The 134,905-nt window shown below is 46.2% G+C and overlaps 4 protein-coding genes and 2 long non-coding RNA genes across 12 annotated transcripts in view; 5 read left to right on the forward strand and 1 right to left on the reverse strand.

Moving 5' to 3' along the window:
* LOC146763411 (uncharacterized) overlaps nt 1-11,508 on the forward strand; it is a 12,359-nt gene extending 851 nt beyond the window's left edge. Inside the window, exons 1-3 of one of the 4 annotated variants that reach the window (XR_014951905.1) lie at nt 1-1,403; nt 3,757-7,162; nt 7,337-11,508. The exon at nt 1-1,403 is cut by the window's left edge and continues 851 nt beyond it. This is a non-coding gene — a long non-coding RNA (uncharacterized LOC146763411). Of the gene's footprint in view, nt 1,404-3,756 lie in introns of all 4 variants that reach the window. The other 3 variants (XR_014951906.1, XR_014951904.1, XR_014951907.1) reach the window with 3 other exon arrangements.
* A 30,299-nt stretch (nt 11,509-41,807) lies between these two features.
* On the forward strand, nt 41,808-56,307 carry HMGXB4 (HMG-box containing 4). 3 transcript variants are annotated; one of them, XM_085568689.1, is made up of 11 exons: nt 41,808-42,019; nt 43,928-44,033; nt 44,634-44,797; nt 46,072-46,147; nt 47,060-48,207; nt 49,380-49,461; nt 49,950-50,014; nt 50,321-50,426; nt 50,973-51,142; nt 52,308-52,430; nt 54,007-56,307. In XM_085568689.1, the coding sequence occupies exons 2-11, from the start codon at nt 44,003-44,005 to the stop codon at nt 54,049-54,051; spliced, it is 2,010 nt and encodes a 669-aa protein (XP_085424815.1). In that variant the 5' UTR covers nt 41,808-42,019; nt 43,928-44,002; the 3' UTR covers nt 54,052-56,307. The 3 variants fall into 3 exon arrangements, with proteins under 3 accessions (XP_085424815.1, XP_031359502.3, XP_085424816.1); XM_031503642.3 differs by having other exon boundaries at nt 41,811-42,019; nt 44,634-44,749; XM_085568690.1 differs by lacking the exon at nt 41,808-42,019 and adding an exon at nt 42,198-42,406.
* Nucleotides 56,308-57,300: 993 nt separating this feature from the next.
* Nucleotides 57,301-78,316, forward strand: TOM1 (target of myb1 membrane trafficking protein). 2 transcript variants are annotated; one of them, XM_085568691.1, is made up of 16 exons: nt 57,301-57,413; nt 64,839-64,923; nt 66,669-66,747; nt 66,914-67,063; nt 67,176-67,310; nt 67,551-67,697; nt 68,654-68,770; nt 69,247-69,380; nt 70,019-70,052; nt 70,589-70,697; nt 71,696-71,816; nt 74,173-74,248; nt 74,654-74,716; nt 76,393-76,452; nt 76,778-76,814; nt 76,915-78,316. In XM_085568691.1, the coding sequence occupies exons 1-16, from the start codon at nt 57,362-57,364 to the stop codon at nt 77,061-77,063; spliced, it is 1,548 nt and encodes a 515-aa protein (XP_085424817.1). In that variant the 5' UTR covers nt 57,301-57,361; the 3' UTR covers nt 77,064-78,316. The 2 variants fall into 2 exon arrangements, with proteins under 2 accessions (XP_085424817.1, XP_021409675.3); XM_021554000.3 differs by lacking the exon at nt 74,654-74,716.
* LOC146763412 (uncharacterized) lies at nt 78,047-86,895 on the reverse strand. Its single transcript, XR_014951909.1, has 2 exons — nt 81,833-86,895; nt 78,047-81,123 (listed from the first exon to the last, which is right to left on the reverse strand). It is a non-coding gene; the product is annotated as an uncharacterized LOC146763412 (long non-coding RNA).
* A 143-nt stretch (nt 86,896-87,038) lies between these two features.
* Nucleotides 87,039-93,155, forward strand: HMOX1 (heme oxygenase 1). The gene is made up of 5 exons (XM_021554028.4): nt 87,039-87,148; nt 87,463-87,583; nt 89,872-90,363; nt 90,981-91,092; nt 92,417-93,155. Exons 1-5 carry the CDS (start codon nt 87,117-87,119, stop codon nt 92,551-92,553), a joined length of 894 nt encoding a protein of 297 aa, XP_021409703.1. The 5' UTR covers nt 87,039-87,116; the 3' UTR covers nt 92,554-93,155.
* A 2,648-nt stretch (nt 93,156-95,803) lies between these two features.
* MCM5 (minichromosome maintenance complex component 5) lies at nt 95,804-104,950 on the forward strand. Its single transcript, XM_021553986.3, has 17 exons — nt 95,804-95,840; nt 96,037-96,219; nt 97,085-97,211; nt 97,309-97,437; nt 97,711-97,883; nt 99,153-99,308; nt 99,397-99,563; nt 100,142-100,313; nt 100,416-100,527; nt 101,278-101,421; nt 101,713-101,778; nt 102,346-102,522; nt 102,623-102,735; nt 102,959-103,087; nt 103,326-103,468; nt 104,036-104,163; nt 104,592-104,950. Exons 2-17 carry the CDS (start codon nt 96,053-96,055, stop codon nt 104,691-104,693), a joined length of 2,205 nt encoding a protein of 734 aa, XP_021409661.1. The 5' UTR covers nt 95,804-95,840; nt 96,037-96,052; the 3' UTR covers nt 104,694-104,950.
* The last annotated feature ends 29,955 nt before the right edge of the window (nt 104,951-134,905 follow it).

Consider the following 134,905-nt stretch of genomic DNA (forward strand, 5'->3'; position numbering starts at 1 on the left):
TCTGAGATCACAGCTGGGAGACATTGATTTTTTACCTTCAGAGCTTAATTTTATTTTTATGACAGCACTGGAATATTCTATTAAAGAATGATGACAGCCACGATCACCTGAAAAACGTCTAGAAGCACCCACCTTGCAAATGCATGTATTTCCCAGACCCTCTCTTAACCAGCACCAATGTTTCTTCACATTCCTATATGAATTTCAACAGCAGCTGAATTTCCCATGTGACACCAATCCCCTGGACCACTGCCTCCTCTGCAGAGTCAAAAGCAAGAAAATTAAAGCCTCAAAAGAAAGTACACGCCAGACAAATGCATCTTGCTCTGCACCACAGGTATGGAGAGAGGGAGCAGAGGTGACATTGGACACCCACGGCACAGTCAAGGATGGCAGTGAGGCTCCTGAAGTTTCTATCCAATGTCTTATTTGCTAGGTTATTCTTTCTCCTTCAAACATCTCACTGTGGGATAAAATCTTCAGGCATCTTTAAGAAGAAATTTTACTATTATTCTTTCTTTCAGGGCAGAACAGCTCTGCTTAATACATTTTTAAAGACTATATTCATCTAGGAAGACTATTAATAATTAAGAAGAAAACAATATTATTATGGAAATTAAGGCACCTCTGGGTCTATGAGAACATGGTGTTTCCTGATGACTTAGTGGCATCCCTTCTAGCTCCTGCACAAACAGCATGGAGAACAGGAGACATTTGTACCCCAGAGGGACCCCTCTGTTTAGTCCAGGTCAATGCGCAGGGCTAATGCTCTGTAATTAAAGACAAGCTGTCAAATGATTTTTCACAAATTTTCAGCCTTTTGTTTGCATTAAGGCAGTGAGAGAACCTTCCTCCCTCCTTGTCCTGTCATTGCAGGATCACTAAAGAGGTTCTGCTTGTGATGGACCAGCAGGAATCACAGCTGCTTCCCATTGTGGGGCTGAAGGAAATTCCAGGCCTCTGCAGATTTCAACATGCAGGACTACATTGTCAGATGTGGTTATAGAAGTGAATATCTTGCTGGACATCATGTTTTGAACACACTCTGCTGTGGGAGGATGGATTGTTGGAGAATAGAGATCGTGCTGAAGGCAATCTCACCCCTGAGGACTTGCAGCTGGACTAATTACCAAAGAGTAGGAATGGCCCTGCCCTTAATAGGTCACAGCTGTGTCCAATAAGGATGGCCCAATAAAGATGGGTTATAAAAGAGTGGGTCAGCTTGTTGAGAGGAGAGTTGGAGTCATTGGCTCTGCTGCTGTGAGGAGTGAGGGTCAGCTGGTCATGCTACAGGCAGGAAGGGTCAGGTGCTTGTGGTAGGGACAGAGAGAAGTCAGCCAGCTGTGCAGAAGAAAAGGAGTCAGTGCTGCAAGGAGCTGCCTGTGTGAACTCACAGAGAGAAGGTATGAAAGTTTTACACTGGAATGATAGCCTGATGGTCTCTCATTTGGTGCCAAGCAGCAATGCTGACATTCTGCAAGTGCTCAGTGGCCTGTACTGGACCTGAGAAATGGAGGACTGGCCTTTGCCTGTGCATTTTATGAGAGCCACTGGCACAATTAGGGTTGCACACAGTCCTGCAGCCAGATACTGCAGTATATGTGATATGCCTCCAACAGGAGTTCCCTGATGGGCCCTACCCATCTGGAGATGTCTGTGCTGCAGGGATCACTGCTTACCAGACAGAATTTGGCTGGTTTGGACCCTAATAGCTATGTAGCCTTGGCAACATCCAAATTTCTTGGGGCCTTCCTGGAGAGTACTTAGAGCTGGTTTCTCCTTCATTGTGGGCCAAAGTGGTCCCTGGACATGCTGGGAGGTGCTAATGACAGAAGGAGGTCATTGCTGCTTTGGTGCCCATAAGTGGAGGTTAAATACAGGGACTGGAGCAATGTCATAGGAAAAAAATGGCTTACTTCTCTGAAATTCTTAAAATCAGATAATCTTCTTTGGCCTGAGCAGTGTTCATCTAATCTGAGAAGGAATAATCCTGCTCCCTCTCCCAGTGAAGAACCACTGATGAGCCAGTACTCTACTGCCCACAGGGGTTGGGTACCAACAAAAACTTCTTCTTCCCCCCTTACTTTCACATGTACTGATTCCCTCTCCTTTAAAAGAGTGGTGGGATGAGCAGTATATCTGCAATATGTCTGTGGCAGAGTGGCTACCTGAAGTGAAATTACTACTCATCAGCTGAGCTGCCATAGCAGATTGGATTCAGGTATTCATTGCTCAGTCCAGAAAAGAAATAAAATTTCTTGTCCTGGGTGACCTCTGTAAAGTTGCTGAGCTGCAGACTAAGCTGTGACTCACTTGCTGTGCTCCCAGAGTTTGCATGGATAAACTGTTTCAACCTTTTCACCCATCTCTACCTACAGAAACTTTTCCTGGAGTCTGTTCTACATGGAGACCTACAAATAAGTTCAACAAATTTTAGATTAAACTTTACAAGTGGTTCCTTCCTCTCTAAGCAATGCAAATAAGGACAGGTGTGCCAAGTTTTAAGACTTTCCTGCCTTCCAATGTCTTCATGAAATACCAGTGCTCTCAGCTCAGACTGGGAGAAGTTACTCAGTGACCTCAGTTTCAGCTGAGGCTTGTTTTCCTGTGAGCAAGTAAGGGTTAATGCTACAATACCCCCTTCTCTGCAGGGCACTGTGTGGTAGGGGGTGTTTCATGGTCAGTGAGTGGCTTCAGCTCTACTCTCAGTGCTGCTTCATCTATTTGCTATCTGAGAGAAACAAATTGTGTGTCAGTGCCTACCTATTCTTTAGGGTTCATCCTGGAGAGAGAAATCAATGACTCTATCTCTTCTTGAAGCATCTACATTAAAACATTGGGAGTGAAGTCTGAGACTGTGTGTGTGTGTCCACGCATGGTTCAGCATTGCCATTCATCTTCACTCTCCAAATCAACAATTACCTGGAGTCCCCCAGGAGGGAAATGCACTCCTCTCATAAGCTTGGAGTAATGACTAGGAAGCAGTGGTGTGTAACAGGATCCCCAGTGCTAAGCTTTCCCTGATAAGCACATACACTAATAAAATAACCCTAAGTTGGTTCCAGTCCTTAACACTTCCTTATTACTATTCCATTGGGCCTGTGTTGGGAAGAGAAACATCACTTCCCTGCAAACTAATATCCAAATGCAAGTTGTGCTTAGCATCCTACATGAGTTCCCTGTGTTTTCCATCTCTTTGACTTGACAGGATGATCACTCCCTGCTACCTGTGAGAAAATATTCTGCACTTATATATTTCCTTCCTAATTTCTTGGTGTATAACTTTCTTTTACCCTTCCTCCTTGCTTCTGACCACTTTGGAAGCAAAGACCAGTAACCCTTGAGATTCCTGCTATGCATGCCAGATCAATTTTTTTGTCAGAAGACTAGAGAAAAAGTGGAAAGAAGTTTCTTAACATAAGAAACCCATGAGAACTTAGCAATAAAAATTTCTTTACTTTGAGATGAGATGGTACAGTGCTGAAAGCATACATAAAAAAGAATCAGCTACTAAAATATAATTTACATGCAGCCCAGCTTGACATGGCCAGTCCTTTTCCATACCTTCTTGTTCTGCATATGTGCTGACTGATCTTTGAGCTCATATAATTGGAGAGAGCGGGAGCTTGTGTATTTGCTCTATGATATTATTATGAACTCTTCTCTGTACATAAATCTGCTTGACTCCTTAAAGAAGCTATAGCTATTCATGCCAATTTTTAGTTATATATTAAAATGTGTTTGTCTCTCACCCAGGGAACCTTGACATTGGTTAAAATTGCAGCCTACGTACACAAGAACATCTCCAGAGCTTGAAAGACACAGCACTCATCATGTGGTCCAATAGGCTGTGGATTCTTGTGCCTATGTGCATATGCATTTGTTCTAGCCAGACCCTGCCTGGATATAATAACAGGAGCAGAAGCCCAGACAAAGTCGAGGGTTAAGAAGCAGGTAGAAATGGAGAAGAGATTGTGGAGAAGGCAGAGGAAAAGAAGGGACAGCAGAAAGAAAAAAGACAAAGAATATATTCACATGTACCTGCTCTCATGTACACACAACAAAGCTCTGTGCCAAAATTGTCTGCCAGGAAACTCATCATCCAAGGGGGAACCTCTTGTTCAGGGTTGCTCCCCAGGCAGAAAGCAGAGCTGCCAGACACAGTATCACCTCCTGTGTCCCAGCAGCCCAGCTACAGCAATGAGGAAATCCTCAGCTTCGCCGCCCACAGCTGGGATGCAAAGACCAGCAGGAGCATGGCTCTGCTCTGGTCCCAAAAGCCCACGCAGTGAAGAACAGGACCATGGTATGGAGCAGAAGCAAGGCATTGTGTAGTGGTGCTGGGAGGAAAGTGGGTCTTGTGCTCAAGAAATCAGGGCAGCATTCCTGACTGTGTGTCATGACACCAGGGAAGCTGGGGGACACCTCCTGAGTGTGGCAAGGGGCAGGCAGTGAGAGAAGCCAGCCTTGTCCTGCCCTGTGCTGCTTTGTACTATAAAGGTTATTTCCATAACTCCTGTGGCAGCAGGGAATTTCCACAGGACTGACAGAAGTCTTGTGTTGTGCTAATATTTTAAAAGGGTAAAGGAGAGGACCCAGGTAATTATAGACCTGTCAAGCTGACATCGATCCCAGGTAAAATAATGGAGCAGCTAATAGGAGAAATATAATTCATGCCCATCAGCAGGGGTTTATGGAAAACAGACCCTGTCAAAGGAACTTAATATCTTTCTTTGCTGTGATTACAAGTTTACTTGATGAAGTCAGTGTTGTTGATGGCAAAAAAATTTAAGGTTTTTCCAAAGCATTCAACTTGGTGCTACGCACTAACTGGATTTAAATCCTAGGATGATATCAAAGCCAACAGAGCATGTAGTAAATTAATTAAAGTGACTGACACTGAAAATATGACAGAAACCAGAAAGCTGTCATCATGGCAATTGTCTAATGGATTGGGTCCCACAAGGTGAGGTGGGTTGCATGATGGTATTTTACTTTCATATCTGTGGTCTACTGAAATCTGCAACTCAAATTTGTTGTACTGAGATTGGAAGGCTAAAAAATTGTGAGGAGACATCACTGATACAAAAAACTTTGTAATTTCTTGGTGATCTTAGAGGAACATATATGGTAGAACTATATGTGTTTCAGTGGAGTCCAATGTGAAGTAAGCATATCTAAGAACAGAAAATGTCGGTGATTCCTATGGGACAGGGAGCAGACAGGAATGCCTTAAAAAATGAGTTGTGAACCCAAATTAACCATGCATAAATATCCAGTGTAATGCTGTCAACAAAAGGTCTGGTAGAGCACCTGATCAGGGCCACCTCTGTGGCCAGTAAGAAGATAAGTTTCACCTTTTGTTTGAAACTTGCAAACACACCAGGCAGCCAGACTGCTCAGTTCAAGAAACAGTTTGGTGAGGTGGAGATGCTCCAGACCAGATTCAGGACAATATCCCTGGAATTTGCAGACCTGCCTTTCTAGGCGTGACTCAGAGCCAAACTTGCTGAGCGATACCTGCTCTGGAGCTCGTCCTTGATGAATTACTCTACTCCCAGTATTTATTTCCTGTACCTGTAAGTAAGGAACATTACTTGTCTGCTTGTCAGGGCATTGCAACAACAACTGGAGATAACAGCTGAAAAGCACTGCCTCAGTGCCAGCTCACTATATAGCTCCATACATTTTATTATTGAGTCTGCTCAGCACTGAGCAGACTGCAAAGTCTCTCTTTCACCCCAAATGGCTTCCTTTGCCTCAAGAGGCATCAGGAAAGGCTCAAAATAGCCCCAGAGGCTCTCACAAAACCTTCCTGCTGATAATACCAATGTGCACCATGCACAGCCTAAGTGCACATCCTGTACTGTGGTTTAAGCCATGATACCAAGTTGAGCTAGTGCAGATGGCTGTGCACCATTAATTGGTTACTAACAGTAATAAATGGCTCCATTGCGTGGACTTGTAGTCTTATAAATAAGGTCCCTGGCATTTGTATTGACAGTAGGCAGCATGTGGAAATGTTCTGGGGAGAGGTGAGCTCCCAGCCCCTGTGGAATGCAAGCTGCCACTCTGCATCTTGGCCAAGCAACTATTTATTTTGTATTTCAATTAGAAAAAAGCTCATCAGATCATTTGGTAGGGAAAAAAAATGTAAAAATAAGGCTGACCTCTATGCCCACTCTGGGGGCTAAATTTTCTTATTTGATTAACATTTCCCAGGTTCAGAAATAGGGTGGCTGACTAAGAGGCTTAAGATCTCTGAGGTGAAATGATGCTACTGACTGAAAAATATGCATTAGCTGGCATCAGCACAGCCAGAAAAAAAAAGAAATCCACTTAGAGCTGCTTCTCCTGTAAGATAAGCCCCAGGTTCACAGAGTGAGATGCCTCCTCCCTGCTGCAGCAGTGAATTAAGTTTGTCATTTGTTATTGTGTCTTTCCAGCGAGCAGAATAGCAGCCCTGGGCTGTAATCTCCACTCATCTGAGTCTGCACAGTAATTGCTGGCAGCCATGGAAACCAAACTTCCCACAGTCATTTATAAACTTGACCCTCCTTGCTTCCTTATTGCCGTATTCAGCCAAGCCCTTGATGGCGGTAAGCGAAGAGAGAGAAAAGCGTAAACTGCGAGAAAATGCAAACGTTTGGCGGCAGAGCACAGAGAACTGGCCAAGAGCCCACCGTGGAGTGGGAGCCTTTCCAATGTCACCGCTGGCTTTGCAGCAGGCTCCTGGTGAAGGAGGTGGCGCGGAGCCATCTGCTGCGATAAGCTCCAGTTAGTGACTAACGGGCCTCCGTCTGCAGCGCGTGGGATGTGAGGATGTCTCCTCGCTTCCAAATCCCACCGCCGGCTTCCCTGGGAGCCTTGGCCATGCCACAGGACTTGCTTGCTGCCTGAGACATCCCAGCTGTAAACTCTTTCACAGAATCATGGTGAAGGTGAAATTATGAAGGCCACTCAGTAGATCAAAGATTTGGACTATAGAAGGCCAAAGAACTCATTTTCTATTTTCATGCTTCTATTTTCCTAAAGGGTGCAACAAAGATTCTAAGAATGTTTCCAGCCCAGCTGATGATGAAGAACCTTGCCTAGGTGACATCCCACCAGAAAACTCAATCACCAAATACTACGTGCACAGTCTTTGTATGGCTGAAGCCAGGTGAGATCTCTGCATCACTGTTAATTACACAACTTTGTGGCCATCCAGAAATCTGATCATCTTATAATTGCTGTGAAATACCTATAGCAGCAATAAAAAACAAATAAATCATTCAATAATGGCTAGATTTTATCTAGTTTAATTATTCAAGGATCCTCAACTGTCGCACTTCAGGAACAGCAATGACTGAATACTGACAGGAGTTTCAACACTACTGAAAAACAAGTCGTTGACCTTTGGGAGCATCAGATTACACCAGCTGACAAATGGCTACATCTCATTCCTACAATCCTCTTGTAAGGGTTTCTTTTCTTTCCCCAGTACTTTTGCTATGTCAATATTATTTGATCTAAAGCCCAGTTCAAAGGGATGACTTTTTTTCTTCTTAACATGCCACACCAGGTTATGATATCCTGTCAAAATGTGTTAAGCCAGGCTCAGTTATGTTAAAATGTGACACAGCTATAGCAGCTGCAGCATTCAAAGATGGTCTTTTCTGGCATGGTGAATTAAGAAGTATACCACCTCATTTAATTTTTTTCTTTTGGGAAGAGGGAAGAAAATTAAGGTCTGCTTATCTTGATTTTTTGTTGTTTTTTTTTTCTAAAACAGACCTCTGAAACTATTTGGACCTTATTTAAAAGGAAAGTAATATGCTTTGGTGTCATTTACCCAAGAGCTGTGTGCTAGCCATAAAGTTTGGCTCTAAAGGTTAAATTTTCTTGTGTTCAGATTTATTTTGAACCAAGGTTTTCAGATTGAAAGAATGTGACACCTCTTAGAAGGATTTAGGCTCTTCCTTCCTCTTTAAGTACTACCTGATGCAACAGGCTTCTCCTGGTCATAGGAAAGAATAGCAGATGCACAACACTCCCTTTTCTTTTCCTAAATCCTTGTAGCCATTTTGTCTATATCTTCCCACAACATCTGTATTTAAATTTACCATCCCTCTGCATTATTAAAAAGCCTACATGGAGCTTATGGGAGATTTGCACCTCTGTGCTGTACAGCACAGATTGGGAATGTTGCAGAAGGGGAGTTCAAGTAGCAGAAATTGCTGTGCCCAGTTGCATCTGCTCAAATTTGGCCTATTAAAACTACCAGAATATCAACTTTTAACATCTAGGCTTTCCTCTCTAGCTTTCTAGCAGCTGGTTACTAAACTTAGTCATGAGAAATGGTGCACAGAGGCATCTGGAAAAAACAGGTGATCATGATAATAAGTGCAATATAATGAATTGGCATGAAATGTTGGGCTTAAGCATGGAGAGAAATCTATTTCATATTTTCAGCATCCAGGGTATTTGCCTTAAGATGCTGGGTGTATTTTTGACATGATTTGTTTTAAAAAGAGACAAATATCTAATTAGGTAAGCCCACTGCCTCTAAATCTCTGGGTAGTTTAGAGTCTGCACATAGGTTAATCTGCTCTAAAGCTGCACACATGCATGTCAAACATATGCACCAGAAATGCTTTCATAGCTAGAAATCTTTAGGGAGGCTAATGGGACAGCATGTGAACAAGCTCAACAGGTCAAGAAACATCCTAACAGCACCTTTCTCACCCAGACTCTCTCTGCCCAGGGTGAGGTCCTGCCTGCCCCTGGAATCAGCTCCACTTCACGTGGTCACCAACTCCTTATCTGCAGCACTGCCCACAGCCCGGGTAGGGATCACCACCTGGGATTTGCCCTAACAAATTTGCTGAGGCTTCAGGTGCAACATTAAACAGAACAGAGTAAAACTGCAGCTTTCTCAGCACCCACTTAATTCAGCTGCTGTAATTTCTGTGTATTGACTTGACCTAAATTATTTAACAAGTGATGTTTATTAGAACAAGCAGCACATATGCTTGCCCTGTTCTTATTCTTCTCCAGGCATCTGTCCATGGCAGCAGTTTGGGAGGGAAGGGGGAGGAAGGAAAGGAAAGAAAGCTGCTGATTTTTGTTTGGAGTTGGTTTCTTTCAGGCTGATAAATTCCCTGGTGACTACAAAAGATATTTAATGGGTGAGGTGGAATAAGACCCACTGAAGTGTCCCATTTGCTGCAGGGTGTGGGATTTAGCCAGACTGGGTTGGCCCACTCCCCTTCCCAGCCAGGCCCATGAAGGTGTTGTTCTTCAGCTGGCTTTGCCAGTTCAGCCCATTGTGGGGAGTTATGGCTGCACTGGTGCTCTGTGGCACAGAGGCTGGATGCAGTGGGAGGAGGATGCTCAGACAGAAAGGCAGCAATATCCTCTTTGGACAAGAGGGGAGGAGCTGGGGGTCAGCACCAGTGTCATAGGGTCTCAGACCTCTGATGATCTGGAAGAACACTGCCAGCCTCACAGTATTAGGCATAGACCCTCACAACCACAGACAGCAACTAAGCAATATGAAGTCCTGAAATTTTCTCCCAAAACTCTTCTAGTGATACTTCCACATGCCCCAAACCACCAATCCCTTTCCCCAGAATCTAGCTATGGTAGGATCCTTGTACACTGGGCATAGCACAGTGTTTGTAGCTTTACTCTCCTTGGAGGATTAGAGCCTTTCAGTCTTCATGCTGTCAGCTGCTCCACCCAAAAGCAGTGACTGGGATTTGACTTCTAAAAGCTGTTTCTGGGGGCATACAGACTCTGGTGGCAATGCCTCCATGAGGTTTTACACATGTAGTGCTTCTGAAGTCCATCTGTTCTCAGAGAAGCTGGGCTCCACTGCTGTTCACCCCAAAGGATCAAGAGAAATGAAGGAAGATGCAACAACTTGTCCAGACCCATTCTTCAGCAGGAGGTAGGAAAGATGCAAGTGGGAAACTGCTAGTTCTGCTTCTTCCAAAATCTGACTGCACATGGCAAATTGGGAGGCAGAGCATGGATTGTTACATCCTATAGGACAAACAGAATTAACAGCCCTGGTGCTAGCCAAACACAGAATTATAAAAAACAGGGATGGAAGGGCTCAAACAACATCTTGTCCACCCCAATTCCACAAGGCACCATCTGCTGTTTGCCTAGTCAGCTCTTAAAAGCCTCCCACTATGGAGATGTCACTGACTTTCAGGCAACCTTCTCCATGCTTTTTCTGCCATTGCTGTCAGGAAGCTTTGTTCTCATGCCAAATTTAAGTCTCTTTCTACAATGTAAGGCCATTATTCCTTACCCTCACCAAAGCAGTCAGGGAAAAAAAAAAATGTTTCCTTACTGAGGCTTTTTGTGTTTTTAGAAACCAATGTTAACTCTGTCTTCAGTCATCTCTCAGTTAAGCCTCGTTCTTTCACTCTTCCCCCCGTTAACGTTTTCCACCATCTATGCTCTCCAATTGGCTCAGAACTCTTGGAGTGTGGTGATAACATGTCCAAAAAAGGACCCAGCAGTTTTCCAATTGATGATGTTTGTCCTTGAACCATAAACTATTTTTCAGGGTCACTTTTTTCCGTAAGGCATTTCAAATCCTGCCTTCCAAACGTGTGTAGAGCCCTTTCCAGATGTGTGTAGAGCTCACCCTCAGCTGCAGGTTTAATAATCCCCTAGCCCATCCACCAAGCTGTTTTAATGAAAACATGGTATTATAAGGCACCCATGCAATAAATCTTTAGAGTTTGACAGCAAATCATTGAAAACTTATCTCTAGATCTGTTTATCCTTTTTCCATTGGACTATTCTCTAGCTTGTGTAGCTCCATGTCTATAGCAGACTGACATTCTTGTTTTAGTCAGTTTGTACTGGGAAAGCACCAGCATGAGTTTCCAAGGGAGTCATGCTAGGTGCAGCCTCCAAAGAGGTGGATTTTTCCCTTGTAGGAACTCCCAGCACATGTCCCATGACTGTAGACAGTTGAGTTCCACTTCTGGTAGCTGCAGTAAATGAAAGACCAGGCTCCATCTCCACAGTGTGTTTAGGAAGGGAAAGCTTTCTGGAGCCATTAAGTCACTAACGTCCGTGCAGTCAGACCTGAAAGAAAGGTGCTGAATTGATGGATGTACTTGTCATATTTATGGTTTGTAGCAGAGTGATGAATGTGCTTTGTGGTTTATAATGTGATGCTCATTTAACTCTCCATTTTAAGATCGGCCTGATTTATAGAAGCCAGTGTTACTATTGCGTTTCAGTGGAGTGACAGGGATAATATTAGAGCACAGAGGTTTGTCAATTAGTCTTGAATGACAAAGCCAGGCTCCAAATGGCTGCCTCTGATTGGGAAGATTTAACACTGGGGAAAATGGATCCATTTTAAATACATCTCTGGTGCAGGAGTGACCCACTGATTTATGTCCCTACCCAGCATTTTGTGGAAGTCCTATTTTATAGAGATACAGCTGCAGCTGCCTCAGTGAGTCAATTCACAGAGGTGTGTTCCAGCACACAGCACACCTCTGGCTGCAGCAGATGTCAGGTACCACTACCCAGCTGTAACAGAACACCCCAGAGCCATCCCTTCCCTACTTTTCTCATGATGGTTAATGGTTTGGAGTACATTAGTTTTTATTACCCATGGAGAGGTACTTGATTTTTGGGAGTCAGGGGTTCTGTATGTACCAGGAAGGGTGGGTGCAAGGTCTCTAATCGTGTGAGTCAGGGCAGGCACTGCTGAGAGCTTTGACTTATCAGACTTAACACACATCAGTGTCCATGTTTTCAACCTCTGCTCTGCCATGAAGCCTCTGCTGACTTTTTTAAGCAGGTCTCTTCCTCCATCAGCCTCATATTTCCCTCCACTCTAAAGCTAATGGAAGTTCTTAGCTCACACATACAATTAGCACTCAAGCAGCACTCTAAAACCACCAAGCACATGTGTGTTCTAAGCTTTTTTCACCCCAGGAAGGCAAATGCCTATGTGTAACACAAAATCACATCATACTATTTCTGGCAAGATCTTTGATGTTCATTTACCCCAAAATTCTTTGCCAGGCTACTGGAAATGCAATTAGTTATCAAGCTAAAAATAGCAAAACATCTGAGGTGGAGGCAAGAAATTTAGAAAAGTGAAAATGTGTGCAGACAGAGAAGGCAAGATCACCCATTTAAATCAGTCAGCACACCTATTCTTTTTCATTTGCTGTCTTGGACCCTCTGGATTTTGTTTACTCCTGCAGAATTTTATGACAGCTGCCCCTTGGGAGTGCATTGCACATTGAATTTTGTCCCTGGGACAGGGACATTTTAAGCAGCCAGATAGTGTGGGAAACAAAAAGTTGAATGCCCAGGTACCTGGTGCTGCAGAGGTGCTTGGAGGTCATGATGAGAAGTGGTGACAGCTTCATTTTGGGAGGGGAGGAGCAGATCCAGCCAGAGGTGCTGTCAGGGATGGGGTGGAGAGGAGCCTGCCGATGGGTTCCAGGGGCAGAGCTGGTACAGGGCTGGGAATATAAAGATGTGGTTGGGTCTGGGGAGGAACCTCATCTGTTGGCTCAAACAAAACCAAACCCCCATCACCTAGGCTGCTTTTGAAGGGTGCTGAGAGCACCTCAGCACCAGCACTTCCTGAGAGAGCCCTGGAAAAATGCCTCCCTCCCATGGAAAATGGGCATAGTAAACCATATGTTAGCAGTGATGTTGCAGTCAGGCTCTGTCACCAGAAAGGCCACAGACAGCCTATATATTGCTCTGAAGTGGGTCTCCTGCAGGTTAGTTCTTACTGCTATTTTTAGGATGAGGCACTTTATGTCTTCAACTTTCCCCCCTTTTTTTTTTCACCATCAAATGGCTGTGAACTCTCACAGTTGGTGGAAATTTGTATCCATCAGCAGCAATAGATCCATCATGACTAGGCTGAGGTAACTGAATGCAGAAATGCATATTTGAGATGCTGTTCATTTTAATAAACTACACTGTGTGAGTGGAATAGATTTTGAATTTAACATATAGTGGCATGAAATAATTCTTACTAAGTGGTATCTGGAGTCAGTTTTCAATCTAATTTCCCTTTTGTAGTTTGTTTTGGGTTTTTTTGTTTCATTTTTGTTGCATAAATAGATTTTATAAATATCAGCAAATTAAGGTTTGGGCATGTAGCAGGTTTTCCTTATGATGAAGAGGACAAATATGGTTAAGCATCCACCTGTACACTTAAGGGACTGAGATTGTTTGTTGGCCCTCATACACTGTAACTCATCTGAATTTCTCTCATCAGCAAAAAAAATTGATTTTTTCAGAGGTTCAGCAGACTTTTGAAAAGCTAAAGCTTGTGTCAAGGTTAATTAGGACATAACTTTGGAATGGCACCAAGGTAGCTGGCCCAACATGGAAAACAGAGCTATCAAGCTGGCCCTCACCCAACCCTGTGAGGCTCTGGGAGATTGGATGCAACCATGCAGCCAGAGAGGTTCCTGCCCATGGTCTGGGGTGAGCTGGTAGGAGGGATGGCTTTGCTAAGATGAAAGGCAGCTCTCCACAAAGATTCCCTCTCTATACTTCTGCCTTTGTGCCCACTGTGTCCTTCAAAATGGGGCTCAGGCTGGAAGGTAAGAGCTCCATACAGACATGGTTTCTTTCTCCAGATATCATCATCGTTGTTGTTATTATTATTGCCATAAATTGTACAGGTACAAAGCCAAGAGGAGCATCATCACTACCCAGCCTGCCTGAGATGGGCAGTGGGAACAGCGGTGGTGTTCCTCCTCATCACCAGCCTTCAGGGAGGGGGCCTGTGCACAGATGGACAGGTTTGGTGGATGTTTCCTATTAAAACAAACAGGGGGAAGACAATATAATATATCGCAGTCATTAAGAAGAGAAAGAGTTGATTTCCCCAAAGGCTTTACTACAGGACTTCAGCTCAAAGTACCTGGCACCTTGTGCCACATGACCATCATCTGTCATCTGTCATTTCACCCCCTCACTGGAGCCAAGCTGTCTGAGCAAACTCGTCTTTCTGGCTGCTGCTTTCCCAGTGAAGTCTGAGCCAGGCTTTTGCTCCATGACAACACGCTGAATCCAGCCCAGCCTCTCAGCAGCCACAGCTCTCACCATCTGATGGGTGGCTTGTCTCAGCTTGGTTCCATGCTGGGGGAAAACAAGCACATCTCACCACTGGGCTCCCCAGCTTTTGGCAGAACAGCGAAGATGGCACAGCATGTGGAGCACGCCCTCATCCCCTGCAGGTGTACCTCTAGGTCCAGACCACTGCAGGGATGCATTGCCCCACTTGCCTCCGTGCAGGGGGCCAAACACACCAGCAGATACCCCAAACTGACTCTTTCCATTAAGAATATGGACACATTAGGCTTAACCCACTGATCATGGGACTCAAAGCACTCCTAACTTTTCAGTCTGGCCTTGATAGAGCAGGCTCAAGTGAAAAAAAGGCTCTGCAGTGCTCCAGATTCCTGTAGCTCCATGCCAACCACACAGCCGTGGTGAGCAGCAGAGACCAGCCTGCAGGCATGTTAGCAAATAACTGCTGTACAGACTGTTTATTGTCCACTTGATGCCAGTCCTTGTCAGCATCAATATCCCAATTTCTCTTGCTACAAAAAAAGGTTAAGTGAGTCCAATTACTCTAGTGAGGTAATATCAATAATGCTACTAATTACAGCAATCGCCTTATGGATCATTAGTTTGTGATTATGACTTTGTCAAGTGCTTTGGCAATATTATGCAAGAATCACTCACAATGTGTCATGGAAAAGAAATATCTTCTTGGCATTGCTAGGCTGTTCTCTGTATAAATGATCCTAAAAGTTTGTGTGAAGTCTGCCAGAAGCTTCTTAGGAAAATAGATACCTGTCTGTATTTGCATCTCCACACAGTAGGAAGAGGGTAATGGCAAGAGAGGGGTGCAGGGGTCCTACCTTATGCAAATGGAAATTCATTGTTTTGAATCCTGAAGAATTTCAGAAAACAGGGTCGCATGCAAATAAAATGGACTCAGGTTGTGTGAGGTACTGACATGTTTTTCTAATAAGAGGCATTATTGTCCTTACAGGCTCCCTGGAGAGTCTTGGCATGTCTTATTTTATTTGAATAAATAATTAATTTAGTTTAATTAAGATCATCCAACAGTCTGGAGATAGGTTTTACTAATTCAAAATGCATGGGAGGGTCTAAGAATGTAGATGGTATCCACGGAAACTGATTTTTCTCTTTCTGTTGAATTGGAGGTGGCAATTGGAAAGCTCTCTCTGTTCTGTAGATTTTCCTTTGCCTATAGCTCTGCTGTCTGAGCAGTGGTGACCAGATACAGGATATTCCAAAGCCATGCAGTAGGCACCCTTCTATGACCCCTTCTTTGGTTACAAACAAGTGAGTTCTTAGTGCCTGCATCACACCGAGGAATTTTTGCTCATTTGAGAGCTTTTTCAGGGCTTTTCCCAAGACCCTCTCCACATGACCATATTCCACATTTTCAACCCCTTGCTTAAGTGAGTACTAAAATAATTGAAACATAACTTTAATTAAAAATAAAAAGGAAATTTAATTTAAAGTCAGAGAAGAGATCATTATAGTCCACTAATCTCACTCATGCACATGATAGGTCATAAATTTCACCCTCCACTTCTTTCACCAACATGCAGTAGAATTAAAATTCCTGTTCTAGAAAAGGTCTTTGTCTGGAAGATAAGGTTCCTCAACTCATCATCCCATTAACAAATTCAAGGACTCTTTACCACTTTGAAGGATCTTATAAAGGTCTAAAAGCCTTATGATGCTAAAGGAAACAGCTGGAAATGAGATTTATTCACAGACAATCCCAGGGTGCTACAATATCCCTGGAACATGTAGGCATCTTGTCTACACTTGCTTTTCACTGTTGTTCTGGACTTGCTGTAGGAATCAAACTGGCAGAATAACTGTGATGGAAGTCCTGCTACTCACTACATTTTCAGAAATGGAGAAAAGTCTTTCTTTCCAGTTCCAGCTGTAACAGTGAAACCCATTACTAAATGTCTTCCAAGTTGCACAGCTGGACAAATGGTTCAAAAATGCAGAGACCTCAAAGAGCATAAGAAGGTAAATCTCAGGTGAACATGACTGTAGAAAAATGGCATCCAGAAAATTCAGCATTCCAGACCAATTTCTGCCATGTTCTGCCAAAACTAATTTGATAGGCACTGGCACTTCATCAGCCATAAAGATGAAATACAAGCAATCATATATTTGGACAGGTGAGAAGACAAGGACTTGACCTCATTTCTCACTGCATACCTCTCAGACTTAGGAAGATGGCTCAGGCAAAGCTGAAAGCAATATTCAGTCCATAATCATGTGAAATATTTAACAGAGAAAGCAGATGCTTAATAAGATTTCAAATTACTCATTAGAGAAAACCTTAAGCAAGAGACAATATACACAAGCACATTAAACAGGACAGCATCATGGTTTTTTCTATTACCTTTTTAATGTACAAGCAGACAACTGAAGAGAAAAAAAAATCCCTTAAACTATTGCAATAATGCAGCTCCTGTCCACATCTTTGGGATACCAGCTGGAAAAAGATAGATAATTCACCTCCAATTTCATTTGGCAAGATGAGAAAATCAGATTAATTGTGATCATGTGCAGCTTTGGGTCGCAAGAGTAAAATCTGCACTCTTTGTTCTCCATGGTCGGCATTGATTTACCCTCACTTGAACTGAGAGGTTATTTAAGCAGTAATTTCAGCTTCCTGCAGCACAGAAGCAATAAATGGATTCTCTTGTGCATTTGAGACATTTTTATTAAGCACATTCATGGGGAGACAACTGTTGATTGTCCTCCAAAGACAACTGAAATAATAATTATGATAAGAAAATGTCAGAAGAAAAGTATGTCTTCAAGCACACCTGCCATTTGTTTATCCCTGGCATGCTCATAAATATCCACCTTTCTCCTCTTTTTTCTTAGGGCTCCAGGAAGAGAGGTGGCAGGGTGGGGAGAAGGGAGTGAGATGCAAGCAGCAAGGTTGTTTGTGGCATTCCTGGTGACCAAAGTCCTTGTCATTCATTAGTATGTGTTGAGCAGCTTCATGGAAATGGGAAGTGATGTTGTACAAAGGCATTGGGAGTTAATTTCTTTTTCCTCATGGGAACATTTGGCCTGTCCTGAAGGTCCTGCATTGCTTGGTTGTGCTTTAAGCAAACCAAGAAGCCCAGCCCAGACTTGATGTGACTGTTTTCCCCTGCTTACAAGGACACAGAAAGGCCCATAGCCTAGCTGCGTGTGTCAATGTGCCCAGGTGTATGACAGGGGGTTGGACACCACTGTTATCCCACCTTTTGCCCTGTGGTTTGTGCAACCTTATTTTTGCCGGTCCCTTCAGCAGGAGTACAAGAGGGCTCATCCACCTGGTCCATGAGAGTGCACCAAGGAGACACCAACAATTCAGCACCAACAATTCCTATCCAAGCAGTAAGGGCATGTTTTAGTGGCAGGCTTGGTAGTGTTAGGTTAATAGCTGGACTCAATAATCTTAAGGATTTTTTCCAACCTAAATGTGCCCAAGGTACAAGGAGCAACCCTTACGCAGGCAGGCACAGACCCTTGCAAATTGGGCTGCAACACTTCCATGACCTTACCCTCATGGAAATGTGCTGCCAGGATATAGGGAGCTCAACTAAATGCTGCCTCTGAAAGAAGACTGACTCTCTTCACTCTGCTGCTCCCTCTATGCACACCACGTTACCACAGTCAGACACTAAATAAGTGTCTGAGCACTGCACAAGTGTAGGATCCCCTTCCACCTACTCCTTCTAGTCCAAAAATTATGCCTTTTAAAGGGAAGTCAAAATGGGCCTCAGCTGATTTAGGGCTGTGAAAATTCACAAAGCTGCCACTCCATCCCCAGCATTGGGAGCATGCACCACACAGCTAAAAGAGAAGGTGCTGCTGACTGATTCCTGCTTTCTCAGTGCCTTAATTCCTGAGCAAAGCATCTTTTGCTCATACTGTGCTAGAATTAGTTTCCTGGCTGAATAAAACACTACAGCCTGCAGAGCTGTAATTTTGGCACTGCTCACCAGCACTAAAAACAACTTTGAAAAAGAGAAAACAAAAAGGAATGCCATATCTGTCAGTTCTTGGCACTAATCAGTGAAAATAGCATCACTTCAGTGGCACCAAATGAACATAAAGGTAATTGAAATACAACAGCCAGCAGGCTGACCACTTTTAACAGTATAGTCTCTGTGCCAATTTAAGAATTATTTGGATTTTGCTTAGGGAATTTTCATATGTAGAATAACATTAACATATAGGACCCCTGTAATACGCCAAGCCAAAAGCCCTAAAGATCGCCATCCTCTCTTTATAAACAAAATAGATTCAATCCAGGGAACAGCTGCTGCCCTCTCAGGGAGCCTCATCCTGTCCATCAGAGATGCAGCTACTCAAGCATTGCTTCAGGCACTAGAGCAATCCAAACAAAGACCTCTATCCCCATGTCTGTACCTCTGACCTTTGATCAGGAGCCACCAGCCTGTGGTTCTGAGTCAAGACTCAGAAACAGTTCAAGCCCAGCTCAAGTGTAGGATCTGTACCATGACAGAGTCATGGCAGTGCAGGAGCTGCAGGTAATCCAGTTCTCCAGCTGTGATGGGAAATGGATTAAACCTCATAGTCCCATCCTCATGTCTGAGTCAAGCCAGTCCCTATGGCAGAGTAGTGGAGAGAAGGCTCTCAGCTAGGTGTGAGAAGTATGACCCAGTGATTATATGGAAGATTATTATGAAATTTATTACTAATACAATATCTAAATATTGCAAATGTGGTATCTAAACAACAGGTTTATCATCTATTACAATTGATTAATTACAGTATTATCAGCTCATGGTTCATCCTGTTGAGTCATAAGTTTCAGTGAGACCCCTTTGCTGTCTAAACTTCTCAGAGAAGTCTAGGTGCAGCTAGGCCCGCTTCATGTCCAATTTGGTCAACAGTTTAAAGGGTTATAAGGACATTTGGCTAAAAATGTACATGTTTACAGTCTTTGGCCCTACAGAATTCCCAAATATAAAACAACAAAGCACCTATATAGCTATTTTAGGATTTTATCTCTGTATTTGACCAGATACTAGTGCTTTTTAATAATCTGTCCAAAAGTTAGTGTTCCCTGCCTTTAGACCACCAGATGGACCCTGCAGGCTGCAATTTTGGGAGACCAATTTGCCAAGCTGTGCAAGTCTCCAGCAGTATTTTATGCCATTCTGTAAGCCAGTGTTCACCACTCAAGTGAAAACATCTCAACTACCCCACCACTGGAATGCATTAATTATGCAAGCAACCAGAGACTACCTCCTGCAATACTCACCTGGTGCTCTTATCTTAGGACGCATTGCCATCAGAGAAAGGTATGTGTGAGGGGAAGAACACATTCAAATACCCAACTAGGTTTTCATGCAGTCACAGTCCCCTCTCACCATGAAGAAAAAGGATTTCTGGCCAGGCTTTGTCAATTCCTGCCTGTAAATCTCTCCCAAAAATTCTCCCAGCCTTGGCTCCAGGAAGCACATGGTATCTGCTGACCCTTAGCTGTCAAAAGTTGTTGACATGATTTTGTAGGGTCAGGAAAGCTGGACACATCTATACCATAGGTAGTATTAAGTGGTCTGAAGTATTCCTCAAGAATAAAGTCCCTTGGAGGCAAGGGATTGCCCGGGCAGCAGTCCTGCCTAGCTCTTGGCCACGGTGTCCAGTCTGCTCCTACATGAGATGTGTTTCTTGCCATGACTGAAGAGTTAATAAAGCACTGACCCCAAACACAGATGCTTATGGATTGCAGAGATTGGATTAGCCCAACCTGTGATGAGGAGCAGTGCCCACCCCACCCAGGTCACTGGTTCCTCTTCTTCACACACATCTGGATGTGGCCTTCAGGGATATGAACCAGCACAGCACATGGGGCCAAAGCATCTCTCTTCAGAACAGAGCTGGGTGGAGTATGAATGGTGTGTGTCAGATGAGGAAACCAGAACCCAAGGGCTGACAAGATTGACTACCAACAGCAAGGGCCTCATTTCATAAAACCTTGGTCACCTCCAGCCTCCTCTTAAACCAAGTCAGTTTTGGTTTCCATTCTGAATTCCTCAGACCCAACCTACCTTTCAGTGAGTCTGCTTTTGAGGTTTCTTGCTTTGCAGACTGGAAAACTGGCTTGTTAAAACATTTAGATGGGGAGGGCTAAGAGCATCTCCTCTATCTGTAATTCAGGCAGAGAACAGAGGGTGCAACTGCAGGGCACATCAGAGCACACTGATTATTCTGTCAGGAGTGACTTAAGATGGCAAATTTTAAGATCTTATTTCTGATCATAAAATGCCTGCAAACACATCAAGACTTTTGCACCTGCACCTCATTATTCAAAATTATTTGATGAGCAATATGTGCAAACATGTTTAACTGCACATGGATCATCTACAAATCATTTGGTGTGACCTTCACTCAAGAGTTCAACATTCACATACTGCCAAGTGTGTCACTGCATATGACTGTTGTACTGTCAACCACCCCATTCTTTTCAGCCTTGATTTCTTAGGGCTGAAAAAGGGGAAACATTCCTGCAAGAAGGATCAGAGAAGAAAACTAGCAGGACATTTTGCTTTTCTGTGAGATAAAATTCAGACAATGAAGGCAGGGTTCAAATTTAGAAATATTTTCATCCTATCCTGTCTAAAGTATCAAGAAAGGCATAAACCTGGTCAATGGATTGTGTGGAAAACTTCACATTTTCTCTTCATGGTCTCAAAAAGTAACTCCATTTGCATACATGAGGGTGATCTTTACAGTGGAATATCTTTCTCACTGATTTCACATCTGATAATTGCTTTAGCACTGGGAGCCTGGGTAGAGCTATTAAATGGCCTTCAGTGTCATTCAGTCCTCTTTGTAACACAGGTCCCACCAATGCACCAGTTCTCCTCCTTTCTATTTGCTTAATTTTGCTCTCTTTCTCCTGGAGCCAAAAAGGGAGGAAAGAGGAAAGAACTAGTGACAAACACCAATGATATTGCTTGATAAAAGGAACTCCTACACCACAGTGATGGGTGAGAGGAACCTATAAAAAATCAAATTTGACTGACAGCCTCAGTTCTGGATCTCTTGCCTGAGGTATTGGCATGATAGTGCTAAAGGTCTTCTCTCTAACACAGTAATATTTCACATACCTGCCAAGCATGCTGATTTGAATGTATTCATCTCCCAGTTTCTGTCACCACCTATCATGGTTCATCACAATCACTGCTGCATTATTAACAATCCTTCCTCTGTGTATATGTGCATGTTTGTAGCCCAGATGGAAAAGAGCTCCACCTGATCAACAGCAATCTCAGTGGAGGGCACCGTGTGGGGATTTGGAAAAAATTCACAAGAAGTCTGCTCTTCTATGTCAGTTTGAGAAAGAGTCCATCACTAGTTAAAGCATCCTCTCCAGCTGGCCATGCAGGATACCAGTGAAGTGACAGGGAAGGGTTTACTTATTTTAATGGAACTAATCAGGAAGTTATCCTGATAAAATTCAGTGCGAAGAGTGTGCAGGTAAAGGGGGATTTCACCCCAAAACTCTGCAGGAAACCATGAAGATAACAGCTTTGCCTGGCTAAAGTCCTCACTAGGAGGGCATCATGCAACATTTTAGTGAGCTGACAGCATTGTCAATAGGATGACAATATCCTATTTTAACTGGTGAAGTGGGAAACCTGTGTCTGGTGGCACAGCAGAGCAATAAAGAACCTAATCTATTAGTCATGGCTCCTGTTGGGAAAGGAAAAAAAAAAGAAAATCACTAGCATGAAAAGGACCAAGGAGAACTGACATGTAATCCCTACTTCAGGAAATTCTGGGAAAGGGCATTAATAGCCCTGTGTCTCCCTTAACACTAGAAATGTTTGATGGCTCTCCAGGACACAGGAATGTGAGCACTGATATTTCCAGAGAAGGTTCTACTAATAAATGCTATTAAATCCTAATCTGTGTTTTTCCAGAGGGCACCTCTCTTTCAAACAAACATGTATGTTCATCTTCCCTTGCAAACAGAATGGCAATCAAAAGTGTATCCCAGCCCCCAAAAATATCCCCCAGTCCATTATTTCTTCTGTGTGAGCCATCTATGACACTTTAGAAGGCTCTAATTTTACCTGTAGGGCCGAGGTGGTGAAATGGAGAGTCTTTCATCTTTGGCAGAATCACCTTGGGACTCATGTCACAGCAGATTTGCAGCTTTATCTGTCCTTTGTTCCCCAGCACATGGAGTTTCATGGGTGATGAATAATCATCTCTTTGGAAACCATCTCTTTCCAAACTACTAAACATGATGGTTGGTATCTTCCTCAAGAAAAGACAAGGCCAGATGAGCATGACAGTTAAATCTGTCCTTCAGCTCTGAACCCAGTTACTCTGGAGAGTACTCAAAAGCTATGCACTAGGCTTGGCATATATTTATTTCCTTCACAGAAAGCTTATCTTGTCACTCTGGCAATAATGTTTGATTCTCACAAGTGCTTCTCAAAGCAACATGTGCATCATTAACATCCCTCCCATCCGTGCCTTGAGGTACTTCCCATCCTACAGTGATTCTTCCTTGGCTGCAGAATTGCTGTTACCCTGCTTCTGCAGCCTCCTGTGGTGGAGCTGAGGCATGGGGTGCACTAGTTCATGGCTTACAGCAGCTGAGAAGGTGAATCTTTTTTAAGATCCCATCCTGGGAATGAGAGAAGCTGAGTTGAGCCTCATGTTCCCTTCAAGTGCTTCCAGAAGGAGGCAGAAACGCCTCACAAAAGAGTGTGGCACAGGGGTGAGCATGTTTAAGCTCATTTCAACTTTCTGCCATGCTCTGACAAAGAGATGTCTGTCTTGCCTCAGGAGCAGGATTTTTCAGGTTTTACCCCAAAGCATGTGATCTGACACCTGCCCTTTTTGCCTTGCCTCAGGTATGTTGTAAAGGGTTGTGAAATTAGTCCAGCCTCTTTGAAATCCAGCCACAGCCTTTGTATCCATGACCTCAGGGAGTGGGGCAATACAGTCCATGGATAAACTACATGCAGCATTAAAAAAAAAAAAAAAATCAGCTCTAAAGCTGCTGCCCTTTAATTTTAGTGAATGACCCCTTGTTCCTGTGTTGCAGGACAGAGTTTAAAGAAAAAAAATCAGGAGAGAAAGGAAGAAGCAATCAATTTCACTTTCCATCTTTAATCATTCTGAATGTCTCAGACAAGGCTCCCTCCAAGTCATCATTTCTGGCTAAGAGTCCCTGCAATCTCTCATCATCTGTAAATTCAATGACACTTGTATCTTCACTGACCTTCTCTGGACCTTTCAATATCTCCTACATTTTTCTTCACCTGACAAACAAAGATTTCTGACCTCTCATCAGCTTGATCCTTCCTGTTGTCCTCTGAAAAGCAGCCTGTTGCATTATTCAGCCAGTCCCTGACTATTGCTTGCTTTCTGCTGATTTAAAAGTAAGTACTGGAGTCCCTGTTTTCAAAGCCAAGTCCTTCATTTTAGGCAGATTGTCAGTGAAAGACCAAGTTGATAAGATCTTTACACAAACCTCAGAAGAAAGCTTTCAAAGTGAGTTATCCCCTCATTTCCGCTCCTAACGCACACAGAGAGCTGGATATTGCTGTTGACAAGCCTGGAGAGAACAACAGAAGCAGTTTTTATTGCTATGGCATCGACTTGCTTTGGAAGCTGCTCATAGTTTAGCTCTTTGGGGCTTTTTTGCCCTTAAAATAAGCCGTAGTTCTGGAGTAGGGCTCAAGATGGGCCTTGGAAAATGCAGTGTGTGCTGCTAGCAGAAATTGTGAGTGCATTGGTCTGTGTACTCTCATGCCTTTTTGTCCCTCTCTGTACAACGGTCAGTGATGCTGTGGACCTGCTTTGCAAGAACACTGATGGCTGCTAATGAAGAGCTCTGGGAAAGGGCTGGCTGTTATCCTACATCAGTAATTTCCTTTGGACTGGCACGTACAAAGGGCCCCTCCTCCAAAACATTCCATCTCCCCATCCTCACAGGACAAGAAAGCAAGGACATGGTCTCCCCCAGCCCAACCCACTGCTGTCTTACAACCCAAAACATTGCCCAGGCCACTGGCTTGCCTGAGGAGAGCACATGAACCTCTGTGAGCCCAGCCTTCTCCTTCTTCTCCCCAGGCAGAACCAGGCAGCAACAAAACATCGCTGCAGGTGTCAGCGATGGCTGTGAGGAAACAAACCAAAACAAACCAATGCCATTCACACTCCACTGCTGCTCCTGCAGCTCTCTGCAAACTTCTTCAGTGCTGCAACTCTAGGCCAGTTCTCTCTCTCCGGATTTGCTGCAGAGCCCTGGCAGCCGGGCACTTATTTTTTTTCCCAGGAAACCTGAGATGCTGAAAAGCAGCTAGAGGCTTCTGCCAATCCTTCCCTTTCATCTCCTTGCTAAGGCTTCCTGCTGCCCAAAATAGTGTTGCACTCATGCTCAAACTACCCCAGCTTAACTGGTTTCTGCTGCCAGCTCTCCAGAGGACAGGATAATGCAGGGATGGGATAAGAAGAAAAAGTTTATTTTCTATGCTGTGTTTCTTTTCCATGCTTGGTTTCTTTTCCACTTGGAAAAGTGGCAGAAGTGATGATTATCAGGTGTGTGCTAGCAAAGGATAGAAATCCTAGAAATCCTGTGCCTTATCCTTTTCATGCTGTGAATCACTGACCTTGAGTAGAAAATAATCTGTTGCTGAGCCACATTACAATGGAGTACATGCAATGTGGGCAGCTCTGCTGATGTTTGTCTGTCTTTGTTTTACTATTTATATCTTTAATTGCCCTGAAGAGAGAAATTAATTACAGCCTGTCTCCTCATCCAGAGATTTTGTTCATATTACAAACCCCTGAAAGCACAACTCAAGCAGTTTCTGATTACCAGTGAAAGTCTCAAACTGGAATACAAGCTTCTTAATTAATCTCTCCCTCTTTCCCTCTTTTCAAATAATGACTTCATGACATTTATGGTGGGAAAAAAAGGAGAAGAAGAAGAAAGCATGAGTTAAAGACTGGGAGCAGAGAACCCATTTTCTTCCATATAGAAGATAATTGCAAGGGAGAAGCTGGAGGTAGATTCTGGCTGAAGATTTCAGGCCTCATATGTGGCATTTCTCCTGCTCTAGAACAGTGATGGAAGTTGGACAATAAAAACTGAGCATCCCATTTGCACAGTCCTTCACATCACCAAGGTTCTCATGGTCTTCCACCTGCTGAAAAATCAGGTATTTTCTACAGAAATGAGATTCAAACAATTATGCTTTGTGTAGATGAGTTAATGCACATGTGTCTGTCTATTTAGCTGTCTGCCTTTCTTTTCCTCACTCCCCTGAGCTCACTGGGCAATTTTAGCTGATTTTAAATGGAATAATAGGCATAAATTAAAGGTTTCATAGAAAAAAAACAGATGTCCATGTAGAGGACATAGTCTCCATGTCCTAAATTGTGAAAAGTCTGCTGGCTGAACTCACAGCTCATTAGACTCAAGACAGTCCATATAGATAGGAAACCTTTTAAATGCCCCAGCCACAGGTAAAAGTTTCAGTTGGAACGGCTTGACCCAGATCTCATTAGTTCCACACATCATCAACTATTCACTTCTTTCCTCCTGTGCCTCTTACAGGCTCCCAGCAGATCTTCTGTACCTTTTGGGCCACCAGCAACCTCTCCAGGCACTGAATCTACTCCCTCTTTTCCATTCTTAATGGTGAATAAGGATGGGGAAGGACAGGATTTCCACCTCTGCTCCTCCAACATCCATTTGTCCCTCTGGATGCTTAGGCAGAACAGAGGTTCTGTTTTCCCTGTTTCTCTTGCAATGAAATAAAAGGAAGACACTATCTTTTGTTCTCATCTTCCTCTAAAGTGCCCTTGATGAGAGGATAACTATTTTGCTTTATGACTATTACTTCCCAGGTGATTTCCCTCTTCCTATGTTACTACTATTCTGCTAATCTACAGCCACTCATGGGGATGGGCCTTGTCAGGGCCCAAGGACAGTGATGAAGGTCATCAAGGGCCATTTATGGATTGCACAGCCAGCACAGGGGCCAGGGAACACCACTACCAAAACTGAAGCACATGCAGCTGGGGATGCTGGCAAAGGCAGCAGTCCTCCAGCCCCACCTGACCATCAAGCCTGTGGAAGTGAGGCAGCACAGCAAGGTCAGGGACTTCTTGTGTCAGAGCAGTGCCAGCAGCCTGGGGAACCTGCTTAAGGTTGCTGGGGTGGATAAGTAGGGTAGTTTAAGCTGTATCACTGTCTCTTGCTGGGGGCCTCACCATCTGACTGCTTGCTTTGGGAAGGAAGCCTGTGGTGGAGTGCCTCCTAAGGGGTTCTGTACAAAACCCTGCTCAGCTCTCAGATAAGCAGCTTGTATCTGAAGGCAATGTTTATGTCTGAGTTAATTCCTCTCCCTTAGGGGTTATGGAGGGATTTGCGCAGTTTATTCTCAGAAAAAGCAAGGGAGTGTCTCTCCCCATGGTGATACCTGTGGGAACGCTGAAAGAAGCTGAGTGTTCCTGTCATGCACCTCTCTGATCGCCAAGTCAGAGAAAGCTGTACAGCTATAGGTAAGGAAAATTCATCCTCTGATTTTAGAATGGAAAGTCAAGCTCACTGTTAATTAAAGCAGGAAGTGTCGTTGTTTTTGTTAAGATAGTGTAGATAGGACCCCACATGAGAGCTTGTCCTTGCTGTAGAGTGGATTAGGAAGAAAACAAACAAGCATGTTGGGAAAAGCAAAAATTGCTCATTATCAGCATTTCCTAGAAGACTGTCAGAGCAGATCATGAGACCCACAGGCATGTCAGAAGAAACCAGATACATAAGTATTATAGGTAATCTCCTTAGATGGTGGGAAAACTCACTGAATGTGTACTTGTTACCTTTCTTTCCCACAGAAACAAAGTTAATTTTTAAAAATATAATAAAACTATCAGATTCTAGTCCTTCTCCCTTCCTATGAGTGGCTTCTGAAGAGGCTGATTGTGAGTTCAGCCAGGCTGGACAAAGAGAGTCAAAGACTTTAACGTCCCAACAAGTCAATGAACAAAATCTGTCTGAGTGGTGAATACTTGACTAGCACAGCTGAAAAAAAATCATTCACGAGTGACCTCAGCACACACACAGATTAGAGGATCCATAAGGAAGAAACACCCGAGTATATTCCAACCATAAGACCTTGAGGTGGAACTTAGCACCCCAAAAAACACAAAAAGGACACTGATGTATTGGAGCTCACAGATCACAGCACCCCTCCTCCTCCCAGGTGCCTTCTGTCCCCTGCCTCCTGAAAAGACCTCTTTTGACAACAGGGCCCAAGTCCATCTGTGCCTGCCTGCTGAAACAAGAGGAAAACCTCCACAAAAGGAGGGGAAAGAAAGGAGGACAGGTAAGAGTCAGCTAACTAGGAGAGCTAAATAAGACCCAGTCAGTAACTACTGAAACAGAATGAGCATTGCACAGCAGTGAAACTGTGCTCAGCTTTTCTGACAGATGTTTCTGACAGGTGTGTTCAATACCCCACGTCTCACTTCATTTGGCTTCCCTCTCATCTGTTAGCCAGGGATGTTGATTCATGCACACACAAGCAGATGTGCAGCCTTTAGTGTCTGATGGTACTTTTTATCCATCCCCAGGAGTCTAAGGCTGGACAGACCTTTGAGAACAGACACCAAAAGAAGGAGGACACACCACAGCTGGCCCATGAGCTGCCTTACCTTGAAATGTAACTCAGCCTAAATGACACTGGGCAGGGAAGGTAAAGCTGGCTTCTGTAAAAAGCAAATACTGTGGTGAATGCTCCAGCAACAGTACCATCAGGTGAGAAAACAAGGGCTGCCCACACATGGTGGAAAACCTGAGATGAAATCTTTCATGTATCAGTTATCATCTTTGAGTTGATATGGAAGGACAATCTATCTTTCTTCTCTGAACCCATCTTGAGCTGAGAAACAGAAGGAAAAAGACATCTTCCTTGAATAGAAGGAAGCATCCTTCCATTACAATATGCACTTGCAGGCCAAGAAAGCCAACCCTATCCTGGGGCACATCAAGAACAGTGTGGCAGCAGGGCAAGGGAGGGGATTTTGCCCCTCTGTTCTGCTCTGGTGAGATCCCACCTGGCATGCTGCATCCAGCTCTGGGGACACCCAATGTAAGAAGGAACATGCACCTGTTGGAGCAAGTTCAGAGAAGGCCAAAGGTGATCAGAGGGATGGAGCACTGCTCCTATGAAGACAGGCTGAGACAGTTGGGGTTGTTCAGTCTGGAGAAGAAAAGGTTCTGGAGAGACCTTGTCACACTTGTAAGTACTTAGAGGGGGCTACAAGAGTGCTGAAGAGGGACTTCTTACAGGGTCATGTAGTGGTAGGACAAGGGCTAATGTCTTTAAATTGAAAGAGGGTACAAATAGATTAGATTCTAGGAATAAATTACTTTGAGGGTGGTGAGGCAGTGGAACAGGCTGTCCAGAGAAATAGTGGATGCTCCATCCCTGGAGGTGTTCAAGGCCAGGTTGGATGGGGCTCTGGGCAACCTGGTCTAGTGAAGGGTAGATTGCCATGGCGGGAGGTTGGAATGAGATGCTTTAAGGTCCCTTCTAACACAAACCACTATGATTCTATGATCCTATCTATTAAGCATTATGATCTCACAAGGATTAGAACAATTGAATAAACACAGACCACTAAATGAGCTTTTTAGAGCCTGCTTTTCAGAGGAGGATGGCACTTGAAGGCAAACCTCATGGAGTTCTGTAGACCTGACAGTGCAGCTATTCAAATGTCATGTGTGATGTTGTATATAATCTGCAGAGTGGCTGAGTAGTGTGGTATGTATTGCATTTGAATGCATTACATTGCACTGCTCACTGACTCAGCTTCTTTCTGATGAGTGGTCATTTTAACTTCTTTCTGATGAGTGGTCAGAAAATGATTTGTAAATGTTTACTATCAAAAATGCTGTCATGAGCTATTCTATATGTTATGTAAGCTGGGCTGAAGTGAGCACAAATCATCCCTATGATCAAAGCTTTTAAAGTTTTTTAAAGTTCAAATCTTTAACTAGGAAGCTCTTGCTTTCACATTGATAATAAACTGTTATGCTGAGACCCTCCAGGAGCAGCAATCAGGCTTGAAATCATAGGCAATGTTTCTTTTTGTGTTGGTACATCCTGTACAGTGAGAAGATTCCGGCTTGACACATGTGTGGCTTCGCACTTCAATGCTCACTACTTCAGTGTCACTCGTCTCCCTCTGTCTAATTCCCTGTTCCAATAACCAACCTGGTATCCTGCTTCATATGGCACCATGTCTTAGACCTGTCACCTTTTTCTACACATTGCAACATTTTCCTTCCTTCCCACAAGGCTCTTGCACATGCCAGTGTTGTCTGCTTGACTGTATGAATTTGGAGAGACTGTAACAGGTGCTGACGTACACCAAACTTCAGAAAATTTGTCTGTGCTCTTTTAACCCCATTAGGAGGTTTTCAGTGATGTGCAAGATGGCAGATCCTCAAAGTTATTAATCCTCTGACACCTACTGTGGTATTTAAGCAGCTAAAAACCAATAAGGACCAGAAGCATTATCCTTTTGCACTCTTATAAATCTTTTTGTATGCTTACTCATGGTGTGGGTTTCCAGACTGTCCTAGACTCTCACCTTTTATAAATCAATTCCCTGCTGGTTTGCAGGACTAAAGACCTGAGTCAATGAATCAACAGCTTGTTTTTCTTAACTTAAAATTTCAGTAAGAATGAGGAGTCTGCACAGACCCCTGCTTGAGTATTTTGTAAAGCTTTGAAACATTAAATCAAAAGCCATTCTAAATTCAGCACTTCCCTTGGCTACTCTTTTCCCTTTGAGTGGAGCAGGGACATATAATACAGCATAGTCCTGCAGCATGAAGTGTTTGTGGCTAGCAGCTGGATAAGCCTCCACTAGCCACAAATTAAGGGGTCCAGAGCCTGGACCCCTTTTTATTTTGACTTTTGAATGTAGTCCAGCTTTGTTTTATCAACAACTATTTGTACAAAGCTCACAACTGAAGCAGCACAGGGATCAACAAAGTTCGACCACTGGTTTGATCCTGAGGCACTGACAGGCAAAGCAGGAGGTCCAGCCTGAGAACTTGGCCTTTCACATGGGACTCCCCTGGGTGCTCTGTGTATGCCAGAGTTGCCATGCTGGAGGGAGTCCATGCAAAGGCTGTTTGTGAGGGGACTCTGCCAGTCCTCTCCCAGACTGGTCCTGCACAACAGGACAAACCCCAGAAATTTCCACAGCTGTGGGAGGTGAGGATGTGGTGACAACCCGCAGCTGCTCAGGGGAAAGCATATTGGAGGCCTCTAAATTGTGGGATAATGGAAAGAGCTGGGCTGAGAAACACATGCTATCATTTGAGTCCTTGCAGTTCTGAAGTGACATCCACATGAAGCAAACACACCTTTTAATCCTGGAAACGCTGGGGTTGCCACCGGGAATGTCACTGAGACAGCGGGATCAGTGTGGTGCCAAATGTGATAGGGGCTTCTTTCTTGCTCATGACAATGTCCTGAGATGTGAGATTCTTCTGGACCAGCACTCTCTGGAGACAGAAAGCTGACACTGTGCAAACTCCTCATGCCTCTCTCCACCCGAAGTCCTTATCAGATGTGCCAGACCTGCTGTTTCTGTGTTACGCTTCTCCTTTTGTGCCTTGGTCCATGCAACTCAGTTCTCAGCTACCTCATCCCCTGTCTTATTCAAACCTGGTAATATCTGCACAGCAGTGACAGTACTTCTAATTTTCCTCCCATATATTTTAATTTTGAGCACAAATTGCCACAAACTATTGCCAGTCCTATCCTTCTTTTCCTTTTCCCTGCAAAACCAGGTTATGCTGCAACAGAAAAGCATTCTACTGCAATTAGAAGAAGCTGAAGATCAACTTCTTGTCATAAAGGGAGTGACTGTGGTCGCAAGGCAGCTCCCAAGACCCCAGTTCAGTAGTTTGTCTCTGATCAGCAAAACATTTAAGCACATGTTTACCTGCAGGCTGATGATTATATCCCTTAGACTTGCCAGAGCCATGCTTTTCTGTCTCTGGTTTATGCACACCTAGAGACTCATGAACTATTTCTAAGGGGGCCTGAAAGGTACTTAAGAAGAGCAAGCTTCTCACCAAGAGACTTGTTTGCTACAGAGAAGGCCCAGACTCCTGCTCAGGGAATGAAGAGACTAAGGACAACTGCGTGAGAACAGAACAGGTCTGACAGGGTCAGGCCATGAGCTTTAACAAAGGGCTGAGATGCCACCACCTCTAGGCATGTCTCCATGGGATCTTACAAACCAGTGTCAACTTGCTCTGGAGCCAATCTGACAGGATGCCATCAGCTCCAGACTGAACATGGAGCAGTGGTGGTGAGCACAGGGCTGAGTCGGAGCTGAGACACTGAGATGAGGCACAGGCATTAACAAAAGCCTCCAGTTTGGGGCTTGTGTCAGCTGGTTTGGAGCAAAATTAGGGCATACATGTGTCTGCCTGAAAAATACCTTATGGATACTTCCATAGATTGAAAGCTGTGGAAAGCTTGGTGTGTCTTATCCTCTCCACCATCTGGACAGAAATGACATGAACTGCCTGGCTTTTTCTGGGACAAGGCTGTGTCAGATTTATTTCTCACCAAGCTGATCATGAATAGGCACCTGATTTCAGCCCTGGGGGCATTGTGCCCATTTCTGCTCTTGCTTCATCCCCCCATGCAGCCACAGCAAAATAAAGAAGCCTGCAAGTGGTGAATAACCTGGGCCCATCCAATTTTACAAAGTAAATGTCCCGTGTCTGCCCTTTATCGATCCATCTGCAAATGTGCATATGAAAGTAGAGAATTCGTGCTGAGATTTACTAAAAATATATCTAATTCACCTTGTGTTTCAAGCGGCCATTCAAATTAACTTTCAGAAATCTATTATGTGCATTATCATTTTTATTTTCAGCACAAAGGGGATTTTTTTTTTCCCAGCCAGTCAAGTTACTGTCTACTTTTATACAATAAATTGCTATAAATTAAGTTAGCAGCAGTATAAACAGAAGTAATAGATCCCCATCTCTGTAGTGGCAGCTGACAGCATTATGGAAATGTAGAATGTCTATTTCTGAGTTTATTCTAATGCTGATGAGTTTGCACTGATGTTCGTCTCTCTCATTTCTCATTTTATCACCTCTAATACAGTGATTTCCCCCCTGCAAGCTTCTCTTTCCTGAGGCTTGATTTAGTCAAGTAAATCCTAAAGGGTAATTTAAAAATGAGCTGTAGAAAAATGCTTAGAGTTGGCATAGTAGGTACCACTTAGGCTTTTGTTTGAATAAAAAAACTTTCCTTCAAAATAATAAAAGTTGCTGCAATTGAATGCATTCAGTCCAATAAAAACACAATCCATTTTCCCCTTGAAATATGCTCATAATAAAACAGAGCAAGTATTTTTGTTTTAAATCCATTTCAAAATTCCAATCCCTGCTGAAGGACAGCATGGAGCAAGTGAAGTAGGAGAGAGAATGAGAAAGTAAAAATTTGTAGCCCAAAATGTGCATTTGGGTGTGCAAACACATAAAATGGTCTCCTTTTATTTTCTGCTTACCTTTCCACAACTCTGGCTGTGTAAAGAAGGCCTCAAAAATGCATGGATTAGCACCAGTTTGGAAGATTCTTTCCACCACCAAATTGTAATATGAACTTGTGGGAATAAGAATTAAGCTCTTAACCTTGCGAGTTTCCAGATGCACCAGCCCCCAATATAAATTTTAAAAAATAAATCAGTACTTTCGTAAATTACAGAGGAGGTGACCTTGGAAGAATCTCTATCCAGAATTATGTTTGATGACCCTCAGTTTAGAAATACCCATCTGCCTTTTCACAGAGCACAGCAACACATTTTTGATTTTGTGAGAATTTGGTGGTCTTAAAATCTGTGACAATAACTAAGAGCCATGTCCTTCCCAGTACATTTGAACACACTTGCCTTGGTCCATTTCCAGACCTAAAACTCCATTGAAAAGAGCTTTTTTTATGAGGAATAAAATGTGGGTTGGTTTTTGGTTGGGGGAGGGAAGTGGGGGAGGATCTGTTAAAAAAAGCAAGCCAGAAGAATCACAATGACCTTGGCTTCTTACCCCTGCCCTGGAGTTCAGCTTGTCATTGAAGCAGTAGGGAAGGAGCTACTGAACCCACAAAGACTAGATTGTGACCACCAGAGGAAACCATCTCCCAGTTTTGATATCTGAAGGGATCCTGGAGACTGCTTAAGTTTGGTAAGATTTCTTTGGAAAGCAAGCAAAGCAACACTGACACCACCAGTCAAGCTGTGTAGCCATTCCTCACACTGCTATGGAGCCTCAGAGTTTAATGGTTGTAGCTGGGGAACTGACTGGAATTATTAATTTTCCCAGGAAATTCCTGAATTGGGAAACTTGAGGATTGTTTAAGACCAAAATTATTCTGATTTTTAATTCTCCGGTGTATTTCTCTCCTCTTAGCACTTATCTTTTAGCATTTTGTTGAGCAAAGCCAACTGCAGTGGCGCAACAACAACAAAGAGTGCCATTAACAAATTCCTGTCATCCAATTTCATACCTGAGCCATGGAGTGAACCTCTCTTGGTTCCAGGGATATCCTCTGCTCACAGCCAAAGCTAACTGAGTTACTCTGCACTACCTTGGAAGCATATAACATAACAACACAGCCATGAACATGTGTATATACCAGTGTCTGCAAGATACAAACTGGGGCAATTTCAGAGGAAAACAAGGAATCTAAAGTAAAAATAGGGAATCACCCATTAAAACCCAGCCTGTGTGAAGGCACCAAATGGAGAACACAAATTCTTGCTGAGGAAGAGGCAAGTATTTTCTCAGTAGGTATAGCTGCCCTTGCATACCCTGCAAAGCTGGGAGCTGGCTACAAGGAGCACCCCAGAGCACAAGCTGCGACCTGGAGTTCAGGGCAATAGGAGCCCAGAAATGGCACTGCTGCCATCTAGTGATTTTATAACCGATTGAGCTTGAGGGAAGATGCTGTAAATCTTAGCAGGCAGCACTAGCTTAGCAGTGCAGAATAATACAGACATAAACTGTGAACTTACCTGCGGTAAAGAGAGGAACACGGTGAAAAATACAATGCTGGATGTCTTTAGCACATAATGAACATAAGGTTGTGTAGATCCACGCTCAGCCCAAAATATAGTGCTGAGACATGACTGCTAGCAATGACCAGAGCAGGAACTTTTAAGAAATGATGCATTTGACATTTATGTGATCATTTGTCTCCCACAAGCATTTCTTGACAGGTTCTCAGAATTCAAATTCGCCTTCTGTTCTAGAATATGGCAGGGCTCTGCTTTCCAGAATGGAAGAGTTTAAATAAAAAGTGTATTTTCAACTACAGTAATTACACTTGTATTAACACAGAAATTTCCAGCCTTATTTAAAATTGTGCTCCTGTACTCCGAGAAACCTGAAAGCAGGGGTTTCCACTGTCTCCTTTTGTCATACCACAAAGCTTCATTTCACCAGTTGTTTCCCTTCCACTAAGCTCTCCTTTCTCCTCCTTTCACAAAAAACCCTCAGCGATTAGTGGTCACATCTTCTTCTGCACTCTACCTTACATGGCATACATTTTCCATCCCTTCTCCATCTTTTCACTGATGTTTCAATCTCTCTTTATATGGGAGTTTTTCCATGCATAGTCTCATCCCAGTGGTCTGACTAAAACACACTCTTCTCCTTTGGAGTAGATCTAAATTGAACTGAAATCTCCTGCTGCAGACATAGCACCAATTTGCATAATAGCACTGCAATATCCCACACACCATACTTGGTGCATTTTCCTTCTCTTTAGCCACTAATTTTGTCCAAGCACAGAACTATTCATTTGTTGAATGTGCTGAAAATATGCAAACGCACTTAATAGAAATGGAGAATGTTACTTTTCTCCTTCTTAGATCTTAGACACTGTCCTCATCCTCCCACCTATCAGAGCTTGTAATTTACCAGTGCTGTTTCCAGGACAAATGTGTCTAAAGAGTCCTAAATTTTAGCTCAGTAATAGGATTGCTAAATCCAAATATAGAATGATCCAAATAAATATATATAGAGGTTTTGGCCCAGCCTCACTTATTTTACTAGAACACTGCTGTGGGGGTGTTTTGAGCTGTGCTAATTTGCAAATTTCTTGGTAATAATCATCTTTTCTTCAGATTCCTTCAACTGGAAACTAATGCATTTCAAGGAGGAAAATGTAAAGAAAACAGCAACAACTGAAATAGACTCAGTGGGGAAGGTTTTCAGATTTGGTTTTTATTTGGTCATTTATTTCTTTAGAAAAAGCAAGCAGCTCAACTAAATAAAAAAGAAAGCTCCTTGCTTATGAAATCTAGCAGACAATAGAATGCTCTTGAGTGATGTGGTAAATGCTTCAGGTAAATTACCTGAGATATTTAACTGTGAATTGAATCCAGGACTGTAAAACATACCATTCTCTCTGTGCTCCAAGTGCTTCACCAATACTCAATAGCCTTCCCTGGCTGGTACTGTTAAGAAAAGAAATGAGTTATGATTGGGATATACACTGATATAATCTCTCTACTTCTCCCTATGTAAGTACACAGTTACATCCTGCATAGGAACAAACAACAGGTTTTGTGTTGTTTTTTCTTTACATTCCCCCATTCTGAAATCATGACTGAAACCCACCAAACTCTTTCCTAGGTCTCTCCCCAAAATAAATGAGGGGCACACAGGCCCATATGCCTTATTTAGGACCAGCACTTCTTGGGAGAACAATTTATTTCCCTTGTGTACAAGTGATCAGTACACAGCCCAGGCACATGATAAGGATTTGAGAATCCCTGGGAGGCTGGTCAAAACTGCTTCTCAGACTGTCACAGCTTCAGCATCTCCAGACAATATTGAAGATCCTCAGCTTCCATCTGGAGAGCAATTGATGAAAGAAAATAAAAAATTTCAAAATGTTGTTGCACGGTGCAGTGGGCGATGAGCTGAAGGAGCTTCCATGCTGATTCATCTTGAAGTACTTTAACTTCTTCTGAAAGTTTCTGATGTGCATTACAAAGAAATGCTCTCATTTCAAGTTTATCCCATGTTTGTACTTACACTTCAGACCAATACTGTCTTCACACAAAAATTTTAAGCTCAGCTTTATGACTCTTCTGTCTGTTTGGTGCAAAACACAGCTAAAATTCATTTTATAGAGGCCTTTCATTCATCTGTGTTTCCCAGCATGAGCTCAGCCACTGCCTAGACTGCAGAATTGCCCATTAGATAGTTCTCTTGTGCCAGGTTGTGATGCCACAGGTCATTATTTTTAGCTTCTCCTGTAACCCAGAAAGTGAGCTTGATTTAATTTTATTTCAGATTGTGGCATAGTGAGAGGTGAGGCTTCTTTAAGCAAGTTTGCAAACAAACAATAGTGCAATCACAAAAGGCAGTCACTGTATCCCTGAGCAGCTATATTTACCTCCATACCAAGGCTAACTGTTTTTATATATTTGGGGAAAGAGGGGTTGATGTCTCCATGCAGCACAGTTTTTCTTTCCTTTGAGTGACATATTCCATTTGCAAAATGCAAATGAGTGCAGGTACAACAACTCTCTATAAATATTTCTGAGCAAAAACAGCAACAAAAGACAGTAATTATATTAGCTAAAATAAGATGTTGGCACAAGGACAAATGAATGCAAGCTAACCATATATACATTTAACCTGGTAATTAGGAGATGGTTCCCAACCATCAGACAAAAAAGACTCTGTCTCCCAGTGAGCATTGTGGGGGAATGAGACTTGATTACTTTAAAGATAAAGCTTAATCAGTTTACAATAAGGGATTGAATGACAGTGGGCCTCCAATAGCAGGGAGCAGCACTTGATGACCAGATCATGTTGTCTTATCCAGTGACCCTGAAAGCATTGAAAATTACCTGTTATGTAAAACACATAAAATGTCCTGCAACACCCCCAGCTTCTCCTAGCACATACCACTCTGCAATTCATAACTTTTTGTTATTCCTCAGCTCTCATCACATCAGTAGATTTCCTTGCCTTTACTGTGATTCCAGCCTTGGTGAGTCTGGAGCCCTTTCCACATGTTGTCTCTTGCCCCTATTTTTGCAGCAGCTCCATAGACCATGGCACACTACAGTCACAAGCTTGGCATTACCTCAGCTGGCATCTCAAGAATTTTGTAGGCAGCACTGTCCTGTTACCAGCCTCTGCAAAACTCCACTTTTGAGCTGTTCAGGTAACGGTGAAATCTCCTGCTTTTCCCAAAAGTTCTGATCTCCAGCAATGGCATCTGTAGCCAGAAGCAGAGCCAATATGCAGTACTGATCCACAAAAATTGCCATGAGCCATCTACATTATCTGGAGAGAAATATTAGTAATATGGTAATTTCTGCTACCCCATACAGGACAGATGTCAATGCTCTCGATCTGTCAGAAACAGAAAGCTGCAGGAATTAAGAACCCCAGAGTTACAGGCTTGTTTTCCTAAAGATGAAGGATCATGCTACATTGTCTAAAAAGAGAAGAGCAGGTCAGTCTGACCTGTACAGAAGAGGGCTATAATGGAATCAAGGTATGAGAGGAGGAATTTAAATAAATTAACAGATTCAAGGGAAAAAATGAAAATGCAAACCAAGAATACAGATAGAGCTGAATGCCTGCTGTTTTGTGGGACCAGGGCTGTGAGCAGACACCAACAAGGTCCCCAGGGCATGGAGGACAACCTCAGTGCTGAAAGCAATGCAGTAGGCCTTGCATGACTCTGTGAAATTCAGATTAAACCAATTCTGCCTCCCTGGTAGGTGATGAGAAGGGAGACAGCAAAATCAGGCAAAAGAGGCAAATTCAATGCTGACAGATTGCCTACATTTGGCCTTTCCTTTTTGTGTATCAGCCCAGTATAGTCCTTTCCCCCTTGCTTAACCACTTCCAGGAACAGGTTCTTCCTCTCCAGACCCCACAAATCCTACTGCAGTTCACTGTACTTCTTCCCTTCCAGATGGACACTGACCTCCCATCTCAACTTAGCTTTCTCAGCATGAATACAGAGGGTGCAGCACGAGGAGTAGAGGAGAAGGTGTGTCCCCACTGTGACAGATGGTGTGGCTCCAGGGAACATTCAGGCTGCTGTATTGACATTACAAATTAATGCACATACCTTTGTGGTCTCATTAATGACTGTACTGAAAGATGAAGAGGCGTGAAAATGAATGTATCCTGCAAACAAACAAAGACAAATGGGAAGTAATTTAAATAAAGACCCAACACCGAAACAATGCACATAACAATTATTTTGAAGTTTTGATTCTCTAAGGAAGCACGTCCTTGTATCCAAAGAGGAGTCACCAGCATTGCTTATAAATAAGACTAAGGAAATTATGTGGGTGAGTCAATTGGCAAGCAAGCAAACAAGGTTCATTACACCTAAAGTCACTGTAACATGATGGTCACTTCCTCCACTTTCCTATTTAAGGGAACTTGGTAGCTGGTTACAGCTACAACACACAGGTGCTGTAATGTGCACAGAGAAGAGTAACAATCACTGTGCAAAACAAGCAGCAAGACTGACACAGTGCCACAAGAGTAGCACTGCCTGTGTGCTGCCTTTCTTTGATAGGTAGAGAGAAAAGGTTTTAAACCAGGTCCCATTCTAGTTAATGCCAAATCATCTCAGAATCTAGGGAAAAAATATGAGAAACTGAAAGGAGTGAAAAGAGATTTATGAGTTGCAAAACTATGACAGGTAAAATTAATAATTGTTCACACAGCTGAGTGCTGAATTTAATTCAGTACATAACTTGGTTGTAAGCTCATGCTCATGTTATTATTCATTCCTCTTACACTCATTGCACTTGAGACACCACAAAACTAAGTACTAAAACCCAGTGAAACAAAAGAGGGAGAGTAAATCTAGCAGCCTGGACTGTTGTTCAGTCAGGAGAAAACAAGCAGACAAGGATGCATGGTGGAAATAAAGTGGAGAAAGCAAGGCCAGATTGGGTGGCTTCATGGGCAGTAAGTCCTTACTACATAACCGTGCATTAAGCATAGGGAACTATACACACATCCTAAAATGTTCTGCATTGCCAAGAGCATTTTATACAATATGTAACTCTCAAGCAAGAGGACACCTGAGGCAACATACCAAGCACCCTTTTGCCATTTCTTTCCCAGGGATGTAGGCGAAAGAATGCAAGATGCTCTGAGCAAAAAGAACAAGCAATATTCTCTCAACAGTCTGAGACTGACTGAAGTTGCACTTCAGGTCTTAAAAGCTATAGGGACTGTTTGATTTTCTGATTCTCTCACTATGACCTCCTATATTCCAGAGTACAAAGCAACAATTCTGTCAAGTGTTAAGAATTTGAGGGGGTTGTGACTATCTTAAATTTGCTATCAGCAATCTGACATTTTCCCCACCTGACCTGTTTAATCTAGGTGTATACTCTAAAGAGATTCCTGGATTGTCTAAAAAACCAAAAGGCTAAGCTGTCTGAAAGCACCCAATAAATGCCAATGTTTTGTGCTGGCTGGTTCCCTTTATGAGCTCTGAAGAATGGGAATGATTGAAATTAATTTTTCGGAGCATTTCTTCACTGATGAAAAGTGCAGTAGAAGGGACTATATGTTATTGTTGTTATTATTACAATTCCTATTATTATTACTATTATGTTTGTTCTGTGGGAGGAAAGAAACTTGGATGGATCTCAGCAAGAGAAGACTGAACGATTGATACTTCAGTGGCTTTATGTGCAAGTATCCTGCTAGATGTTCATTTTTGCAAATTCACCTGCAAAGTCATTCTCTCTCATACACACACAGTCCCTGACACAATCGAATACCCATGAACCATCCAGCATTTAAAACATTAAACTGCAGGGGAGCTCAAATGCTTTCTCTTTCTAGGGTGCAGAATATTAAACATCCCATTCCCACGCATTTACTAGCTGTCATTACCAAATGCTTTCTATCATCAAATACCAAGATAATTTAAGCTTTTAATTTTCAAAGCAATGTGAATCCCTGTTTCTTTGGGCTGCATGTAACCTCTCCCAAACATGCTCACAGCTTCTTCTGACTTGCTCCCATTCTGCCTCCACCTGACCCATAGGCCAGGAGTTCCCAGGAGTTGACTGATGTTTCTGTTATGTCCACAGATGTTTTTGTAGAGCCTGTAATATGAGCAAGAAAGCAGCAAACTATAAAAACACGGGAACTGTGATTTTGTTTGCTGTGCACTGTCAAATGGGGTATGACAGTGGGACCCCTAGAAACCTCACCAATAAGCAGAAGTAAAGGAGTAGGTCACATCAGGTTCAGCTCTGGCAAGATCCTGGTCATAAATTTGATTCCTCCCTCGGTTACAGTCTGGAGGGCAATGAGTGATTTTGGTTTCCAAGTAGCACGTGTGTACGTGCATGAGAACGTCAGCACAGGCTTTGTGCTCAGCCTGGGGGCTGGTCCTGTTGTGTTACAGCTGCTGCACTTGCAGACACTGATCTGTGTGTACAGGCTGTACCCCTCACTTTGGATCAAAGTACACTTTCACACACCATAACAGGCATAGGGCTCTATTCTCTTCCAATTCCTCTAGGCCCTACTGGGCTGCAAATAATTACCGTCATTATTCTGTACTCGTTAGGACACAAAAGCATCAGCGGGACCAGAAGGCGGATCTGTAGGGGCTGGGAATGGCCTGTCTGCGATGGGTCGGGTCTAACCCCGGGCACGGCTGAGAACGGCAGTCTGCAGACAGCGTATGACTGAGCAGCCTCTGCCAAAGAGTCACGGGGCGATCTGCCGGCACCTAGATAAAACAGCAGCTCTCGCATCAGTGGAGATTATGAGATTTAAGGTGAGGGTGAAATGAGGTTTGTTGAACTTCTCAACAGGTCAGAGTGAAGAAGGGCTAACCTAGTGGGAAAAGAGGCTCTTTTCTGACCTGGCTGCTTCCTGGGCTTTTTTTAAATCTGTCTTGAAGCCTTTGCAATACTGAATGAGCCTTTTAGAAGATGCTGGGGGCAATTTGCCTTTCTCTTGGCTGCCACCTTTGGACAATCGATAAGAATGGGTGCGAGGTTGCGTGATGCCTTCCCGGGCAGTAGTCCCGAGCGGGCTGTTCAGTCGTGCTCATCGCTGCCCCAGCTGGCACCGAATCCACCTGTGCAGTGCATCCGCGCAGTTCCTCGGGGAATCAGACAGTCTTGAGGGAGATGTGCCCATTCATGTGCGTGTGTGACTAATCTCACGGAAGTACTGGCTTTTTAACTGTCTAACAACAGGATTTCACCCTTTCCCACTGACCCACCGCGGCAGCAACAAGCGGCCGACAACCAGCCCGAGCTGCGAGCCCAGCCGGCCCGGTCTCCTGCGGACACGGGCAGGACAGGCGAAGTGCGCCGGGGCCGCGCAGCACCCGCACACACCAGGAGGAGGCTGTGCCAAGCTAGGGCGAACGTGGGCACGCCTGCAGTGGCGGAGGTAGGGCCGGAGCCGGGCCGGGCACAGACACCCGGTGTGTGTCCCGTGTATGTCCCCGAGTGTCGCACGGCCCCGCGGGGACGCGCCGCTCCCGGGGCGCCGCGCCGGACATCGATGCGCTCGGCAAGCCGACGCCCCGCCCCGCGGGCGCCGCGTTGGAGGCGCTCGGCGCTCGGCTGGTCGGCGCTGGCGCGGTCCCTTGTCTGCCTGCCCAAGATGGCGGCCGCGGGCGGCGGCGCGGCGGGAAGCGGCGGGGCTGAGTGAGGCGGCCGCGGCCCGTCCCCACCCTGCGGCCGCGGCTCGGCGCCGGCGGGCCTTGTCGCCTCTGGGCGGCCCCGCAGTCGGGGCACGCTCGGGCCTGCTGCAGGGGCGGAGCCGAGGGCTGGCGTGAGGCTGGAGCCCGCTCGGGTGAGGGGACGCGCGGGCGGGCGGGAGCGGAGCGAACGAGCCCGCTTTGAACGGAGGCGGCGGCGGGCCCTGGGCTCCGGGGGGTGTCGGGGCGCATGCGCGGTCCGGGCCCGCGGAGGGGCCGGTGCCGGGTCGGCGCCCCGGGCCGCTCCCGGCGCTGCCGCTGCCCGCACGGCCCGGCCGGGAGCGGAGTCGGGAGCGGGGTCCGTGCGGAGCCCCGGGGCTGCAGGAGAGCCCGGCTGGGCCTTGAACCCGCTGGCATGTGCGCTGAGCAACGGGAGACGTGCAGGGAGAGCTTCCCCGCTGAGCCTGTGCCAGCGCTGCCGAAACCCGGGAATTTGAAATAGGGGAGCCTAACTGAGGTTTACGAGATGAGAGTAGTTAAGGGTATGTTTTGTATTTGCCGAATTGGAGGTCTGGGCTGTGAGCACCTTTGGGCAGGATCTACCAGCCTTTGTCCTTGCCAGGCAGATAAAATTTTAAAAGAGACTAAAAGGCATGTAGGTACAAAAAAATCCTAGGCTCTTCAGGTCATCCATTAATGAATTACTGTCTTCAGCTTTGTTTTGCTGATCAGTATCTGTATTAGTCCCTTTCTGTCTTGAGCAAGGTGTTGTGTGTCCTTTCACTGAAGTCTGTATGACAAACAGCACAAAATATTGACAACGCCTGGTTTAAGACCACTAGCCCACAAGTGGCAACATGCTCTTTTTTTATTGCTGACTGCAGTGCTCTTGTGTATAGATGGAATCCTTGTATTTGTTATAATAGTCAGAACACTGTCTCGACATTGTGCAGTGGGTGTTTTTCCAAAACCTGAAGAAATAGCATGTATCCCTATGAGTTCAAACAGAAACATCTCCTGTGTGCCCACAAGCCTGATTAGTTGTGACTTTGTTGTATCAGTTAAGTAACCACTGTAGGATGAATGAGTTGAACATTGTCAGTCTCAGCCAGTTTATAAAATTGATTACATGGGGGATGTACAAGTTCAGGTTCCCTGCTCCCAGAGTAGTCTCATGTGGCTTCAGTGTGGAGGGATTACCATGACAGCTGGGACGAGCAGGCTGCATGGTGTTTGTGGCTGGGTATTTACACATGTGCACGTACACACAAACACACAAAGGCAGCTGGCAGCGATTGGATTGATCCCGTAGGAGCAGAACGTCGATCTTACTGAGCTGGACACTGTCTGAGGAACAAAAGCTGTTTGCTCTGAGAGAACCAGAGTGTGGCTATTCCACAGCAGCACTGTCCTGCTGTGTGCCCCTAGCTGGCACAGTGGCTCACTTGGAGGAAGCTTGAAACCTGGGGAGCAGAGGTTGGGTTGCTCTCTTCCATCCCCTCTCCCAGGCTGGCATTCAGAATGGCTGCAGTGGTAGCATTGGGAAACACATCAGAAGGATACACATCTCTAATACAAAATGTGTGATCCTCTAGTTAAAAAAAAAAAATAATAATTCTTTTGTAATTTAATTCCTTCTACCTGGTCCCTTCTTTTTCCTTCACTTCATCTGAGACTCAAGGGTTTGAAATCTCTTTAAACATCCCACTCTTTGCTACAGTGGCTAATGACAAAAAATGGCTTTGACACAGTTAGGGTGCAGTTTTGTGTGTCATGAAGATCAAACTCAGTTGTCTTCTCACCCTCTTTCTATTTCTGTAAATAAATTAGTTCAGAGATTCAGGTATTTTACAAGAAAATATAAAGATGGTATTTTCTATATTTAAAATAATACAATATCCATTTTGATTAAAAAACCCAAATCTATCAAGCCTGAAGACTGACCACTCATTTCCTTTTGCACTGTCTTCCAAAGAGTCCTTATTTGGTTCAGAGAAAGCTTCCCCATTTACATATCATCATTCTTCTTTCTGGGAGGGTTATTTTCATTCTCTGTTTCTCAGACCTTTTCCTATAGATGGGAACGGGGGAAGGAGCCCAGACGTGGCAGCTCATTCACAGGCTCCTGCAGGACCACCATGGCTTATGATGGCGCCAAGAAGAAAGAAGGTATGACTGCTTTATAATCTCAGAGGGATTTGCAAAAAGAATAAACAAATAATTTTTTTAAAAGGATGTCCTTTGCAGCCTTTGCCAGGCCATGCAGAGTGGGAAAGAAGTTAGGGTGCTGTGGAGCCCTTAAATTTAACCTGGCCAAGTTACTGGAGGACCCCAAGCCCTTGATTTCCAAGTGTAAAGTTCTGGGATTAGAATTTGAGAGAAATGGGTGGTGTTTCCTACTGCAGACACCCTGATTGGGAACTCTGCCACTGCAGCCTTTCTTCTCCCTACCAAGTCAGTGGGACAGGGGATGAAGGATAAGATACATTTAGTCATGGTAACATTTCTAGGTCCATTTTTCTTTAGGAAGGAACATACAGGCATTAGAGATTAAATCTAGAATGATTTTGTTACAGCACTGAGCCGCATCCCTCTGGTCAGACAGTACAGACTGTTTGTTACCTTTCAGGCCTCTGTGCTTGTTGGGTTTTGTGCATCACTCTATGCCAATATCCTCTGTTAGTTTATTTTATGAGTGGTCCACTTGTCTGTCATTCCTTAATGTGGTATTTCATTTCTTCCTTTTTTCCCATTTCACATAAATCACAGAGTCCCTAGAGAGTCACCGGAGTGTTGATGACGGGCTGGCACCTGCCAGGATACAGCGAGAGAAAAAGCGCACGTACAAGGATCTTCTGCAAGAGGAAGACGAGATAGTGACTCAGGTAGAAACCCTCAGAGGAAAGGTTCAAGGTGTAAGGATATGCATAAAGGTAGTGATGGGATGGAATGGGTTTCTTCTCCTTTTTATGAATTTTTATTTAGAAATGCATGTAAAAGGCAGCAAGATCAGCTAATCATGTCCTGTATTGTTCAGTAACTCTCCTGGGGAAAAGGAGGGGATCAAGACCCGATTCTGATTTTTCTGGCCTCAGAAAATGAGGTAGTAGGAGTGATGTCCTGGTGTTGATGTAGAGCCTGGCAAGTAAGAAAATGCTATTAATAAGTTCTTACAAAATTTTAAAATATAGCATTTACAGTTGTATAAATAGCCAGCAAAGGATGGATAGAATATTAACTGATGCACTGTTGTCTTCCTGATTCTACAGACAGTCTGAAACTATAGTTCTTGAGGAGAATGAACTTGCCCTTTTTATCTCTTAGGGGCCTTAATTCTTGAAATCACATAGTGGCAACTTTAGTTTCTTCAAAGTTTTCGTCTTTGAGCTACATTTTCTGCTGTTAGCTCACAGGGGGCTATCTAGTGATTTGGGGTTTTTTGTCATCTCAAAAGCAAGTTCTTGTTTAAAATCATCTACCATGTGGTTGGAATTCTTTAGAGGAGCTTCAGTTTCAGATTCATAAATTGATCAAGACACAGATAATAATTAGGTGATAGATTATTAAGGACATTTTTTTGTTCTATCATTCTAGTTTTCACCTCTTTGTACCTCCTGTTACTTCTTTTTCAGCATAGCAAGCATGAACTGCTCCCCTTTGTTTTCAGGGCTTGACAGTTTATGCATCTGAAGTTATTTCTTATCTTTATTTAAAGGGTAGATGTCTGTCTTTTTATCAACTTATCAGCTGATCTCCAAGTCATAGTTTGCATTGCCCTTATCTCAACACTTTGCAAATGTACTTTTTCTTTTCTGTTGCTCCTCTCACTTGGGGGTCTCCCTGCAGAGATCTGTCTTTCAGTTTCCTTGGAGCTCTGTTGTGCTGATGTGCCTACAGAAAGCTCATGTCAGTTAGGTGACCATTGTGCTGAAACCAATTCAGACTAATTATATGTTTTGTACTCTCCCACTTATCTGTAACATGTGTTTCATCTTACTTTATACCTACACTGTGTGCTCTGGGGACAGAGTAAGTTCTCTTTTAGCACCTAGAAAGATGAACCTGTTTCATATCTATGGATCCTTGGTGTTAGAGTAGTACAAGTAACCCTTGATACCTCCTATAATTTTTTATCTGTTATTAGTCTATGTGACTCTCATATTATTTCCCTCCTTTTTGAAAGCAACTTTTTTTCTTCTTATTCCAGGACAGTGAGTTTTTTCCGGGGACAGAAGCTCACAAAAAGAAGAGAAAGCATTCCTCTGATGAGTTCTGCTACCGAGGTAAGGTAGTAATCAAGAAGGAGAAGGGGCTAACAGATCATGACTTTAATGAAAGCATGCTCTTAAACCAGTGTCATCAAGCTTTGTGGTTAGCATTTTATAGGAGGAGAGTACATCAACCTGCCTTAGAACAGCTAATCAGAAACCTGATACTGATCAGCACCAGACAGCAGAAGGTTAGGGAATTATATTTTCAGTCTATCTTAACAAATTGTCATTGTAGGGGTTAGAGATCTTCCGTCCCCTTTTCATTGACAAGTTGTAGTTTTCGAACTCATGCCTTCACATTTGACATTTGCTTTTCCTGCTTACCAATTGCATTAAAAACTAATTATACGTACAGGTAAAGAACTTGCTCTGAATTTTTAAAAACAGAATATCCAAGATTGAAAAATAACTGCTTTCTGTTCATCTATTCTCACAATTAATGAGTTGGTCAGAAAATGACAATTTGGATCATAGATGCTTAGCACATTTAGGATTTATTATTGATCCAATAGAAGGAGAAAGCCAAGCTGAAGTTTCATCTTTCATCACCATCTGTCTACAGAATGAAAAAGCTCATATTTTCAACTCATTCATTTCACCTTGGCTAATAATGTCATAAAAGCCCTGCTTGAGGTGTAATTTCAGTTAGATGTATTTTCATCAAAACATTTCATTTCACGAATGGAGTTTCACAAAATTTCAAGAACTTTTCTACTGTCTCTCCCTTCCTTAAATTATTTGATCAGCTCAGGTGTCACAGCCTCTGAATTATTTCAGTAAAGCTGTGCTGAGGTGCATGTGTTTCTTTTTAAGCCAGGATGGAAATCTGTCACCTGTAATTGGAAGGCTCACAGGATTCTCACTTCCCTTCTTCAATGTCTTTAATGAATCATCTCAATGTACGTTTCTTTTGATCTTTTTCAGGTGTCTCGCCTTTGGATCTACCATCAAAGAAAAAGAAAAAAGCAGCTTCTAGCCCATCCTCAGCTGATACAACCATGGATTTACTTAAGGCTATCAACTCACCTTTGGCCACAAGCTCAAAGTCTTCAAAGAAGACCTCTGAAAAATCATCTCATTCTTCCTCTGGCCATTCTGAAAGCAGAAAGGAGCATCCCAAGAAGAAGCTGAGTGGGAGCAGTGGGGAGCACTCAGTGGATGACAGCAGCTCCCACAAATCTAAAAAAATGAAACCTCTTTATGTGAACACAGAGACACTTACTCTTCGTGAACCTGACGGCTTGAAGATGAAGCTCATCCTTTCACCAAAAGAGAAAAGTAGTGCAGCAGATGATGATTCTTTATCCTACTCTTCAGCATCAGCAGCTGTAAAGAAATCTTCAAAGAAATCAGCTCGAGATGAGCAAGGCTCATTCCTGCTGGGGCACGATCTGCAGAGCTTCCTGAAGTCATCCCGGAAAAAGCACAAACCACCTCTAGACTCACATCCACCTTCTGAGAGTTTTGGTGCTGACACCTCCCTTCATTCAGAGGGCCATGGGAGCGAGTACGAGGTTTCAGGTATGGAGGCACCACCAGAATCTGGTTCTTCTTCTGGTGGAGAGTTGGAGGCTGGAGAGCTGGTGATAGATGACTCCTACCGGGAAATTAAGAAGAAGAAGAAATCCAAAAAAAGTAAGAAAAAAAAGGACAAGGAGAAACACAGAGAGAAGAAGCATTCCAAGTCTAAAAAGAGTTCTGGGCACTCGCCTGTGGCGGTAGCAGAAGTAAGAGTGTCACCACCACCTGCCAGTACCCCCTACGTTGTCCCTCCACCTCCTCCTGCTGTTTTTCACTCAGATGGTCAAGGTGAGAAGAGGAGGAAAAAGGAAGACAAGGAGAAGGACAAGGCTGAGAAATGGGAAAAGGAAAAGGAAAGAGAGAAGGAGAAGGAAAGAGAAAAAGAAAAGGAAAGAGAGAAGGAAAAGGAAAGAGAAAAAGAAAAGGAAAGAGAGAAGGAGAGGGAAAGAGAAAGAGAAAAGGAAAAGGAAAGAGAAAAAGAAAAGGAAAGAGAAAGAGAAAAGGAAAAGGAAAGAGAAAGAGAAAAAGAAAAGGAAAGAGAACGAGACAAAGTAAGGAAAATTTGAAGGAAAAGTAGAAATTGGGTGGAGGGTAATGGTGAATTAGGTACTCCATTACAAAGGCATGTTAAATTGAAACAAAGAATAACTGATACCAATTATCAGTGGTTTAACTGAAGCATGTTTGGAAAATATGTCAGTCGCTGTGATTTCTGTTTGTAGCAGAAGGAATATATATGTTCTTCTGGCTTTGTGGCACAGATGGTTTTTAGCCATTAAAGGTTCTCTGGGAAAGTTATACTTAATTTTGCTTGATGTGGGTCATGTACCAAGCACATCTGCATCTTTTTCTAATGTGACTGGTGCTAGCTATTCCTAGTCAGACTTTTGGACTAGTGATCAAAATTCCTGTAAAAAGGAATCAAGCTGTTAACCTGAAAATTGAAGCTATTTACCCATTTGCTCCTGTATTCAAATGAAATTCTAATTGTAATAGACTACCTTGTTCCCAGTTTTGGCCTGTACTTATACATTCAGTTTTCCATGGTTACTGCATAAATATATGAGTAGCAGAAGTGGTAGCTAGCATATGAACAAGTTTACAAATGAGATAACTGTAGCTGTCTTAAGTAATTGGGGGAAAGCAGCTTGTGCATGTTCAGATAGAGAAATAATGCTTTGTATGAGGAATTGGACAGACAGAGCCCAAACCTCTTCAGCCATTATCCTAATCTGTTTGGGAATTTTTCCCTCATCATAGCTCAGCAGTTGCAATATCTTGCTGTCAATGTACAGCACAGTCTCTTTTCCTGCCAAATGGAAATGCTTTGTAAGGATGCAAGGAATGGAACAAAACATTATGATGAGGACTTAATTGTTTTGACAGATCTGTAATAGGTACTGTGAATAGTATAAGATATTGGATTTTATTATAGGTTTTAAAACTGAAATACATTAACAAAGTTGTATGTTGATCCTGAATTTAGAATAGCTTGTTGAATTTTGCATGATAAGCCTTGTACTAAGACTGTTTCTGGCTGATTCCTGTGCTTTCATAAAGACTAAATTCAGTCAGAATATGTAAAGAATTGCTTTTTTAAGGTTCCTGATCTAAGTACCATGTCTTTCTTTTAAGTCTTTAATAAATGCCAAATTCTTATTAAATTGGAGGAGAAGATCTCATCATAATTAAAAATCTTCGTTTCCTTTCTTCTTCTGACTAGCCAAAGAAGAAAAACATGTCTGCTTATCAAGTGTTCTGTAAGGAATATCGCACAACTATTGTGTCTGAGCATCCTGGAATAGGTAAAGGAATAAACCAGCCTTCTCTTCTCATGATTTTACACCAGTCAGATTAATTAGCAGAACATATTGTCTCTCTTTCAGGCCAACTTCTTAATTTTGACATAATGCAAAGAATCTGCCAATGTTATTTAGAATAAAAGATGGCAAAGGGGGACGGGAGTGGATTTCATGGTCATATTATAATTTTATTTTAACCAAGTTGTGAATGTGGGTAAAGAACTTGCTAGCTTTCTCTTTAGTTAAAGAGTTACCTCAATTGTCACTTTCCTGTAAATACACTGTGATTTCATCTTCCTGCTATAAGCTTTTATCTTAATTTTAAAGAGTAACAGGAATGCACATTTTCAGAACAGTGTGGAGAGTTCCAGTTGTAGAATGACTTGCTTCCTAAATGTGTATGGATGGGCCGGTAAATTTCCTATGTTCTCTCCAGGATCTTATGGTCAAATTTGTTTTAAGCATTTTTCTTCTTTCTTTCTTTCTGCCAGATTTTGGAGAGCTAAGTAAAAAACTGGCAGAAGTGTGGAAGCAACTACCTGAGAAGGATAAACTGGTGAGTGTTTGTGTGAGATGTTTTTGTAAAATGATTTCTGTGAACTAGGTGTTTAGATCAGAATCTGGTGGCAGCATTGCCACAATGCCTTGAAATATGTTACCTATATCCTTAAAGCATGTAAAGGTGGAAAGTATGGAAATCTTGCCCTTGCAAACATAAAACCATTCACTTTTTTTCTCAGGGGATTTCTTCCTCCTAGCTACCTCCTACCTATGTAACATCATTCTGCCTCCAGGTGCTGGCATCAGGTAACAGAATTACCTAATGTTATGAATCTTTATTTTCTTACCATGGTAACTGCAGATCTGGAAACAGAAAGCTCAGTATCTCCAACACAAGCAGAATAAAGCAGAGGCCACCACTGTGAAGAGAAAGGCATCATCTTCAGATGGTGCACCAAAAATGAAAGGTAATTGTTGCACTTTATTTGTCTCATCTCTTTTCTTGGACGGGGAAGGTAGTGTTGCCTGTGGAATAAAAAGCAAAGGTCCTTACCTGGTTCACTTCCCTACCTGCTTTCTCACAAAGCATGACATTTAAATCAGTCAAATCAACTAGTCAAATCAACTTTTCTGTGAGAGTGAGAATGATGTCAGTATTTTTCATAAAGATTTCCTTATCTGATTCATAGAATGGTTTTGGTTTTGGCAGTTTAGGGATTGAAATGTAAAAGAAGAGACAGAAAGGAGCTTCTATTTGGATTAGCTTGCTGCTAGAGGGAAGATGGGTTGTGCTTGGTTTAGCATCTCTGATACCAAATCTCCCCAACTGCATTCAGCTGAGATAGACGTTCTGTACATGTAAAAAAAAGTTTCAACTCGAAAGACTGTGAGACTGAGGCAGCAGAACTATTTAAGCATCATGCCTATGAGATTTGAACTTTAGTAACTAAATGGGCTTGTGAGTAAAAGAGTGAAAGCAAGGAATATGGAGTTTTAATTTGTGTGTTTTTCAGCTTCTCCAACAGGAGTGGTTTCTCCTCACAAAAAATCCCCCACCAGCACCGTGGTGGTGCCTTCCTCACCAGCCAAAGCCCCTGAGACAGATCCCATTGATGTAGCTGCGCATTTACAGTTACTGGGTGAATCTCTGAGCCTCATTGGACACAGACTGCAGGAAACAGAGGTGAGCTTGTAACCAGCAATGTCACAGTGATGTCCTGTCATCTACACAAGGCATTCAAGGGGGTGATTATTTTACTTCCTTAAAAGTTTAACCAGTGGTTTTCTGTTAGGGAGAGAAACTAGAGGTCGCATGCCCTGTTTCTTTGCATCTGTTTATTTTCAGTGAAATAAAAGTCCTCAGTAAACAGTAGGCACCAAAGAAAGGTGCTTTGCAGTTCTAGGTCCTTGAAACCAATTTGTAGTTCAGCAAACTTCAGTCTTTTCTTGATGTATGTTCACCTTGGTTTTGGTGAACCTTCCTTGCTATTTTGTCAGTCTCTGGTCTGTTTCTGTTACTGTTCTACTTTTTAGAAAACTATCAGCCTTTCCCACGACATTTTTTGCATGTCCTCTACTTTTCTGGCAGTATCATATTGCCAGTGCTTTGGATAAAGGCTACAATTGTTTCAACCTGCCTGGTAACATAATGTCACATTTTAATGGTTTCCTACTGTTAAATGACAATGACTCTGTGAATGCACATTCATACCTGTACGCTCTGAGAACTCAGCCCAGCCTCTTAGGAGAAAACATATTTGTCTCAAATAATATCACTGAGTTTTATGAGTAGCATGACAATCTCACCCCACTATGCTTGCTTATTTTATCAACAGTGAAATAAATGTTCTTGCATTTTGGTTTTGGTATGACTGATTTGACATCCTAAGAGGAATAACCAAGGCCCAGAAAAACACACAGAAAAACTCGCTTTACAGAAAGTATATAAATGACTAAAACATCTGTTAGAGGCTTAGCATTTCTTTAACTTCAAAAATAAAAGTTATTGTCATTAGGACTCACATAGTTAACAAAATAGATGGTACAAAATGGCACAGAAAATATATTACAAAAATTTGTAGAATCGGTGTTTTATGCAACTGACAACTTCCTGGTGTTTTCTATTGATTCCTGCTTTTATCTTGCACCAGTTCATTGCCTCTTGAACTCTAAATTTTTTGAGCCAGCAGTCTTTTGAAGCACAAGGCACAGTTCTGTTACTGTGTAAATAGTGGAAGTGGACTGGAGGGCTGAAGATACAGTATCTGCTTGAGAGTGGATACAGTTGAGAAAGAAGCTCAATTTCCACTACTCATCCCTTTCCAATTTTTTTCCTCCGTCACTGCCAGGGAATGGTGGCTGTTTCTGGAAGTTTGTCAGTACTCCTAGATTCAATCATCTGTGCTTTGGGCCCGTTGGCATGTCTGACCACACAACTGCCTGAGTTGAATGGCTGCCCAAAGCATGTTTTGGTGAGTTCTTTGTGGTTACTTTCTTTCTAGCACTGTGAATTTCAGTAAAGTCCAAATAGAGCTTTTTTTGATTAATCAGTGTAATATAATTATAATTCCAATGCAATAAGAGAATTTGTCTTGGTCATGGGCTTTTACGGAGGAATGTTTATTGAAATTCTTACAGATATTACCGTTGTACAATATTGTGCAACCTTTCTTTCTCCCACTGGCAACTGACCTAATATTTGTAGCATTCATTGCAGTGCGGGTAGGTCCTGTTTTAGTCATGATGGAGTCAATCAATGTGACTCAAATAAAAGTAAACCAGTATTTTCAAAAGTTCTAATTTTCCATAAAATAAAGCCCACCTTCTAGCTGCTCTTTATCACACAAGCTGTTTTTCCTTCATTAGCTTAAAAAACAGCTTGTGATCTCAGGATTCCTAATGTGATGGTGTAGGACCTTTTACAAGTGGCTGAAACCTTCTCTGAGCAAAGAAAAATAATCTCTGTCTTAAGGAGCTGCATAACTACAGTTTCTTTTCTTCTTTAAGCTACTCTTCATATTGAGCCCTGATTTAGCAACAGCTCATGACATCTGTGTAGCCTGATGTGAACATAGATTAAGATGGCAGCAGCCATCATGAGTCACACTTCCTACAGGAGACGCGAATAAAGCAGCAAAGGAGAGGAGCAAAAATTAAAAAATACAGTCTGCAAAAGTTAAGAGACTAAAAACATATCCAGCAGAGGGGGCAACAAAAATGAGATATGAATTGACATATCATAATAGGGCAGCCCAAACGTTTATTCATTACAAGAATGGACTATCAACAACAGGAACAAAGTTGACAGTTTAGTCTGTGAACACCCACAAACTGGCTCTGTGCACAAAAGCTGAGTCAGTGGGGTGTTCCGATCTTAAGCCATGGAAAAACTAATGCTTTTTTTCCTTCCTGCTTGCCAAGTTTATTCAGAGCAGTTACCACATGACCAGTGGTGTGTTTATTAGAAACTCGATCAAGTTATTGTTATAAGGAGAAACAGAGCTTTAGGTGAATTATGGCAGTTACGCTTCACTTCTGGAAACCCTGTTCAAGAGCTGATAATCTGATTTTCACAGTCAGATACATAATGACAGTGGTGTTCTGAGACACGATAAACCCCAGCAGTTGTGCTGCAATTTATATTTGAGACAGTAGGTGGCATTGTAAATTCTAAAATCACAACTGGTGCAGCTCCACCTCCTCCATCTCTCAGTTAAAGGTGCTCCTCCTAAGGCCTCCTCAGCTATCTAGGCACGGGCTTGATCTTACTGAAACACTGCATCTGAAAAACATACAGCTGGGTCTTTTTTTCTGATGGGCATGAGAAGGATTCTCAGAATTCTGTTACATTTTCCAAGAAAAACTGAAGGGCACTTCTTTTTGCCATCTGACACCCTATTAAAGGTGATCAGTAGGCAGCTTTGTTTATCTCATCCTATGATAACTTGTAACTCAACTTGTAACTGCTTAGTACCCTCACCTATGCCATTTTTTAAGGATTTCGAGTTATTACCTGATGCTAAAAAAACACCAAATTTCTTTTCCTAGTCAAATACACTAGACAACATTGCCTACATCATGCCTGGACTTTGATGGGAAAGGATCCTGGGATGTACTCAACCTCTGCGTAACTGACTTGTGTATGTGCACTATGCCAGCGCTCCCGAAGGGCTCCATGTGGAGGCTTTTAAAGTTTATATATGTACAGTATATACATAGGATTGTAACTATTTGACTTCTGTTTTATAAAAAGTTGTGAAGTTAAGCTGAAAAAACCCTTTTGTGTTGGTGGGTGAAATGTCCTCCAATCTGAAAGTATTTTGTATGAAGAATTCAGCAAGCTTTTGAGATATTTGCCTTAAATTCAGATTTAGTGGGGGAAACAATCAGAGAATGGACTTCCCGATATAAACAAGAAGGAAAGTCACCATGAGAGGGGTCACTGAAACAGGTGGCCCAGAGAGGTTCTTGACTCGGCTTCCTTGATAATATTCAAAAACTGAACGAGCAGCCTGCTCTTGTTGGACTTGCTTTAAGAAGGGAGATGGACCAGATGATCTCCTGATATCCCTGCTAAAACAAAAGTATTCTGATACTCTGTGGGCAGGGAGAGATGATACATTTTGGACCAGGGAATAGAACTGAATTCTTCACCAGCCCTATTTGTAACTCTTTCTGTTTAAAACACACTTATTGAGGGGAAAGCTGGATAGCTTTTTGCCTCTTGGTCGCTTTCTCCAACCCCTACTCCTCAGACAGTAATAACTGAAAGTTGACATTATCGGCTGGCTGGTCTGGTATCTGGTATTTGAAGTGAAGTAGATGACAAGAAGTTTATTTTTTCCTTATGGACTCATACTCAAATCATCATTAGCACAATGTATCAACCCATTGCATTGGCTTGAGAAAATGAACCTCCTGCTGATTTTTCCATGGCGTGATTAGCGTACTTTGATGGAAAGGAGTAGAGAAGCAGATGGGAAAAACTTGGATTGCTTCTGTTTTGTGAAATGGCTCATCCCCCATCTCTCTCACCAGCACTATTGCAGGAACTGTGGTGCTGCTTCAAGGCAGTGACCAGTGGCCAGTTTGAAGCAGTAACGGCCAAGTAAGGCACATGTGGGTTGATTGGACTGGTTTCTCTTCTTTCCAGCCACATACCTGGAGTTTGGTTTTCTGCTCCTCTGGAAGAGGAGCAGCAGGAGAACACTTGATTCCTGTTTAGGCTTTTGTCTGTGTGTATGTATGTGTATGTGGTGTTCATATCACATGTATTTAACTTTTACCAATATCTGTAACAGATTTTAATTTATCCTGTATATTTCTCTCTGTGTGTGTATATATTTATATATATATACATAATTTAAAAGCAAAAATTCCTCCCTCAGCCAACAGTGCGTGAAAAATGTGAATCAAGTTTTTTCTCAGCACACTTCCTGCAGGAATCAACTCTATGTATAGTAGTAAGCATGGGCATTGTGTAAAGAAGCACCAGGAAGATTCTAAGAGTTTGTAGAAACATGCTATCTTGTGAAGGTGGGCAGAACAACTGAAATATTATTTGACTCAGGCCTTATCACCTCTGTAACAGGAAAGTTTTGAAATAAAAGAAGAGGCATTTTTTACTTCCAAGTAAATCTAGCTTCTGTTTCTTAGGACAGTTGAAAGTGAGCTGTCCCTCACTGTGGCTGAGCCCCAAATCAGAAGTAAATTAAATCCTGGGGTGTGGAGGGTTCTTCTCTCCATGCCTCTTTGCCACGTATTGCCCAGATGTGCCTGTATAAGGTAGTCTGTCTCTTACAGATCTTTTCTCAGTGCAGTGAGGGGTTTTCTCAGCAGAGGAGGCACGGAAGGTTCTCAGACCACCAGGCCAGAACCCATTTTAACAGCTTAGGACAAATCCCAATGGGCCTGGAAGCAGGAAGGGCCCAGGAGGGAGGCAGTCCAATCCTGCTTCAGATCCTGGCCTAAACTAAAGCATCTGCTGTTGTGAGCAGCACAAAATAACCAGCTCTTTCCAGCCCTTCAGAGTTGAGAGCATTTTGGTGAAGAGGTAGATCTGCTTTTGAAGAAACAGAAGGGGATCAACTTCAGCTTTGTCCTCTGTACAACTGAAAACTCTTGAAGAGTGAAAAACACACAGGACCTGGTGAATTGTATTTTTATTAAAATTTGTACACTTTGTATAATCTGTATCTTGTGGTATTTGGTACTGTAGGGAAACTTTGTCAAGACTTAGCAGTTTTTATATTTTTGTTATTTCTTTGCTGTTTGGTCCAGATTACATTACAATTATACACAGACTTTTTTGTACTGTACTTACAATATAATTTTTTTTAAACTTCTGGAGTACTGTTGTTTATTTCTGGCATGTGCTGTTTTCTGCAACTGTTGTTACTACTTGGTGTTTCTCAGCAAAACACATCCAATCCTAACCCTCCTAAACTCATTCACTTGGCAGGCAAGCTGTTTCCAGCAGCACCAGTCACCCAAATTATCGCTCGGGTTCCTGACTGCTTGGGACCCCCCAGAAGGGAGATGTAGCATGGAGCACTGCAGGTAACACCAGGGCATTTGTCTTCCCTGCTGCCTCACCTCAGTTCAGCCTCATGGCATTCAGGTGACACCAGTACACGGGACTCGAGTGTGTGATGCAGGAAGTCAGGCGTGGCAGCGTTAGAGCGAGATTTGTGCTGGTTATTAACACGTCCCCATTTTCCAGGTATGGGTGTTGGCTGATTGCAGCCTCAGCTTGGGCAGGGCAATTGCTTAGGCCAGGAGCACATCCCAGAACGTGCCAACCACCCTGTGTAGAGTCACGGGATAGTTTGGGTTGGAAGGGACCTTTCATTTCCAACACCCCTGCCATAGAGACACCTTCCACAAAAAATTTGCGCAAAGCCCCATCCAACCTGGCCTGGAAGACTTCTAAGGATGGTACATCCACAACTCGGCAATCTGTCCCAGTGCCTCACCACCCTCACAGTAAAGAATTTTTTCCTAAGTCGTACCGGGAGTGTCGGGAGTCCTTCCTACTCCCACTGGGCTATGGAAAACGAAAAACTCATCCCCACGGGCTTTCCAGGGCTTGGGCATCGCTCAGGCTCGCGGGTGCTGTGGACGAGCTCGGCGTGGCTGCAGAAAGCGGCGGAGGCTCTCGGCGGCGGGAGCCCCTCGGTTCCTGCGGCCGGGGCTGCGGGCCAGCAGGACCGGGGACCCGTCGGCCTGCACACACCGCCCTGCCCGGCAGCCGCGGCACGCCTCTCCGCCCGCGGCACGGCGGGGCCGGTCCGGGCGGCGGCCGCTGGCGTCACGGCGGGGCCCGGCGGGCCCGCCCCGGCCGGCGCGGGTCACGTGAGCGGCGGCGGCGGCAGCGTCAGCTGATCGCGGCGCGGCGGCGGCGATGGACTTTCTGCTGGGGAACCCCTTCAGCTCCCCCGTGGGGCAGCGCATCGGTGAGAGCCGCACCCGCGCCCCCCGACCCTCCCCGCGCCCCCGCTCGCCCGTCCGGGCCCGCGCTCCCGGGGGCGTCCGCCGGACCCTTCCTCGGGGAAACGCCGGCCCCCGCCTCCGCGGCGGGACCAGCGGCGCGCTGGCCAATCAGAGGAGAGCTCTGCTCTGACTGACGGGTGCTGCCGACCAATAGCGGGCGCGCAGCCCGAGGCGGCTCCGGCGGGGGCCCCGCCAGCCAATCCGGGCGCGAGGGGGTCTCGGGGGTGGCGGGGTGAAGTTTGCGCGCTTAAAGGGGCCGCGGGCCGGTGGTCCGCGCCACGCCCCCCCGGCACCGCCGAGCCCCGCGATTGGCTTGGAGCCATTCCCGCACGCGCCTCTCCGGGGGCTTCGGGGTGCTGCTGATTGGCTGGGCTCCAGCCAGGGCAGCCTATCGCGTCCGGGCGGGAACGGGGCGCGTGACCCGCGGCGGCGCGAGGGGCGCCGCGAGACCCCGGGGCTGAGGGGCGGGGTCAGTGAGGGCTGCGGGGACAGCGGGGCTGAGGGAACAGCGGGGCTGAGGGGACAGCGGGGCTGAGGGACGGAGTCAGTGAGGGCTGCGGGGACAGCGGGGCTGCGGGGACAGCGGGGCTGAGGGACGGGGTCAGTGAGGGCTGCGGGGACAGCGGGGCTGCGGGGACAGCGGGGCTGAGGGGACAGCGGGGCTGAGGGACGGGGTCAGTGAGGGCTGCGGGGACAGCGGGGCTGAGGGACGGGGTCAGTGAGGGCTGCGGGGACAGCGGGGCTGCGGGGACAGCGGGGCTGCGGGGACAGCGGGGCTGAGGGACGGGGTCAGTGAGGGCTGCGGGGACAGCGGGGCTGCGGGACAGCAGCCTCAGGCTGGGCTGCCCTGGGGTATGCAGCTTGCCCAGTCAGAGCAGTGTCCCCTGCCCGAAGGACTCAAGTGCTGGGCAGCTGGGAGTGTTTGCCCGCCCCGAGCTGTGGGACGAGCGGAGCCTGGCAGGGCCATGCCGTGGCTCCTGCAGCACGAGCTGGCTCACAGCATGGAGCACCAGCTCGGGCAATGAACAGCGCCCGCCCTGTGTCCTGGCAGGCCCACGGGCACTTGGTGTCCTGCAGTCCCTGTGCTCAGGGCAGTTTGGGGAACGTGGGAGAAGGAGGTGGCCTGAGAAAGGAGAGCAAAGATGCCGCACTTAGAGAGAAGAAGACCGTCAACAGCTGCACTAGTGTCAGAACAGGGCTGCAGTTCATAAAATGCTTAGAATGAAGACTCTCTGTTCTCATGTTGTGTTGCCTGGGGGCCTTGAAGTTATGCTTGAAGGCTGATGCCCATTTAAACTCTCCACTTGTACGTTTATGCAGTTGCTCATTCTTGCTGATCATTGCTTGTCAGACCTTTGCTATTTGCTGTGAACATCTGGTCCCACATTCAGTCTTTTTGGTGTCCTTGCATAGGTGAAGAGGAGGCTGTGCCAGGGATGGAAAGAGTGTAAGCAGCTGCTTTAAGTCATGCTTTTATTATAATGATTTTAGAACCTACCCTAACACTGTCCCAAAGTGTGTCAGGGGCATTGTGATGTGCCACTCTGCTGTTGGGACTGATAGGTGAGATGCATTACAGCCAGGCAGTGGAAGGATCATCAGGGAAAACTGTTATCAAAATCCTCCAGATAATCTTCAACATACCCTCAGAAGAACATCACGTGTTTCATCAGACATTCCAGGAGAAACCATCTCCTGCCCTTTCCTGAATGAATGCTTTTTGTTCCCTCAGTGAGTGTATCAGATATGTCCTTGTGTTTGGGTAGAGGCAATCTGAATGTTGCCTCACAGATCTTTTGGTCAGTTTAGCAACCAGATTGTAAGTGGGTTATACCTTTAGGCTTTGTTTCAATTAAATAAGGAATTCCCAAGCAACAAACCAAGCAGCAAAGAAGAGGAAAAAAGAAAAGATATTTCAAAAGTGTTGTCTGAGAGGAGCTGAGAAGCAGAAGTGTGATACTAGGGAGATCTTACTGACTGGGGGTTGATTTGGGTTATGGGAGTTCAAAGAGGTGGAGGAATTACAGTGTATGAGAAAGGAAGCCTGTGGAGGACTTGAAAGGGGTGTTGATTGAAAATATTACTATTTTCTCCTTTTGAACATTGCCTATCAACATCCTGGGGATGTGGATAAATGCTATCTTCCCTGCTTAATTTGGGATGCAAACATGGCTCCCCCAAACTCGTTTGGTAGGTCTGTGGCAGCTGCGTGTCCAACCCATGAGCCTGATCACAAAACCTGCACAGTGCTATTGCCCTGGGCTGTCTGCAGAAAGATAATGCTGTGCCCTTGTAAATTATTTGGGCAAAGTCATGTATGCTTGATACAGCTTATGAAGTCTAAAATAGCTTTAGATGAAGGCTAAGGGAAAAAAAAGTCCTCTGTGGCCACTGCAGTAACGTTCTCAAATTCCTTCATTAATGTTAATCTAGTAAGACCCATTTATTTTGCTGACTAGGAAAGCAATGCTCAGATAATCTCAGTGATCTGTCACAGAGTGAGTCAGTTGCAGAGGAGTAGGTTTTCTAGTTTCTTACTCACAGTTCTGAGATTTAGTCACAAAAGTTGCCTCTCCTGTTTTTGCACCATGATGTCTCTTCCCAAGTAAGAAGAATACAGACTTGCTTGTTTGGGGGTTTTTGTATTTGTTTCTGTTGTGTGGTGGGTTTTTTTAAACACCAGTGGGAAAATTTTCAAAGAGTGATAAAGCATCATAGTTCAGATTCCCCTCTGAAAAGGGAAATCCACTATGCCTCCATCTAGGATCTAAGAGAAGCTTTTTTCCATTTTCAAAATGGAAAATCTAATTCCAAGGAGGTGAATTGTCTCTGAGGGAGAGAATGGAGAAGAAACCATGAATGCTTTCTCCTCACCCTGGAAGTCTAAAATAACTAGTAATTATAGCAATACCAAAAGGGACAGAGGCAGGTTATTTCAGTGAGTGAGAGCAGTCAAGGGATAGAAGTAACAGTGTAGCATGGAGATGACACAGATGTTTTTTATGGATTGGGGTTATTTTAAGCATGAGGACCAGGAAAAGTTGAGACTGTAAAGAGAAAGCAAGTAAGAAAGGCTCCTGGGTGAGGAAGAGAGGCAGATGCAAAACAATATACCAGAAAAATCCCTACAACCTTTTGGATCCCACTTTGCAGGTGTTCCTGCACCCCTCTGTAGGTCCCTGCAAGGTTGTGCTTCTCAAAAAGGCATTGCCTTGTCTTCTGTGCCTCCTCTGTCTGGAGGAAAAGGGGCAAAGGCAGCAGTTGAAGAGTCACTTGATCCCTGAGAATTTGAGCTGATTCACAGGAAAGGAGCAGGAGTTCAGAGACACACATACCCACACCACTATGTCAGCACAGTCTGTGTCCAAAGCTGTATCTCTGGTCTCTCTAGAATGCACTCTGTCCTCTCAGGCTTTGAGGGAAAGATACAGCTAAATGGTGAAGTCCTGACAGACCTGGTGCTGAAGTTCCCTCAAGAGAAGTAAAAGCATGAAGCTTGTACAGGATGCTGATTTGGGCCTGTGAGTTTGTGAACTGAAGGGAAGTTGGGAGAAGAGACATCTTGCATTGCATTGACCTGAACTGTCTCATGCAATGAACTGCTGATATCTTCAGACGCCTGTTGAAATGGGTGAGAAGGTGCTTGATGGTTTGCTGAGGAACTTAGAGCCAGCAAAAAGCACTGCAGGGAGCACTGTTTGAAGGCTTCACTTGGAGGAGGGGCAGAGCATATCACAGACAAAGGATTTCTGAGCAGCATCCGGCTGGTTGTGGGTGCTTCAAGTCTGGGGTGGGGAGCAAAGGGGACACAGTACCTTCAGTCCCTGGCTTCTGTACTTCCCCACACTTCTGACTGCAGTAGTGGTGTGCTGGTGCAGGGACAGCTGAGTGGGATCCCCAGCTGCACAGTGTGCTCTCCCCTGACACCAGGGCAGAGACAATAATCTTGAAAAGAAGCAAACTTGTCAAATGTACTCATAGCACAAAGCAGTATACAGCTCCTTTGCGCCAGTTATGCCAAGTGTTCGAAGTTCTTTGTTATCTGCTGGTTCCAAATAACTCATCACCTAGCTGCAGTCAGGAGGAGCACATCCAGTGCCATGCAGGAAAAGAGCCGATGCTCTGGTGCAACCCATAGTACAGTCCTATGCAGTTCTGGGTCGATCTGAGCAATTTGTGAGGCAGCAGACTGGAACCCGACAAACCGTAATGCTGTCACACCCGGGGAGCCGGACTGGCTGCCAAAACAATGTGGCTTTGGAGCAGCCCCATGAAGGGCCTCCTGTACATTCAGCAGCCACTTGGTTTGGGCCTTGGAGGGGGATGGCATTCGCAGGCTTGTGATAACCTCTGCCAGTGGAATTCTCTGCTGCAGGTCAGCCTCAGCTGGTAACACACACAAGTAGATGCTGCCTGATGAGCCTCACCAGGCAGCGTGTTGGGCGTGTGGCAGTGCCCTGCCTCCTGTGCTTGCTCTTTTTAGGGACTTGTCGCTGTCCCCAGCCATCCCGGGCTCAGATTTCGTGTGGAGCAGACAGCTCATGTGCTAATTACAGCTCATGAAATGGGGCCAGCTACCCTGATCCTTCATGTGACTAATTAGACTTTGTTTCCTTCCCTTCTGCAGGCTTTACAGAAGGGCAAAGTTCAGGATTTTGGAGAAAACTCCATGTCTTACTAGGCTTGGACAGTCCCTTACAGCTTGGAAGAGAGCAAGGAGGATTAGAAGGGCATTAGCTCCAGCTTTCCCAATGCCAGCTAGTCCAGGCCTTACTTTGTCCTGGGTAAACTCAAGCCTTTTGTCCTTGGAATTGCCTCAGGGTCAAATTCCTGTTTTCCATATGCTCTAATACTGCTCTTCCAGCTTTGCATTTTGTGATCCTGTGTTGTGTTTATGGCAACTTTGCTGCTTTCCTGCAGCTCTCCCTTGATGAGTGTATGAACTGGGGTAGTGGTAGCGGGATGGCCACCACATTGTGGGGTAACAGGGGCAGGATGTGTCACTTCTGAGGAAGCCCAGTTTTCCCCTAAATGGCCAGCCAGGTGAAGGAGCATGCATGGTTTATTTACATTCCTTTCTGAAAAGCAAACCTGCTGCTCGACCTTGGCTGGATTGCTGCAGTTGGAGGGAAAGGGTGGTGGGGGGAGCAGGTTACAGGGTGCCACCAAATATTGGGAAGTGAGGAAAGGGTGTTTGCAGATTCATGTTTGTGTACAATGCAAAGGAAGGTTGGAGAGATTTGAACAGCAAGGATTGATGGTTAAATGCAGGTTTTATTTTGTCCTTTGTTTCTTCTGTAGCTCAGAGCTTCCAAGCAGGCTCAGCCCTGTTCCCAAGTTGTGGCTTTTTCCTTCCATGTGCAGTGAGAAGAGTGGATGTATACTTCACTTTCAGCAGAGCAACTCCTGTGTAGTGGATTTCTGTGATTCATTGCCAGTGGCAGCAAACAGTGCAGGGAAACTTCTGGCTTGTTCAAACCATGATGTGTCATGGGCAGGGGATCTCAGAGGAGGGTGCAAGTGAGGGGAGTTTTGTGACCACATGAGCGAAACCCATCAGACTGACCTGAGCTGAAACCTGGAGCTCTGTACTGTGTGCTGATCCCAAAGGAGCCCCAGTGTAAAGCATCTTCCCTCATGTTACCACAGTTTCCCCATTGACTGGTACATGCCCTGGTGCATCAGACATGCCTATTACCCTGGATGTATTCTCCACCACATCACCCAGTGCAATCCTTCCTCCTGTGCCTCACTGAGGAAGCTTGGATATGCCAGAGATCAGGATTCCTATGTAAAGTTAATACTCAAAGTGAAAAAAATTTACCTGAATTAAGAAGCCTTAAGGTTATTCCAGTACTAGCCAGACCTTTAGAAAGGTGGAAGAGCATCAAGAACAGTCTGCCACTCTCCTTCCCTGTCTGCCCTCTTCCATCTGGCTGTGGCCACAATGTCATCAGCATAATCACTATGTAATCAATGCATTCTGTAGCCAACAGAAAAGGTGGTGGCTGGATTGTGATAAGATGCAGATAGTTTCACACTGTGGTGTGCAATCTGTGGCAGGGACACGTGTATGAAAGGCTGCATTGCACAGTGGTGTGATAGTTCTGTGCCTGACCCTAAACAGGACATGATGGATGTGCTTAGCCAGGCAGGAGTTAAAAAAATCTTCCTGTTAGGCCTTATCTCATTACTGTGTGAATGGGCATTTAATTTTATTCCTACACAGGGATCATTAGCTGCTGGGTCAAAAGCAGAAAAAGGCAGCTCTGCAGAGGAAGGACCTCTCAAAAGGGGTAAAGGACCCATAGCAGCAGGGGAGAGCTGCAGATTTTGCAGGGACAGTAGTTTTGAAAATGCAGGCATTTCTGTAAGTACCTTGCTGGGACTGAGCTCTCCTGAAGAGCACCTGGTAAGTGCTAAACAGGTCTGGCCAGTTTTATTTCTCTTGCCCCAGTGCTAAGTCAAGTGTTTTGTAGGATGAGAGAGCTGGAAAGGATGGTTCTTGTCCTCTGCTTGCCATTTGCTGCATCTCTGTCTTTCCCTGTGGTCTCGGGAGTGCCTGGGTCCTTCTGGCCCCACTGGCCATTCTGTCCTGGTGGTGTCCCTGAAGGCATCAGTCAATGGCATGGCTAAGACTGAGACATGGATGATTACAGGGTGGAGACACTGGTGCTCCCAGTAATAGCTGCTCATTTCCCAAATCTCTGCCTTGAATAAATAACATCAAGGCTGACTGAGGAATTCCTAATTAAAGGGGACACAACCAAAGCTGGAACAATATTGCTTTGACTTCAGCCTGCAGTTTGCTTCTGCCCACACTCCCTAGAGGCCAGAAGTTCAGGGGAGAGGTGTAAATGTTAAACAAGAGAATCCCTGTTTTGGTTTTCTATGTTTGCTTGTTTGTTTTTATAGAGCTGGTGTACAAAAAAAAGAGGGGGACTGATTATTTTGTTTCCTTATGTGGTACAAACCAAGAACTGGAACTATTGGCATTAGATCCGTATCAGTGTGAGCAGGCTTTGAACTCACTGTTTCTGGTCTTGCAGTAACAAAGCAAATAAGCCCTGTTTCCCTTAGCTATGGATCTGAAGTCATGCTGAGCCTTTTCCTTTTGTGTGCAGGACACCAGAGATCACAGAGTGTCTTTGTGTGTCAGCAGCATTGGTGGCATGGGTGAAGCTGGGCACCCACCATTCCAGCAGCATGCTCTGCCATGGTGACACCTAGTGGGGAGCACTTGGTGACCCAGAATTTGCATATGGATTACATGTGGCAGCCAGGTATTGGCAGCCAGGGAGAAGCAGGAGAGCTCAGTCCCAGTAAGCTTGTGAGAGCTTGACTTACAAGTGCCAGGGCTGCTCTTAACCTTGGTTTCTGTTTTCCAGAGAGAGCTACTGATGGGTCCCTGCGGAGTGAGGACTGGGCTCTCAACATGGAGATCTGTGACATCATTAACGAGACTGAAGAAGGGTAAGAGAGTTGGCAAGGCCTATATCCAGTGGCAGGTCCCTGCATTCCCTGTAACAGCACATCCCTAGGCTGCAGTAGTAGCGTGTACTGGTGGAGGTAATAAGCTAGGCTTCCCAGCAATCCTTGAGATAAGACTCTGCTAGGAGACCTAGAGACATAGTAAAGCTGTCAGAGCATTTATTAGATGCTTCTATATAATCTTGGTGAGCGCTAGGAGCCATTCAAACAGGCCTTCAGGGTCCCCAGACAACCCTCTGTTCAAGCCAGGCTGCCTCCCATCTCCAGAAGGCATATTTGCATTTCTTCCACTTTGATTTATTCCCCCTTCATACCCTTCGCTCTCTTCTCTGGGAAAGTAAGAATCTAAAGGCTGGTGACTGAGAAGAGGGGAAATTCTCAGGCTGCTATTCAGTCCTCTTACTGTGCCAGTCTTTCTTGGGTTTCTTCTCAGGTATTTTCATGTACAGTCACTCAAAAACACACAAAGTGGGTGGGGGAGCTCCTGTCTCCCTTTCCCTGCAGGGAGATGTTCATCAATCTGCCAGACTTGCTAACTCAGGAGCTGGGGATTTGCCAGTGAATTCAAGGGAGAATGCTCCTTCTCACAGTGGAGATGTCAAGAGCAGCATGTAAAAAAGAAGGTGCTACATGGAATAAAACATGTAGGTTTCACTCCTGCTGTCCTACCCCACAGTCATGTTGACAGAGGATTAGCAAGCTCAGTTTTCAGCTTCATAGTTGTATGAAACAAAGTCAAACACCTCTACTTACAGATCTGTCACCACTCCTTTTCCACTATCCCCACGGTGCAAATATGCTGTCTCTGTCCACACTTCTCAGGCCTGACCTGTGGCCCCTTTTTTCAGGTCTGGACACCTGATAACACAGCTGGACAGGCTCTCCCATTGCCCTGCTAATGCCCATCCATTGACACCATGCTGCCCCACAGGCCAATACACTTCTGCCCTCCTCACTGCCTCAGTGTCTCCATCCCACTTTTCTCCTCCAGCACCACTGCTCTTCCAGCTCAGCTTCTCTTCCTGTGCTCTGCATCTGGTTAATTTGTGCCCTCTTAAGACCACAGTGGTCTGAGACCATGGTGTTTCCCTCTGAGAATTGTTAATGAGGCCCTGCTAGGCTGTTGGTCTCTTACCCACCTGCCCCATGCAAGCAAGATTTTGACAATGTGTCTCCCCTGCAGGTTTTGAGCCTCCTTCTCTGCAGGGAAATGTTAAACAGCTCCTCTTTGAGTAACACAGGAATTGCTGCATCTTGGTCTCTCCTTCCTGTTTCTAACCCATGCTAAGCTTTTCTGTGATCTCCACCTCTTCAGTCTCTCTGCCGTGGGATTTTGCTCTACCCCCCAGGAGTGTGTTTCTAGCATTGTTTTTACTCTGTTCTCAAAGTGATGTTTGCAACACCTTGAGCTGTTGAAGACATCAGCACAGAGGCCTCTAATTTCAGTAACAGCACTCAGGGACATGGCTTAATGGTGGACTTTGCAGTGTTAGGTTTATGGTTGGACTCAATGACTCTAAAAGGTCTTTTCTAGCTGAAATGGTTCTATGGTCAGCCAACCCCACTCCTCTTGTAGAATCACAAGCAAAAGCTCCTTTACCAGTCACTGCTTCAAGCCATCCTGAAAACATGGTGAGGAGGGACACAGAGTATGAGGCATCCAGAGCCTGTGGCTGTTTTGCTTTGCCTCAACCTTCTGATCTTTCTTCATCTCATTTCTCCTTCAGGCCCAAAGATGCATTCCGAGCCATTAAGAAGAGAATTGTAGGGAATAAGAACTTCCATGAAGTTATGCTGGCTTTGACGGTGAGCAGTCAGGGCTCTTTCCCTGCTCTGTGATTACCCTGCTTTAAAGCTGAGTGCTGAACACAAGTCTTAGCACACATGTTGAACAGACACGTGTACCTAAAGCCAACAAGGCTAACACATGAGGGTAGAAAAGGCTACAGCTATTGCTTTATTGCCTTTGAAGGTCCTGGAGACTTGTGTCAAGAACTGCGGCCATCGCTTCCACGTCCTTGTGTCCAGCCAGGACTTTGTAGAAGGTGTCCTGGTGAGAACAATCCTGCCAAAGAACAATCCACCTGCCATAGTGCATGACAAGGTGCTGACCCTCATCCAGGTGAGCCAAGAAGCATAAGCATTTGCACCAGTCCAGACAGTGTGTGTCTTTAGGTGTTTGTACAGAAGGCTGTTGTATGTGGTGATGGGCTGTACTGTCTCCTTCTCCCCAGTCCTGGGCGGACGCCTTCCGCAGCTCTCCAGACTTGACTGGTGTCGTTGCTGTCTATGAAGACCTGAGACGGAAGGGTTTGGAGTTTCCCATGACTGATCTGGACATGCTGTCACCTATCCACACACCACAGAGGGTATGGGAGCATTGCTGAAGAGAAGAATGTTGGGCAGCTGCCGTTCTGGAGCAATGAGGGGATTTTAGGAACTCTGCCTTGAATTTAGAGGGTTTTGGGTGGTGAGAAGCTCCAGGACAGCCAAGAGCTGTTGGAACCAGATGGGGAACTGCCATCAATATTTCTCCTCTAGTTGCACTGCCCTGTCAAGTGTGTGTGTCTAACATCTCCTTCTCTCTGTCACTTTCCCCACCTTTGTAGACTGTGTATAGCTCCAACTCTCAATCTGGACAGAACTCACCTGCAGTCAACTCCCCTCAGCAGATGGAGTCCATCCTCCACCCTGTCACCCTGCCCCCCGGGAGGGGCATGTCCAGCGACGCGCCCATCACCCCCACACCAGAGCAGGTGAGTTGGACACAAGTCTCAGGATGTTGCTGACTCTTCCTGTGTTTGAAGCTATTTCACAAATACTGTTCTGGGACTGCAGTACTGGTCCTGCCCCAGCCTCTGTCTTCTAGGAGCTGTTTCTCTAAAACACAGTCCTTCAGAGCCCCCCAGAGCTCCCTTGTGGTTACAGTGATGAGCTGGGATACTGCAACCATGGAGTGGTTATGTTTCCCTAAAATAGGGCTGCTTGCAGGTAGAGGGGAGTGGGGAGCTGAGACATGATGCCTCCTTATCATCTTTGTTTATCTTGCATCACTGCTTACTTTATATGAATCAACCCTGTCTGGCTATGTGGTTTCCAAAGTCTAGGGCTTCCTCACTTGTTTCCCCATCCTCTCTTCTCCTTCCTCACCCTGACTTCGTATGACACCATGTTCAGCACCAAACCTCCAGCTGTCAGTATTTTGCATTCCCTTGCAAAACAAAGGGTAGAATCTGTTCTAAAGAGGCTCATTAGCAGCTTGTAAACCAGAGGACTAAAGCTTCAACTGCACACTTAACTGTGGCTCTCCTGTTGAATGGGAATAAATTGCTTTCCCCTCTCTTACACCCTTTTGGAAATTAAACAATTTAAATGGCTACCATATGGGATCTGTTAGCTGAGGAGAGATTTGAATCATACCAGCAGCCTCTGCTGGCTGTTAAAAATCAAGGCTAGACTAGTGGCCAAGATCCCAGATGAGGGCCTGGCATCTGCTACCAGCAAATGAATTTGATGGTAAGTAATGGAGGGGTTTCCTGCGGGGAGCTCCTGAGAGCTAAAATGAGTGGTGACAAATGAACTCCCCAGTGGCTGTTCCTCCAGCTCTGTGAACAGGCATGCACACGTGGTGCCATTCCCTGCCATTCAGAGCTACCTCAGCTATGTCCCCACCCTCCCCTGGCAGAGTTGTCACTTCACTTCGCTTTTGCAGATCGGGAAGCTGCGTAGTGAGCTGGAAGTGGTGAATGGGAACACAAAGGTGATGTCAGAGATGTTGACAGAGCTGGTGCCATCCCAGGCTGAGCCTTCTGACCTGGAGCTGCTGCAAGTAAGGAACACTGGGCAGGGTAGAGGGCTGGCACATGCAGCATAATTTAGCTATGACTTGATGGACCGAGGCCCAATGCATGCCAGGCGTGGGGAACAACTGGACAGTTTAGTGTGGGGCTTATCAGGGAGTGAAGGCATAAGGGAGACACAGGAATGTAGAGTTTCAATGGGGGATGAAAATCACATTACCAAGGCTGGAATTATCTCACAAGGGAACTTGTAGTCTCCAAGGGCCTTTCTTTCTGGGTGATGTGTTACACAAAAAGCATACAATTATTCCACGTAAAGCTCAGACTCAATTTACCTCTCACACCAATATTTGTTGCCCATCAACAGTTTCTGATAGATCCCAGTAGCCTCTGGAGTCTGTGTTCCAGTCAGAATTCCAAATTTGTGAGTGCTCAGATGTAGTGTGGCCTTTGTGGGTCACACTATGTGACTTTCCCCACCTGTGACTTGCCCTGCTTTGAACAGGAGCTGAATCGGACATGCAGAGCCATGCAGCAGCGAGTCCTGGAGCTGATTCCCCGTGTCCTCCATGAGCAACTCACTGAGGAGCTGCTCCTCATCAATGACAACCTCAATAATGTGTTTCTGCGCCATGAAAGGTACCTCTCTCCTTCCCTCTCTTCCCTGCTCTCCCACAAGACTCTACTGCCCTTGAGGGCTGGCCCACCCTTTTGATCTGCCCAAGAGTATAATATTCGAGATGTATCAGTCTGTATCATCCATCTTTGAGAACAAAGCCTGTTCTCAGTTTTTGCTGACTAATTCGTGTCCCTTCAAAGCTGCTGTGTAAGTTCCTAATGGTTATAAAGATGTCCCTGTGGCATAACCCAAAAGAAGGAGGCAACAGCATGGAAAGAGCTGGTTTTCTAGCTCTGAGGTCAGATGGGGACAGAAAGAAATTACCCAGATGGGATTAGCACTACTTTTTTTTCTTCCATTTCAACAAACACATCTTTGCTAGCTCATCCCCAGATGAACTGTAAGGAGAGCTGTTGGTTATGAGTAACTGTGGAATTGTGGAACGAATAACTGAGAAGCTTTCTTACACCACCTCTCAGGAAACATCAACTCTATGGGTCTTGCTGGGGACTTGAGGGGAAATTGGGCCCTGAGCCATAGTTCCCTTTTCCTAGTGGGTAGGAAAGGGCAGACTGTGCCAAGTCTTATAAAAAAATCTCTTGGGCTGTGGCTGAATGGGCCCACACTGCTGAAATGCCTCCTGTAACTTTTCTTGCAGGTTCGAGCGACTTCGGACAGGACAGCCTGTTAAGGTAACTCAGAGCAAGTGCCCCTCTGTGCAGCTTGGTTTGCATCCTGCAGGTCCAGAAGTGCCCTGCTGGCTTGGAGGGAGGTTCAGTCTGCCCCACTTAGGCAGACTTGGGCTTTGCTGTCCCAGCAAAGCTGCACCAGAGCACCTGGTATGTGGGACACCCCATTTCTCACTACAAACCTCTCCTGCCCTGCCCAAAGCAAGAGCAGAGCAGCAGCAGTTATGGTTATTGAATAGTGAGATGCCAATTCCCATATGAGCCTACTCTGAGCACCTCCCTGTCCTCTGAATCAGCATCCACCCTACTTACTGACATCCAGCAGAGCTGGGAGGCTGGCTACCCAGGCATATGCTGCCCTGGGGACACTATTGCTAGCCAGTTCTCTGAACACTGCCCCTCTTCTCCCTCTTCACAGCTGATATCTTTCAATGGGTGCAGAAGGGCTTTCCTCTCCAGTATCAATGATCTAGGATTGTAGGGTCAGGGTATTCAAGCTTCAGAAACTCTCCACCATATTCTTTTTTCTTCTTCCAAAGGCACCAAATGAGGCAGAGAACAGCTTGATTGACCTGGGACCCAATGCTCCTTCAGCACTGAAACAGCCTGAAGTCACCAGCAACCTTTCCTCTCAGCTGGCTGGAATGAGTGTGTTGCTATACGGTTTTCCCTTCAGTCTTTTTCCTGGGCTGCTTTGAAAATCCTTTCCTGCCCAAATTTATCTCCCAAAATTATTTTGTCAGATTCCTAGAATAACCTAGAGAAATGTCATGTGTTTTCAACTAATAAACTCATGAATAAACTTGTATATGCCCCAAGGCACTCAAGCATATGTCTTGGCATCCTCACCTCCCATAGTGCAGGAGTGGCCATGACTTAAGAAGGACTTCAGCATTAGTCTGTGGCTAAGGACCTGGCCTTCCAGCAGGATTGGGGATAAAGTTGCTTCCTCTGCAATGCCTGGTAGCATTGCCTAGTTGCCTCTCTTGTTGTGTGATGTCAGGCTCACCACTGAGGTCTGGGAGAAGCAGAGCAGCTGAAGCTGTGCTGCAAAGGCAGCCATGAGCATCTTGGGCCCAGGACCCAGGATTTGACAGGTTGTTTACTCAAAAAACCTGAGGCTCCTGGGAGTTCTTCAAGACATACCAACAGCCTATGTGACACTGCCTGGATGCAGTTGCAGAAAATTGGCAGCAGACTGTTTTTACAGACAAGCCAGCTGAGATATTTTTCAAGTCAAGTGTTTTTTGGATGACACCTGAGTCATGAAAATCCACTCATCTGTCTCAGAGGTGCTTGCCCAGAAGCACAGGTTATTTTCTTTCAGAGGTTGTGGAGCAATTCCCTCCAGAGTTGTCTAAGATGGTCAGGAACATCTAACCTTCAGCATCAGTAAATTGATGCTGCTGCTTCTGTTGAAACTGAGCCAGAAATATCTACTGAGTGGGCAAAGAAACATCTTCTGTTACTTCACTCACGACTGCACACATGCATAGACTGTGCTGTAGCTGAGGAGCAGGATGGAGGGGTGGGCCTAGAGTATTGTAGCCTGTTCTCATGACAGTTTTCCATCCAGCACTCTCCAAGCCCACAGTCCTCAATTTACTGTGCTGTGCTGCCTGCTCACCCTGCTCTCTCTCCCACAGACCTGGGCTCAAGCAGCGTAAGTGCAGGGCTGCACTCCCTCGACACTTCTGGCAAGCTGGAAGAAGACTTTGACATGTTTGCCCTGACCCGTGGCAGCTCACTGGCTGAGCAGCGGAAAGGGTGAGTGGAGCAGCTCGCTCTGTCCTGTTCTGCCTTCTTGCAAAGGATGCGGGCTCAGGGAAAATGAGGCCACACCTCGACCAGCAGCAGTTCCTGGGAGACAGCAGGATGAAACAAAACTGCACTCTTCACATGCACAGTGTTTGTAGGATGAGCTCTGTGCTCCCAGTCCTTCTTCCTGCGCCATCATCTCCCCTTCATGGTGTCCTCTGGGTATGGGGAGAAGGAATTGGTCTCCCGCATGTTCTGGGAGATTCAGTGTCTGGGGATGAAGGTGTGAAGTGGGACTGGCTCAGTTTTCTTGCCTGCCTCTGAACTCATGTGTCCTGACTGGGGTGATGCTGAATTTGAGAATTGCTGAGTACTGATTCAGCCTAACAGACAGAGTATTGAGTGCAGGAGTGCAGGAAGAGTGCAGTCAGTTGTGGCTTGCAAGAGGGCACTGTTCTGTGCCTCAGCTTCCCTGTTGCCAAGTGGGACCGATGTTTCTTCCTCCATGGTGCGGTTGAGACCTCCTAGTGTAAAGCACTAAGAGCTGGGTCTCCATAGTACTGGCTGAACTGAAGAGGCCTTCTCCACTGCAGAGTGGATTCCTGAATCCTTTTTCTGGAGGAGCTGGCAAGAACTGTGCTGACCGTATCCCCTGGGTTTAGAGTCTGTGACTGATCTCATGCTGCTTTGCCTGGCAGAGCCATTCACTGCTCTCCATAGAGTCCCAGGCAGTAGAGCCACAGGCCCATCACTGCCTCGGGCTCTCCAAGGCCTGTGTTCCTGCACTCCTGCAGCCACTGGAGTGCCTTGTTCTGCAGGTGGCCAGTAGCTAGTTAAGATATATGTGTCAAGTTGATGTCTCCTTCCATTCCTCTGCCTCAGACTGTTTCTGGTAAATGTGGTGGGGAAACCCATGGCCCACACATGACTTCACATGTTTTGTCCCTGGGTTTCCCCACTGCTTTTAGTGTGGGTTGTGCTGCCTGAGGACAGAGGCAGTCCAGCACAAAAACAGTTGTATCAACAGCACCCAGTCTGGGGCTGAAACCAGAGCCGCTGGTATGTGCTCAGTCCTGGAGTTCTGGACAGAGGTGGAATTGTATCCTCTCTGCTGTAGCAGTCCCTAACAGGCTGAGGCTTATGATCTCTGCACAAGTAACAAGACATCTTCTATTTATTCCTCACTGCCCTTCGTCTGCCTGCACTTGCACTCCTGCCAGGTAACCTCTAGTGGCTTGGGCTTCACATTTCACTGAGAGCAGAGGCTCCCTCCACTTGTACAGACTCATTGCTCTACAGCTCCCAAACAGGACGTGCTGGTAGAGCCTCTGAGATTTGTTTCTGACCCCCATGCTTCATGTGTGTCTCAGTGAGGCAGTGCTTAAAGCACTTCAAGCCTTTTCTGCCATTCTTCCTCATCAGTGGCATGATAGCAGCACTGTACTTCATCCTGGATGCCATTGTGCACAGCGGCCCCTTCACTGATGAGCATTTCTTTGAGAAGTTTGAGCGGCGGTGGCCCAAGCCCCTGGCCCCCAACAAAAACAGCTCTACTTGATGGTCTGCTGGATCTGTGGGATTGGGCCTGGGAGCAGCTGGAGAGGAAACTTGTGGAGAGTTTCTGTGAAAGGCTTCATTTTCCTAGCATGGAGAGTTTTCCTAGCATGGAGAGTTTTCCCTCGGCATGGATCAAATGGTGATGTGTGGCATTATCATCTGTGGTAACAGCCTAGAGGGACACAGGATTGGGATGAGGGAAATTATGGGTGAGACATATCTGTGTGTGGAAAGAGGTTGCTGTAATGGTGCATTTGGAAACCTAGAAGCAACACTAAGCTCCTCTGATCATCCAGTCTCACCTATGGCCAGCATAGGCCAGTGAGCCTCTGCCACCATCACTTCTTGTGTGGTATTAGTTAAAGAGATGTTTTTGAGCTGTTTGTGTCTGTGACTATGTAGGTGAGGGCTTGTTGGTCAAATCCTTTCTAAAATATCTGTAATATTCTGGTCAGTCTGTGTTAGTTTTCACTCTTTATAGTCCACCCCAAATAAGGTGAGTGTTGTGGTTAATGCACCTATCTCTGTAAGTCTGTGTCCTAGTTTTCATATAAGTCCTTGTCATCCTTCTGTCACTGTGCCAGGGCTGTCCTGTTGTATCCCACAATGTTCCAGTGAGTAGATCAGTCTGTTTTGTGGTGGGCTACACCTTTAATAAAGGCTCTGCACAGCTTTCTAGAAGCTCTTGGTAGCAGAATGACAAGGCATGGAAAGTTGTTCAGTCAGAAGAACTGAACATGTGTTTAAGAGTTCCTGCTCTTCATTCTCAGGCATCTCATCAGCCTCTTGTCTCTCTTTCTCCTTCCAGGGTAAAATATGAAGACCCCCAAGCCACCAAAGGCCTTGCTGGTGCCCTGGATGCCCGGCAGCAGAACACAGGAGCGGTAAGTGGCCACAGCTTTTCCTGCGTCACCAGGAATGGGAGTAACCTCCTGGCTCACCAAGGCAGTAAGGGTGCTGTCTGTTGGGAAAAAGTCAAGTGATGATAACTCCCAGTCTCCACCAACCTGCATTTCCTAGCTGGGCTGCATACCTCATTCTTTAAAGCCCTGAGGTAAGGAGCTGTGAAAAGTCTGGGGTTGCCTCAGACAGTTGAAGGATGTCCCTCTCCAGGGGAATTTCCACCTGGAAATGTATGTTTTATTCCTTTTCAGCAAATTTGCAAGTCCAGTCACCTTCTCTCTGCAATCAGAGAAGTAGGCCACCAGTATTAGTATATTCTTTCCCTCACCTTAACCCCGCTGCCTCCCCTCTCCCTCACACTGCAATGCAGACTCTCTGTCATCCAGGGGGAGTCTGGTGCCTCTAGTGATGGAGCCCAGCTGACAAAGTGGATGATGCGTCAAGGAATGGTGAGATCTGAGGTCATGGAGGGTCAGCAGGGAGGGAGGAGGCTGGGGCTGCTGAAACAGAAGTGTCACTGGCACAGCACATGAGGATGCACAGCAGACATCAGCATATACTGCTAACTGAATTGGAGCAGCCCTGGGCTGGGCCAGTAGTGGAGACTAGGCTTGGGAAGGAAGCAGGCAGTGTGCCAGTCCTTCCTCAAGTAAACATAGGTGTAGGAAAAAATCCTAGGCGCTCTGAAGCCAAGAGAGCATGTGCCACTCTGAGCTAGAGGATGGCCTGTTTTGGGGTGGGTGTCTGAGACAGAGGCAATAGCTGGTGGCATCATGAGGGCAGCTGCTGCGAAACATTCTCCTTGCAGTCTCTCTTCCTTAACATGAGGTGCCTCATTTGAAGGAAAACACATTCTGACTTTAACCCTGTTGAGAGCCTCCTCCTGTAGCTAGTGATTGAGCTTTCAAGCATTTGAATTTGGTCTCTTGGCAGCAGGAATTCCTGCAATTACATTCCTTCAGGCACAGAGGCTTTGACAGCTCCTGGGTCTGAAGCTTGTTAGCCTGTAATGGGCACAGCCCAGGGTGATGTCTGCTCTAGGAAGTTTCCCCACATGCTGTACAGTTGGCTTGAATGCACTTCTACCCCAGAGAGATCATCTCTGGGCAGGCAAAGCCAGTTTGCTTTGAAACTTCCCTAATCTCACACATCCTCTTCTGTTCCCATTCATCCATCTGCCAGCTGTGATAACTATCTGTGCTTGCTCCCTGGTTTGAGGAAATCTGCCTGTCTTTGGTACGAAGGTGTTGCTCTTTTTCTTGGTCTTGGTGTTTTTCTGAGAGCAAGGGAGCTATATATATTAGAAAACTAATAAATAAGTTCCCACAAATACTCTCTCATTCTTCTGCTTGGAGAGCCTCTTCCAAGGCCGCTTCTTGCTCAGCTTTGTTCAGGAGTTCATGACTGGAGAAAAGAATCTGGGGTTTTGAATCAGACTTTGTTTCTTTCAAGGTATCTCTGTCCACTAGGAATATGTCTCTTTGATGTTTAAATTGATCAGGACCATGAATTCTTCTGAGCTAGCCTCATCCCCAAGTAAAGTTTAATTGTAGATGACTTCCTCTTTGATGGGTGTGTTTCAGTAGTTTAGTGTGCTATCAAATCCTGCTGTGCCCCATGATTATACCAGGGAATCAGTTCTTGGCGGGTGTCTTTCCCCCTTAGTGTGCTGTCAGACCTGGCACCTCCAATATCTTCAGCACTGCAGACTTTGACATCAGACTGTCACTGGTTTGTAGAGAGAGAAGGTGTAGAGAAATGCACATCTCTTGTTCTCTGGCTGCCTACACAAGCAGCCAACCTCCACCTAGTGGGTCCTCATCAAAAAGCAAAGTCTAGTCCAGTCCTAATATCCCAAAGCCAGCCACCAAACCACAGATGCTTTTAATGGCATGTATCCTGAAAATTGCGTGTCTGGGCATGGATGGACAGAGGAAGCAGGTAAGCAATGGCACTGGTAGCTGGGAAAGCTTTGCAGTGGCACTGGCTGGATTTGGATGGGCCTGAGCTGACTGAACAGTAGAGCGAGAGCCTGAGCTTCTGAGTTGGGCTTTCTTTTTGCATAGTGGATTCACTGGAACATCCTCTATTTTCTTGGCCTCACTGGACTTTTTTTCTGTCGCAGGTACCAGTTCCTCAAGCCAATTTCATGGAAGACATAGAAAAGTGGCTCTCCACTGATGTGGTAAGTGAGGGCCTGCCTTCTTGGAGCCAGCAGTCCTGCTGGAGTTGTCTGTGGGGCTGGACTTCAGTCAGTGTATAACAGCACTGGCACAGACTGGGAGGGACCAGGGAAGGAAAAGCCAGGGATACAGGCTTTGGGGTACCACAACAGTATCATCAGCCTTCTGAAAGCCATAACTAATGAACTGAGGCTCAGGGCGCCTCCAGCATGTCTGTACTGTGGAAATGGGGGGAACGCTGTCCTGTCTCTCCGTGTGTAAAGAATCCCATCTGTGATATGCCTTTGCCTACCTTTGCCTAACCACGCCCTTCTCCTTCTTTGCTAGGGAGAATCAGAGGATCCAAAAGGTGTCACCAGTGAAGGTGAGATGTACCAGCCACCTCTTGTCTTTAATTGGTCCTGGCAGCACCTTGGCTCTTCCACAAACTCTTTGCTAATGTTCTGCTCTTCTCTTGCCCTCAGAGTTTGACAAATTTCTGGAAGAGCGAGCAAAAGTTGCAGACCGCCTCCCCACTTTGTCCAGCTCCTCAGCAGGGACATCTCTGTCCCCTCCTGCTGCCAGCCATCATCGGAAGCAAGCAAAGGAAGATGATGCTATGTTTGCCTTGTGAATACTATGGACCGGTGTGCTGTGGAGCAAGAGGCTGTGTGTGCTGTTTTGCTTGCCTCCAACCAGGGGCCAGCAGAGGAAGGACTCTGTTCCCTTCCTCTATTCTCTTCCTGTTTTACCTTTGAATTGTTTTTATTTTTAAGCTGCTTTCAGACTTCAGATAATCCTTGTTGTGTTTAGGAATATCATACAATAGACTTGTAAAGGGGGTTTCAAAGCTGCTAGAGAATGTGGGAGTTCAGTGGGCTTTTCTTTTTATGGTACAGTGTGGGCAAAGCAGAAGCAGCTCTGGAAGAAGGTCCCCCATCCTACTCTCCAGTGAGGTAGTTAGAGATCTTGCCCAAGAAACAGAAGAGGCTGCAGTCTGCTGCTGAAATAATTCCTGCCTGCCTCTTTCCTCACCCCTCCCCTTGAATGTATCTCCAGCTCTCTGCCTGCCAGTGTTAGACTGGAAAGCACAGGGATGTGAAGCATTACTGGTAGCTGAGGAGGAACACTAATGGTAGAGGGACCCTGTTGCTCTAATCTCTCTTGCACAAGTGCTTGTGGTAGGCAACACCTTCCAGCTCACATCCCCTTCTCTTCCTCTTCCTCACCTCTCCTTCCCCATCAGTTTATCCAGAATCCTACCCACAGCCCAGACGTTTCCATTGCACGACAGCCAGTCCAAGCCCTTGGCAGCACACAGGACTACAAGCAGTACCCCAGGCTGAAGGGGCTGTCTCCCACAGGGTAAGATGTGCCTTCAGCAAACTATTTGCAGTTAATTTAATTCTCCATTATCCTACTTTTCTCCCAGCATGATCCTCTGTCACTTCCACTGATGCCTTCCACCACATCGTGCCGTGGTGTGGGGAGTCTCTCAGAGCCAGGCCAATGCTACAGATTCCCTCAGGCTGGCTGTGTGTGCCAGGGTCACAGAGCTGCATCCCCCTAAAGCAGGAGGCCCTTCCATCGGCACTCTTACACCACTGCAACATGCTGTTGCTGCTGAAGCTTGTTCAGCTGGTGAGCACAGAGGGGAAGCGAGACATCAGTCATCTCATGCCAGTAGAACAGCCCTGCAGCAGCCAGAAGCTCCTCTGCACATGGGGAGAAAAACCCTTCAGAGCAAACTGCACATGCTGCCCATTTGTAAATGAACGGCAGGGAGGAGGGTGCCAAGCTCAGGGCTCCTGCTCGTGGGATTTCTTGTTGAGCATGGGAGAGTTGTCCTTTTTTACTGCACATTAAAGGAGCAAAGACTTAAGCCTCCCTTGAAGATATGGTGTGTACTATCAGTGCTGGTGTGGGGAGGGTAGGATGCTGTGGGGAGAAGAGGGATGAAACATGCAGCCACATTTGCTTTCCATGAAAAGGCAAGGGCACTGGTGCTGAGAGGAGAACAGCATGGGGGCTGAGGGTGCTGGGAGCCAAGTCAGGTGCTCCTTGCTTTTTACTACAGTCTTGTGGGGAGGTGATTACAGGCCATCTCAACATAGCAAGAGGGTGAGCTACCTCCTCTCCTTTCCCTGTCTGTCTTGTGACCAGATCTGAATACCCACCTTGAAACCAATAGACCACTTATAAAGACATGCATGAAATATAGTTGCTACTAAAGGGCTCTCTGGTATCCACAGGATATCCTCAGTCGCCCCAATACCATCTCTCCAGAGTCCAGCTGAGTGGGAGCTGTGAGAGGCATTCTTGAAAGGAAACTGAGTGGATTTGAAAATGTCATCTGAAGAAAGGCAAAAGGGCCAAGTGGCTGAGCTTCCCCTGCTGGAGCACGTGCAGGAGAGGAAGCAAGAGCAGGGTCATGATGGAACACAGGCTTGTTTTGTAACTGTGGGGCCAGAAGGGCCTCCAGAACAAGCAAGGCCATATCCTCTGGCCAGCTCCTGGCCTCGGGCTACCTGCCTCACCTGGGAAGGAAGGGCTTCTGGTGCCTCATCAGCATTTGTGGACATTACCAGCCTGTTCACACTGGTGATGCTTTAACACTGGTTCATGCCTCAGCTGGCACTTAAAGTTCTCAGTGCCTCCAGCTCCCTCAGAGCACTGCCTGCAAATTCCCTGAAAGGAGAAATAAAGACATCCTGAGTGAAGAATATCCTGAGTATGGGGAGTTCAGACTTCTCCTTACTGCCTCTGGGATGCCCTGAGGTCACCTCAGGATAAAGACCCCATCTTCACCCTCACATTGTTTTTAATTCCCCAAGCAGCCAGCACAGGACCTGGCAAAGACAAGAGGGAGCTGTCCCCAAGGAAGACTTGAGTGCAGCAGAAATGAGTTGCTGCTATTTTCGTCAAGGGACAAACAGATGGAAAGCATTTTTGGTGTCTGCCAAGTGAGGTCAGTTTGAATCGATGGCCAGCAGGTGAAAGTTCAGAGAACTGCTTGTGACTTCCAGGATGAGCCTGTCCCCTCTCAACCGTGCAGCCAGGATGGTGCTCAGTGCTTTTCACTGAGATTTATCCAACAGTGACAAGGTATCTCTTTTTCAAGTAACTGAAAATATGAAGAATGGGGATGAAGGCATGGAAAGATTCCAAACTAGTACTGTCATACTTGTTATAGATTTTACCAGTAATAGCTTGAATAATTTTGCAAATTTTCTTTTGAGAAGGAACTTGGGTGGGGGGAAAAAAACCTTCTAGTTCTGCAAGGGATCATTTTAATTACATGCTGGGCACTTCACATTTCTTCATGATTGCAAAAAAGAAAAAAAAAATGACAGCACTGTAAGGAATTCTTTTAGATGCCTTTCCCTTTTTAAATTTTCTGATGTTTTAGAAAGAACAGCGCTGCTCGCTCTGACCACCGGATGGCTCTGGTCCCTCGCACACCCAGACCGGGCTTCCGATTGCAGAGGACAGCCCCTCCCTTGGCAGTGACCTGCTTAGAAGGCTCGGCCACCTCCGGGGACAGGAACAAAACAAAGTTTTTCCGTAGTCTCGTATTATGCTGCAACTATCAGCCCTGTGCAGCTCCGCACAGCGACCACACCAAAACATGCATTCATCCACACGTTGTGACTGTACAGAAGACGGGAAGAGCTTGTGGTTGTGCTCTGCCTAGGCATCCATTAATAACCACACTGGAAACAGAATCCTGACCTGGACAGATATTTTGCATGACCCAGAACAGCTGTTGCTATGCCAGATGAAGAAAGACATAACTTCCTTGTACTGGGTCAGAGTTGCTTTTCATCTCTAAAAACTAAATATACACTAAAAGTTAATGAGAATTTCCATGATGGTTGGGTAGCGTGATATTGGGCATGCCAGCATCACATTCATACAGGCAAAAAATTACATGTTTCTCTTTTACCAATCACTAACCTCCAAATAGTACATGATTTTTTTTTTTTTAAGAGGTGATAACAAAAATATGTCCTGATTTTCTACAGCATTGTCTCACAAAGTCAGCACAGAACTGTCCCAAGCCAGTACACTGGGAAGGCTGTTCTCCATTCCACAGGATTTTCATGTTGCTTTGCGTATGAAAACTTCCTCATAGTTTATTTTGGGTAACAAAATTCTCCCTCCCTATACAAAATGAGAATAAAGCCACTTCCCCTTTCCTTTTGATTACTGTAGGTGCTGCTAAGGGTGGATGAACACAATATAAACAAATCAGAGGAAAAGTAGGTGTTCCAGTGCTCAGGAGCAAGGAAATAGATATGGCCATAGACAGGATCAATTCCCATGAGTACAGGTTTGCTGCAGTGCTGCCTCCAGCAGCCTTCCTGAAAGGCTGGACATTGTCCCTTGCCAGGCGGTCTTGGATGGGGGGTGCAGGGGTTTCTACACTGTGCAACAGAGAGGTTAGGGGCTCAGCCTTGCTGAGGAGACTCCTGGGGGCTCTGCAGCAGGGATTTTGTTGGGAGAATCAGGAATTCCCTCACAGCACAGAAAAGCTGCATATGCCTGTATCCAGGTGTTTGTTTTCCTGGCCAATCTCGGCAGAGACTCGTGGCTCAGGCACGAAGCAAATTTGACAGCAGGGTGAGGCAAGGACTCCGCTTTCCTGCAGCTTTAGGGGAGTCTCTTTCACCAGCACAGAGTGGCAGGAAAATCTGTGTTTAGAAAGGTTGCTGTGAGGCACTTCACTGGTATTTTTAGCTGCTTGACCCCCCCCCCCAAAAAAAAAAAAAAAAAGCTTAAATGCCAGATCAGTCTCAATGAGAGAGAGGTGCCAATTTCTCTGAGCTCTTTAGCAGTCTTCGTCCAAAAAGAAGAAGAAGAAAAAAAAATTAAACAGCCAAGGTGTGAGTGATCTACCCCCTGACTGCCCCGCTGCCCCTGGGCAGGGACATGTTTGGTGCCGGCATGCACACCATGAACCACCAGCTCCAGCCGGGCAGTCAGGGGGTAGCTCCCCCCACACCAGGCACCTTCAGTCTCACCACTGACCGAATACCTTTGGTCCCTCTCGGCCTCTGCTAGACCACACCCGGCAATCGAACTAAATCCCGCCTCACTGTGTTAATGATTATTTAGCTGAAAAGCTGCCGCTGCCGCCCCGAGTTCCTGCTGTGCCAAGCACTGCTCAGGGGAAGGGCTGAGCCCAAAGTCCTGTTTCTTCAGTGCCTTGGATGCTAGGGAATGCATCCCCCCAAAAAGGGGGGTGTTCTGACTCCTTTGCTGTACCGGCTGCAGTCCATAAGCTTCGTAGTGCACTGGGCTCTCCAATGCTGGGCTCACTCTGCCCTAAACTAAGGTCTTTGAAGTATTATCTGCCCTTTCTAACCCTTCTTTGGCTTATTTCTCCTTGTAAGCACGTACCTGTCGGCCTCTCAAGACAGACAGCAGCTCGGTGGGGTAAATAAGTTCCTGCCTGCCTGCCCCGGAGCGATCTTTGGTAATGAGTGAAGAAGAGAGCACAGTCTATGTATGCCACAGACACCCTATGTGTGTCTTGAGTAAGTCACTTAAATTTGGCACATCTTGAATGCCACACTCTAAAATGGATTCATCCCCATACGTTGTTCCTGGGTTTGCTGTTTTCCATGAGCACAGGTGAAAGCCAGGTGCCTACCCAGTACCCCAGTGTTCCTATGCCTTGATTCCTATGCAGAGACTGTCCCGGTCCCACAGCAGATGGACACAGCAATCCTCCGCGTGCCCAGGTCAGAGAGGGTGCAGCTTTCCCAGCTCGGAACACCAGCTTTTCCAACCCTTCCCTCCTCACCCGCTGCGGCTCTGGGAAGAACAGCTGAAAGGGGAACATTTTGTGGCTGCAAGTGATGCCGCACGTTCCGCCAAGGCATGAGCCCCAAAACCGGCAGCCGCCTCCCGCTAGTGCTGAGTCACCCTTTTCGCAGCGTGGGCGTCCTGCTGAGTCAGGGTCGGGCGGGGCCGCGGAGCGAGGGGCGCTGTGCTGAGTCACGCCGTGCTGAGTCACGGCGGAGCGGCCCCACGTGAGGCTGCTGAGATTGCAGCTGCTGCTCCTGGCCCCGCTCCCAAAGCTCCGGACAACCGGAGAAACCTCCAGAAACAGCCCCTTCCTGCGGCACAGCATTTCTTCTGTACCCTGGACAGGGAACCACGCAGAGGTTATTTGGAAACCTTGCGGGGAGGGGGGACTTGGGTCTCACTTTCTGTGCAAAACTTGGTTTCCCGTTCCTCTTTCTCCTGAGAAAAGGGTGTGAGCAGTGTGGTACAAGGTCCTCTGTGTTGCAGATGTGTGATTTTTCAAATCCAAAGTTTCATGGTTTGTTCTGTCCTGCGGTCAGGGCACACTTTGTTTTCCACAGTTGTGGCACTGAAACAAAGGAGGCAGCAGCACTGACTGAAACATTTGCACAAATGGGATTTTATTTGCGAACTCTGTCCCATTCCCTTCCACACCTCCCTTTGGTTGCCAAAGCAGCTCCTAGCTGGACACAGGATTGATTCCCATGACCACCAAGACTCTACGAAGCATGGTGGGCCCTATGTACTCTCTCCCAAAATTTCAGCCCAGTGTACCTATAACCTGCTGTGTGCTTAAGGTAACTGCCTGACTCTGGTCAGGCACATGCCTTGCAGGGCACTTGCTCTCCCTCCTTCTCCCCATTCTGTTTCCAGACAGCCCAGGCTCTCTCCTTGCTCATAGCTATGTGCTGGAGACACCAATCTGCTGCAGCACACACATACCCATACATCTGTGAATATAATTATTGTAATCTGCATTTCCTATTTTTGTCACGCTGGTTCATTTATCCTGGGAAATTTGCCTGTGCCTCCATCTCCTACCACACTGTTTTCCAGGGTTCCCGTATGGGGGGTTACCTAACACAGCCATGTCTGTCTATACAACCCTCCAGTAGTACGAGCAGTGCCAGCCCCAGGGACAGCTGCAGCGCCTGAGCTCTCCATAGGGATTTCCAGTGCATTGGACACTCAACCTCCTTTTTCTCCATCTTCATCTTTGATCTAGACTGGAATTTTTAGATGCTGAGAGACCAGTGAGCACAGTCAGTTCAGCGAAGACGGGGCTGGGAGAGGCAGTATCCTTTGGTAAACACAAATTAACACACAGGATATCCCTGTACACTCCAGTACAAACTCCTTTCTCCAGCAAGTAATTTTAAGCAATCTGTAACCCTTTTCCCCATACCATTACACAGCAAATCCTCATCACCGAGTGATGATGCAGCAGCCTGGCTTGCACTCAGCTTTCCGAGTGCAAACCAGGCAGCTGCATTTTGCTGTGTCACGGTTTGAGAGAGCCCATTAGTCCCTCTGAGCTGGCTAAGGCCGGTTTTCCCCATGAAAATGGAGCTGAGCTGCTGGGAGCTACCAGCACGGAACAGCGCTACCCACAAGGGACTCAAGAGAGCTGACTTTGCATCCCGTGACTGCCAGTGTAACTAGACATTTCTGGCCATAAATCTGCTGGCAAAATAGGCTGTTAATGTACAAAGAGGAGAAAATTCCCCACTTCCCTGTTCCACATGGAAACACTGACCCCTCAATAACTTTCTGTTGTTTTTAACCATTCATCTCCCATCTCATGACTAAGCATTTTCTCAGGGGCTGGGATGTGCAGACAGGCTTTTAAGTCCAGCAAGAACTTTTACAAATATCTTGCCTGAGGCTACTTTCTTCATCTTTGCTAGAAATCCCCTGGGCAGTTTTGCTGGTGTCCTCACAGTGAGTAGCTCTGGCACTACCCAGACGCAGCTCACTGGAAAGGCAGGAGACAGCAGGGCTTCTGGCAAGCACAGTGGAGACCACAGCTCTGAGACTTGATAGTCAAGCAGAATTTCCTACTGACTGGATTTGGGCTGGGCTCTGATTTCCCATGGCCCACTCTGCTCTGGGAGCCTGTTTGCTCCTTCCACCAAAAGCACTCACCTCCCTCCCCATTCATTGCTCCCAAGTGGCAACTTCCAAAGTTCTCTTTGAGGAGGAGATGGTCCCTCACAAATCCCTGCTGGCATGTTTGCTTGCTCGGTGGCACTGACCTCCCTCCCATCAGCAACAGCACTGCAGAAGCAATTCAAGCCCTTGCTGCAGAACACTGAAGGGGTCAGAAATGCTCCAGGCTAGCAACTGCAAAGATGATGAAACCCCACTTTCAGTTCTCCTTCCATCTTGCTGCAGGGCCTTTGGGCCTTTCCAGAGAGCTAGGCTGTGTCTCACAGCTGCTCCATCCCAAGAAACCCAAACCAGAGAGAGAACAGACAGTATAAATCACTTATGGGGCATGGCTTGCTTGTCTGCACCTTTGCAAGTCTCCTGGCAGAGGTGAGTTACATCTCTTGTGACCTGCCCAGGGGAAGGTAAAGCCCAAAGAGCCAGAAGAGGTTCTGCTCCATGTTCTGGGACAGTATGGTTACAAGCCAGAAAACCTACCTGGAATGGTAGCAACAAGACTAGAGACCCTCTCTTTCTTCCCCCACAGTCTCACTCACAATCCTGGGTTAAAAGGGAAAAGGACTTTTGGATATATCTTTTATAGGGCTTCCAAGCATGCAGCTTCCTGGAAGAAGACAGGTGGGCATGCTGGAGACAAAATCATGGGCTTGAAAGCACCCATAAAGTCCTTGGGAAGAACTGGGTACATTGCCAGGGCTGCAGGTGAAAGGAGGGGCTAGGCTTGAGGATTGGATTTTTTTTCATGTTATTTCACAAAATGAGTAATATACTCTCATAATATAATTCTTATTCTCATATAATTCCCATCTATTTCCTACTTCCCTCCACCAGAACTAGAGGTTCAATTTGTGCTCCAGCTTCCCCTGTCAGAATAGGACTCACTGAAAATGACAGAAAATGAAAACTTTGAGTTATGCCAGAGGGAAACATTCATTTTGAGGCCATTCCTGTGGCAAACTGTAGTTTCAATGTTTTCAGGAGGGACTCGCCATGGAGCTGTCTGCTTTCTGCCCTCTCAGGAGATGTTTGGGGTTTTGTCACACTTGCTTCGAAGATCCAGACATCCTGATAAATTTATTTTACCTTCCAGAAAAGCAAGTAAGTTGTCTGCAGTGGCATGGGGGTAAGAATGGAACATGTCAGCTTTTGCCAGCGTGCACTGTTGCTTTAAAAGACAAAAGCAAGACAGGAAAAGTCTGGCCGAGTCAGGGTGGAAATGCTGAGTAATCCTTCCTGAACGCTGCATGCCAGATGTCTGCTGGAGTCAAAAAAAGAAGCATAGAAGAATACATTTTCTAGAACAGCTTTTTAACCTACAGCCCCCAACCCTGCTGGGAGTGGTGTGGGTGCAGGGACAGGGAGACAGGCAAGGTGCTGGCTTGGATAGCAGCATCCACAGAGAAGGCTGGCTGCAGAGGGACAGCAGATGCCACAGTCCTTCTCCTTCCACCCAGGCTCTGCCTCCCCACCACCCCCTGCCCCACTGTACCAGGGAGTTTCTCACACCCACTGAAGCAGGGGAGTGGTGGCTTTAAGTGCCCTGCTCTTTTGGGCTGAGCACAAATGTGTGTTTTCCAAAGTACAGCCAGCTAGTGCATCACCTGTCCCTGCTAGCCCAGCTTCCAGCATAACTACAGGTGGGAAAGAAGGGCCCAGCTTCATCTGTTGGCTGCTTCACTGACCACTTCATAAAAAAAAAAAAAAAAAAAAAAAAAAAAGTTAAAAAAACCCCCACAAACAAAAACAAACAGAAAATCCAGCAGAGCAACAGCTACTTGCAGAAGCACCATGTCCAACTCTTTTAGCTCTTTTCCCAAATCAGAGTAATTATTTGCCTTTGAAAGTCTTTGCAAACTTTCTCAGTTTCCCCCAAGTCCTCTATGATATCTTTTCATCTACCCCAGCCTTCTGGGTATCTAGGAGATGGTGTACAATTTTCCTAAATTGCCCTGCACACTGCTGTGGTGACAAGAGGAGCCAGCTATCAAACAAATCAGATGCCATTGTTTCCATGAGCAGGAGGGCATGGAGTGGGTTTGGCTGTGCATCGGTGCTGGCACACCTGTGTTGGCTCTGTGCAAAGTGGCAGGATTTACCACCAAGGGCAAGGGGGAGCTGCACAAGGACAGGTCTGGCACCTGCAGGCCAGAGCCGGTGCATGCCTGAGCACAGGCACAGGAGGTGGGATGGTTACACCTGAGCTGTGCTGGAGCAGGGGAGTGCTGGATTGGCTCTCCAGGCACACACACTGGGGTGCAGGGTGAGGAGACTGCCCTCTGTGCCCCAGGAATTAGCTCTGTAAATCCACCCTCCTTGTCCGACCCCGCTGTCCCCAGGACAACGAGCACCTCTGGCAGGACCCGGGCTCTGCCTGCCACTGAAAGGGTTACAGAGCCAGGCACCCTCAAAAGAGAAGTTTCTGGACATCCTCTCGGTTTTGCTTAGTTATCAAGATGCATCTGGTGACTTCCTTCTGGTTCTTCGGGGCGGTGGGCCAGGAGAGGGTGACAGCCAGCTGGGAAGGGAAGTGCTGCTGTGTTGCAAGAAGCCTGCAGTCACCGAGGTCAGCGGTTCGCTGCTCACGTGGCCGGGCAGTATAAAGCTGGATGTGGGAGTCAGGCTGCCCAGCTCGGAGCTTCGCTGTCCCGGGAGCTGAGGGAAGCAGCAACGCGCGAGCAACAGCAGCGAGGCAGAGGAGACAAACATGGAAACTTCGCAGCCACACAGCTCCGAAAGGTGAGAGCGGGACGGGAATGGGAGGGAAGCGTTTTGGCAGAGGAGTGTTGTGTTTCTCCCCTTGCTTTTAGGAATGCTGTTCCTGTTCCTGCTCTGCAGCATGCTGCTGCCTCCACCTCTGGATGGAGTGTGTCAGTCTTCCTTGCTCGGGACACTGTTTGGAAAGCTGGTTCGCTCTGGGTCCCATCCGCACCTCTCGGGAATGCTCTGCTCCTTTTTCTGCCATCCCAGGCTCCTCCTTTTGTCCTAGAGAGCTAAGATTTGTTTTGTCAGAGGAGACAGCTCTTATTACCTGTTTCACTGTTCCTCCCCAGGATGTCCGCAGACCTGTCAGAGCTGTTGAAGGAAGCTACCAAGGAGGTGCACGAGCAGGCAGAGAACACACCGTTCATGAGGAATTTCCAAAAGGGGCAGGTGTCACTCCAGGAGTTTAAGGTACTTCATAGCAGCGTTGCTTGGGGATGGGATTTCCTCACCAGTTAAATCAGATGGGCTGAGAGGGGACTAAAGTGGGGAGGATGGGACAGTACAGGAGGATAGGGGCATGATGTATCAGTATCTCCTATGAAAAACATCAAACTTCTACACCCTGAGGTCCTACTGGCTCCTCTTGCAGAAGGTGGGGAAGGGCTGTGCATATCACAATGGGCAGCCAAGCTGAAACAGGAGAAATAAGGACAAAGAGGTTGCTGGGACTAATGCTATTGCTTTTTTCTTCATAAATGCCTGAATGTTATTATTGCCAGTCACAGTTAATGGAGCTAGAACTATGTTCAGATACTTGCCCAAAAGAGGGAGAATTCTGTATCTACAACATTCTAGGCAGCTGCAGCTAGAAATAATAATGGGATGGTGACAGAGCGAGGATGTGGGATCATTGCTGGCACTGAACTTTGCATTGTCACTTGAGTTATACCACAGCTGAGATCATAAACAATAACTCAAAACCAGACTGAGTTTGAGTAATCTGTGTCTGCCGCTAACAAGCAGGAGCCTGTTGCCTTTTTCAAGATAAAAAGAAACATTTCCACACATTAGCCTAACCTGGCTAGATACAGTTCCTGGGATCTGAGCCATATAACAAAGCCAAGAGCAAAACCAAAGCAAACACCTGGGCCAGAATTCCTGAGAGGCTATAGGAAGTGACACATGGACTTGCAAATAACAGCTACTGATTCAACCTGTGGCTTAATTAATTTGTTGTTGAATTGTTCCTTGGCAAATAAATCCACAGAAGCAGGAAAGAGACTGCTTGTTTCTGACAGGTGACATTCAGAATACTTAGCCAAGCATAAATTCAATCTCAGGTGCTGACTTCCTGCTGTTAGAAATATGGCATTGGTTAGGCAGTGATCTTTGAGACAGGTTAGTGTGTAAAAAGACTTTCAGGAATAAAACTTGGTTTCTTAGATAATTTTTACATGCTGTCAGGTGAATGAGATGGAACATGGATTTTAAAAATTAACAAGTGTTTAAAAGCCATGTTTCTCATTAAACAACTACCTGCCTCTGAAAACAGTTGAGTTACAATTTTGCTTAATTTGGAAGGCAATGTTCCCATGTTTTGTTTCTTTTCCGGTAGGTTGGGTAACAGGTTACTGTTTAAAAAACTGTTTTTGTTTACTCTCTTGGCAGACTTATATATCTGGCCTGCTACGTGACTCCCTAGATGGTGGATATTTGTTTCCACAACCAGTCACTGCCCATGTGCTTATCAAAGTCCTATTTTCTGGCACAGTGGGACAAGGTTGAAACAGGAACTCTCTCACTGCAGAACTGACTGCTTTGTGAGAAAGTAAACAGCTTTCTCTCCTGTGAGCAGCATAATCCCCCCTACCCAAACCTGACTCACCTCTACTACAACACCTTCATCTTTTACCATTTGCTGCTCACAAGGGTCCCAGGGTAAGGAAGGGGTGGTGTAGGTGTAACAGCCTCTGAAAACAGAATGCCTGGGGAAGGAAAGAACACAGCTATATTGTCTCAGATCATGTGGAAAAGCTGGCAGATAGAAGAAAGTATCACATAAGCTGGGAAAAACAACAATAACAATGGTTTCAAAATAGAGGGGAGAACACAGCCTCACAGCACTGCTTCACAAAGGCATCTTTCAGAGGCAGGCTGTGCTTCCAGATCCCTTTTATCTTGTTCCCTTGGGGCAACCGAGGAGGCAACCCCACTTGCATGCCTGAGTGAGCAGAGTAGTGGTGCCTCAGTTCCCAGGATGGTGGGATGCTGACAGGATGAATATGTTGAAAAATAACCAGGGTGTGTCATCATTTCACAAGGCCCCACAAAAGGAAGCCACATTTTGGAGCATTCAAATTTGAACAATGTACCAGAAAGGATACCTTTGGGAATACCCTCTCTATTGACTGAGGGAATGAGAAGAGACCAGGAATGCTTAAACAGAGCTCCACTTTACATCACATCAAGCTGCCAGACTTTAACTTGAAGGCAAGGCAGTGACTTCAAGAGAAAGTAAGACCAATATCTGCTGGAAAGGGCTCACCTGATTGCTGTCTCAAGCCGAAGGGAAGGGCTAAACAGTGTCTCCCTGTACCTTGCACTGTTTTCCACGCGGGAAATCTGCACCATCACAGGTGTTCGTGACTCATTGTGGGCGTGCCCACGAGTACCTTTATTCTTAGTACAATTTGTCCCACAGACTTGAAAACAATAAACAGATGCACCTATAGTTCATGCATTTTCTTCTCTTTCAGCTGGTTACAGCGTCCCTGTACTTTATCTACTCTGCTCTGGAGGAAGAGATCGAACGGAACAAGAACAATCCAGTTTATGCCCCTGTCTATTTTCCGGCGGAGCTGCACCGCAAAGCTGCCCTGGAGGAAGACTTGAAGTACTTCTATGGCAGGAACTGGAGGGAAGAGATCCCATGTCCTGAGGCGACTCAGAAATATGTTGAGAGGCTCCACTACATAGGCAAGAACGAGCCAGAGCTCCTGGTGGCCCATGCCTACACTCGCTATTTGGGAGACCTGTCTGGAGGGCAGGTGCTGAAGAAAATTGCCCAGAAGGCCCTCCAGCTGCCCAGCACTGGGGAGGGGCTGGCTTTCTTCACCTTTGATGGGGTCTCCAATGCCACCAAGTTCAAGCAGCTCTACCGCTCCCGCATGAATGCTCTCGAGATGGACCTTGCCACTAAGAAAAGAGTCATGGAGGAGGCCAAGAAAGCATTCCTGTTAAATATACGGGTGAGTAACAACCAGCCAGCCCTGCCAGCCCACATCCTCTCTCAAACAAGAAAATAGCTACAGGGGAAATACAAGGCCAGTATTTCCACCAGGGAGCTTATGAGAAGTTGTGGATCAGGGTGAGCTGGTCAGAGTTGGATGGCTGTGCTTCTCCAACCTGCCAGCTGAATAAAACAATAATCTCTGAAAAGCTCTTCTCCCTCCCTTAGTCTTTGAATCCAGTCTCTTCCATGTGCCACTATCCAGATATGAATGAGGGTTAATACTGGGAGTGGGGATTACCACATAGTATCTGTCCTGCCTCTGTGGTGAAGTTACACAGGTCTGCTGTGCACTCTGACTAGATGACAGGTACCTTGCTTTCCTTCCCATCAAAAGGTGGAAAGTAGTCTTCTGCTTAGTTGAAAGCTTTGGGGAGAACCTGTAAAGAGAACAAGGAGTTTGAAAGACATCCTCTTGACCTCACAGGCAACTTCTGTTCTAAGCAAAATGTGCCAGGAGACTTAGACTGAACCCCCATGTCTTCCTCTAGTTCCTAAGTGCCTGAGGAAGGGACAGGTGGTCCAGTGAAAGAACAAGAGGAGACCACATAATGAGACAGTGTTCTTTCTTCTAAGGTGTTTGAGGCACTGCAGGAGCTGGTGTCCAAGGGCCAGGAGAATGGTCACCCTGTGCAGCCAAAAGCAGAGCTGCTTCGCACGAGGAACATCAACAAATCACATGAGCATGGTAAGACACTTCTAAGGGCAGGTGCTTCACAGTGCTCCTTCCTTTCCTTCTCCTCCCCTCTTCTGTCCTTGTTTGTAAAAGCCATTGGGAAACAAGCATGAGGTGCTTGCCCCATCTCTTCTCCAGCCATCAGCAGGTAGTGCAAGGAGAGGCACTGCTGTGTGCAAAATTTCTTCTAGACATGGCAGAGCAAGGATAACACATGTGGGCTCTTCAGAAAGTGTGTCAGTGAGGAAGCTTTACAAAAAGAGACTCCTCTCTCCACCTCTAGAGCTTTAACAAATGTAAGGTTCATTCACCACAGGGAAAACTGACCTTGAGTTCATGGAAGCAAAGGCGTTAATTTTGGGTGCTGCAGATCAGCCATGGTGCTGTGATGCTGACAGAAGGGTCTCTGGACACAGTCCTATCCAGCAGCCTGTCCTTTTGGATCTCCCTCTGATCATTTTTCCTGCCTCCCAGAAGTATTTGCTGAAAACTCTCAGAGGATGTGCTGGGTTTAAAGTGAGCACTGCTCTGAATGGTGGAATGTAATCAGGCTTGTACCTGAGTGAGGAGCGAGGTCAGATGTTTACAGAGCAGAGTGGTTCCATGAGGACATGCAATTCAAATAAAAAACCCCTTATGGCCTACTCATTCTGAAACTAAAACGGTAATTTGTTTTCAGTGCATCCTGGATTGACCCACAGTTTTTCCACGGCAAAGATGAAAAGCAAACCTTGCCTTAAGAACCCCTGGATAGTGAAGCTTAAAGCAGCTTCTGTGGGAAAGGCATTAAAAGTTCTCTGTGAAACATTGCCATTCTTTTCCCAATACAAGCATACAAGTAAGATTTTCAGAAAAATTTGGTGTTGGATGAGGAATGAAGTTGTACTACAAAAATTGCTTGGAGTGCTGAAGACTATTCAAGGTCTTTAGATGCCTAAAGTTAAATCAGTGAGAAGTAGGAGACAAAATGCCTTTTAAAATTCTATCTTCAGCATTTATCTGTCTTCTGCACACATGAGGGGTTTGATGGAGCTGGGCAGTGCAGGTGTAAGCCTGTAAGGAGACAAGGGAGGAGGCTGGTAATCACCTACATGCAGAGGAGCTGTGGGCCTTTGTGATTCCCAGGTCAAGTCTGCTGCTTCCCCTCTCCACTGGGAGAGCAGAACCTGCTGCCACTGCTTCCCCCAGCTGGGCTCTGGGCTTTCTCCTTCTTCCCTGGACAACTCCAGCAGGGTGTGCTGGGGCACTGGGGAGAGCAAACACTGCACGTTAGCATCTTCTTGCCACAACCTCTTCTCACTTGTCTTAATTTGCTTTTTATCCCTGTTTGATCTAGGTCCAGCAGCTGGGAAGGAGGGTGAGAGGACAAAGATGAGAAACACAGACACAACACCCACCACTTCCCTGGTGCGGTGGATTGTGGCACTCAGCTTCCTCGCCATGACGGTCGCCGTGGGCTTGTTTGCCATGTGAAAAAGCAGGACCTTCACCTTCTCTTTGTGACTTCCCTCACCCTGAACTAATCCACCTTCCCCAGTCCTTGGGAGAGAAATTACCCCTGACTGGGTACTGTGATCTTGGTTCTGCCACTAATACTAGGAGACTTTTCTCCCCAGAAATCAAAGAGTGCTGTAAGGGGTTCAGGCAAAGTTTCTCCTGTGCTTGGTGTGAGCTCTTCTCAGAAAGGTGATAATTTTATCACCAAAAACCAAGGGTGGAAAAGGCTAAAAACAATGGCCAAGAATTGTCATTGCTTTACAGAGTGCCTACAAAAGCCCTATGGGATCAGAAACACAGCTTTGACTTCTGTCTTCCTCAGAAAGATGGAGCTCCTTGGAGCTCTGTTTGCTCAGTTTTTTTATACTGCTAAATAATACTGTGATCATTTTCTCTGTGGAGCCACGTGGCTCCCATGGGTTACAGACAGCTTTACATGACACTAGTAGGTCTTTGTTACTTCTTTTTCCCATTATTTTTGGTCTTTGAAAAACAAAAGACAGTTGTTGGACATACAGTGTCATTCTTGTCTGGTTGTATAATTTATACACATAATAAATTTCAATGTGAAGTCTTCAGGCCTGGTGTTTCCTATTATTAAAGCCTTACCCAGGGGAGAAGGAGGTGTCTTTCTTCCTCCTGACTTTATGTCTTTTGGAGCTGCTGCTGCACAGACATGACAATAGACAGAAGTGGGAGCTATCACCAGAGCCAGACTGTTCCCACGCAGTGCTAACAATAACCTTCTATAAACTAGGGCAGGTTCCTTCAGCCTCTACACACTGCTCTCTGTTTCTAGAAGCAGCATGAAATTCAGTGAGTGTGCAAAGTATTTTTAAGGGTGGAAGTGGTACATAAGAGCTGGTTGCTATTCTATCACAAGAAAAAGGTGATGGGACCCTCAGCTGGTCAAACCCAGGAAGCTCTCCCTGAACTGCCAGCAAAGGCTGCATTGCCAGGCTGCCTTTGCAAGATCTTCAGCATGAATCAGAATTGCCAAGTGTGTTTTCACCACCCAAAAGTTAAAGGCATCCTAGGTTTTGGTCGAGGTGGCTGAATGGGAGGCATCAAGCACACAACCACTGCCCTCACCCAAGTGGCAAACCAACCCCCACTCCCAGGACCTGGCACACACATGGCATTGCTAAAGGCACTCCAAACACACAGCACTGCTGGAGCAGCCCATGCACACAGTTTGCTTTCCTTGTCTTTTGCTGAGGCACATCTGGAGGGCTGGGTTTGTGCCCAGCCGCAGGCCCTGCCTGCTCCAGGAGCTTTCCCAACACAGGAGGGGCTGCAGTTCAGATATGGCACTGCAGGTACTGACAAAATTGCTGTGCTATCACCTCAGAGTTCTCTCTTTATTCCAGAAAGCCTCTGTGATCACAGTTCTGGCTGTGACCTTAATCCCAAAGATATGTTCCTACTGATCTGTTTTAATGACCAGCACTGAACCTGCTCAAAGAACATGAATCAGAAGGCAGGTCCTGCTGAGAATGAGCAGTGGGAAAACAGGACTGTCATCATTCTCAGGATCTTTTCAACTCTGCATCCCTTCCCCGACCTCCTTTAATAGTTCTTTCTTTGGATCCGCCTGCCAGAAAAAATAGCTAATTCTTGAAAAAGATAGTTGGGTGTTCGAAAAGCAGGAATATGAGGATTGATAGCTATTTATAGACAAGAACTTGCTAATTCAGATTTGAATTAAGTTCTATTGAGTCCCTCTAAAACACCCCAACTAAACCATTTTGTTATTCAAACATGCTCATTAATCTAAGATCCCAAAGAGATAATGCCCATGAGCTCAGAAACGCACTGCACCACACTCAGCCCCTCTCCACTCCTCAGAGAGCCCGACTGTGACCTCAAAGTTGGAGAATATGGGTTCTGATTGGTATCATACCCTCCCTGCTCATGGCAGGAGAGAGATGGCACTTTGGGTATCTCACAGCCATTGTTGTCACACATAGTACATTCCAGACTGAGCCTCAAGTCCGCAGAAATGGAGACTAAGGCTTTGTTTGTACTCATCTGTGATCTTTATGAGTTCATCTGGTTTCTCTGCAGCAAGGACACCCTCCTTATTTCCCACGGGCTGCAGGAAACCTCCCTTGCCATGCACTGTGCTTCTCAGCTTACTTAGGGCGCGCATTGCCATGCTTTGGGAGGGCCAAAATGCACACCAGCGACCTGCCAGCCTTCCCCCTAAATTCACAAATAGCCAGGAGGAAGGCATTGTTATGTCTAGTAGGTATAATTCGCACCATTTCTAGTATAATATATGTGATATTGAATGTTTGTTGGAGTATACACGTTTGTATTAGGACTCCCCCCCAAACCTGGTATATGTTGAAACCTGATTTACACACATTAAAGGACGTGGCTCGGCCAGGAGATGGGCCATGTCTGGAGAGATATGGGGGACCCCAGGCACTGATCATCGCATAAACGACCCGAGATGGATATCACAGAAATCCTCGGGCAGATACATGTGAATGCAGCGTTCCGTAAATTCCATCAAGGGATTCACCAACTCCTGACACTGAATTGTTCCCCCTCATCACCAAAAAAAGAAAGTCTTATTAACCTATGGACTTTGAATGGAAGAAAAGACTGACTGCCCAAATGTTGGCGTCAGGCGGAATTTTCCCTAGAAAAACCACTTGTGCCAGGATGGAGGTGTGTGGGCATGGAGGAAAACCTCTGCTGAGGCTGACTCCTTGTTGCACACCCAGGGCCGACCCCAGGGTCGGCTCTGTGCTTTCCTTGTGGCTGGGTAGATAGAATTTGATTGCAAAATAAATATTTTATTTTTCATATTAATTTGGCTGGACAAATTTTCATTTATAACAGCATCGTGTCCTGAGGCCCTGAAGCAGTGAGGGGGCCCAGCCTCCAGCACTAATTAATTCACTTCATTCCCGCGATGGTATCACCCGCTCCCCCTCCGCGCCCCGCCGCAATGGTGCGGCCCGCCCGCCATTTCGCCTCCCCCCGCCCTTCGCTCCCAGATTTCGCGCCACACCGCTGGGGGCGGGCGGGGGCGGAGCGCTCCGGCCAATCAGCGGCGGCAGCGGCGCCGCGCGCTCCCTCTGGGGGCGGGGCGGGAGGGCGGCTGCGGCCCAATCGGCGGCGGCGCCTGGCAGGCGGGCCAATCAGAGCGCGCGGCGGCGGAGGCAGCGCGCGCCCTGCGGCGGTTTGGTTTCCGCCGCGCGCCGCTTTTGCCGCGAAAAAGTTGGGAGCGAGTTCCGGCGGGGATAGAGGTGCGGAGCGGCGGGGGTCGGGACCGGGACCGGGACCGGGACTGGGACAGGGATCGGGGTCGGGGTATCCCTGGGGCAGTGCGGGGGAAGAGCGCGGCCCGTGCGTGGGGTGCGGCGAGGGGCGGTCCCGCGGGGCCTTGGGTGCGCGGCGGGGGAAGGAGGCGGCTGGCGCTGACCCAGCGCTCTCGGCCCGCAGCGGAGCAGCAGCCGCGATGTCCGGCTTCGACGACCCCGGCATTTACTACAGCGACAGTTTTGGGGGAGACGCGCCCGTGGATGAGGGGCAGGTTCGGAAGTCGCAGCTGCAGAAGCGGTTCAAGGAGTTCCTGCGGCAGTACCGGGTGGGCACGGACCGGACGGGCTTCACTTTCAAATACAGGTGCTGCTGTGGCCCCTTTTCTCCTTCTGAGCCTTGCCCATCCCCACCTGCATCTCCAGTCTGCTGTTAACCTCCCTCCTGCAGTGTACACCTCACATACGTAACAGCCATTTAGTCTCTTCTCGTGGGCCATAAAAAGCTCAGCATTAAGAGATGTTTGTATTTAACCTGATAGAAAAGCAGAAGTCTGGTGTTCACACAGATTTTTAGGCAGCCAGCCAGTGGAAAAGGTAGTAATAGAGGGATCCACACTGCCAGGTTTGCACTTAATTCTGAGATTCAAGGTCTGTCTTTGGAGTTGTAGTGCTTTCTGGTCTGGAGAATTGTCTGTGTCCATTAAATCAGTGCACTGCTCTCCACGTGTGCCTTCCAAGAGTATGAAGTTCCTTTAGCCATTCTTTGCCTATGCAGCTTGGAGACCCAGCATTGAGAAAACATGGAGATGCATCATAATCAAGGGCTATAACAGTCTTTCACTCCTGAATTTCATTTATCCTGGCATTTTAAAGAAAAATGTTGTCCTGTCATTATATCCTTTGTTTTAAACCACATCTTATGTATAGTAGTTATTATCCTACATAGAAATTTCATCCTTGTTTATCTGGTCATGTAACTCCAGCAAATACTTTACATTGCCACTGAAGCACTGGTGTCCCTGGTCTTATGTCACTTTTCCAGGTGGGCTTGGGTGAAAGATTGCCCAGGTTCCCCTGCACTTCTGGAACTCACCTAATTTTCCCTGCTTGCTTTCCAAATGAAGGACTCCCTGCAGAAGCTGCCTTTTCTGATCCCTGCTTGTGCTAAGGCCACTGTGGATGACTGGTGCTTTCTGCCCTGCAAACCTTTGCTGCTTCCTGCCTTCCAGGGATGAGCTCAAGCGGCACTACAACCTGGGGCAGTACTGGGTGGAGGTGGAGATGGAAGACTTGGCCAGCTTTGATGAAGATCTTGCAGACTATCTGTACAAGCAACCATCAGAGCACCTGCAGCTGGTAAGGATGGGTGTTGGAAACCTAGAATATTGGCACAAGAGCATCTCTGATGTTCTGCTGTAACAGACCCACTGATAGCCCATTGTTCATTCTCTAGTTGGAAGAAGCAGCAAAAGAAGTTGCCGATGAGGTCACTCGTCCTCGCCCCTCTGGAGAGGAGACTCTCCAGGACATCCAGGTGATGCTGAGGTCAGATGCCAACGCAGCCAACATCCGCAGCCTGAAGGTGAGGTGAAGCGTGTGGGTTTGATTGCAGGGGAGCTTTCAGGACCTGGTCACATGGCTCAGGACATGGGTCACTTGCTAATGTACAAGCAGCGTTACTCTGCAGCTCAGATCTGACTGCAGAGGGCTGTTATTGCTGGTTCCTGCTGTAGGGACATTGTTCTGTTAGTGGTGCTTTGCACAGAGTATTTTGTCCTTTGCTCTCATGCTTTGTAGTTTCCCATCCATCTTCCAGTGATGCTTTCTCACCTTCCCTTCGCCTGTCCCTTTTCAGTCTGACCAGATGTCCCACCTTGTGAAGATCCCTGGGATTGTAATTGCAGCAACCCCCGTGAGAGCCAAAGCCACCAGAATCACCATCCAGTGCCGCAGCTGCCGCAACACCATCAGCAACATCGCGGTGCGCCCGGGCCTGGAGGGCTACGCTCTGCCCAGGAAATGCAACACGTAAGGACTGACAAGGGCATGCACCAGCTGGCTGGAGGGCGAGAAAAGACTGCATTCCCCTCTTCCTGCTCCTGCTGCATCCCATGCATTGCAGAATCTGCTCCCTTTCCACAAGGCAGCAGCACCTGCGCTGCTCTGCCTCCACCCTTTGTGCTGCCCCTGTGCCACTGTGCAGTTTTGGCTGGCAAGTTCTGGCTGTCCCTCTGTGGTCATGCTGGTTGTGACCCTGCACGGTCAGTGCTGCGTGCAGTGCTGAGTGACCATGTCCAGGGAGTCCTTTTTATTCATAGGGAGTTTCTCTTGTACCTAAAGGTTCATGCCTGCCTCCAGCTGTCTCATAATGCTGTGTTAAGTTGTTCTCCTCTTTTCCAAACAAACTCCTTGCTTCTACATTCCCACTCCTGAAAAGCATGTTTTGTGTTACCTTACTTAGGGGTGCTTTTCTGCTAGTCTTTTTATCCTGCTTTACAGTTCCTGGTGCCTCTGAGCACTGTGTGCATTAGACTGCCATTGTGCTGCAGCTCTCAAGGCAGCCAGTCCTGGTGGGTTGTGTCTTTGGGCTCATACCTGCCAGTATTTATTTTCTGCACCTGAACTCTAATGCAGCTTGAGAGGGGTTTGGGCTAGGGAGTCATTCTTGTGTGTGGTCTGTGCAGCACCTTGCTCCTGATCCCTGACTGTATGAGTGCATCTGCTCTCTGGTGTTGTCCTGCCTGAAAGCCCTGCATGGAGTCAGGCATCAGTCGTGCCACTCTGAGACAGCAGCAGGATATGGAGCTTCTCTTTGTCTCAGAGAGCTTGTAATCTAGCTAGGCAGATGTGGCTTGAGAGACTGGGAGGTGGATGTCAGCCTTGTCACATTGCTAATTGCTTTCTCACCAGAAACCACTTAACATTTGCCTCATGCATGAGGTTGTAAAGAAAAACGCCCTGCTGTGTCAGTGAGTGTGTGCTGCTACCTTCTGTGTAATTAATGAATTACCTTCCCTGCTTGTAGCTAGCAGGGGGGGTGGGAGGCAGGGAGAGTGTTCAGACAAGTGTCACCCTGCCTCTGGCTTGTTCTTATGTGCACGTTTGGCACTTGCAGAAGACAAAACAGAGGCCTTGCTGGCCTTTGGTCTGGCCCCATGTGTCTGCCCTTACCTGCTAATGTGGCACTGCTTGGAAGGGGCAGCTGCCCCTTGCTGTCACTGCTGTCCCCTGCACAGGTGCCTCCAAGGGCTGGCTCCTCAGTGCTAACAGCCTCCCCTGATCCATCTCTCTGCACAGAGAACAAGCTGGCCGCCCAAAGTGCCCTCTGGACCCGTATTTTATCATGCCAGATAAGTGCAAGTGCGTGGATTTCCAGGTCCTGAAACTGCAGGAGTCTCCAGATGCCGTGCCACACGGGGAGATGCCCCGGCACTTGCAGCTCTACTGTGACAGGTACTGGCACAGCCTTCCCACCCTGCCCCCACTGGCTGTTGCCATCATTTCCCACCACCATCCTCTGCTTTCCCCTGTCTCCTCTTAGGTACCTGTGTGACAAAGTTGTCCCAGGGAACAGAGTCACTATCATGGGGATCTACTCCATCAAGAAATCTGCGCAGAGCAAGAACAAAAGCCGCTACAGTGTGGGCGTGGGCATCCGGAGCGCTTACATCCGCGTGGTGGGCATCCAGGTGGACACAGAGGGCTCAGGTGAGGGCTGCTTTTGGGGTGCATTTGGTCTGTGCTGGTAGCCTGGTGTTGGGAGACACTCCCCACACTGTTCCTGAACAAAGTGATCCCTCAGCAAGAAGTGTGTGAAATCACAGCCTTCATCCTTCTCTGCTGTCTATGGAAAAGAGGGTTCAAGCCATTCTGGGGTCTGACTTGCCCTGGGCTCTCTATGGTCATATCCTGTAAGGCTTTTTCTCATATTAGATGAGGAGGTCTCAGCCTGAGTCCTCCAGGGTGTTTAAGCAAGAATCTGCTAAGCCATCCCTGAGGATCCTGGCTGAAGTCCATGGTTAAGATTGTATGTAAAACATGGTCCTGACTGTAATTCTCCCTCTGGGTCCAGCAGAGCTGCTTTGCCCAAGATACTTACTTTTTATGATTAGCCTCTAAGGACACAGCCTGCATTGCTGGCTTAGCAGATGCTTGCCCTCTCCACCCTTCCCACCTGGTGGCACTTGGCATGATTTTCAAGAGGGGATTTTGGTTGTAGTGCGATACAATTTCCTTCAAAACCTCCATTTGTTCACTGTCGCATCACTCCCCTCACCCCTGTACAGGACATAACTTCAGTGGCTCGGTGACCCCTCAGGAGGAGGAGGAACTTCGTCGCCTTGCTGCCATGCCCAACATCTACGAGACCATTGCCAAGAGCATTGCGCCCTCCATCTATGGCAGCACTGACATCAAGAAGGCCATCGCCTGCCTCTTGTTTGGAGGCTCCCGCAAGAGGTGGGGAAGAGTCAGCCTTTGTTAGCAAAGTCACTGCTTTGTTATCAAAATAAAGGCTCACCAGCTCTGCTCCCTCTCTTCTTCCCAACCCCATCACTCCAGGCTCCCGGATGGCCTGACCCGCAGAGGGGACATCAACTTGCTGATGCTGGGGGACCCTGGCACCGCCAAATCCCAGCTGCTGAAGTTTGTTGAGAAGTGTTCACCCATTGGGGTATGTGGCTTGAGGTGCCCACTTGTAGTGCACCCCTTTTCTCTCTTCTGCTCCTAGTCTAGACCCAGAGACAAGACTGTGGTCATGGCAGACTCCTGCCTGTGCATCCACAGGCAGACTTACTGGCAGAGGCGTGAGCTGCCATTTCCAGTGCTAGCCTAGAAGGGATGGGGAATGAAGGAGGGAAGGGGAAGAAGGTCATGCCTTCTATTATGCTGTGAACCAGGCTGTTTGCAGATGTCCAAAGATGTGTCTGGTGCTGCTGTTTATTGTTGAGACTTGATCAGCAGAGGGGCTGGCTGGTCAGGACAAATTAAGTTGACTGCATCTCGGGCACGGACCTCCAGCTTGAGCCCAGTCATAGAATTATGTTTTCAGCTGTGTTTTTTGTAGTCTCTATTAAACTCAGCCTCTGACTGTATTGTTCCCTCCAGGGGCAAACAAAGTTAATGCAGCAGCCCTCCAAACAATGAATCACTCCCTCTTTTGTACTTAATATCTGTGTTTGTGTCTGCATGCCCTCCGGTGTGTCACAGCTGCTTAGTCTGAGACTTGGGATGAGGCAATAGCCCTGCTCTTTACCCAGCACATCTGCTTTTTACATGTGCTGAGGGCATTTCCTGGAGGTTCTTCCCCAAGGAGCTGTGGATTTTGTGGTGCTAGGGATGTTTTGTCTCAGCTGGAGCACTGGGCTCCTGGGGGCTGCTGCAGCTGATGTACTGTCCCTTTCCTTGCTCCATATGCCACTAGGTGTACACCTCAGGAAAAGGTAGCAGCGCTGCTGGCTTGACAGCCTCAGTGATCCGTGACCCTGTCTCCAGGAATTTCTTCATGGAGGGAGGAGCCATGGTGCTGGCAGATGGAGGAGTGGTGTGCATTGATGAGTTTGACAAGGTACCTGTGGAGCTGCCTGTGTGGGAGTGGGAAGGAGAGCCCTTGAGGTGCCAGCCTGTCCCAGCAGAGCCCAGAGCTGCAGGAGGAAGGGGAACTCCTCTGAGACTCCCTCACTTCCTTTCAGGGAAGGTCAGGGGGATGGGGTTGCAAGGGAATTAAGTTACATCCTGCCCTCTTGGGCAGAGGTCCTCACAGAACTTTATGTTGGGGGTCACTTCGGTAAGTGTGTAGCAGAGGTGACTGATGGTGCCTTTTTCTCCTTGCCTGGTTTCTCTCACCTGGGATGCCAAGATGCGGGAGGATGACCGTGTGGCCATCCATGAGGCGATGGAGCAGCAGACCATCTCCATTGCCAAGGTGAGCTGTGCATTGAGCATGCTGCCCTGAGGTGGGAATCTGAGGGCCCAGCAACCAGTGGTCACTCATGTTTTGCCAGAAATGCCCATTTTAGAGTCCAGGCAGTGGTATTGATGGTTGCTGGTATCTCTGGTGTGAGACCAGTCAGCCCTGCCTGGAGGCTTTGGGCAGCCTGAATTTCATGGCTTCTCTGTGCTGGTGGCTGTCAGGCTGCACCTGCAAACCCATGCTTTGTGCCAGAATTGCCCAGGAGGACTCAGCCCTGTCTGCCCAGTGTTTGTCTCAGATCACAAACCTGGGGTGAGGTCTCCTCTGTCTCTGTCCTTGGCGAGAGGTTTTAAATGAAATTACACAGTGTTCAAGTCTCAGCTGAATCTCGTCCCTTTCCAGAAGGACATGTTAGTCCAGCCCCACCATTACAGAGCAACTGGGTGCTCGTTATGGGGCTTTATTTAAATGCAAGTGATTGACAATGAGAAAGTGGCTTTCAACCTTTCACTGAATTGATGACCTGCTGTGACATGGAGGTGGTCTTGACACCATCCTTTTTTATGCCTTCACCCACAGGCAGGAATCACAACAACACTCAACTCCCGCTGCTCGGTTCTGGCAGCTGCCAACTCTGTCTTTGGGCGCTGGGATGAGACCAAGGGCGAGGAGAACATTGATTTTATGCCCACCATCCTGTCCCGATTTGACATGATCTTCATCGTTAAGGATGAGCACAATGAGGAGCGAGACATGGTGCGTTGGGCCCCGCGGGTGCAGCTGGGACTCACGGCGCCCCTTTCTTTGGGAGGAGGAAGGGGCATTCCTGCTCTCTGACTGCCTTCTGCTTTCCCAGACACTGGCCAAGCACGTGATGGCCTTACACGTGAGTGCCTTGACGCAGACCCAGGCCGTGGAGGGTGAGATCGAGCTGAACAAGCTGAAGAAGCTCATCTCCTTCTGTCGGACGTGAGTGACGAGCGTGTCTTTTTGGCAGCGCCCACGCTGCGTGGTGGGAGGCAGTGGTGAGAGGCAAACCACCCAGCACTCTGGGTGAGCTTTCCCTTAACTCCTGCCTTGAAAAAGGGGTGCAAGAGGAGCTCTCAGGGGTGCTGCAGCACCCAAGGAAGGGAGGGGTGCCCAGGGGAGCCTTGCCAGGGGCGCTGCCTCCAGCTCCTGTCCCCCCTTGCAGGAGGTGTGGCCCTCGGCTGTCGGCAGGGGCGGCGGAGAAGCTGAAGAACCGCTACATCCTGATGCGCAGCGGCACCCGCCAGCACGAGCAGGAGAGCGACCGCCGCTCCAGCATCCCCATCACTGTCCGGTGAGCAGCACCCCCTTCTCTCCCCAAAACCTCTGGGACCAGGGCTGCATTACTGGGCTAATGCAGGAAGGGGCTGTCGTGGTGCTGCAGTGTGAGGGTGTGGCCCTGAGCCCTCAAAGTGCTGTGGGGGGAGGCAGGAGGTGCCTGGAGTGGGATAGGAGGGGATGGCAGGAGTTGGGGGGAAGAAAACTCCCTTGTAGCTGCAGCAGAAAGCAGGGAATGTCTCTGGTGGCTGCAGGCAGCTGGAGGCCATTGTGCGCATTGCCGAGTCCTTGGCGAAGATGAGGCTTCAGCCCTTTGCCACCGAGACAGATGTTGAGGAGGCCTTGCGGCTCTTCCACGTGTCCACGCTCGATGCGGCCATGTCGGGCAACCTGTCAGGTGAGGAGGAGATACTCTGTGCTGGGGCTGGGAGAGACGTGCTGGACCTGGCTGCTCAGGGCAGGGAGAAACGAGCTCCTCTCTCAGGACCTGGCTGTCAGGGGCAGGCGCTGGATCTCCTTCCTGAGCAAAGACAAAGCCATGCTTTTGGCAGCAAGGGGCCATCGTGGCTGTGGGGCTGTGCCTCACAGTGGGGGCAAAGGCAAATGACACTGAGGATCTCCTGTGCTGCTCAGGGGAGGGCTGGTCTGGCCCCTTGTGGTCCCAAGGGCAGAGTCTGATGCCGGATGTGGTTCTTCAAACCTCTAAGATCTTTTTCTATGGGAATGAAGACAAGGAGTCCTTGGGCAACAGCAATGGAACAAAGGGTTTGAAGAAAGCTCCAGCAGTCAGGTCCACATTCAGTTCTGTGCTTGGAGCTCCACAGCCTTTTACAGTGGAGCTGTTCATGGGTTCCCTAAAGTCTGTAAGCTGTGCAGGTGTGGTGGGAGACACAGGAGATGCACACTGTGTCCTGGAGAGTGACAGCTGGGCGGCACAGGGAGCTCACACAGTGTCTCCCTGCAGGGGCAGAAGGCTTCACGACACAGGAGGACCAGGAGATGCTGTCCCGCATTGAGAAGCAGCTCAAGCGCCGCTTCGCCATCGGCTCCCAGGTGTCCGAGCACAGCATTGTCCAGGACTTCATGCGGCAGGTGGGTCAGGGACCCCATGGAGGGCTGGGCTGGGAAAACAGGGACCCCAGGCTGCTGCTGGGGGCATGAAGCTCCTTCCTCAAGAGCAGACAGGGAGCCTTTTGGTCATGCTTTAGAAGGTGTTTGTAGGGAATGGTGTGCAGTGTGATTGCAGAGTTTAAGGGGGCTGAGGCAAGTTTCTGCAAAAGCTCAGAGGTCTGGGCCTGGTTTGGGGTCCTGCCCTTGAAACCAGAGCTGTTTGATTTGTGACACTGACTGCAGTCAGATCTAAAGTAGGGAAAGGGGAAGGAAGCATCAGTGTCTTGGTCTACTTGACTTGCTCCTTTCAGAGAGTCCTAGCCAGGCTTTAGCAGAGGTTCCAGGTTCCTGCTGAGCTCCTGTCAGCTCTTCCATGCTGGCTCATCTTCCCCTGCTCTCCCCTTTTGCAGAAGTACCCAGAACATGCCATCTACAAGGTGCTGCAGCTGATGATGCGGCGGGGGGAGATCCAGCACCGCATGCAGCGCAAGGTCCTGTACCGCATCAAGTGACCTCCCTGTCCCCGGCTCCAGGAGGGAACTGCTGCTGCTTGACACTGCCCAGGAGCAGGCAGAGTGCCCCTGGGAGCTGGGGCCTGCTCCTGAAAGAAGCTTTTCCTTCGGGAGCCACAAAGCCCCAGGCCTCCATCTTGAAGCAGGGTTTGTGGTGGTCAGGGTGTCCCTTTTGTGCTCTGTTGCTGTGTCATGTCCATGTTTCTTTGAACTCCAAAAGCTTTTAGTTTGTATTAAAATAAAACCTGATACTGGTACCTTGGGATCTTTTCCCCTGAGGGGCAGAGGGAATGGATCCCCTTCCTTCAGTGAAGGGGGTGCAGGATTTTAGATAGAAAGGTGTCCTTCCTGCCTGCCCTCTTATTCTCACTCAAGCTCCAGCCTCATGGGCAGCACCAGCAGCCCTGAAGGCAGAAACTCATTTCTCACTCAGGGTTTGTCTCCTAAGATATAAAGTCTGTTGGCACAGGCTGTCCAGTTGGGCTCAGCAGTGCAGGAGGCACTTTACCACTCCCTGTGTGCAGTCTGCTGCTCTCTTCCCCCTCAGCCAGCGGCAGTGATGGAAATTATTTGCTGTTTGTTCCCTGCTCTTTGCTAATCCCTCTTCCCTCTCTTCCAGGGCTACAGCAGGGACACCCTTTACCCTGCAGTGTTAAAGAGCTGTGTGAAAGCCTTGCTTGAGGCATGGGCAGAGCTCCCTGCTTGCTCCAGTGAGGATGGGGATGCAAGATAATCCCCATGAGCTATGTGCTGTCCTCCAAGTAGTCCCTGCCACCTCCTCCTTTATGCCAATGGCCTTGAGGAAGATTGTCCCACACACCAGGAGCCTCTCCTGGACACTGCCCCAGGGTGCCCCAGTGCAGCTACTCACCCTTTGCATTTGCAGCACAACATTGCACTTAAAAACTTGGCAGATTTTTGTTATTTCTAGCAAATTAGTACTGGCTGTCTGAAGTGTTCTCACAAAGATGTATGGTGCTGGTAGGTCCCTGCTCTCAGTAGCGTGGGGCCACCTTGGCTGTGAGAACACTGGTGGGGGCCTTTGAAGAGAGCAGAGTGCTGGGTGAGTAAAGCTGCTGCACCTCGTGGACAGGCTGGTGCCTGTGTCTGCTTTCAGGCTGGAAAACCCCGGGGAGGTTTCAACAGCAACAGAACCATGCAGGGCCAGCAGAGGGTACCAGAGCCCTGAGGATGCTAAACTGTGGCCCTGCTTGTGGAGCTGCCTCCTTCTAGAGGGGAAACCAAGGAGTCCCAATGGGCTGTGGTGTGTGCACTCAGTCTGGCAGCTGCCACACGGGGGCTGGACCCCACTGTAGCACTTGAGGGTTCAACAACATCCCTCTGCTGCTGGGTTTTGAGAGGCACAGGGTGCACTCCTTATGTGGTTGTGGAGTTGGAAGTCTGGAGGAGCTGGGGTGGTGGTGGCGGCATGGGAAAGATTGACTGCAAATTAGAGAAACAGCCTTCTTCTCTTCATTCTCCAGTTTTTTTTTTTTTGGTTGGGGACAGCCTTTGTGGAGGGCTAGAAGGAAGAGAAGGCTGGCCTAGACTCCCAAAGAATAGGCCAGGATAGGTCTCCCATTCTAGTGATTTTATTGACCCATATTTTTGCAAGTGCCAGCACCTTACAGTGCTTCTTGGAGCAAGCAATGCTAGGGCAAAAGGGAGACCCTTCTTTTCCCATTAGGGGAAAAGCACCTTCTGTCCTCACAGTGCTCCCTGAATGGAAAAAGGATGTTGCTGCTCCGTGAAGGGGATCATCTCCAGGAAGAAGAGTGAGTGGATGTGGGACTAACAGCCACATTCTCCCCTGGAAATTGAGCTTCTCAAAACCACCGGTGTCTGTTAGAAAGCATCCTGCCCTCCTCAGGAGCTTGCACCATCAGGAGGGGTTCTCAGAGCATGAGGCAGCAGCATGGTGCTGTGGCTGCTTTTCTGCCACAGCCCCTGCAGAGCTGTGGTAATGGGTCCTGCAGGTCTCTCAGCCCCTGCCACCCCCCACAAGTGCCTCTGTCCTTGCTCTGGAGGTGCAGGCAGCATCTGTCTGGTCCTTTTCAGAGGTGCACAGGAGCACAGCAAACAGGTGAGTGTGGGAGAATGGGATCTGTACCCACAGCCTGCTGTTCATGCTGCCTCTGGAGTAGACAGCCTCTGTTCCCCAGCTTGGAAAGAGCACCCAGTGATGGGGCTGTGTGGGGAAAGAGATGGGCATAGGGTAAGGGAACACTGTGCAAAGGACTGATTTCCCTCACGTACCTTCCTTCGCCCTTTCCCTCCTTGCCTCCTTTTTTCCCCTCAGACACCCCCTCATCACAATTTTTTTCATGTGGTGGAAGAGCAATAGGATATGGCTGAATTTTGGCTGCTGCTGGCTGCCAGTGATGGTCATGTGTCATTCAGAAGTTTTAAATGAGCAATCATCTCCAGGAACATCAAACTGTGCTGGGCGTTGGCAGGTGTGGAGGTTGGAAATTCTGATTTTTTAATGTTGTATTCGTGACATGATAAGAGCTGAGGTAGATTTCTGTGCTGGGGATCTGAATGATTGATCTCTTTGTGCCAAGAAACGTGTTGATTATATGGTATGAGGTTATGTAAGTGTACATACAATGTGAAACAACATAGTTTAGCAATTAATGCATGCAGTGCTATCACAAGGAGTAGAGCTGGGATGTGTGCAAATGATATTGTTTAGAACTTGAGATCACTGGTTAGTGCTGACTTGTGCTGAGCACAACACTGCAGGTGGAAATTGTGTTAGGAACAGCAGTTCTTAATTGGGTAGGTGCATGGGGATACCTACCTGGTAAGGGATTGCTGGTCCTGCTGGTGAAGATGACCAGATTTTTCCTCAAACAATTACTTCATAAATGACCATCATCCTTCTGGTGAAGGTGTCTCTTCTTGGTCTCATCTGAAGTCCTGGCATGCTGAGATTTGGGATAAAGTCCCTGTCCCAAGTGTCATTAGATGACCAAAAATGTTACCAGAGAGCAAAACCAGTCAGGCTTAGCCAGCTGGATCTGAGCAGCGCAGCATTCCCTTCCCACCCGACCTTGTCCCTTCCTCACCTCGGTGCTGTCTCTGGCATAGGCAGCCCCTTCCCTAGCCCTGGCTTGTCTCTTTGGGAAGCACAGTTGGATGAATGTAATCACCCCAAACCAGGCAGGCACCAACAAGGATCAGCTGCCTTTGATTCAAAGCTTGGGCTGTGTAGAAGACACTGACCTCTGGCCACAGTGAATTAGTACCCGAAGAACTTGCAAACCACATCTAATTCTGCATGACATGAGTTCATCTGTGTGAGTGGATCACTCCAAAGAGATCCAGTCCACTGGGCTCTTGCCAGCTTTTTTGGTTGTCTGAGGACATAGTCTTAAGAGTCTTAAGCTGCACTAGGGAAGGTTTAGGCTGGACATGAGGAGGAATTTCTTCACAGAAAAGGTGCTTGGAATGGGCCGCCCAGGGAGGTGTTTAAGGAAAGACTGGACGTGGTGCTTAATGCCATGGTCTAGTTGACATGGTGGTATTAGGTCATAGGTCAGACTTGATGATCTCAAAGGTCTTTTCCAATCTAATTGATCTGTGATTCTGTGAAGCTCATCAGAATATTTCTGTGAAATGTCAGTGGAGCTCCACTTCTGTAAAATCCAGCAAAGCTGAGTCATCACATCTGCACCACTCAGATTTCTTCCATCTCTGTGTGGGATGAGAGTTGCAATGCAGTAACATAACCTCTGAGCATGTTGTGAGTGTCACATCCTCCATAAAATAAAACAGAGCAGAACTGCAGAGTCCTGAGGGCTATTGCTCAAGGATGTGAGATAAACACTGGCGAGTGGGATATGCTGATATGGGCAATGTGAGAAATAATCTCATCTGGTCCAGCAAGCACCAATCTCAGACAAATTAAGTTGGGACTCCTTCCCTGTTTCTGCTGCTGTCTTACTGGACTAATTGACTTTATCTCCTTGCCTCTTCTGGATAATAACCTTTTTGGAGCACAGATCACTTCTTACCATGATTTTGTGCAGTGCCTGAGAGAACTGGTAGCCCAATCTCTGTGGCAGAGTTTACCTGCTGGCTTAAGTAACATTAACACATTCTAGGGCTTCTCCAGCCCTTATTAGGATGAGAAATCATCTGCAGGCAAAGAAATTCCTGTGATTTAATCTAGACAATGACAGAAAATATCAAGAAATCCAGGAAGACCGTGGTACAGCAGTGCTGTGCTGCCATGTGGAACAGTGCATGTGTCATGGGTTGGGGTGCCTGTGAAGTGCTCTGCTGGATGGGGCTCACTCTCAGGCTGTCTCAAGTCCTCTAAGTTTGGTTAGCAGCCTATATCCCCTAATTCTGGGCTAGGTTCCTTCAAAAGCCCAAACTGTTCATTGTCCCACAGCAGTGACTACTGCTCTTTGTTTTGCCATCCTTTTGCAACATCCTTTGCTCTTTCCTGGACACCTTTGCTCCAAGTGTCTCCCAGCAATCCCAGGCAGTCCATTTACTCCTCCTCCCCTCTGCTTCATGCCTCATGCCTGCTCTCTCTTCTCATCTGCATGGTCATCCCCTCCTATTTCCCTTCCAGGCCATTGTGATCTGTCCCATGCTACCTTGCCACCTTACAGAGTGCTTAGCAAAAGCCTCCCTGCTTCACAGGCAGGCAGGACATCAGGGTATCACTTTCTGGATCAACTTTCAGCACTGCCTGTTAGGAACAGGACACCAAGGGACATTCCTCAGAGAACACTCCTTGGACCATCTGCTACTTCCTAGCCATTCCTCTTCTCCTTGCCCTTCAGCTTTCACCCAACCAAGGTGCTCCACCTCCTCTCCCCATTATTTATCTTCACCTTATCTTGCCTCCCTTTTTTATTTTTTCATAAAGCTTTTTTTTTTTTCTTTTTCTCAGACTAGGGTGTGGGTAATTTGACCAGAAATCCAACAGATCTCTGGCCAGGAAAGCCAGGCAGCACTGGTTTATAAGCCTTTTGGACCCTCAGAACAAAAGCAGGAGCACTGTCCTGCTTGCCTTGATCCCAGTACCGGTGGACTTCTTGCTGAGTGGGAAGCAGTTCTATCCATAGCTGGCCACATGCTATGTGCCTGTCAGCACCCAGCACCTCTGCAGTTTAAATATGCATCTATAGATGCCCAGGCATCCTTCCTTTCTGGAAATCCTTCACTTGATTGAGTCTGTCAGGTTTCAAACTGCACCTGGTACTTTTTAGACTCTGACACAAATGATCAAAAAGGTGAACTTCAGCATTTCACTAGGACTCTGGAGCTAAGTGCATAATGTTAAAGATATTTATAAGGCTTTTAGAGAAACAGGTGACAGCTCATCTAACATACAGGTAATATCACTGTCCTAGACCCTTGCACTAGGATAAGGTGCACAGTATACATTATCAGTTATCTTCCATTTGTGTTTTGTGATGAGGAGGTGTTTAGTGGTCTGCCCAGGAGTTCAGACTGTCACCAGTCTGGGAGGTTGGTCATTCATGTGGGTCCAGCAGGTGAAGGGTGAGGGTATGAGCTGGGGAGAACCGAAGACACAGAGGAAAACAGCTTTGCCAGCACCACATGGCTCTAACAAACTGTGCCAGAGTCCTACATACCCTATGCTCAGTCCAGATCTTCTGGCAGCATAGCTGCTGCAATGGGGGAACTACAATGTCTGATTTACCTGGCTTCTCCTGAGTCAGGCAATTAAAATATCCTGGTTTCCACAGTAACATCACTACTGCCACGCTGCATCAACATTGCTTTACTGTACCCTACTCAGGTACAGATGCAATTTACAGTAGTAGATAAATCCCATGCAAAGAGGGGGAAGATTCTGCTGTTGCATCTCTTGCACTGGATTAAAGGGTAATGCTAGGTCAGAGAACCAGCTGAGAAGGAGAAGCCCAGTATTTGAGTCCCTTCTCTATGAGAAAAACCAGAAGACCTATTTGTTTGTGGCTCATGCTGCATGCCCCAAATCCAGAGACACAATTTGCAGTTGTGACCCCTTCACCTTTCTTGCTCCTCAGAGGATAAAATGGTTTCCTGTTTATTTCAATGGGCAGCTGTTTTGTCCACAGGGGAGAGCAGCACTCATGGTTGATATGGCTGATGTCCAGACACGTTTTGCAGAAGTTGCTTGTTTGTTTGCTGGGCTGCCCAGCAGCTGCTGAATGTCCAGTCTTTGGGAATAGGAGACTCCCAGGCAATTCTCAGATGCTAGAGCATGGGAGAGGACTTGTTCCCCCTACACTGGGATCAGCAGGCAGGGAACAGGTCCTGAGGTCTTTTTTAACATCTGCCATGTGCTGAAGTATTTTAGGAGCTATTAGGTCTTCCTTTGACTTCTTCACCTGGTTCACGTGTGGCCCAGAGATGTTCTGTGTTACCCATGGGAGAGCAGAGGCAGTGCTCTGCCTCTGGGTCTCATAACCTCAGTAAATGCTGCTACACGTGAGCTGGGGTTCATGGCCAAGGCTATGAGACATCCAGGACCAGTGAGGGAGAATTCCTGGAGTCAGTGCCCAGACAGGCAAGAGAAGTCTTGGGGTGTAGACAATCCCAAAAATATTATCACCATGGGAGTCACTCCTCAGGCTACTTTTGTGGTCACTTGGACAGAAGAAAATGTCCCAGGATGTGGAGGATGCAGCTCCAAGGAGGTTCTCTGCCAGATATGCCATCACCATAGGCCATTTTTGATCTCCTCCATCAGCTTGGAAGAGGCAGTTCAAATTGAATACCCATGGGAAGGAGGCATCAAGGACAATTAAATGCAAGAGAAAGACAAAGCCTGAAGACCTCTGTCTCTGTATGTTTCTCTGTTGACAACAAGAGCACTTCCCATGTTTACTTTTCTTCTTTGCATCTGCCTGCTAGGGCAGTGTTGGCTGTTTATGTTTTTTAATGCTACATTGACCCAGATTTGGAACAGGCAGGTGGTGATCCAGGCACTAGGTTTGTATCTGACTCTGTTTATGCAGTCAGCTATGAAATGCTGAAATTGAAAGAAATCAAAGCCTAATCTCCAGTGACCCATATAAAGGCATCAAAGTCACCATCAGTCTAGAACTGGGGCACTGAGATACAGGCTGAAAAGTGGAGAGCTGGCCTAATGAATCAGTTGTGCCCTCTGGTCAAGCCTTTGCTGGTACCAACCCAATACATTTACTCACTGGCTTTGCTTTTTAGCAGCACATCCTGTGTACACCTCCAGGCTGGAAAAGATGCTGGCTCACAGGCATTGCAATAGCCAAGGGCTTTGGAGAATTCCTGTTGAAATGGTAATTTGTTTAAAGCATGTCATCCACCTGCTCATGACATAAAAAGAATGTGAACGGTTCTGTTCTGGGTCACAGCAAGCAGCGAGAGGTAGGTGAAACCTGTACAGTTCAAATGACTATAACTTCTCTGCTGGTTGATTTCTCTGCTTTTTCTTGCCACTTTTGTGGCCTCCCTCATGTGAAGATGACAGCAGCACAAAAGGAACAGTGAGAAGCTGCCCAGGGCACCACTGGTTGCTGGTGAAGGCAAGGGAAACAGGGCTGGTGGGAGCTGCTGGGAGGGGAGGTCTTGTGTAAAGCATGCCAGGGCAATCCCACTTCCCAGTCCTAAAAGTGGTTCCCAAACTGTTGCCCAGGTCTGTTAGGATCATTCGTGGTGATCCCATTTATTGCAGCAGGATGTCAGGAAGAGTTTGGATCCTTGCCTTGCTATCTGGAAAGAAAGTAATCCCTGCTTCAGTGCATTTCAGCCAAATTCATTGACAAATAGCAGAGGTGAAGGCTGTAATATGTTAGTGAGAGAAAAAGGGATTGCAGCGCTTCTCTGCAGAAGGAAAATGGATTTCTGTTTAAGCATAAGTTAAATATCAGAGAAATTATGATCTTACAAATGGAACATAACACCTCCAGGTGCTTATTCCTGTATCAGCTACTAATTTACTGTGTGACCTTCAGTAGTTCATTCAAGCTCTCTCTGCCTCCATCAGTTTTTTGTCAAACAAGTCTAGTGACAAATTCCTTTCTTGCAGAGGTCTTGTGAGGACTATGCATCTCCACAAGATCCTCACGGGATACATCAAAGGCAAAGTATTTTCTCAACGAGATCTCATTTAATCTCCTCACTGATGCAATGTGGCACATTAGCTCATTGTGCTAAGCCTGGAGCCTCCCACTCAGAGCCCATCCCACCTGCCTCACATGAAGGCATGTGTTGCCCTTCCACAGCCACTTCTCAACGCACTTCCTTCCTTTCCCCCTGCTTCCCTGGATACCTTTTTAGCCTCCCTGACACCTCCACCCTTGCCATAGCCTGCCTGTCTTCACAGAAGAGCCCTTGCCTTGGTGCAGATAGGCAAAGCCAATCCCTTCCCTTTAAAGAGAGATGTTGCCTCAGCAACCAAAGTTTTGAAGTTGGGCAAGATTCTGAAGAAAAATCCCAACCAATTGTAATGGGAAATGACACTCGGGAACAAATGTACCACGTTGCTATGGCAGCCTGAATACTTGCACAGAACTTGGTGTTTTGAAAATATAAAAAGACTGTGCTTCAAATGAGTCCAACTAAATCAATGCCTTGGTCAGGTAGCTGCACAATGCCAAGGGTCTGGCATTTGTGTTTTGTACCTGGCATGTCAATGACTTCATCATTTCTGAAATGGAAGTAACTTCTGCTCTCAGTCTGACAGATGAGTATTTGAGACCACACGTCCTTCCAGGTTGCCTAGTCTGGTATTGATCTGTTAGGGTTATTTCTGTCATTTGAACTCCATCAGTTCTTGGTTGTCTTGGTTTCCACATCTCTGTTTCATCTGTTAATTCATTTGGTGCACTTCTATGTCTCAGTATCTGGGCTAAAAACAGCAGGTGACTTGTTCAAAGGTATGGGTCCTCTTGCTAGAACCACAGTCTTTCTTTTGAGCCATGAGGTGCATGAGTGGCTGTCAGGGAACACAGCATTTTTCATTCAGCTGTGTAAGCTGAACCAAACATGATTTTTCTCCATCAGCTAGATGCCTTCTCCTAATTACAGTGAGGAAGAATAATCAGCCTGAAGGTATTCCTGTGCCTGTTAGGTAGACCCACTTTGCAAACCCAAATGTGAGCTGAATTCTTCTGAGAGTCTGTAAGGCCATCCAGATCTGGAGTTCACCACCATTTGCCCTAGAAGGGTCTGATTCTCATTTGGCAGCTTCTTGGTAGGGCTTCCTGTGACCTGGGAAGTAAGAGCAGAAGGAGGACGAGAAATTAAATTTTTGTGATCTACTGCTGTTATTCTTCACTGTCACAGGCAGCCAACCCTCTGGTAAATGCAGTGTGGGTAGGAAAAGGACTGTGAGATGCAGCAGGGAAACAGGCACTGGTCCAGAGCTGGGAAGGCTGAATCCCAGGTGGTTCATAGAAGGAGGCAGATTCTCAGTATTTAGCTGAGAAATAACCTGGGGCCCTGAGACCACATTTCCTTCCTTGCTGGTGGAAAGCTAAGCACAGGAACAGCTTTCTCAGCTGGGAAGAGCAAATATGACTATGGCAAAGTCAACTCTCCTCTGTTGGCAGAGAAACACCTCAGCTCCACCATACTACGGGTTCAGTGAGGCCACAGATGGGTCCCCGTGTGCCAGCTTGGGCTGAGTGCATGCACGGAGCACGGTGACACGAGGACTTCCCACCTAGGCTGGGCTGCAACTCAGAGATCACATTCCACCATCATCTGGGACTTTTCTTTGCCCCTTGTCCACGGGGTGTGCTTCTAATTGCCCAGCCCTCCCTTGCATCATACCATCTGGGCTTCTGCTTCATCATCCTTAGCATCCTCCCCATTGCCCTGGGTGGTCCAGTGCTGGCTGCTCTTGCTTGTAGGCTGTGTGGGAGTGACCTAATTTGGAGAAATTGTTGGGAGAAGCATCAGGAAGCCCACATGGAAGTGGGAATTTCTGAGCTCCTTGGCAGCAGCTCAAGACACGTATCCATCCCCTGCAGCTCCTGGGCACTCTTCCCTGGGTCATCTACTCCCCTGATCCATGTGTGCATCTCACCCCAAATGCTCCTCTCCAAGGGGCCAGTTTATCTCAAGTGCTTTGGAGAGAGAGGAGTCACTGTTCCTAATTACATGGCAGTACAGAGGTTTCTAGTCTCTCATTTCCCCTTGACAGTTTTATTATGGAAATATTTTTTACTCTGGGCTCTCTCCTTTGTGTTTTTGTGTGGCTTGTACAATAGGGGCTCTTCAGTGCTTGCTCTCAAGCAGCTCCAGTGAGAGACTGGCTTCAGACAAAACACACAGCTGCCTCTGAGGAGGCAAGCAGAGAAATGCTGCCTGTTCCCTAAGGGCATGCTCTGCTCAGTCCCAGCTCCCCAACCTCCACTCCTACACCTGCCTTTTCTTCTCTTGGCCTCCACAACTGCAGCAGACTTGAGGAAGGGAGTCAGTCCCATGCCCAGTGACAGGTTCCTCCTTGCAGCTGTGCCCTGCCCATGATGTTTGGGACTGCAGGGCTATCTATGAGCTTCATCCCTCATGGAACTCCTCTCTGCCACTCCACCTAATTACTCTTTCCTAGCTGCTGTTTGGACAGAGCCATGCCAATAGATGGAAAGGTATGGTATGTACCCAGCAGAGGAAGATGGGATCTGGAAAATAAATGGAAATAATGTAAGGCCACTCTAAATATTCACTTCAAATGGATCCCTTGACCTGAGCCTGTTGAGGTCTGAGGCAGTTTTGCTGGAGATTAATGCTACAATTATTTAATAAAGAAATTGTATAAAATCCATAATCATTAGTACATTGGAGATTGTTCCAGTTTACTAGACGAGTAAATGCTCAAGCCAACAGCAACCCCATTTAGGAGGTTTATGTTGCGCCATGAGGACCAAATATATTTCTGAGCCACACACTTTATAGACTTAGAAAACTCTTCTCATTCTATGTAAGAAAAAGCATAGAGAAGCATCATTTACCAAAATAAAAGTATTTCCCTGCCCATGATCCTGTCCACCACATTTTGTTATTTTGCATGGAATGGGTCTGTACCTCTCGGTGTACAAGGTATGAGGGTATCACAGTCACCATGTGAGAACTGGGCATTGAAAGTAGATTGTGTCTACCCCAGCCCAAGGCTGTCAACCTGCCCCAGCAGTGGAGGCTTTCAGGGAGTGGGATCTGTGTGGGGTGTTCAGATAAGGAGGGAAGGTCTGTTTCATGTTATGTTAGTATTTTTCACTTGTGTTGTAGTTTCTATTAGTAGGGATGAGTAAAGTTGAATTGGTGGGAATGAAGCAGAACTGGTTTTCTAGGGAAGTCCCAGTGGAACCGTGGTGGTTGCTTTGCTAATGCTTTACTGCTCAAGAGTTGACTCACTCTGTCCAGAGGGGACCTGATCAGCAGCAGCAGAAGCTGCCTTGCAGGACAGAGAGTGGTGACGTGGATTTTTCCCAGGATGGTGAAGATGACCACATGCCATTACCTCTGACAGTTCCTCACAGAGCCTCTCAGGAAGGTTTTTGCAGTGTGGCTCTGTGGTTGCCTGCAGTTTTGGTGCTTGGGCTTTGATATGTGCACAAATTTTTGTGTGTGTGCACTCATCTGTAAGTTGTAAGCTACTGTGCTGCTCAACCAAAAGACACTGTAGCTCCTTCTCAACACCCTTGAGAACTGCTGGCTGGAAAAACTACCAGCATAAATAACCAGGGGGACCTGCAATTTCCCACATCCCAAAAGAGGAAAACTGCTCAAATTTCTCCCCATACTTAATTTTTTTTTTTAAATAAGGGGCTTATGACAGAATGAATCCCTGCTTTCTGGTCTCAGCAATTGGCAGAAAGCACTGGTTGTAGTGTGTGTACAGATGTGCAGAACCAGCCCCAGTGCCAGGGCTGGAACAAGGCCCTGCCGCCCCCGGTTTGCTGAACAATAACTGCAGGAATTTGTTATAAAGTCAGGGAAGGAGGAGGGAAGAAGGAGCTGAAGGTCACACAGGATTTTGGCACGTGTGACAGAGCAGAGAGGGTGGCATCACTGACAGTGCCAGGAAGAAGGAAAAGGGGCAGATGAGGCGTTGGTTAGCAGGAGCTTCTAGAAATTTATTCTCCAGCTGAAAGCTGTCTGTCCTCCAACAAGGCGTGCTGTGCCACCCCTTAGGCAGTGGGACTCTGGATACATCCCAGCTTCTTGCAGCTGGGGCAGAGCTGTTCTTGTGCCCTAGGAGTGGCAGGGCTGCACTCTCCCTTCCTGGGGGCATCCCTGGGGCTGCTAGCTTGACTGTGCACTGATCCAGGCTTCACCTGTGACCATTTGCTAGCACCCAGTGTGAGACGCAGGGTGAAATGGGTTTTCCAGTAACTTTCTTCAACAGATCTCCCATCGCTCACACCAGGAGGGCCAGCATGTCCTCTCAGGACTGGTTTGCACCCAGCCCCAAGCCTGAAGACACTGCTGCTTTGAGGACACAGTGGCAGCATATCTCCCACGTCCAGAGGAATGTGCAGAAGAGAGCAGAAAGAGATGCAAGCATGTTGATCAACACCCAGGACCACCTGGAATGAGAAAGGAGGTGGGAAGCATTATCACTGAGTATTGAGGCCATCAGGCTGGAGCTGGAGGACTGCTGAGTGGAGCAGGCAACAACAGGTACACAGAAATAAATGACTCACTCAGAAAAAGGTCAGCCACACTTGATTTGCCAGAGCAAATTAGTGGTGAGTGTGCAAGCTGTGGCACGCAGCAGTGACCACTTTCAGATGATTCGTTTTGAGGCCACCATGAATGTCCCTTCTTGGAAACCCTTGCCCTGAGAGCTTTCAGCCAGCAGCATCTCACCCTGAGGAGGGTTGGAGGGGGGAACAGGCAAGGCTGGTCAACAAATGGAAAATTTTAGTGAAATCAAAAATATTAGGGTTTTTTTTTGGTTTTTTTTTTTTTTTTTTTTGCAAAACTTCGTGTTAGTATTGTTTGCTTTCTCACAGAGAAAATGAAAATGCTGGGATTTCAGAAGGAAAAAAAAACTTTTTAATTTCCAATGCTTCATTTTCTACCAAATCCAGAAGTGGAAATTGGCGAGGATGGCTTCATGAAAATGGATTGAATGAAGATTCATCTTGGAAGGAATAAAATAGGTAATTTCTAAACACATTCAGGGAAAAATAAGATGATTTTCCAAAAATGTTTTGTCATGCTGTGTTGCATGTCTCTCTCAGTTTGCATAGAGGGTCATTCCATGAGTACCTATCTAGGACACCCTTTGGTAACAACATCCTCTCAGCAGAATTGTCCTGGGACAGCTCAGATAACAGAACAAAACATTTCTTCTTCTAAAAACAGCTCTCAGGCAGTCTCTGGGCACTCTCAATCTGATTATTAAGTAGAGTTTGAGTACAAGATGTGATTTGGTCATTACAAACTCCCACCCTTAAAAAAATTTACATTGGTGTTTCACAGGAATGTTTCTCCTGCTTCCCTGAGTTCCAGAAATTAAACAAATGGGTTTTGCTTAATTAAAAGCACTCTGCAGGGGTGCTTCCTTAGCTGGGAGATGGGAGATGAGGAAAGGAAACAAGTGAGGGGAAATGAGATGTATTTCTTCTTCTCTTGGGACTGCAGATCTGTGTCAGGATCTCCCATTCCACATTTTTTTTTTAATACATAGGGTTGTTTGGCTTCAGAGTTAAAATTCCATAAAGCAAACCAATTCATTTTAAGTTTCCCATATGGATCTCAAAAAGAAGAAGATATTCCTTTGTACTGCAGCACAGTTGGGAGTCTTCCGTTATTTCTTTTTTTTTTTTCCCCACATTTTTCTTTCTCTGCTCTGGCAGGGCGAGATGTGTTTCTGAAGGATGTTATACCTCTCTCTCCTAAGCAGGACTTTCTGTTCCATGGCAGAGAACAAGCCCAGTTGAGAGGGGTCAGGACATTTAGGGACAAGGGTAATGTACATGCTGTACTCATGGAAGAGTGCTCTCCAGAATCCTGGATCCTGAAGGCGTGGGAGCCCTTACAACTCCATCATTTCCAAGGCAGGTTCATGTGATTCATGCCAGTGGCACCAAGGTGAATGTAAGGTAGAGAAAGATGTGGTGGTTCAAGCCTGAGAGCCAACTTTCCTTTGCCTCTTCCAGCAGGCAGTTTTGCATAAGGAAGAGTACAGCATGCAGGGTAAGTCCTAAGTGGTGTTGCCTCAGAAGAACCCTTCTGAAAATCAGTAGTTACAGGAATTCCTGAGCCAGGAGATGCTTCTGGGTGACTGTGTTTAATAACCACCAAAGAAACCAGTTACAGCTACCACAACACCTCATCAAGACATTCCACTGGAGCAATAATGAGCATTTTTTGCCAAGATCCAGAGAGCTCTTAGTGCTGTCATTTTAACTACATTTTTATACTTGACAGTTTTCAAAACACTATAAAATTATACAAGAATGAACTGAATGCTGTTCTGCCTATGTTGGATTGTGAGCTGGAGCTGAATTTGGTGTTTCAGCTTAGCCTCTGTATTGCTGGAAAGATAAATACTCCCAGCACCCTGATGGTGAGCAAAAAAGCTTCCCAATCATAAAGGAAATTGAGAAAACAACTCTCAGCTCTGATATTATTTATAGGATGAAAATATTTCCTATTCTTATGAAATAATGTGCGAAGCTATTTTCATAGAAAACTTTTGCAGAGCATCTCAGTGCTGAATTCTGTGACCAAAAAAGGTTTCTTGGTGTTTCTAAACTGCTTTTCCTAAATCTAGATAGAATATAGGATTTTTCACTGTTCTTAGACACTTATTTGGCTCCAGAATACATGGCAAGTCACAGTGTTCTGGAGCCAAATGGTGTTCTTAGAGCCACTCCTGGTACTGAGCTTACCCCTTTATATGGAAGCAAAGGTTACTGTGGAGCATTCCCCTTATGAAAACGTTCCTAGAGTGATGGAAGAGGTAAAAGTTTAAACAGCTGTTAAGAAAAGAGGGTTAGGCAGGAGTGAAATATTTCACATAATAAGCAAAACTTAAGAAGTAAGCCAAACACCAGGAATAACAAAACAACAGAAAGAAAAGCAGAAATATTTTGAAATACATTGTTGCATCCTCATAGAGATGCCCTTTAATCAACCTAGTGCCATTGGATTTGTTCTCTCCTCACCATTTAAGGAGCTCCTTGCATTTTCCGTGTATCATTGTGACATTGATCCTAGTGTGCAATGAGTAATTTTGTTTTCTTTTAGTGAAAATTTCCAGCCCCCAGCTTGGTTCCTATAGCCATGTTCTTGTAACCATTCTTGAGAGGGTGCCTGCTATTGTTCCATTTATTAATTAATAACATGTGTTGTGGCTTTTTCTGATGTAAACATTAGCCAGTCTTTCATTAGGTTTTTAATAAACTTGTCCACCACCACATACATTAAAATTAATAATTATCAATGACCCCTTTTGCAAGTCATTAAGATGACACGCAATTTGGCTGATGAATCACGAGTTTGCTGTAGATTTAGGCTATGTTTGTGTCCATCTCAGTGGAGTCTGTCCCCTTCTCCATGGTAACTGCTCTGCCTCTGACATCACTAGCCAAAATAGAGCATGGAGGTTATAAAATCCTGAGGGGGTGTGGGGTGGGGAAGAGTAGAGACAGAGAAAATGAAAATACAAGTCAGTATAGGAAACTTCCTTAACGCTTCAGTCACCAGACAGTGCCCCAAACAGGCAAAAGGCATCTGAAATCTGAGGAATGGAGATATCAGCATTCCAGAGCTTGAGATTTGTGTGAGTTTATTGAAACAACTGGGAAAACAAAACACTTTGTGACTTCTTTTTGGACAGAGTCATGAAGCACTTTATCCATATAATTTTCTTTTTTGGCATCAAAAATCTTCTTCGTCACACGGAGGGTAACGAGCCTGATGTTGGGAGTCAAAAGAGCTCTTTGAGCTTTTTGAGCCACAAGAGCAGGAATTGCAGAATAAGTGTATTAAAACAGATGCCAGTACCACTCAATCTTTATAATAACTTTTATCTGTGGCCTGGGATGCTGCTTTTCTAAAACCCAGACCCCAGAAGACATGAACTAGATGACAAAGATATTGAAGAGAAGAGAAGAGAAGAGAAGAGAAGAGAAGAGAAGAGAAGAGAAGAGAAGAGAAGAGAGAAGAGAAGAGAAGAAGACTTTTTGCATTAAGAGACAAATATAACAAAAAAGACCAGCATGGAAATTCAAAACCAGAAGGGAAAAACAACGAACCCAAGGTTTCTCAGCCATTAACATCTAATAGTTCAAAGTACAACTGGGAATTTCCTAGGCCCCAGTTTAGTGTTCTGGAACCATCAGTACAGAAATTTGGATGCCACTGGAGCACAGGCTTGCTTAGAAGGTGTGCTGTGGGGTGGGGGAGACAGTGGGCATGGGGAAAAGTCAGGAGAATGGGAGGAGTTTAGGCTGATCTCTGTCCATTTGGACAGGACTGCTGGTCTTGGGAGGGTTAAATGTTTCCAGGGGAATGGAAACTCATCTTGAGCCTTGTCAGAGCTCTGACGTGACAACACATATAAAATAAACACCAGTGCAGTGTTAAAATAAAGCACACACACCAGGCCTGTGTAATGTCCACTGCAGGGACCATTTTAGATCACTTCACAAAGCTATTATCCCTTTTTGACTTGTATTTTTAGCCAGTTTTAAATGTCCTGAGGACTGCTTCATTTAGGGGAAAAAAGCTAATAATGGAGCCATGTATTTTCTTATTGCAGCCATTCTTTATTTACACTAAAGGTATATGAAACCCTCTTTCTTTGAACAAAACAGGAATGAAACAGCAGGAAACAGTTTCTTTGTTCACAGCTCTGAGGCAGCATTTAGTCCCAAAACCTTTTTCTTTATGTTCTGTCATTCCTATGTTTTCCCTTTCTCAGTGCCAGCATTTTTTCTCCACTCATAAACCAGATGTAGCAGAGGTTTTGTTTATTTTTACAGTAATAAAATGTCTTCTAGGAAATTCAGAAAGCAAGTTGTGCAGTGAACAGCAGAAAGAATGTAATGTGAGTTCCTGTAAATTTGTACCCACTGTCCCTGTCTCTATATCCACTCGAGAGCCCAAACAACACAGCCATCATGTGTCTGATCTCCATTTGCAGTTTGGCTTGACTGCATACTGAACAGGAAAAATAACTGTTAAATTTATGCTGTGGCTTCCCCCTCAGCACATTTCTAGCTTGAATATCTTCACTTTGTCATTGGTTTTCATGCAACTTGTAAGAATTTGTTATGTTTGAGGCTTTCACTCTAGAAACTAGGGAGACTGATGGCCAGACTGAGTTGTCGCATGTCTTATTTCCTTGGGACAGCGAGATGAAAAACAATAAATAAATCCACTCTCCTTTTTTTATTATTTCAATAAAATAAATAAAGAAAGAAACAAGCAAACAAAAAATGAGAGAAGCAGAGAGGAAGGGAGGGAGAAGTATGGTGAACAAAGGAAAAACTACATTTTAAGATAATGTGAGAGGGGAAAAGAAGACAAGTAATGAGAAGAAACAGACATAAAGAATCAAAAGTAATCTACAGATAATTTAGGTAAAGGAATTTTACAATGGTTATTTTATAAACTGAATTTAAACTGCCTTGCAAATAAGGTGCAATTAAATCATATTCCTCTATGAAAGACAAACATAAAAGGATAAGAAAATTTAGTTATGCCATCTGCAGAAACAGCTGTCAAATATCAGCTGTTTCTGTTTATTTTGTTGAATCTGAGTTTGGACCATTGAATGTATGCACACCATATATATTAAATTATATTAAGAGGATAGGTGACATGATTTGGTTCCTTGCCATGATGGTTTTAGCCAGGTGCTTAAACATACGTGTTCCAAAGTGCTTTTGGCTGCAAGGATGGATATTACACTGTAGCTGAGGTTTGGCTTGGTGTCCAGCAGGGCCCAGGGCAGTGGCAGGAGGCTGTGGAAGAGAGGCAGGAGGTCCCAGCCTGGGTTCGTAGCACAGCCCCAGCTCCATGGGCTGCAGGGCCAAGGCACCTCCAATCACCACTTTGGCCCCTCTTGCCCCTTCGACACGAGGGCCATGATCATGCAGAGTATCTGCTGCCACATGACTTCAGAACCAGGGCAGGCAGGAACAGTGTGGCCAACCACCCTCCCAGCCTCCTGCCCGAATCCATGCAGTGAGGAGCATCCCTTCCTGCCTCTGTATCTCACTGTCCTCCCTCTGACATGGTGGCTGGCCCTGTGTCACCCTCGGATGGAAACACTCTGCTTCCTTCATGGTCATGCACCTGTGAGAAAAAGGCTTCACTGGCACTGGCAAGGATGTGCCGAGCTGGTGCAGGTGGTCACTGGTTTGTGCCCACACGGGACAATGGCTTCACTTGCTCCTAAGCCCAGGGGAGAACCTGGCAGAGAGCAGGAAGGGGAATGCAAGCAACCACCATGGGATGATTCAGATGTGAGCAAGGCAAGCCCAGAGGCACAGACATTAGCTCAGGGGTGATGAAGAAATGTCACCATCCCTTTCCACACCACTGTGTTTCACAGGTGGGCAAATGCTGCAAATGCCAAGTGTGGAACTCCCGCCTCATCTTCTCCTCCATCTTGCACTTTCACCACACTGTGATGCACAGCCTGAGCTGGAGCCACTCTGTGGGCTCAGAAAGCTGCACCTAGCAAAGAGTAATGGAGCATACCAGTGTTTTTAAATTAGCAAAGAGGAATGGTGCAGGTGACAAGAGTCAGCCCAAGAGCCCAGCCCCTGCTTACTCTGCAGCCGGATTCAGCTAAAGGAGCAGAGAGGGTTTATGGGCGCACCTCCAGGAGTGAGCAGGCAGGCTGGCTACCCTTTTAAGGTAGAGATGGAGCTCTTTTTGCTAGACTGATCAGGGCGTGTTGCTGCCCATTTCAGATGAAGGGCAGAGAATGTTTTGCTCTTTGGGTTCAACTTTCCTGTTACTCTTCTGTGTTTCAGATAAAGCATTTTTCAGGTTGCTCAATTCTGTGCTGACATGCCTGGTACATTCATTGGTACAGAGCTTCCTGGAGGCCTGAGCAGCTTCATCAGGTCCCCATGTCCCACGAGAGCTTCCAGAGAGGGAGCTTCCAACTGCTGTCTAACTTGTCGGTCTCTTTGTTGTCCTGGGGTAAGTTGCAGCTCTGTCAAGTGATGAGTGTGGGTTTTCCCCAGCCATGTGACAATGAATAAGCCCTGCCTGTGTGATTCAGATCGTGCAGATGCTGTGTGATCTGAGCAAGGATGCAGGGGCTGATGCGTAGGTTGGAAGAACATGGAAGAACCTACAAATTGGTGTCCTCCTTATCAGGCAGGGAGGCTGGTGCTGGTTAAAACACAGTTTATTTTCTCCAGAAGTGGTTTTCTTGTCATACTGCCTGTGCCTTGAAGTTTGATTAAGGAGACATACAGTGATTCAGGTTTCACAGCGTTCTCATTTGATTTCAGCACTGTGGGCCAGGCGAGAAAGATGGGGTGGGTCCTGACTGAGTCCTACAGGATTCAGATCTAATAAGGAAATGACAAGGAAGGCAGTGAAATTATCTCAGCTGTGAAGTTTAGAGATTCCCTGGTGATTTTTGGCAGCTGTACTCAATCATCCCCTGTAGCAACAGATACACTTTTGAGCATGGTGTGGAAACGGTGCTGCTGCCTGGCTGTGATGAGCACTTCTTGCTATGGAGGGCCAAGAGCTGTTTGGCTGTGGGGAAGGTGCTTTGGGGAGCAGGGGACATCTGCCTGCTCATAGGCAGAGGATGTGATACAGTAGGGTAGTGTGGCTCCCTGCCATTGGACCCAAGTTGTAGCTATGACTGCAGATAATTACAGGTGTTCCAAGTTTGTCAGTGTGCTTTTTCCAGAACTGTGTGTCTTAGCACATTTCAAAAGAAGTAAGCAACCCACAATAAGCATGCTAATTAGCAAGTGGCAGTGATGAGAGACACCAAAGAGATGGTGGAGGAAAAGAAATGCCACAAATGGTTCACAGGATTGCACATTTCAGCTCTGAGCCAGATTCAGACCCTGCAGTCAGACTCCTGGCTTAGTGGCAGGGCATTTCCAGCCTTTGAAGCCACATTTCCTGCTGACACCTTTGTGTGGTGAAGATGAGCCCACACTGCAATCCCTGATGTGCAGAATGGGATGCAGATGGGATAACACAAGTCTCTGCTGTGACAGAGCAGAGCAGTGACAGCCTGCAAGCCCTGGGGTGGGCAGGCACTGGCTGGGGACGTGGCACCCAGGTATGGCTGTGGCTCTGGCTGCTGCTGCTGCCCTTTGTCACCCCTGATTTGAGCATCAATGCCCTTGGTCAAGCCAGATCAAGCACCTGCCCTGCACAGCAAGTCCCAACCTGACTCCTTGGAATGCCAGGATGCTGCTACTACTGGCTGGAGGAAGTGGCACCACACTTCAGAAATGAATCATAGAGTCTTCTCTTTTAAGTTCCTATAAACCACTTAAAATCCATCCTCCTTTGCCTTCTTTTTCTGGGGTCTCTCCCAAGTGATTTCTCAGAATTTCCGTGAAAATTAACTCGCAGCATAATGGAAACAGAATTAAAAAAATACATCCCACCTTTTCTCTTGACGACTGAAGACTGAAGCTTTCTAAAGGTGAGGGTGTCATGATGGATGAGTGAGGAAGATAATTTCCATTTTAATTTCAAACTTCAGTGGAGTGGGTCACTCGCTTCCTTTTCTGAGTGAGGCATTGTGCTGAAAGCTGTTACCTCTAGGCTTGGCTGCATTAAAAGTGCATTACATTAACTTCAAATCTCTTCACATTATATTTAAACTCTATGTGTGCCTACTGGATGGATTTTCAAAGGCTACTGTTAGCCCAGCAAAGCCAATCTGTCTTCGGGAGCTGCCTCTATTGCCAAAGATGAAAGAAACTGTACAAAATTCTGTTTAAAATGGTAGAAATCAAGGCCATGGCTTGAACTGAGTGAAAGAGGAACCTTCTTAGTGTGTGTTTTCACTGGGAGGAATACTGGAGAGGTAGAGGGGATTGTTTGGGTCAAACTGAAGTAGAAAGTTTTACATATGTTTTCCCCAAAATAAAATAATGAAAACCTGAAAGTAAAGGTGTTTCAGGTCATCCTGAGGCCTTTTTGCTCAGGCCAAGAGAAAACATTGTCTTCTGAATCTTCTGCAATTTTTTTTTTTTTTTTTAACATAGCTGCTAGTCAGCTATCAAAACCAAATGTTTTGGAATCCAGTGATTGGAATGCTGTTTGAAAATCTGAAGTCAGAAAATCTTTGATGTGACTTAGGCTTTTCCAAAATGGAACATCTCATTTTGCACATGTCTAAGTGACATTGCATGGCATTTTCAAAATTCCTCCTTCTCTTCACAACTTTTTTTTTTTCCCAGCCAAAATTATTTGTTGATTTTGACCCAGTTTTGCAAGTTGTTCCATTTAGTGCTTGTCAAAACATCTTCCAGATGATCTAGCTGTGCTGGGGTGAGAGGCCAGGAGGAGACAGGGGATGCAGCAAGGGCTGTGTGAGGAAGGAACAGAGGACAGAGGTGGGAATGGTTGAGCAGGGGCACAGCTGCTTCTGGCCACCATCCTTGTTGTAGATGCATAAACTCAGCAAATGGGGTGTCACAACCACTCAGGGAATAAGTGGGAGGAAAACCTGGAGTGCAGAAGGCTCCAGGAGAACAGCTGAGGGGAGAGAAAGAAAGAGTTAATTGGAACAACCAAAATAAACCGTTAAAGTATTCTCCGGTGACAGTAAAGCCACACTAATTCATCATAGCCCAGTAAGGAACTGAATGCAACAAAAGTGATTTAAAGCAGACCCAGAGTCTATGCAGATGGGCATGCAGAGGGTTAAGCTCAGCCAACTGAGCAACGTGACTTTGTCTGAAGCCTGGCCCAAATGGGAATGAGGAGAGGGTGAAGTCCAAAACACTGGCTCAAATGTTTTGCCCATTAGACTGCCAGCAAACTGTGAGCTCTTAATCTCACTTGCTATAAAGCAGGCTGTGTTTGCATTGCTGTGCCTATGGTGGCTACAGAAGCCAAGCCCCTCAGAGCCCAGACACAGCCTGGAGTGGGAGATGGGAGGCACTGTCTACTCCCTATGGTTCCCTGTGAGCAACACACTGAAAACACAGACCATACCCCTCAAATTCACTTCTGCCCTTAGCTAACACCATGCTTCTGAGTTCAGACACTGGCTGGGTTTCTTCACAGCCCAGGGCTTGAGCCAGCTCCCTGTGGCCAGGTGGCAGTGGCAGGCCCATGGCACAGGCAGAGCTGAACTGTGAAAGAGAACAGGGGCTGCCTCTGTGCAGAGCAAAGGAAAACTGAGACAGGAGTGCACTAAAACATAAAGATCTAGAAATCTAGGAAAGGGATTCAGGAAACAACACCTTAAAAATTTGCAGTCAGTTTTCCCCTCTTCCCTTTTTCATGGTGCCCTGGTTGCAGAAATAGAGTGCCAGTGTAGCACTAGAGGAGTGTCACTAAACTGTGTATTCTACTCCTCTCTAGGTCATTTCTGATGAACTATTGATGATGGATGGTTTGAAAGAGCTGCCCAGTGCACACCTGACACCTCAGGCTACAGACTGAGTGTTAAATGAGATAAGGAAAAAGAGTCAAATTCTGCAAGGTAGGGTAGTATTTCTTTTTCTTCACAAATAGCTCAGCTGTGATAGTTCCCTCTGGGGGAAGCACCAGTGCAGTTACACTCATCCTAAGGGTGCATCTCTTCTCATGGGCCATCATGAACTCAAGGACACCACCAGAATAGACAGCTGCAAGCACTAGGACCGTCAAGGACTCCCAAAGTACCCCATGACTTCCAGGATTACATCATTCCTCTGTGAAACTCCCTGCCCTGGAGGAGGTGCTGAGCATTCCCACCTGAAATGAGCTTATATAATCTCTGGGTTTGGAGGCCTGGGACACCAGCACCAGCACTACTCCTCAGTAGATCTAGAGGAGGACTAGAAATTTCACAGGGCCATTGCTTTCAACAGGACTGCAACCACTCTTTGGTAGGACTGTGGCCACCACCCTGATGAACAGGTGGTACTCTGACTTGGTGAGTTTAAGTCAGTTTTTCTCTGTATTGTTGCATTTATTGTAATCTCTCTAGTAAATTGTTACTCTGACCTGAAATCTCTCAAGGTAATTAAGTGGGGTACATTTCTCCTGCCAGTTTACTTTCAAACCAGAACAAGTGGCTATCCATCTCTCTAACACTGTTCAGGGACAGAAGCATCTTGTGGAGGTACACAGTACTGAGATTTCACAGCAGTTTGAGCCAAGCAGATATTCTGAGCCCATGGGGATCTGTGCTCCTCCTATTATTTACCTCTTGGGCTGGCTTCCATGGTAAACTACTACAGACTTGTTTCTGTTCATGTCTGTTTTTTTCTGTGACATTTAAAGAGCAGAGACATCCATGGGAAGGAGTACTCACCCACAGGACTGGAGGAAGCCCATATATTTTAAATATTTCTCAAGGATACAGAAGATATCTAGGGATAAAGGAAGCCTGGCACATTTGGAGTTTTTCAAGCAGTGGTGGTGGGAGGTATAGCAATAGAGGATGGTGATTAAAATGTGAAACTCTAATTGCCTCACCCTTCCTTGCAGCAGACCAGGTGTCCAATACCTTGTGTGTAGGACACAATACTCTGGCTATTTCCTTCCCCAAAGCCCTCCTGGGCCAGATGGAGCTGCATGTCCTGAGTGTCTTCTGGTCTGTAGTGCCTGGGTGGGAGAGGCACTGCAGTACCACACTGCCACAGGAAGGACACCAGCCTCCACAGCTGCTGTGTCCCACTGCAGCCACTTCCCATCCTCCCTGATATGCTGGATATGTCTGTCATCACATAACAGGATTGTTCTAGCATTGCACAGGGGGATGCTTGAGAGATCTGGGCAAGGAAGATAGGGGAATTTTCAGAAAGGACAGGGAACAAATAGTTCTCATCTCTCCAGAGCTAATTAGGGAGAGTTATTGCAAGCTCTTGTTTCTCCTCTACATAGAGAAATAACTGTAGATCGTCAGCTAGAGTAAGTCAGCATTGCTACTCACACACACAGCAAGCTGTTCTCATGCTCTTTCCTCTGTCAGTAAACTGAGAGCATCCTTCTCAGTTCAACATGAGATCAAAATCCTTAAATCCCTGATGTTGCCATTGAAGCAGTCACTCTCTCTGGCTTTGGCTGTGTCCTATATACTCTCCCTTTAGTTCCCTGTTTCTCATGGGTGTCCTTTCTTTTTATGAATGTCTTTCCAGTGAAAGCAACAAAACAGGTAGAGAGCTCTTGGGTATGATTCCACAGTAAGGGCCACACCATGTTCAAGTCTTTGCTCTAAGGTCCTCAGGCCTTAAAAATTATTTCCTTGTAAAAATATCAACTAGAAACATATGAAGTCCAGTTCTAGCGAATGTCAGAGGGTCTCAACACCTTCATGCAGTTTCCACCACAGCCTACAAGTATTTAAGTGTGGTTCTGTCCTGCCTGAGTGGTGCAGGCAGAGGGAGGAGGCTCCCTCAAGCAGCAGCTGGAATGAGGAGTCAGGCTGTGCAGAGGCTGGTTTTGTACAAGGCTGATCTCTGAAGCAGAAGGAAGCAGCACTTGGCTGGCTCTTGGCTTATGGTGACCATAGAACAAAGTTGCCTCAGTAGGATAAGGGGACAGTATAGGCCACAGCCTGACCAACAATTGCTTGGAAATGTAGAATCAACAAAGGATTAGATAGCACTGTGTTCTGTATTTACAGGCAGGGAAAAAAATGCTGACAGAAACATGTTAAGGTTAAAATGAAATATATAAGCAATGTATTTTTAATCAAAGTGTAAAGATCTGGTGAAACATGTATAAAGGTTTTCATTCTAACAAAACAGAGATGCACTCTAGGTTAGCTGATTCTTTGTCTAATCCCTTCATTTAAATTCACAAAAGCACTTTGTGTCATGGCAGCAGCTGCAGGCACGTAAGACCATCACAGTCATGGATCCAGGGTATTGCTTTCAGTAAAGCAGAACAGTCACAATCCCCAGCAGCATCTCATGGTTACTCTGACACACATTGGACTCCTTGGTTTGCAGATTTGACTCACTAAGTTGGAGGAAAATCAGTTCAACCACAAAATAAAAATAGTTAGTCTGTACCAAGGTACTGAGTTGATCTGAGCTCTAGCATGGGAAGAACAAGGACTTGTGAACGGGCTGGTTTGGTTCAGAAGAGGATGAGGTGAGGGTACTAAAGATCACAGGGATCTCTGGAACACAAATTTTAGGGGGAAGGTGAGTGATCAGAGGTCAAATGTACCAGAGGGCATATTGTACAAGAGGTTTGATTGCACTCAACACCTCTATCCAGGACCCTCATGTATATAAAGGATATATGTTTAAGGTCCCCTTCCCATCTGCACACAAGGCTTCTGCTCTAGTTCACATTCCTTCCACCTTGGCATATGGTATGTGGTTTTGAGTTATTCCGTCTAACTTGGCTGTATCCCTTCCATGTGTATCCTTGGCCATCCCGGGATATTTTTGCTGCCATCAGTGAATATTAAACCCTATTTTCAATGTCAGACTGAAGGGATTTTTCTGTCAGACACAGACTTATTACCTCTTGTTGGCATGGTGCTTTCCATTCCTCTTACCTGGGCTTCTGCTTGACGCTCTCACTTTACTCAGGCTGACAAAGAAACGGCTCCACTGACATATTGTGTAGAGCCATCAGACCTAAACTTCCCAAACAGAAATGTCCTTAGGGTGGTTTCACAAGCTTTTAGAATCCAAGGACCAACTTTACTTTCTGGAAGGACTCCAAGCACAACTTATGCTCTGTCTCCACAGAGGTTTTAATTCACAAGCCAGTAACAAGTAATCCATTAGAAATAAATCTACTAATTCAGTCGATTCCATCTACATATATATATTTCCCAACACCTACATCAGAAGAATGCTGAGAGAGTAAGGTAAGAGACAAGGGGTATTGCAGACATTTTCCTGGTCACAATCTGAGGTAGCTCAACCAACTTCTGATGATACCATTCTTTAGGGGAGGTTTCTCTCCTTTGCTCTGATGCCATGGGTAGTCAAGATGCAAGAGGTATGGAGGGAGCAATGCTGGGGCAGTGCTGTGCTCCCCTTGGCATGACTTTTGCTTTTTCAGTATCCCTGGAGCTCCAGGCTTTGTGGCTTTTTTTTAATCTTAACCCTCTCCCAAACCCTAATTGCAGCCTTTGGCTGAGACTCATGAGGCCATCACCACAGACTGTCCAGATGAGAAAGCTGTGTGACAGCTACCATTTCCCCTCCCTTCCTTCCTGATGGGACTAGGGCTCATTTGATCCCTTCAGTACACTGGTTTAGAGAGAAAAACCTCTTGAGATTTTTTTTTCTTTTACCTAACCCTGTTATCTGATTCACTGCAGGTACAGAAAATCATCAGTATGGGGGTGAGGGAGGGAATTGGGGAACCTGGATGTGGACATAGTGCAGGACAAACCTGCCAGAGACAAGTGGTCATTGGATTTGGAAACACACGTTTCAGACCATACTGGTCGAGCAGGTGGGGAATGCTTGCCAGGATGTTGATGCTGTCTGGATGCTGAACTGCTGGTATCTTCTGCTCACATAAAACTGCTGGGTTTTGCTGACATATTTCTTCCTTTACTATAGATATTTACTAAAAATGGTCATATTAAAGCTGAAGGTTTTTTGGTTGTGTTTTTTTTTTTTTCTTTAAAGAGTAGTAATCAAACCCTCAACAATGCAGAGATTACAGGTTTAAGAGGATCCTTACACAAGAGACTGAATTTAGGGAGTGCTAATACTTTCCCCGCCAGCCACTCATTCAAACACAGGCTTGGTCCTTAGTAACTGGAAGTGGTTCCTGCCTGATGGATTTTTCATTGAGTAACATAAATAGAGGTGAAATGGAGAGGATCCTTGACACAATGGCCAGATGCCAACATCACAGCCCCCAGTATCATTTTCAATGGAATTGAATGGTTCAAATCTATTATGAACAGCACCTTTCTCACTTGGTCTAAGCATTTTCCTCCACGGTCCTCTCCTGGTGGTGAGTAGCTTGCCTTCCCACTGTCACAGCTGTAGCTTTTTTGTGGGTAAGTGGAAGACTTCACTCTTGTGGGCTGCCAATTAGGTGGCTTTCAGTACCAGCTAGTCAGAGGGATGATTAAAATAAAGTGCAGCCTTTTGTCCTGTCCTTTGCAAAAGGAGCTATCATCCATTTCAGAGGAGAATGAAGACTTATCCCACCTCCTACAGTCCAAAAGATGAACAGAATCATTTTCAAAATGTTAAAATATATATATATTGTTTTACCACAATTCTCATTTCCCATTTAAAGAGACAGCTTACTCTTTTGGTTTTTTTTATAAACCCTGTCATTTTATTTCAGTGTTTTGGCTGCCTCCTGGACTCCTGTTTACAGTGTTAGTGCAAGCTAGGGACCAGTTTTAGCCTAGCTCCTACAAAGTAGATTGTTTCTTTTCCTGCTGCTTGGCATAACTCTACCATTTTCTTTCCTCAGAAATGTGATATCTTTAATAGGAGACTGACATTCAGGTATCAAAATACCTTCTAAATTCTGATCAGACAGAAACCCAGGCTACTCATAATTTATGGTCATTTGCAAGTACCTTCTCAAAGAGCAGGTGTCAGACTCCTCATGTCCTGGTCATAGTCCAGTCTGATTAACTGCAGTTTGGGATGGAATTTTTTAAATTATTATTTACATTTTTTTAATTTTTTTACTCTGGAGAGCCTTAAAGCTCTCTCTGGACTGTTACACAGATGTCACATTTCATACCAGATGTGAATTTCCTAAAGTAAATCCTGCTGTGTATAGAGAGGACTAATGCAGAGCCTTTGAAGTCAGTAGCAAAACCTGCTGTTGACTCTGGATCACATGTCTATGGGCTGTAAAGATATTTGCAAGTTCTGTGGGATAAGAAGACCACATAGATAATATCCCTGTTGGCCAGTACAAGTGTCTGTGATTCATTTGAGATGGAAATCAGGCTGCAGTCTTCAATGGGAGATATATTTCAGAAGAAAAATGTATAGTAAACATATTTTTCCATACTCAGAAGTTTTTTGAAAGGTAAATATTCTTCTATTCCTGCATTGATATGAATCTACTAGGGGATGGGTCTCTCTCTTCAGTTTCAACAATGGCAAAAAATACAGAGCAAAGTGCTGAATGACAACCAACCTCCCCCAAAGACAAGTCTCAACTCAGTTGGTTTATCCCTGAAAAAAATCCTCAGTTTCATGGAAACATAAAACAAAAAACCAACAACAACCAATAAAAACCCTTATTTTGAAATTTCCTGACCAGGAATTTTGTTACAGAGAAGTCTAAGCACAGGCTGATACTGAGAAGGAGACTGGGAGGTATTTGGCTCCTGACAGGCATTGTTTCCTAGTTTGATTAAGCTCTTAATCTTGTGTTTCCTCTGTGAGTATCAAGCTCCAGAAGACTGCCTTATTCAGATGCCTAAAGGGAAATAAGATTCAACTTCAAACAAACAACAATCACTGCTCCATTTTTGATCATAATCTGGGGGGAAATATATCATGAAGCATCGTGGCTCAATACCTCAAAAAATCAAGTTTGGGAGTCAGAATTTAAGAATCTGTCAAAGCTAATCACTTCAAATAATGCTGCAATAGAAGATTGGACTCGCCACAAGAAGCATTTGCAGCAGGAGATAAAAAGATTACATGCTGAATGGTCTGGTGTGAATAGCAAAGATGCTATTCTTAAAGTCCTGAGTTCCCATGATGCAGTATTACAGCTTTGGACTGAAATGGTAAAGCCAAACTAGAACTGTGCACTGATAACGTCAGAGCAATCAGCCTCTGGGATGAGTGCAGAATTCCTACTTCAAAAACAATTTTTTTTGTTGAATTGCAACTATTAGTATTTAAAACAGCAGTGATTAGTCACTGAATCCTAGAGCCATTGTGCTGGGCTTTATTCTGTGCTTTATAGTGAAGGGCTGGTGTCCCAAGGACTATAAAATGTGAATAGAAATATGGATAGAGGGGATACAGGGAAGGAATGACCTGCTGAATGCTTAATATCAAATCAGCAGCACAGCCAAAAATACAACACAGGGTTGGAATCTGCTGCCTGCTTCAGCCAAAACTGTCCAAAGCTGCCTTCCCTGAGAATTCACTTTACACAAAAAGAATTTCATCTCAATGAGACTTTATCCTGGTGGGAACAGGGAAGCAAATGACAGCAGCTGTGATAAGGTAAATTTCATGGGTTAATTACATGTTCTTGCATTCACCTCTGAAATTAAAAGCATTTGGAATGAAGCCTTTGGAAAGAGACATTCCTAAGGGAACAGGAAGTGGCTCCAGGTTTTCTGAGGATACATGTGAGTACCTTTTCAGGGAATTAGAAAAAAACTGTTCAGATGTTCAGACATCTAAAGCATAGTGGGTATCAGCTGCAGTGAAACTCGGGCTGGCAGGCTGCATTCAACACTAGTCAAGCCATGTTCAGGAAAGGTGAATCCAGCAGGGAGAGAAAGGAGTTTCCTGGGGAGTTTAAGGAGATGCTGTCATACAAGGAGAGAGCACAACAGCCTATCTCTTGAGTCTGGCTTCAGCAAAACACAGCAGGAGGAAAATACCAGGTTGGGAGAGCAGCTGTTCCAGACACAGGACAGTGTTGAAAAGTAGTAAATGAGCAGAAGTTTTCCACAAATAAGTTTGACCTTTGAGCAACCTCTTCTGAGAGAACTAGTGAGGCAAAAAACTAGCAATGCTTTTAAAGTGGAGCTTGGGAACTGGGTATTGCAATGCACTTTGCTATGGAAAAGGGAATAGAGTTAATTGGTCCTCCCAGGCCCTTGCTCTAAGAAGATGCTGCTACCCTTCAATAAGATACTTTTCTAGAAAAAAGCAATGAATTTTTTAAAAAGCTCTGTGTTCCACAGAAATCTTGTAAAGTCTCTTTGCTATTGCAACATTGTGGCCTATTTTACACAGGTGGGAATATCTGATAACTTCTTGAAGAGGCTCTTAGAATCATTGAGTCATTTATTCTTCACTATTTTTCATTTCACTATTTAACATTTTTAAGAATTATACTTTTAAAACCTGAATCCTTTTGGTCAAAAAACCCCCAAGTTCCCCTAAAATTCAGGAAACTGGGAGAACAAAGCTCCC

Source organism: Lonchura striata, chromosome 1A, assembly GCF_050655825.1.
Source record: "Lonchura striata isolate lonStrDom1 chromosome 1A, ASM5065582v1, whole genome shotgun sequence".
Classification (NCBI taxonomy): Eukaryota; Metazoa; Chordata; class Aves; order Passeriformes; family Estrildidae; genus Lonchura; species Lonchura striata.

Bases quoted from the DNA above. Each gene is read 5' to 3' on its own strand.
- TOM1 (XM_085568691.1), top strand. From the start codon at position 57,362: ATGGACTTTCTGCTGGGGAACCCCTTCAGCTCCCCCGTGGGGCAGCGC. The intron at 69,381-70,018 runs GTACCTCTCTCC...CTTTTCTTGCAG, and splicing joins GTGTTTCTGCGCCATGAAAG to GTTCGAGCGACTTCGGACAG. The intron at 70,053-70,588 runs GTAACTCAGAGC...CTTCTTCCAAAG, and splicing joins GGACAGGACAGCCTGTTAAG to GCACCAAATGAGGCAGAGAA.
- HMOX1 (XM_021554028.4), top strand. From the start codon at position 87,117: ATGGAAACTTCGCAGCCACACAGCTCCGAAAG. The intron at 87,149-87,462 runs GTGAGAGCGGGA...GTTCCTCCCCAG, and splicing joins CAGCCACACAGCTCCGAAAG to GATGTCCGCAGACCTGTCAG. The intron at 91,093-92,416 runs GTAAGACACTTC...TGTTTGATCTAG, and splicing joins CAACAAATCACATGAGCATG to GTCCAGCAGCTGGGAAGGAG.
- HMGXB4 (XM_085568689.1), top strand. From the start codon at position 44,003: ATGGCTTATGATGGCGCCAAGAAGAAAGAAG. The intron at 46,148-47,059 runs GTAAGGTAGTAA...GATCTTTTTCAG, and splicing joins TGATGAGTTCTGCTACCGAG to GTGTCTCGCCTTTGGATCTA. The intron at 50,427-50,972 runs GTAATTGTTGCA...TGTGTTTTTCAG, and splicing joins TGGTGCACCAAAAATGAAAG to CTTCTCCAACAGGAGTGGTT.
- MCM5 (XM_021553986.3), top strand. From the start codon at position 96,053: ATGTCCGGCTTCGACGACCCCGGCATTTACTACAGCGACAGTTTTGGG. The intron at 100,314-100,415 runs GTGGGGAAGAGT...CCATCACTCCAG, and splicing joins TTTGGAGGCTCCCGCAAGAG to GCTCCCGGATGGCCTGACCC. The intron at 100,528-101,277 runs GTATGTGGCTTG...ATATGCCACTAG, and splicing joins AGAAGTGTTCACCCATTGGG to GTGTACACCTCAGGAAAAGG.